This window comes from Populus alba, chromosome 13 (assembly GCF_005239225.2).
Source record: "Populus alba chromosome 13, ASM523922v2, whole genome shotgun sequence".
Classification (NCBI taxonomy): Eukaryota; Viridiplantae; Streptophyta; class Magnoliopsida; order Malpighiales; family Salicaceae; genus Populus; species Populus alba.
The window spans coordinates 6,485,967-6,630,145 of NC_133296.1; the positions used below are offsets into that span (position 1 = coordinate 6,485,967).

At 32.3% G+C, this 144,179-nt stretch overlaps 10 protein-coding genes, 1 long non-coding RNA gene and 1 pseudogene across 19 annotated transcripts; 9 read left to right on the top strand and 3 right to left on the bottom strand.

The window, feature by feature from the left end:
- The first annotated feature begins 4,731 nt into the window (after positions 1-4,731).
- Positions 4,732-7,660, top strand: LOC118042888 (uncharacterized). 2 transcript variants are annotated; one of them, XM_035050626.2, is made up of 3 exons: positions 4,732-4,872; positions 6,050-6,392; positions 7,200-7,660. In XM_035050626.2, exons 2-3 carry the CDS (start codon positions 6,059-6,061, stop codon positions 7,445-7,447), a joined length of 582 nt encoding a protein of 193 aa, XP_034906517.1. In that variant the 5' UTR covers positions 4,732-4,872; positions 6,050-6,058; the 3' UTR covers positions 7,448-7,660. The 2 variants fall into 2 exon arrangements, with proteins under 2 accessions (XP_034906517.1, XP_073260223.1); XM_073404122.1 differs by lacking the exon at positions 4,732-4,872 and having other exon boundaries at positions 6,028-6,392.
- Positions 7,661-19,214: 11,554 nt separating this feature from the next.
- LOC118042907 (uncharacterized) lies at positions 19,215-23,718 on the top strand. 2 transcript variants are annotated; one of them, XM_035050655.2, is made up of 4 exons: positions 19,215-19,549; positions 19,621-19,662; positions 21,718-22,385; positions 22,810-23,718. In XM_035050655.2, exons 3-4 carry the CDS (start codon positions 21,778-21,780, stop codon positions 23,489-23,491), a joined length of 1,290 nt encoding a protein of 429 aa, XP_034906546.1. In that variant the 5' UTR covers positions 19,215-19,549; positions 19,621-19,662; positions 21,718-21,777; the 3' UTR covers positions 23,492-23,718. The 2 variants fall into 2 exon arrangements, with proteins under 2 accessions (XP_034906546.1, XP_034906547.1); XM_035050656.2 differs by having other exon boundaries at positions 19,215-19,532.
- Positions 23,719-24,987: 1,269 nt separating this feature from the next.
- On the top strand, positions 24,988-28,816 carry LOC118042906 (tubulin-folding cofactor A). Of its 3 annotated transcripts, none has more exons than XM_035050652.2 (5): positions 24,988-25,147; positions 27,110-27,258; positions 27,361-27,573; positions 27,649-27,735; positions 28,549-28,816. In XM_035050652.2, exons 3-5 carry the CDS (start codon positions 27,415-27,417, stop codon positions 28,648-28,650), a joined length of 348 nt encoding a protein of 115 aa, XP_034906543.1. In that variant the 5' UTR covers positions 24,988-25,147; positions 27,110-27,258; positions 27,361-27,414; the 3' UTR covers positions 28,651-28,816. The 3 variants fall into 3 exon arrangements, with proteins under 3 accessions (XP_034906543.1, XP_034906542.1, XP_034906544.1); XM_035050651.2 differs by having other exon boundaries at positions 27,378-27,573; XM_035050653.2 differs by having other exon boundaries at positions 27,385-27,573.
- Positions 28,817-49,106: 20,290 nt separating this feature from the next.
- Positions 49,107-58,162, top strand: LOC118042905 (uncharacterized). The gene is made up of 17 exons (XM_035050650.2): positions 49,107-49,386; positions 49,470-49,550; positions 49,779-49,916; positions 50,348-50,458; positions 50,552-50,602; positions 50,714-50,814; positions 52,700-52,793; positions 53,098-53,229; positions 53,326-53,586; positions 53,698-53,776; positions 54,545-54,636; positions 54,756-54,839; positions 55,617-55,691; positions 55,791-55,838; positions 56,379-56,474; positions 56,871-57,100; positions 57,400-58,162. The coding sequence occupies exons 1-17, from the start codon at positions 49,222-49,224 to the stop codon at positions 58,160-58,162; spliced, it is 2,601 nt and encodes an 866-aa protein (XP_034906541.1). The 5' UTR covers positions 49,107-49,221.
- On the top strand, positions 58,162-65,989 carry LOC140954150 (uncharacterized). Its single transcript, XM_035050649.2, has 10 exons — positions 58,162-60,906; positions 61,016-61,095; positions 61,307-61,387; positions 61,644-61,715; positions 61,801-61,906; positions 62,031-62,085; positions 62,697-62,825; positions 62,916-63,033; positions 63,504-63,586; positions 65,173-65,989. Exons 1-10 carry the CDS (start codon positions 58,347-58,349, stop codon positions 65,597-65,599), a joined length of 3,711 nt encoding a protein of 1,236 aa, XP_034906540.1. The 5' UTR covers positions 58,162-58,346; the 3' UTR covers positions 65,600-65,989.
- Positions 65,990-72,078: 6,089 nt separating this feature from the next.
- LOC118042904 (xylulose 5-phosphate/phosphate translocator, chloroplastic) lies at positions 72,079-73,715 on the bottom strand. The gene has a single exon (XM_035050648.2). The coding sequence runs from the start codon at positions 73,566-73,568 to the stop codon at positions 72,243-72,245; it is 1,326 nt and encodes a 441-aa protein (XP_034906539.1). The 5' UTR covers positions 73,569-73,715; the 3' UTR covers positions 72,079-72,242.
- Positions 73,716-82,531: 8,816 nt separating this feature from the next.
- On the top strand, positions 82,532-85,133 carry LOC118042903 (DNA-directed RNA polymerases II, IV and V subunit 8B). Its single transcript, XM_035050647.2, has 5 exons — positions 82,532-82,638; positions 83,121-83,203; positions 83,842-83,999; positions 84,552-84,646; positions 84,811-85,133. The coding sequence occupies exons 2-5, from the start codon at positions 83,137-83,139 to the stop codon at positions 84,920-84,922; spliced, it is 432 nt and encodes a 143-aa protein (XP_034906538.1). The 5' UTR covers positions 82,532-82,638; positions 83,121-83,136; the 3' UTR covers positions 84,923-85,133.
- Positions 85,134-86,696: 1,563 nt separating this feature from the next.
- On the bottom strand, positions 86,697-88,922 carry LOC118042901 (uncharacterized; annotated as a pseudogene).
- Positions 88,923-95,830: 6,908 nt separating this feature from the next.
- On the top strand, positions 95,831-104,102 carry LOC118042899 (AUGMIN subunit 7). 3 transcript variants are annotated; one of them, XM_035050642.2, is made up of 11 exons: positions 95,831-96,124; positions 96,243-96,311; positions 97,421-97,624; positions 97,945-98,030; positions 99,510-99,571; positions 100,111-100,202; positions 100,345-100,470; positions 100,852-100,942; positions 101,447-101,554; positions 102,334-102,432; positions 103,723-104,102. In XM_035050642.2, the coding sequence occupies exons 3-11, from the start codon at positions 97,491-97,493 to the stop codon at positions 103,915-103,917; spliced, it is 993 nt and encodes a 330-aa protein (XP_034906533.1). In that variant the 5' UTR covers positions 95,831-96,124; positions 96,243-96,311; positions 97,421-97,490; the 3' UTR covers positions 103,918-104,102. The 3 variants fall into 3 exon arrangements, with proteins under 3 accessions (XP_034906533.1, XP_034906532.1, XP_034906531.1); XM_035050641.2 differs by having other exon boundaries at positions 96,296-96,311; XM_035050640.2 differs by lacking the exon at positions 96,243-96,311 and having other exon boundaries at positions 95,832-96,124.
- Positions 104,103-108,515: 4,413 nt separating this feature from the next.
- Positions 108,516-110,813, top strand: LOC118042902 (DNA-directed RNA polymerases II, IV and V subunit 8B). 3 transcript variants are annotated; one of them, XM_073403800.1, is made up of 5 exons: positions 108,516-108,737; positions 108,880-108,962; positions 109,617-109,759; positions 110,313-110,422; positions 110,565-110,813. In XM_073403800.1, exons 1-5 carry the CDS (start codon positions 108,559-108,561, stop codon positions 110,674-110,676), a joined length of 627 nt encoding a protein of 208 aa, XP_073259901.1. In that variant the 5' UTR covers positions 108,516-108,558; the 3' UTR covers positions 110,677-110,813. The 3 variants fall into 3 exon arrangements, with proteins under 3 accessions (XP_073259901.1, XP_073259900.1, XP_034906535.1); XM_073403799.1 differs by having other exon boundaries at positions 108,524-108,737; positions 109,602-109,759; XM_035050644.2 differs by having other exon boundaries at positions 108,530-108,737; positions 109,602-109,759; positions 110,313-110,407.
- Positions 110,814-126,605: 15,792 nt separating this feature from the next.
- LOC118042898 (uncharacterized) lies at positions 126,606-128,680 on the top strand. The gene is made up of 4 exons (XM_035050638.2): positions 126,606-126,960; positions 127,335-127,461; positions 127,591-127,663; positions 128,207-128,680. The coding sequence occupies exons 1-4, from the start codon at positions 126,933-126,935 to the stop codon at positions 128,474-128,476; spliced, it is 498 nt and encodes a 165-aa protein (XP_034906529.1). The 5' UTR covers positions 126,606-126,932; the 3' UTR covers positions 128,477-128,680.
- A 736-nt stretch (positions 128,681-129,416) lies between these two features.
- LOC118042893 (uncharacterized) lies at positions 129,417-131,234 on the bottom strand. The gene is made up of 3 exons (XR_004686520.2): positions 131,108-131,234; positions 130,983-131,036; positions 129,417-129,486 (listed from the first exon to the last, which is right to left on the bottom strand). It is a non-coding gene; the product is annotated as an uncharacterized lncRNA (long non-coding RNA).
- Positions 131,235-144,179: the final 12,945 nt, after the last annotated feature.

Below are 144,179 nucleotides of genomic sequence, written 5' to 3' on the forward strand. Positions count from 1 at the left end.
GTTGTCAAAATATGTTAATTGAAGTATGAAAAATAATTTTAGAACATAAATTATAACTTTAAAATAAAAATATATAGCCACCTTCTAAAATTAAACAAAAAAAAAAGAGGGGATTATAAAAAAAACCAAAAAATTATAAATTAAAGCAAATAGAATTAAAATTAATATATATGTGATGATAGAACAAATTAAATGAAAGTTAAATTATAATGTAAATTTTAAAGATGTTAAAAAACTCTTTTACAATTAATATATATTATTGTTGTTATTGATTTTTTTTCCACAAAACAATAATAAAATTTTTATTCATTTAAAGTGTTTTAACAAGTAAAATTATTGAGCTCTGTGAGTCGAGCGACCACTCTCTACTAGGTTGGGTTGAGTTTGTTAATTATCAAAAAATTATCCATGATAATGTGTTAGTGGCATATTGTTTTTAAATTTTGTTAATGCATTCACCGTTAAAATTAGCTTATTTTTTTAAAAAAAAAATTAAAACTTTTAAAAAGAGACCAAGTAAAAAAAAAATAGAGCACGTTGATGAGATAAAAAGAAAAGGTTTAAATTTTTTGGATGCCTTTCTTACCCTTCCAATTTTTTTTATGTTTGTGCCAATGAACTTTTGATTTTCATTAAATAAATGATATAGAATAAAAGAATTATATTTCTTTAGAAAGGAAAAAAAAAATCAGAAAAGGATGATTCATATTAGAAAATTAGTTTGTTTGGATGGAATTCTCTTTTTTAAAAAGTATAGTTATCATATAATGAATTAAAGAGTTTTAAGATACAAAATTAAATATTTTAATATATATTTATCCTCCAACCTTTTGACTTGTATTTAATCATTGTAGTGGACTTCTATATTTCTTGCTTCGATAGACAAGACAGCATGGCCACATAAAAGAAAAGAAAAGTATATTCCTTTGTAAAGTCTTCTCATACAGACCGTACACGTACCCATGAGGTTCCACAAGAAAAATAAAAAAGTTCAAGTGGAATCATTTTTCATCATTATATATAAAAAAAAAAAACAGAGAGATATAATAAAGGAAAGGTGGAGCATAGAGCTATCATATCTCTCTCTTTTCTTATAATATATAATAATAATATTCTCAACATTTAATTAAAAACTAGATTATATTATTTTTTTAATATAAAAAAACTACTCAAATGACAAACTAATAAAATTAAAACATGTTTAATAGTATAATTGCAGTTATTTTTCAAAATGCATTTTATTTAGAAATATATTAAAATAATATTTTTTAAAAAAAATTATTTTTAATATTAACACATCAAAATAATCCAGAAACATAAAAAAATATTAATTTAAAATAAAAATAAATAAACAAATTTTATATTTTTAAAAAATGCTTTTGAAACAAAAATAAACAGGATATTAATAAAAAAAATTAAAAAAATAACTAAAAGAAACATTATAAAAAATAACTAAAAAAACATTATACTATTCTAATTAATAATATTTTTATGGGTGTGATTATAATGATTAATCCTTTAATGTTTTGCTAATAACTTCAAAATTAAGGTGTTTCAGTCAAAATAGAAAGATTTTCTAAAATTCACCCAAAAGATAAATTTACTGTTAATGATGTTTTTTTTAACGACTGCTATTTATTTTATTAAAAAAAAAAAAATCCAATTTCAGTACTTTTCGACTTTTGCTTTTATAAAAGTTGATTCGATCCCCTCCAATAAAAAAAAAAAGAAAGAAAAAAAAAAAGACGAAAAGAACTCATGGTCAAGCGACCATCTCCCACCAAGCACGTGGCTTTACCCGCTAGTTTACAACGCCCTAATTTTATTTGAGGACAGACCTCATGCTAGTCCCCAAAGTATTTACAGTTTCTCAATTGAGTCACCCAACTACCAACTTTATTAATCTGGTCCTCCATATCTTCGCTCAACCAGGTCCTTCTATTACAACTAGGTTATTGCTCGCGCTATCGCTATGGCTTTGACCTAATATTTTTTTTTAATGTAACAAGATAATATCTAAATCATTAGAAAATTTTTAGCATTGATATTAAAATGATGTTTGGGAATGTGGTTGCGGGTGAGGTTCACCTGCAGCCACACATTTTAATGTTTGGTAAAAGAAACAAACCTGATTTTAAGTGGTAAGGTCCACTAACATTTGTTGTGCAACCGCAAAATTAGAGAAGCAGCATTTTGCTGCTTTTCATGACTAGTTTTAGGAACAATGGAGAATGGCTCCACTGTTCAGTGAAACAGTGGAGCATGGCTCCACTGTCACAATGTTTTCTTCTTCTTTTTTTTTGAAAAACTAGTGAGAAAAGTTTAATTTAAAAAAAAAATTAATGAGAAAAGTTTAGTTTTTTTCCCTCGAAAAATCAGTACAGTTAATTATGAATAATATTTTTTTAAAAAAAAATTAGTTTAAGGTGAATTAAATTTACACATACTGTAATTTTAATTTTATTCCTGATAATATTTTGTCTAATTTTATTTCAAGCTTCAAAAAATCATATGAAAACTGTAGTTCTTGTTCGAATGACTTTTGTACGTAATGAAATTGTAAATTTTTTAAAAAAATTGTGTTTTACTAAAAAAAAATGGTATTTAATATTATTTAATAACACTACATAAATTAGAAATATATCGCATGATAACGTAGCATTTGTGGAATTTAATCACAATTCCAATAATAAAGATATCACAATCTTTATTATTTAATAACACTATGTAAATTAAAAAAAAATATAGTTTTTTTGTTGTTGCGCTTAAAAAACCATTGAAAATTAGTCATTGTTGAATAGATTTCGTATGTCATTACATTGCACATAGTTTAATGGAATAATAAAAAATATTTGATATCAATATTATTTATTTCATGATGTAATAACAATAGTTAAATCTATAATATTTAAATTAAAAATTATTAAATATATATATATATATATATATATAATTATTTTATAACCTTAACTTGAAAAAATATTTTTTTAACCAAACACATAAAACTACTTTTTGTTCAACCTCAATTTCAACCACAGTTTTAACCAAACATATATTTTTTCAAACCAACCTCAACTAAAAGTATTTTTTATAAAATAATTTTTTTAAAACCACAACCATAACAGCAACCGCAAATGTCATTTCAAATTTACAAAATCCCGGTCAAATTATTTGCTTAACTTAAATTTTAAATTAAATTATATATGAATTGCTTTGTCATGACCTTATCGATTAAGTAGGTCTAAAAAAATTAAAAAAAAATGTTAGATTTATTCCAATCAGCTCGTCATACCCGCGACTTAGATTTTACACTTGATTGGGTTGAATTAATTTTCTTTTAATTTTATTATGTGATAAAAAATACAAAAATTATCAACCAAATATTAAATAATAAAATTTAATAAGAACTCAATAATAATTTTTTTAAAAAAAAAAAACAATAAAAAAAAGTCATGAGCCTGCCAACACACTAATTGTTTTTTATTCATCTAGTTCCTTCTTTAAAAAAGAAACAGAAACAACATGTCGTTTGTCACATAAAATAAAATATTGCCTCATGAAACCTTGAACACGTGACTGACCTGCGCCCATTCGGTGTTATGTGTTTACCAATTCAGCTAGGAAACAGATACATCATCAAGTGATTAACAAAATTTATTAATCTAAAAATATTTAACTTGACCTTTTAGTCGTTTTTTATAATAATTGGAAAAGAAATTAATTGTTGCACGTGATGTTCATTTGTTATCTAACTAATCGTAATTTCTCCAGATCTTGAACGTAGAAGTGCTCAAATTTCTTCATTTTGATTTGTCCTAACTTGTACGAAATCACGTGACAACTGAGATGAGTGGTTGATTATACACCTGTCTAAAATGTTCGGCTGTATTTGAAAATATGGTTAAATTATAATTTTTAAATATTTTTATATTAATAAAATAAAGTAATTCTAAAATATTAAAAAATATAGAACCGAACCGCCAACGACGCAGTAAACATGCAGTGTCCATTTCGTGTGCGTGTCGGTTGGTTGAGTGTTTCTATCCATCGTAAGAAAATAAAATACGAAAGCACGGACGGAGACACCGAGTAGACGCGTAGGAAGCAAGCAACGAGTACTATTTAATTAATAATTATACTTAACCGATAAGATATATCTCATTTATTTTCACTCTTTTTTAAAAACAAATCTGTTAATTTGCCCCCTTTTTGAATAATTTGATCAATTGAACCCATTCAGATAAATAAATACATATAAAATCAAGTTCACCCTAATAAACAAAAATACTTATTTTAAAATTTTAAAAAATAATCACTTTAAGAATTAGTTTGCTCTCCCATCTCCACATGAAAAACTAAAGAATCTCATCTTGGTTGTGTGTTTGGGAACGCAGTGTAAGTTGTTTTTTTTCAAATTTTGAAAATTATTTTTTGTTTAAAATAAATTATTTTTATGTTTTTAGATTATTTTGATGTGTTAATATTAAAAATAATTTTTTAAAAATAAAAATAATTTTATTTTAATACATTTATAAACAAAAAATACTTTAAATCATCACCACAATTTTAAACACTCCCTTAAGATGAAATTCGGGTATTAGACTCAATAGAATGTAAGCGAAAAGAAGGGATTAGATTGATCAAATATTTACACAGGGATCAAATTGAAAAATCTAGAAAACAATAGGAGCGAAAGTTGAGGCAAAGTTTATCCTGATCTGTGATGAGGAACGCGCTTCGATGTACTCAGAAACAGGATATAGGCACCTCGTAAATGACAATGCAGCTCAGTCTATAAACAGAAGAGAAAAAAATTCCGGGCTTTCTCATATCATAAACTGCAAAGAGAAGAGAAAGGAAAATAAATATCTGGTGAGTACCCTTTATTGTTTCTCCTTTCTTTTTGTGATTTGCTTTTTTTTTTTTTGTTTATTTTCAGTTGCTTAAAGTTCATGATATGTTTCTTGGATTTTCTTTCTTTCTTTTTTGTTTGTTTTCTGGAATTTGATTTTCTTTATTATATTATGTTTAATTGGTAGAGTTTACAATTTTCTTTGATGGGTTCGGTCCAATTTTCTCTCTTTTTGCACTTTTAACTATGATTGGGTGATGATCTTGTCGTGAATTGTGATTTCATGCCCATGCATGTGCTTGTGATTACAAGGGAATATCTTGTCTTTTAAAGAAAAGAATATCATCTGGGAGATGTGACTGTATTCTTCTGTTATTGTGGATTTTCTTGCCATGCATACAAACAGATGATGATATTTGGGAAGCATGATATGCGAAGCGTGGGCAAAGATTGATTAGAATGGTTAGAGATATCACCTTAGCTTAGAACATGCATGATCTGTTTGTATAACATATATGGACCCCTTTCGTTTATGCATGATCTGTTTGTATAACATATATGAACCCCTTTCGTTTGTTCATACTCCAATTGGATCTAATTATTTTACTAATTTAAATAGCATGCCACCTATTGAATAGTGATATTGGAGAGCTTTCATCTTCAAAGTTATTTGCCAATTAACAATCTTATTTCCAATTCATTATGTCTGGCTTGAATGTGTTTTTGTAAGCATTTTCGTGCTTTAACTATATAGGTTTGAGTTATGGTTCTAATACACCATCTGGAATTCTTAACATGATTGAATGACTACAGTTTCAAGGTCTGAAACTAGACCTGAAATTTCAGTTCCTTGACTCAGATTTCAGAAAACTTTAGTGAAAGTGGGTGGAAAGAGCATAACGGGCAACTGGTTAAACCTAATCTCTTTCAGTTTGACAACTTGCCTTGAGGGAGAGGAAACTGGATGGGCCTTTACTCTTTTTTTGTCCTGTATGCTCTAATGTGTGTATGAACATTGAGATGTAAGAACGGTCAAATTTTTCAAAGGTTGAGAAACTTAAGGAAAGGCTTAGGACCTCCAGCGTTTTGAATTGAGTGATTAAATTTCTACATTTTCCTCCCTTCTTGAGGAGTTTTGTTGATTCATTTCACAGCAATTCCTTTTTTAGAAGTGTCTATTCCTTTTACTTTCCGTAGCATTAGAAAATGGGAGGTGGCAAGGACAAGTCTGACAAAGAGTCTACAGACAAGGGACTGTTTTCAAATCTTGCTGGCTATGCTGGTGGACATTACCCTCCAAGCGCACCACCATACCCTCCACATGGTTATCCACAACAGGGATACCCTCCGGCAGGAGGCTACCCACCTTCGGGCTACCCTCCCCCTGGTGGCTACCCACCTTCGGGCTACCCTCCCCCAGGAGGATACCCACCAGCAGGTTATCTTCCTCCTGGCGGCTACCCTCCCCCTGGCGGCTACCCTCCTCCTGGTGCTTACCCTCCAGCTGGTTACCCTGGCCCATCTGCTTCACATTATTCAGGTATCTTTGGTGATCTTTATACTTAATTTCCTCAAGGCAGTTTCTTTTTTAAAAAAAAAAATTTGTGTTAATGACATGGTAGTTGAGTCTAATGTTGATAGGAATGTATGGTTTCTTACCTTAACTCATGTAGGATCTTTATGGTCTTAGGCTCTTAGCTGTATGAGTGAAGGGGGAATGTTTGAGAGATTCTGTCTTTACTTTATGTCTTTTATCCTAAATTTCATCTTTACAACCACCAATACATCTCGTGGTGAATATATCTTCCTTGTAAACACATTAAGAGTTATGTGCATGTGCGTGCTGTGAACACCTGCATTTGCAAGTGCATCTGTTTAATTAAGTAGACTTTTCCTGTTATCTTAGATGGAAGCTATATGATTATGTGTAATAGAATGCCTGAATAATCGAGGGACAGCTTGACTGGGGTGTTTGTGGTTGCTCAATTTCTTTGTTGTAAGCTTAGTTTATAATGCATCTCTACAGAGGTTGATAATTCTATATATAAAGAGAAGTCTAGGGGTCGACTAAAGAGTTCTCTGATTCAATAGCCTTTTAGGATTTTCTCTAGTTAGATTTGCTACCAATTGAAAGAAATTATGTATTTTATTAGGAAGAGCATGTATTGACAGTAGTTGCAACATGTCTTGTACTTGCCAGGCCTTGTCAACTATTGGTTTGAATGTTAGATTGATTGAATCATTTTTACCCCCTCAAACCTAAGAATAAGTAATGACGTGGCTTTTTATATAATGTGTGCTTGCCATTCTTTTTATTTTCATTTTGGCTAACAAGTAACTATAACAGGGCATGGACCTGGAATGGGGACATTGTTAGCTGGAGGTGCTGCTGCTGCTGCAGCTGCTTACGGGGCCCACCAGTTGTCCCATGGAGGTTCCCATGGCTATGGTCACGGAGGTTACCATGGCTTTGGTCATGGAAAGTTTAAGCATGGCTATGGTCATGGAAAGTTTAAGCATGGCAAGTTCGGCAAGCGCTGGAAGCATGGCGGATTTGGAAAGCACAAGGGCAAATTCTTCAAGAGATGGAAGTGATTTCTTCCGAAGCAACCAATCTGTCATATTACACTGGCCTCAGCTTTCTGGTATAACTGATTTGGTTCTTTGAGACTGATTTATTATTTTCGTAAAGAATTTACCCTCAGTTCGGGTGTTAATACAGTTCTGACTCACTCCTATTATATAATAACTGCTCTGTATGGTGTTTCTGTGTGTATAAAAATTAGCCTGACCTTCATTCCCCGTTTCTATTTTCTTGTTTCATCTTCTTCTCTGCCTAGAATAAAAGAACATACTGTAATTGGAGAAATAAAATGACAGCCAATCATAAATGGGATGTGCAACAACAAGGAAAAATCTTGTACACCTCATGCAATCCGACAATTCTATTCGTAGGATTTTTTTTCTTCCCTTTTTATATAAAACAAAAGAGATGAGAATCCAAGACCAAGTTGAATATGAAAACAAGATCAAATGGATTGTGCAGAGGTGAAGATGGTGCCTCCTCCATTGCATGTGAGAATGCTAGGGCTATAGGACATGGTTCCTCCCCTCAGAAGTTGTCCACCAACCCTAATATGCATGGCATGGTTTGGTTGACCAAACAAGAGAAGGTCAAGGAAAATAAAATACCTGCTTGAAAGGTTTGGCAGGAGGAATTTCTACTACTCATAAATTATGACCACTAAATAAGATAACCATTAATTCAAAGATAGAAAATTTCTTGCCACTGGATTGTGTGTGTATAACAAATGGATATGAAAATGAAAACGATGTTCATACATGGCTATGTCTCTATCTCTTGGAATTTTATTTACAAGTGTATCTAAATGAAGATGATGTTGTTGTAATATTGTGAAATGTATTGCAAATATTTTAATAGCACAAAATTTTTTTTAAAAGATAAATGATTCATCCTTAACAATAACAAAAGTTTCAGTTTCAACATTCAACATATAATTATTTTATAGTTGATCTTTATAATTTGAGTTAGTTTGTTTCTGTTTGTTGTTTTTTTACTTTTTTATTGCCACCACTAATCATTTTATTAAATAATAAAAAATATATTCAAAGAAATATAGTTATTAAACATAACTTGGTACATAATTCGTGTCACAAGATCAAATATTTTAATGTTTTATCAATTTCAATATTCAATATTTTTTTTTCTAGAATTGATCTTTGTGTTTTTTTTTTTCCTTTATATGATACTATCCCAATCATGTGGCCATAGTCACAAGGCTAGTGTGTTTACACAATTTGATTTATATTTTTTTCATTTTCTTCAGTTAATTGAGTTATTTTATGGTTGAGTTTCATTGTTTGAGTTGGCTCATTTTTATTTGCGATTCTTTTTTATTCTTTGTTGATGCAAATGGTTTTTTTTATTAAATAAAAATAATATTTTAAAAAAATACTTATTAAACATAATTGAGTAGATGGTTCATATTACGATAATAATTACATCAATCTTAGTTATTTGTCCATAAAATATCAATTTACTCAATTAAACATGTGGATAAGCATTTGGATTTGAAATTGAGAATATTATATATAGCTAAAAGAGATCAGTGTTTTACTGTGGACTGCACAGTGCAGTCCACAGTAAAACACTGATCCCTTGCTGTTTTTTGTGTTTTTTTTTTTCTTCATTTTTTTTTAACTGAGCTGACTTTTTGCTTTTTGCTCTTTTTTAAAAAGTTTTCTTTTTCTTCATTTTTTATTTTTTTTTTCTTAATGGATATTTAAAAAAAAAAATTGTTAATGTTAAATTTTTTTGTATCTCAAACTTTTATAACACGTATTCCGGGTTTAACGGGTTAACCTAGATTTTTTTTTTTAGTTTTTATTTTTAATTATTTTTTTTTAATTAATTATGGGTTAATCTGGTTTCATAGGTTAATCAAATTAATTATGGGTTAACCCGTCAATTTTTTTTCTATGCAGTTATCAAATTTTCATGACGCGAATTCTAGGTTTAACGGGTTAACTTGGTTTGAGGGTTAACCCAATTAATTCAGATTTTTTTTTTACTTTTTGCTTTTTTTTTTTTTTTTTCATTTTTTATTTGTTTTTTTAATGGATATTTTTTTAAAAAAAATTTTGTTAATGTTAAATTTTTTTCTATCTCAAACTTTTATAACACACATTCCAGGTTTAACGGGTTAATTCAAATTTTTTTTTCTGGTTTTTCTTTTTAATTATTTTTTTTATTTTCACAGTAAAACACTGATTTTTTAGGTGCTTTTTTTTTTTTTAAGTTGTCTTAGTTTTTTTTAGCTATTTGTTTTTTTGGGAGTTTAACGTCACATGTTTTTTTTTTGCTTTTTTATTCTTTTTAATTAATTTTTTTCGTTTAGTTTAGTTTGTTAATGTTAAATTTCTTTCTATTTAGTTATTAGACTTTCATGACACATATCCCGAGTTTCACGAGTTAACCTGGTTTCACAGGTGAACCCAGTTAATTCCGGGTTGACCTGTCAATTTTTATTATTATTATTTCCATAAATGTTTTTGTTTAATTTAGTTTGTTAATGTTTAATTTTTTTTATTTAGTTATCAGATTTTCATGACACAGATCCTGAGTTTAATGGGTTAACATTGTTTGACGAGGTAACCCAGATTTTTTTTTCTTTTTAAGTAATTAATTTTTGTTTAATTTAGTTTGTTAATCTTCACTTTTTTTTATTTAGTTACCAGACATTCATGACACGGATCCCGGGTTAACTTAGTTTGACAAGTTAACCTGAAATTGTTTTTTGCTTTTTTTTTCTTTTTTAATTATTTTTTTCGTTTAGTTTAGTTTGTTAATATTAAATTTCTTTATAGTTAGTTTTTTTTTTCTTCTTAGAGGTTTTTTTTCTTTTCTTTTTTCTTTTTAATTAATTTTATTTAATTAATTTAGTTTATTAATATTAAATTTTTTTTCTAAGTAGTTTTCGGCTGATGCCTTTAGTTTTTTTTTGTTTTTTTTGTTGTTTTTTATGTCTTTGACTGTAGACTGCACAGTGCAGTTCACAGTGAAAAGGCTGATGCCTTTTGTTTTTTTTTAATTAATTTTTTTTATTTAATTTAAATTGTTAATGTTAAATTTTTTTCTATTTAGTTATCAAACTTTCATTACACGGATTACGGGTTTGACATGTTAACCTGGTTTGACGAGTTAGCCCAGTTAATTCTGGGTTAACCCATTAATTTGTTTTTGTTTTTTTAATTATCAAACTTTCATGATGTGAATTCAAGGTATGACGGGTTAACCTGGTTTGAAGGGTTAACCCAATTAATTCATTTTTTTTCTTTTTTCTCATTAGTTTTTTTCTTCCTGTTGGTTTTTTTTTAACTAATCTATTTAATTATCACACTTTTATGACACGACCTTGCAGCCAGACCTACGTCCAATGCTATTGGATCTGGTATTGTAGTCCAGACACTTTTATGCTAAGGGTTAACCTAAGTTTAATGTTATTATTAATATTATAAACATTACTCTTGGATCAGGCGATGTAACCAAAACTGAGACTTTTGGGTATAACTTTACAAAAAAACCTAATACTTTTAAATCTTGGCTATTTTTAAAATGAAAAAAATAATTAACCTGCGGCATCGCGCGGGGCATGTAACTAGTTTTTAAATCTAAAAATGCATCGGAATGGCTGACGTATTTATTTAAAAGAAAAGAAAGAAAGAAAGAAAGAAGGCCCGGTGGCGATGCTAGTGTACAAAACTAGTGATAGACGAGATGACGTGGTTGCATGTTCTCATGGGAAGAGTGGTTTAATAGATGGGGCCCATAAGCTCATGCATCCACATGCAAATACAAGGCTGTCCACATCCCTTGAAATTTGCGGCCATTTTTGACCTCCAAGATTTGGCCTTCAATCCAGTCATCACATGTTCCTTCAATTAGGGCTTTTTCTTCACTCATTTTCTCTCCACCAACAATCTCGCCCAATCTTTTCTTTTTTCTTTTTTCTTTTTTATTTGCATTTGCCATCTCTCTTTATTACTATAAGATATTTATAATTATACATCAGGGATGATCATTGTGATGTCAATGTGTATAGCAAATAGATTCTAACACGTGAAGATCGCTATCTTTAAAATATTAATTTCTTTTATTATATTAAAGGCAGGATTAAAGTGATATACCTTCAGGATGTAGCAAAGTATTAAAACTTATATACAATAAATTCTATAAGTTTATAGAAAAAATTAGAGAAAGAAAAAAAAATTAACGTAATCATTTGCTGTCACATGTTTTGTTTCTTATTAATGTAATCATAGAGTTTGTATAGAAAAAATTAAAGAGAAAAGAAGATTATTTCTAATTAATTTCTTTTAATGTTAAACTGATATTTATAAATAAAATAACATCATTTAAGACAAATATGTCTATAGAATTTAGAGGCACATCTCTTCAAATCAATGTATTTGCAGAGTTTAAGAGAAAACTCTTTTTTTAAATTATTTGAACAATTTGATAGGTGGTGTCATGTATAATTATTAGATTAATTAATTCTGAAAAATTAATTCATTTAAATCAATTAACTTCAAAAAAAAAAAATCATGTATGTTAAATAATTTTTTTTTTTTTTGATTCGAGGAAACCCCACCCTCCGGAAAGCGCACTTTGTGGGCCCAGATAAGCGAGTAAAACCCCGGCTGTCCCAGGCTCTTACAAGAAGTGCACGCCCTGACTCGAACTCAAGACCTGCTGATATATAATGCCAGGTGATATATATAAAAACTATATTTTAACAATAATATGGATGAATTGAAAAGATAAAATTCAAATTCGAGACTTCCATTCTTCTTAGTTTGCAAGAATCATTGATTCATGATTAATTATTAGGATTTATTCTTGGTGAAATAAATGGATTTTTATATATAGGTGAGAAATCATACTCTTTTTTTTTTAGGTTGAGGGATCGTTTTATCATATAAAATAATAAATGCTTCCTTCTTCGGTTTTCTGAACTTAAATTCTGAAACCAACATAAAAAAAATATTAAGATGGATGTATCTTTAAAATTGTTTTAAAACCGGTCTTATTGTGAAGCATAAACAAAAAGAAATGCCTAGACCTCCGTAAAATTAATATTGTTCTAATTAAAAATAACAGCATTGTTTTAATGTCTTAATTAATTATGTATGCCTATATATATCCGATCATCATGTGGCTTGGCAAAGATTTCTAAACAGAATTGTTTCTATTATTATTATTATTATTATTATTATTAACACATAATATTTGGATTAATTTACATACATCTTAATTAATTTTACTTATCCTGAAATTAATAGTTATATAAATTTTAAATAATATTAAAATTTATAAAACTAAAACCGGTAATTTTTAATCAATTAATCTAAAAGTTAAAACTACACCCTTTAATATTTTTTAGTTGTGCAGTGGGAAAGCTTACAAGAGTAGCTGATCGAATAATATATACCGTACACGAAATGCCGATACTGCCGTGTTGACTCACTTCATATGGGCTCCGTTTTATTTATAATTTATTACCACTATGAACTGGAAATGTACCTTATATATATTCCAGTCAATTCTAGCTTCGATCATCAATTTAAATTAATAGCTCTGCGTGACAACTTGGGAGATAATTGGGATTTGATTTCCTTATAGATTATTAATTGTATTTCTAGAACCAATTCTTGGAGGATCTAATGACATGATTGAACAAAATTCAATGAATTTGAATATTTATTTATTTTATTATGAATGAATATATACATTAAAAAAAAAAAAAACTCGTGAAAGTATTTTCATAGAGCCTGTTTGGGATTATGATTATAGTTGTTATCTTTTAAAGTATTATTTATTTAGAAATATATTTAAATAATTTTTTTAAAAAAATTATTTTTAGTATTAATATATCAAAACGATTTAAAATCAGTAAAAAACATTAATATAAAATAAAAAAATTAATTTTTTTAAAAACATTCCTAAAAACACAAAAACAAATAAGCTAGTAAATACGAATCTAGAAATGATGGGTCCATCCCTTTCTCATCGATTTTGATTCTTAAAATTAAGCTTCTTGTTATTGACCGAATACGAACTAGTGAGGCAGAAAATTGGATTAAAATAAAATAATAAAAAATAAAATCTTGAGTTCCTATTTCTTCACGAAAGAAGGAATAAAAAGCTTTAAACCGCCAAAGTCATTGTCTTCGGACACTGGATCATGAAAAAACAGAGGCAGGCATGCTTTTGTGCTGTGGGTAGGGTGGCTTTCCCCTCCCCGAACCTCACTTTGTTTTATTAAAAGACAACATTCTTTTGTCTTCTTTTATTTTTCAAAGAAAAAGCAGATTCTTTTGCCTTTTTTATCCAACAAATTAAGTGCGTTTGAAAATATAGTAATGAATGATTTTTTTAAAAAATATATTTTTAATATTATTATTGCATCAAAATAATTTTAAAACATCAAAAATATATTAATTTAAAATAAAAATAATAATTTTTTTTTAATTTTTTCAAAAATATTTTTAAAACACAAAAATAAAAAGGTCTTTTATATATATATATATATAGATATCAATAGAAAAAGTTATCATTTTTTTCAATGTTGATAGTTTTGGAAAATCAAAACCCAAGTTCGTACATAAAAGCAACAATAATCACACTCTCAAATAGTTTGTAGTATTGTGATAGAGTGTTTGAGAATGTGGTGGCAGTTGCTTTTTACTCATAAATGCATCAAAATTATATTTTTTATTTTTTAAAAAAATTATTTTTAACATTAGCGAATCAAAATACTAAAAAAATATAAATCTAAAGTAAGGAAAAAAATAAAATAAAATATTTAAATTTTTAAAAGCACTTTCAAAACACAAAAAACAAACACAACTTTAACCACATGCCATAAATATATTTATTATAAAAAATTAGGATAAAATGAAACAATAAATTATACACACACACACACTTCCCACACGTCATATATCCTATTTGCATAGAATGAGTAATCAACAAGGACTTGTAGATTTTAAAAGATTTACATATCATCTAAACACTTACACTAGTTAAGTAAGTAGCCATTTGCTAAAATCTATATAATCCACCACTATTAAATCTTTTGCATTAGTTTTACACCCTTCAAAGATAATCATTTCATGGCACTTCTATTTATTTTATTTTTTTATAATAAATAATAAAGAAATGAAAAAAAAATATGAGGAAGTAAAATGATGACTAAGGAAGAAAATGGAATCGAATAATATAATGAAAGATCATACAAGTAAATAAAATAATAAATATGCATTATTTTTTGATAAATTAGAAATTCAAACAAAATTAAAAAGATTATAGAAAGAGATTTTGCATATTCAAGAGAAGAAAAAAATTAATTAATCTTTCACCACAAAATTTTCAAATTAGAGATCCTCATTCTTGAATGAAGAAACGTAAAAAATTCTTATATTTTATTTTTCAATTTGAAAATAACCCCAACACTTTATATTAGGACATGAGATAAACAAAATAATAATATATGAACCAACCCTACAGAATACTAACATTAGCCAAACCTAGAAGACACATGAAAATAAACCTAAACACACACATATAGCACATGGACCCCATGTACCACCACTAAATTGAAGTCCCAACAATTTTTGTTCAACTGTAGAACTTGTATGTTTTTTATGTTTTAAAAGTACTTTTAAAAAAAAAAAAATTTTTTATTTTTGTCTTTACTTCAAATTAATATTTTTTTAGTATTTTCAAATTATTTTGATAAGCTGATGTCAAAAATAATTTTAAAAGAATAAAAAAAATTATTTAGATATATTTTCAAATGAAAAACACTAAAAAACAATTGTAACATACTTTGAAACATCTCCTTAAGTAGCTCTGAAATAATATTTCAAGGGTAAAAACAACATTTTCATTTATGTGTGTGTGTCTATATACGTGTATGCGCGCGCTTGATTTTTATAATGTCCTGAGATTTTGGGATCTACATCGATGTGAAGCGACCAAAGAGTAAAAAGTCATCAAAAATTTACTTTTTGAGGTAAAATAAAATCGGTAATCAATACTTGTATGTAGGTTGGGAGGATGAGAATAAAATGACTTACCTAAAATGTAATGATTTGGTCTTGATGTGACATATATGTTTTTGCTCATTTAATTGATGTGTGTAAATTTGTCATTGTATTTTTTTTCTTGGCATGATAATTGATTTGTATTTCTCTTGTAACTCAAAATTGAGACATGAATTGTAAATTCTAATTAGATCTTTTCTCGGATATTACATTAAGGGTAAATTATTTTGTATTGTGAATATTAATGTTAGTATATTTATTATTTCTTATTTTTTGTGATGACCTATATTTTTTTCTTACGACTCAAAATTAGTTAATGAGTTGTAAACATATTTAGGTTTTTTCTTAAATATCGCATTAAAGATAAATGATTTTGTATTGTAGATATTGACGCATCATTTATTTTTGTGTTGATATTTTTCGCTATATTTAGTTTTGTATTCCTTTTTTTTTTGCTATTGAATTGTGTATTCCTCGCAAGTCATAATTGGTGTAGAAATTGTAAATCTTAATTAAGTTTTTTCTTAGATGTCATAATAAAGGTAAGTGATATAATATCTATGATTGTTATGCATATATTTTCTTTTGTGTTCATAGCTTATTTTGACATAATAATTGAATTTGGATTGGATTGATGCGATTTCACATAGGCCCATCGAGAGTGAAAACGACCTCAAGGTCCATTTTGAACATAATAATAATGGGCCAAGGCCTAATTAATAATCATTATCCTCTTGGATACAACACTCGTACTTTCAAAAGTAAGAATTAGATCCTATAGTCAAGCTCAGGTCCCAAATAACTGCCTTAGGTAATATAGTGTTTTACCATCACTAGCAAATACATGTATATTAGTTTAGGTAAACTCTTTTCATGTAAGCACAATAAAAATCCATTATCATTTAAAACGAACACAAAAGTAACTTATGCTAGGTATAATATATTGGGTGATTGTCAATCCCTCTAATACATAACTAGTTTTCTATCTAGAATTTTTAAAGACTAATTAAGGTTTTTAGCTGCCATAAAATTAGATGACGACTTTTTTCTTCTTCAAAATCATTCCATTAATCCTAATTAGCTCATCAAGATGTCCCGTTGCAATAATATAGCAACCACAAATCATTTTTTTGAAAAGATTTAACAAATTCTTTTTTCATATTAAACAACAAAATTACTAAATATTAGAAATTTCTATTGTACCATAAACGCCTTAATATTTTTAAATCTCGTATTTTGGATGTAAAAGGTATTATATAATATTTTCAAATTTTAGATGATCTGTGTAGTCTTTGTATTGTAGTGTTTGTGAGAAAAATATGATGAGTCTAAGTATAAGTATTATTGGATTTTTTAGTCAAATTACAAAGGAGAAGCATAAATTCAATGATTTTGCTTTTAATTGGAGGATCACTCGAATATATATAAAAACCTGAAATATGAGGAGCTACAAGCCTACAACTCTTATTAGTAAATTTAATTAGATTATAGCTAAATATCATTTGACTATTTATTTGGTTGTGTTTAGTTAATATCTCATGAAAAAATAAACATATACAAAAATATATTTGGTTGTAAAAATAAAAATAAGATATAAAATAATTCTATTTTTTAAATAGTTTTAGAGTAAATATTATATTTTCAAAACAAGACAAGAAATTCAAAGAAATATATTCTTCATATCCTTGTCTTTTATGTTCTAAGATAACAGCAAAACAATACTTTGAGTAACAATACAAATTTAGGCTTTTTGTTTTTCATGGAACATCCATCATCTATCATACAGAAGCTCGGGATACTAACTAAACTTTTTTTTTTTTTTTTTTTTTTCTAATAAGTTAACCACACAAGATTTCGGCAAAACTAGATTTTCAATTAGTGACAAACATATATATATATATATATATATATATATATATATATATATATATAAACTACACAAGCTAAATTCCTAATAACATTATTGTATTATTCTTAATAAGATTTTTATTTCAAAAATATTGATAAACACACAGAATTATGTAGTTAACTTAAATCTCAATAATCATGTAAAAATATAAGAATAAATAATCTAATTTTTTCATTTATATTAATCTTGTTTGCTTTTAAAAGTTTTAATTACTGTGGTTTATATGAAATCATCATTGATGAAGTTTTGAAATTTAAGATACTTAAGATTTATGTATTGAATAATTAATTAATCTTTTTAATTTATGTAATCTTATTATTTCTAATCAAGGTGTATGGTGCCTTGATATTGAAAGCCCGGATAATTGGTAGCTAGTGATATCTAGTAAGCTAAAATAATAGTTGGTACTCACAAAATATCCCATTTAATAGATGTGGGGACTTTTGAATATTTAAATTAGTAATTTTATAAAGAAAGAAAGTGTAATAATATTTTAGATAAATAGGCTATGAAAATATATATGCTAAAAAAATTAAGGATGAAAAGATTGTGAATCTAGAATTTGAAGAATTTATTATGTATTTATAATCCATGAGTCTTATTTTTTATAGAAAAAAAAACTAAAATATAATATTATTTTTGTAATATTTTAAATTATATTCTACATAAAATAATACGTATTGAAGCTAATATAAAATATTTTACAGGGCATCAAATTTAGAAAAAGTTCATGAATTAACTGTGGTGTACTTGCAGAAAACTCCTTGGCTGTGCACTCTCGAGATTAGTTGAGCCTCAACATGAATTCATGGTGCTAATTCAATTTTTTTTTATTTCACTATACTTTATTTTTTATGTTTTAACTTACCAAACAATATAATAAAAAAAACAAATATAAAATGTTTTATTGTACCATTCTAAAACATTTTAAATAAAACAAATGCCTTCTACAGTAATAACGTAATTAGAAAATGTTTCCTTCTGATTACTAAATTGCAAAGTGAAAAAAAAAAAAAAAAAAAAAAACATTGAAAAAAAGAGAGAGGAGATGGACAGTTAGGGAGAATGAAGTCAGGCACACATTGTCTGAAAGCGATCCCCTCTCTTTCTATAATCCAACTACCGTTGCTTCCAGCTGTATTCACGACGCTCGCCCCCCCTTCCTTTCCTTTATTTCTTTATTAAAAAAAAAACCATATTAATTAATCTACACATTAGTCCCGAACAATTCCCGATTTAATTTCTTATCTATCAAGCATCTGCAGAAATAAATTTTATCATAAATTGTTCATCTTTTTAGTTATTTTCCCATTATTTAATATAAATAATTTTTCTGTATCTCTAGGCTATACGGTTTTTTTCCTTATATTTTTTTTCATTGACTAATATCGGTTATAAGAAAAAAAAATAAGTTTTTGACCTTGATTAAATCAAGTTTTATATTCAAAGAGTTCAAGATATTAATTATTATGAAACATATTAAAGCGATTTTAAGTGAATTTGAACAAGACACTAAAAATATTTTAGTATTTCTTTGCTGAGTTCTAGCTTGTGTACCCTAATATTTCTTTTGGTGGATGGGACCTAATTGTAAAATGTTTTTGTATAGGGATACAATTGAGAAATGGCTAAAAAGTTGAGGACAAATCTGTGCTATTTTCGTATCAATTAAAAAACTGGATATAAATCAAATTAATCTCAAAACTCACACTTGACCCCCACCTTCACTTGATTATGACATATTAATGCAAACAAAAAAATAATAATGCAAACAAAAATAGAAACCCCATTTTGCAACTCTTTCTTTGGATATATATATATATATATATATATAGAGAGAGAGAGAGAGAGGGAGGAGAGGGGGCAGAGAAATGAGAGTTGTACATGGTCTGTTACCTCGTGATCCGTGCAAAGTCTTCGTGAAATCCCAGACTGCCTTATTATTGTTCTTTGTTCCATACCCGTCCTAGTTGTTATTGTTTTTTTCTTTTTCTTTTTATCCACTGGACTTGGTCTAATAATAGTAATATAAAAAAAGTTACATTCTTGCTGGCTTTTTCGAGTGAGAGGGGAGAAAAGAGAAGAAGCCTTTTTGGAAATAGAGAGAGAAAGGGAGCTTCTTTTTTTTTTCATAAAAATTTGGTATTTTTGGATACAGGGTATTGTGGGATTCCTTTGAAAATTGTTTTTTTTGTGTGTGTGTCTCTGCTAATCCCGTTTTCATATACAGGTTTCATGCTCAACTGGAGCTGTTTCAAGTAAGAATGTTCAGGTGGGTCTTTCTTCTTTTCTTTGTTGCATGGACTATCTGCTGTGCTACTCGCTACATACATGTGGTTATGGTTTGTGCTTTGTTTGTGTGTTTTTAGTTAGGGTAGCTCAGCTTTTCTATCTTTCCATGATCTTGTGTGTTTGACTTTGCTTAAGTACTTATGTGATGGTGCAAATTTTGGCCAGGTTAGTTGGGATTATGTTGGTGGGTTACCCAATTTTCCACTCATATTTGTCTGGAGTTTTCTATGTATAAGTTTACTGTTGATATAATTTAATGGGTTAGAATTACAGGGGCAAAGGAATTGAGTTAAGGTTTACATGCCAAGACTTGAATGTGTGAACTCAGCTTTTCGTGGTTTTGGTTGAGGTTTATTTTCAAAATTTTGAAGACCCTGAATCATGAAATTGCAAATCCTGGTTTCTGCTCGCTCCCTCCTGTTTTCAAGGAGGCAGATGAGGAGAGCTTAGCAAATTGAATTTAATGTTCAAATGAGATTAGGTGTCGAGGATGCTCTGCTTTAGAAGTTCGATCATGATTATTGAAATAAACTTTAGAAATACCTCAGGATCACTATTTGCATCAAAACATTATGACAAAGTGTGTCAATTGTATGTATTATGAGTTCAGCTATCCCATGTAATTCGTCAGACATGTTTTATCTAGAATAAAATCCTGCCTCAGTCTTCAAGAGGCTATTTGCATACCGTGAAAACAGATGACAAATGTTATGCAAGATAAGCTTGCAAGTCTTTCGCACCAACTTTTGGCATTTAGATTTGACATTTTTATTGTCTTTGAAACTGCTGTGATCATGTTGGTAGATTTTGAGGAAGCAGATTTTAGCTTGCTGATTCTGCATACAATAGCTGGAATATGAGTCTTGGAGCTTAGCAGGGTAAAATGTTGAGAACTCTTTAATGATCGGAAGATTTTGTGATCTTCCCATTGAAGCTAAATCTTAGTCAATATTTCACCAAGTTTAAGAAAATCTACTGTGGCACCAGCAATTGGCAGTTCTTCTCTCTGTTTTGTTTTACAAGTGTGATTGGATTATATCAATTCCCTGGGGAATGAATTAGATTCCAACTAGATCATTGCCATTTATATGCTTGTCATCTTTCTCAAGTCTTTATGTGAATCAGATAAGAGCACAAAATAAAGTAGATAATGGGTCACACCATACATGGTGTTCTGCCATGTGTTTTTATTTGTTGATTTAAGCTTGAAACTTCTAATGTAGGGCCGCCATGTTGCTTTACCTTGTCTGTGCTTTTTTTTTTATATATATTTTTTTAAATCTAGTTTTGACAATTTAAAAGTACATGTGATAGTAGATGGAAATCCTAACTTTTCTGGATGTTTTGGATTAGTCTTGTTTGTTTGTAAAATGTTTTTTTTTTTTTTTGGCCTGCATTCATTATGTTTCTTTACCGAGCTCCTTAGGCATTTCTGATGAAAATCAAGCTTCAGTATAGCTTCTCGTGGTTGCTCTTTCTGGACTAATAGAATGAACATTATAATATGAGAAGAATTGCATTAACCAGAAGACTTGAATATTCATTTACTCGCAAATTTGAAATCTGCTTCAATCTGAATATTTGATATTTCAGATCTATCATGGTTTGATCTTTTGGTTCCTTTATGCATTTGGGATCTTCCATCCTTGGTTTTGAAGTAATAATTTTTTTGTCTTCTTGAATTGCCTATCTTTTTTTCCATGCATGTTAGCTTAGGCTTGGTAATCCCAAATGATGAGTGCCCAGTCTTCCTTTTTTGTGATGTGTTAAGACTGTATTCCATGTAGCATATGGATTGCTGTCCTGCTCATTGAACATCAACAATTGACAAATTCCAGAATATTGAAAAATTCTTTTTGAGTAGCCTTTTTGAGCTTGTAATAAGATATCTCTGTGAATGCCGATAATATAAAATGCAGCACCAGTAGAACTAAACTGTTCTTTAATAAAATGATAACATTCAATTATCTCCAGAATTGACTAACTGCCATTTATTCTCAGAATGAGATTGATTGTTACTTGTCTACTGTGACAGAATACCTGAACTGGCCATGCATAGAGCTTTTGATCCAATGGAGAAAGATTTGTGACCATAATGGATCCTCAGGCTTTCATCAGGTTGTCAATAGGCTCCCTTGGGCTGAGAATTTCTGGAACAACTTTAAATTCTGCACAATCTGGACTCCAGGCATTCTCTTCTCCGTGTTCATGTGAGATACGACTTCGAGGTTTCCCTGTGCAAACAATAGCGGTGCCTTTGTTATCCTCACCTGAAGTGGCACCTGAAATTCACAGCATTGCCTCAATTTTTTATCTTGAAGAATCGGATCTGAAAGCATTACTGACACCTGGCTGTTTTTATGCTAATCAGGCATGTCTTGAGATTGCTGTTTTCACAGGGAGAAAGGGATCACATTGTGGTGTTGGCATCAAAAGGCAGCAGATAGGAACATTTAAGCTGGAAGTAGGCCCTGAATGGGGTGAGGGGAAACCAGTGATTCTTTTTAGTGGCTGGATAGGTATTGGCAAAAACAAGAAGGAGAGTGGAAAACCTGGAGTTGAACTTCATTTGAGAGTGAAACTGGATCCTGATCCAAGATATGTGTTCCAGTTTGAAGATGTGACCACATCGAGTCCTCAGATTGTTCAGCTGCAGGGCTCAATCAAGCAGCCCATATTCAGTTGCAAATTTAGTCGAGACAGGTGATATGAATTATGTGGTCTCTTCTTACATAATGTTTGTCAATTGCTTGTCTTGCGTTAGATTTCCTAGATTGCTAAGATTTCCACATTCCCTTGGCTAAAATGATTTTTGGAGTTGATTCTCAATTGAATGTCTCCAGCCAGTACAACTTTGTATGTGCACAGTCCATGTGCACTATAAAGAACTTGAGAGGGAAAAAGAGGGGGGGGGGGGAACAGAAGTAACTGCAGTTTCTCTTGTACCCTATTTGATTCCCGTGAAGCATTTAGGGAGCAGTTCTTTTCCATGACAACCGTCTCATTTTGCACTCTGGTTTGGTATTAGTTTCTTTGTAGTTTAGTGGTCCAACAACATGATGCCCCTGCCATTGTTCTAATTATCAGGTCATCGTTAATGAAACTTTTGATGGTTATGAATTGACAGGGTAACCCAGGTAGATCCCTTGAGTACCTATTGGTCAACTTCCGATGATGGTGCTGATGTTGAAACAGAAAGAAAAGAACGGAAGGGATGGAAGGTGAAGATACACGATCTTTCTGGCTCGGCTGTTGCGGCAACCTTCATAACAACTCCCTTTGTGCCAGCAACAGGTTGTGATTGGGTTGCTAGGTCCAACCCAGGAGCTTGGTTGATTGTTCGTCCAGATGCTTGCAGGCCTGACAGCTGGCAGCCATGGGGAAAGCTTGAGGCATGGCGTGAACGAGGCATCAGAGACTCCATTTGCTGCAGATTTCACCTCCTGTCTGAAGGGCAGGAAGGTGGTGAGGTTCTCATGTCTGAGATCCTCATCAGTGCTGAAAAGGGTGGGGAATTTTTCATAGACACTGACAGGCAGTTGCGAACTGCAGCAACTCCAATACCAAGCCCACAAAGTAGCGGAGATTTTTCAGGACTTGGTCCCATTGTTGGTGGTTTTGTTATGAGCTGTCGAGTGCAGGGGGAAGGGAAGCACAGCAAGCCATTGGTTCAGTTAGCCATGAGACATGTGACATGTGTGGAGGATGCTGCAATCTTTATGGCACTTGCAGCTGCAGTTGATCTTAGCATTGTAGCTTGCAGGCCTTTCCGTAGAAAGCTCAGAAAAGGGTCTCGCCATTCTTTATGAAAAACACAAACTAAGGGGATTGATTTTCATGAACAAAGAATGGCTCTATTTTACTCTCTTTTTTCTTTCATTGTTGTAAAATTGGAAATGTACAGGAACTCTTATTTACCTTTTTCCTGAAGTTGTCAACTCAATCATATGGTACAACTTCAGCCACATGAAAACTCTGCCCAGGCTTCATTTTCGGGACATAGCATATGAAAAAAACTTGCTTTATGGGTTTCCAACTCTGTGGCGGCTTCGCCATTGAAAACCTTTTTTCAGGTTAGCTTGACACCATCTTTCTTTCAGGAAAATTGTCAAATACATTCCCAGCTTTGACCTCAGAAAAGGGATTAGGTTTTAGGGGGCATCACATTGTGGCTCTAGACAAGGGCAACGCAGGTTTTGGTAAATGCCTGGGGAAATCCTTGATGACTTTCGAAACAAATTGGTGGTAAATATGAGCTTGTTTAATCATCTAATAGATTACCACCACTGCGGGATTGTAGCCCTTTTCCAATTCAAACTATTTTCGCATCAAGTCCATATTCCCCCGATGGTGGCGCATCCGAAGAATGCTAGAATAAAGTGAACAGAATCTATGGTTTTAAAATTTGATCAGCACCGGACAACTTCAAAATCTGATCGGAACCTCCTACCATTGGATTCTTGGGTTTTGAAACTGAGTTCCAATCCGAGGAAGCCTCTTTGCACTGATATTTGATCATACTAAGGAGGCTTCTCCAGAGCAAGCATTGAAACAATTAATAGAAATTGGTTCCGTCCCTCACATTCTATTTAGAGATGATAATTTCACCCCAACTTGATAGATATCAACTTGGATTTACTTCAATGAAAAAGTGAAGTTGGGTAGGGTGTGAATATTGCTCTATTCAACCTGAAACTCGTCCCAAAATATAAATATGATCTTGATTTTAAAAATATTATAGTCATTAAAAACCTTAATTGATCAGAGATTTTATAACAAGAAACTAATTATACTAAAAAAAAGAATATTATTACCCATAAAACTTCTACCTTAGACTAAGTTTATGAGATGCATTTTCCATGTAATGAGGAAAATATCAAAAAACTAATTAAATCAAATAAATTAAAAAATTGATTAAATTGAAAAAACAGAATGTGATAAAAAACTAATTAATAATTTCTAAAAACAAATTCAGTTTAGTTTCATTTTATAAGATTGAAACTCAAATACCCAAGCCGGTTCTGATAAAAAAAAAATAGAGATATATTATAAATTAAAAAAATATGCTTTCTAAACCCTAGCTCTCGTCATTAGCATTCCATAAGTTAGAGATACTATAAATTTTAAAAAATATATATATATATACTATAAATTCAGTTTACTATAAATGGATGAGTTTTTTTTGTCTATGCAGACTCGAGTAATACCTAAAATGAAAAAATGGGGTTCAGATAGGTTATGAATATTGCTCAACCCTACCCGAGTCCCGATTAAGACAATTACATTTGTGCCCCCCTATATATTGGAGCAAAAAATAGGGTATCTCAGTTAACTCTGCAGGCAATCTTCCCTTCTTTCTCTACCCCTCTCGCTCTCTTTAGTGTTCAGTCTTTTCGAATCTTCGGTAGTAGCAGATCTGCTAGCGGCAGCAAGTCAGCAACACTACCAGCGAGTCTGCACCTAAGGTTGGTTTATTCTGTGATGTTGATTTCTGCATTGTTTTCTTTTTGTTTATTGAGTATTAGGAACTTTCTGTTGCTGTAATGTATTTTGAATGGACAGAGCTTGACCCAAAGATTAATTAATGGACGTGACAAGTCTAATGCTATAGTATACTATTCTCATGGAAAATTCGATCCACAACTCATCATTTTGACATCATACATGATTATTGAGCTTCCTAATTTAGCAACTGGGGTCTAATCGTTTGAGCTTCATCAAATGAAATGATTATACACTTGCATTTTAAAACAAATGAAATGAGTAAACAAAATGATTTCTCTATTTGTTTAGATTTCTTTGATCTGAATTGCAGGTAAACAAAGACAAAACTCTAGTATGTGAAAAGAGAAGAATTACTGTGAAATGAGTAAACATTTTGTTCGATTATTGCTTCACGGAACAGCTTAGGTTGTCTGCTTTAGTGTGGTTGCGAAATGCCTGGCTATTCATAACTTTTTGGTTCAGCTATGTAATGTTCGGATGATGTGGTATAGTTTCATCGTTTGCTCACGCTCCACCAGGATTCTTGTTTATTAATCTCTTACATTTTTTTTTCTGGGTGCTTCTTGTTGTTTTATGATAAGTTGTTTTTTAGTTCTTTAGAGAATCAAGAAATATAAATTATCCCACCAACACACAACAAGTACGGCAGACAAGTTGTTTGTTTGGGTGCCAAATGGGAATCAATAAAACTTAAAAATAAAATCATTTTCTAGTTTGGAAGCCAAATGGGAATCAACAAAAATTTTTTTTTCTTCCCTTTTATAATCAACAATGACAAGATCGTTGCATTGTAGTGGGTATAGTGGGTCACCAGAATGGTCTTATTTTTTCTTTTTCTTTTTCAAAAGTCTCCTGTACATGTTAAAAGCAGGCTCTACTAAAAATATTTTGTTGTTTGTTCTCTATTGGACTTGTCCCAACATGTTTTTTCACACATTTAACTCAAAAACTTTGTTAAAGTGTCATGCTTCATGTTTTTTTGCATATAAACTTGACAGATTAAGACGTGTTTATAAACATAACTAATGAAACATTGGCCCTCTTTTGTAAGACCTGTTCATTTGGATAAAAGAATTGATATCTGAATTTTCCTTCTCTTTCAAAGTGCAAAACCTGTTGTTGTTGAAGCTTGATTCAATACACAGATGTGTCCAATCTTGCAGTGTAGGGCTTCATTTATTTTTATTTATGTCATGTTTATACCAAAGCATCATAATTTGTAGATCCTTGCAGTCGTGAAAAAATAAGAAAGTATAATATTTAGATATGAACCAAAAACTATTACTGATTAAACAGGATATGATTGCAAAATATTTTTTCATTAACCAAATCCAAGTCCAAACTCATGAGTCATTAGCCTATAAATTAATAGCCCACTTTACAAACCATTTTGAGTTTGAAACTTTTGCTATTCAAATTCAAATGTTCATTTATGGTAATTTCTTATTTATTTTTATTTGGTTTTTTATAACATATTAAAGTAGTTGTGTTAAATCATAAAAATTAAACATGGTTTTTAACCTGAAATGGGAATGAATCTCACATATAATTTGGCCTTACATGCCTACTACATATTTTATAAATCAATTCTAACATTTGTTAGAAAACATAATACGAGATAGACGAGAGAGCTAGTTTTGGTTTAGTGAATATTGATTTAGGTTAGTCAAAATTTTCTTCTTATACTTTTTTTTAAGTGTTGGTTTAATCAGTTCGTTTCAATTGATTTTAGAATTTTTAAAATTAAAACTTCAACTAGACTAGTTTTTTTTTTAATTCAGTTTTTTTATTTGTTTTTTTTAATTTAATTGATTTTTAAGTTTTTTTTTTATTTTCTTAATTTAATCAATTTTTCAGTTTTTTTTTTTTCCATCTCTGTTTGACTGGGGTCTGATTTGTAATTATTCCAATGTCAAATGAAGAAAATCGACAGTCACGTGCAGTAAAATTGAGTAGAAAGGAGATCCATTTCCTTTGTCGCATCTTTAAGGGAGCGTTTTCGCAGCTCATAAGTCACTGCACCGTGCACCCAGCCCCTCTCTCTCTCATTGAAGCTAGACAAGATAATAAGGTGCGATCTCTGTTTCTTTTCACACTTGGAGTATGCTTGATTGTATCCTATGATAAACAAAACCCATGTTAAATTTGGCATTTGTTTTTTATTTATGATAAGAAATGAATTGTGGTTAGGTTATAGTTAGAAGGGAAAAGAAAAGAAACAAAAATCATGGCAAGCAGCAGCCTTAGAAATGCAAAGATCAAGACAAATAGTTGCAAACGAATAGTGAAGGAGCTGCGTTCCTATGAGAAAGAGGTTGAGAGAGAAGTTGCTAAAACAGCTGAGATGAAGGACAAAGGAGCTGACCCTTATGACCTTAAGCAACAGGTATGTGTCCCTGCCTCTAAATCTCTCTTTCTTTTCTTTATTGATAATTAATGCTATTGGTTTTGGTTTGGACAGGAAAATGTGCTGGCTGAGTCGAGGATGATGATTCCAGATTGTCGTAAACGCCTAGAGGCTGCCTTGGCTGACCTGAAAGCAATTTTGGTATCGTTTCTTTTCATTTTTGATTTGCCACATTTGTTGTGCCCATGTTTATGACATCTTAAAATTCTGTGACTCGGCAGAATAATAAGCTCACCACTGTTGTGGTTGTCTTTGTAGGTTTAGGAGTTTTAGCTACAAAATTAAATGAATAATTGTTTTTTACTTCAATTTTTGATGATTCTGTGCTCGGTACTCTTCAACTGTAGTTATTTGCATACCAGTTTTCCCCCATCGGCATGCATTTAATCTGGGTGGCTGGTCCTAGATAGGGTGGAATAAGTGAGGCAGACTATGATTAATTTGGAATTAAGTTTAATTGAGCGTGTGTGTACATATAACCTGGCAGCATTGTCAGGGTGATATCATGGGTTGAATTAGGCCTGGATCCATTCACTCGAAAACTCTTGTCTTTTTATTTCTTCTTATTATTCGTATACAGGGGTCTCCCACTGGGTAGTTATATCTCACTACCCTATCATTTGAAGGATGTGGGAATGGAGATTTTGACTTGCACTTAGGAACCTTGAAAGAATAAAATGATCAGGAGTGAGACTCTAATGTAATTGGATTTCATCGCCAAAACATTATTAAATTTTCCAATCCAGAGTTGCTTCTGGCCTCGACCCTTGGGAGATGCTGAATCTTGTTTGTATTTTAGGTACAATATCCAAAAGGAAGCTCTTCTTGTTAAATGATAGGTTATTATGGTCACATAAATTCTATAGAAACCTGTCTTTTGTTTTCCTTCGTAGCTTGCTGGATGTTATTTTTTTTTCTCCATCTATGTTTTGTTAAAAAGAATTTAATTTTCAGGCTGAATTAGAAGAATCTGATCAGAAGGAAGGCCCAGAAATTGAGGATGCCAGAAACACTATTGCTGAGGTTGAACAGTTGTTTCAAACAACTGATGCTTAGTGTCTATTGAATGTAGAGAGCTTGACATTAATGGTATGAATTTGCATGGTTTGTTTCCCTGAGCATGTATTGCTACCTTGATGGGTGTTGGAATTTGTTTTCTGCAAACCTAATCTCTTGCTGAAATGTGCTTGTTGAAGAATGTTATTACATGAAATTTGTGTCATTACTCGTTCAGTATAACAACCTTTTACTTCTAGGTAATACAATTGCAATAATATATGCCGCCTCCTAATTTTACCAGGACCTTCTCCTGGCAATTTTACACACACACACACACATTATAGGAAATGACTAATTAATTTGAATGTTTGCTTTTAATTATCAATAGCATAAGCAACCACTAATTTGAATGTTTTCTTGAAGTTATTGTGGATCTAAAAAGTTTGAACTTGTGATCATTGTAGTATTGACAATATTTGGTATCTTGGTTTTTGAAAGGTGAACATATCATAAAAATAAAAAAGCTTAAACATTTGGCTAACATCTATACATTCCAAGCATGACTAGGCTGAATTGGAGCTTTGAATCCACTGTAAAAATAAATTAGCCCATTGTTAAAAAAAGCCCAAAAAAATCCTTGAAAAGTCAGGCCCAATAAAAAAAGCCCAACAAATGTATTAGAGGCTTTACTGGTTTAAAACCCGACTGAATTAATACTAGTTGGTTTGAAAGATGTTTTGGTTCTAAACCTTAAAAAAATAGATTTTATTTTGGTTGTTATTTTTTGTCCAAAATTGAACAGATGATAATATCAAGATTAAGTTCACAATTTTCTAGGTTATTGTTGAATCAAACTTAATCATGTGCTTGATAATATGGTTCCTGCCTTTTAATTTAAAATTAATTAAAATTATATAAAAAATCTAAAAATATATAAATTTAATGTTTTTTAAATGAAAAGATAATTTCAAAAAACATTTTACAAAATATAAGTTACTATGCCAAATAAAAACACTTCAAGCTTGACTTTTGAATCACTTTAGACTTTAATCAATTATAAGAGCCCATCAATTCCTAAAATAATAAATGTTGTAAGCCCATCTCTTATAAATTAGCAAAATTATATCCATCCATAATCACATATCTTCCTTTGAAGGCACAAATATAAATACACCATTATAAAATTCATCAATTAACCCTTCATCACTTCTCAATATTAAATCATAGTAAATGTTAATGTTTAGTTTTATTATATATGTGATTTGCATTATCATAAAAATAATATTCTTGTTAATTTTTGTAAAACTTAATGTTGTTTTTATATTTATCCAAGAAAAATATTTATAACCTTAATAACAAAATAAGCATACAACTAATTACATATAATTTATTTTAGAAATAAAATGTACACTAAAACTTAATGTAAACACAATATTTAGTATACTTAGGATGTTTACAAAGACATAAATCACTTTGATGTTAAAGATTATATACCATTTGTTTTTAAAATTTTATTGTCTGTCACTTGGTGCAAACAAATTGAATGTAATTACCATTTCAAGATTTCAACATCTCCTTAATTAATTACATTATTGATTAACGTTTATGAACTTAGAAAAACATGGTCAAAATTGCTCTATGAAATTCTAGAACGTAATATGTAGAATAATAGAAGAAAACAAAGTAAGATAAAAAAAAAAAAAAAAACAAAGTAGAGAAAGGTTGAACAACAAAGGAGAAAAAAGTGAAAGACTTATTATTTGTTGTATAGAACACCTCCCTTTCAATCCTTTTTTGTGCAAATTTTTTGAACAAAAAATGATGTAGAATCCCCATCATTTATTGCTCTAATTAGCTGCCTTAAAATAAAATAAAGTGAAGTTTTTTGTTTTAAAAACTAGATGTTTTCTTGATAAAAACAAAATATTTAGGTAAAAGAAAGTTATTGTTCTAGTAATTTATTCATGGGCCGGCTAAAAAATAATTTTTTTAGGAAAAAAAAAGTAATTTATAGTAAATTAAAGCCTAACTTTAAGCCCCGGCATAAACAAAGACCTAGGCTAAGTTGAACCGAGCCGAACATGTGTATAGCATAAGCTTAAAACCCACTTAGATTATCGTGACTTAAATGTCTAGATTTAACCTTTTGATTTTCCATTATATAAGCCATTAGATAATCTTCTAATCTCTTAATATGGAATCAAGGTGTTTAGATTTGTTAAAAACATACCAACCAATCAACCAATGATTTTTTTAGATCAATTTTTTATTTATCTATAATTGTTTTAGAAAAAAATATGTTAACGTTCCATGTTATAGTACTTTTGTTAATTGATTAGTACTTAAAAGTGCATGTTTATCAAGGTTTTATATCATCATTTTGCACTTGAAGTATCAATAACTCCTTAACTAAAGCATGTTTTATAATAACAAGTTTGATATTATAAGATACCTTAATTTATGGTAAATGCTCATTTTAAATGCAGGACTATCACATAAATAAAAGGATTGATTGATGAGTTTAAGCATTGAAAGTTAAAGGACAAAGAGATGGCCAAACTTAGAAAAGAGATGTCGGTGCAGTTCCAAACCGGAACATTGCTCGGTAATTGGATCATATCTGGAGCTCTAGATTTCGGATTTAGGTCCACTTTATATGGATGGAAAGGTAAGACAAAAGCCTACAACTTTCATGAGGAGCCCAAGATTTGAAAAGGTCGTTTTGAAGTCCAAATTGAAGGAACAACGAAGAAGTCCGAAGCTGTCCTGCAGCCCAAACACTATTTAGTGTTCAGCCCCATATCTTGAGTTCTAGAAGTCCAAATGACCTCATCTTTTTTTTTTTGGAAAGCTGAGACAATTTCCTAGAACATTCTTGAGGATTCTGGGCAAATTATGATGTTAGCAATGACGTCTCTGATCAGACAAGAAGATAAGGATTGTTATCTAGTCAAGATGTGGCCACCCACTCATCAATTAGTCAACAAATCAATAGTTCCAAATTTTGGCCTATAAAAGGAGGCACTTACCATGTATTGAGGCATCTTGGTGTTTCAGATCAAGATCATGCTCTTGCTTTCTCTCTTTTGTATTGCTTATGTCTTGCTTTCATTAATATCAAGTTTATGCACTTCATTTCCTTTCCTTTGTCTAGTTAACTTCTCTTTCTCATTTATGTTCTTGTCTTGTTCATTTATGTTTCTTTCTTTTATTATGTCCAGCTAAGTTAATTATGTCAAGGTGTAAAAGGGTACACTAATGGTGTAAGAACAAGTATAATATAAACTTAACATGGACCTTAACGTTGGATACTAACATGTTTTATATTTGTTATCTTGTTCACTTTAATACTTTGCTTGTTAAATGGTTAATCTAGATTTATGTTGTGTAAACACTTGGTACAACAAATACTTTGGCACTTTCATAGCCCATACTGTATGGTTTAACCGACACCTGAGCTATTGAAAGGAACTTGATTTGTTGTTAACATAAGTTATAATCATGAATGCCTGCCAACATTTACAAGTATTAGCTTTATTCGAATAAGATAATTAATGTAATCATGTCATGTTAACAATTTATAATCTGATTGGAACCTCCTTTATGTGTGGTTTCCAATTGAGTAATAAGAGTTTATATTATACTTGTTTGAAGTACCATTAGTGGATTCTCTAACCTTGACATTTGTTTTTATCACTGTTTAATCCTTACGTTAATCTTTTATCTCAAAAGTTCTCATTAATTTCTTCATCTTCTGTTGTTATTATTATTATCATTGTTATTATTATTATTATTTACATTCTGTTTATAATATATATATATCTTTGATCTTTTCATAAAGTCAGTATATAGGCTGGAAACCTGTGACCCGATCTTTAGATCATTCTCAGGTATAACAACGCCACGTACTGAGTATTATTGTTGTTGTTGTTGTTGTCTTGTTGTTGTTTAATTTATACAATTAACCTCTCTGTGGTTCGACCCCGGTCTTGCCGGGTTATTTATTACTTCGACACTCCTGCACTTGGGAAGAGACATCAAGCTTTTGGTCGTGTCAAGTTTTTGGCGCGTTGCCGGGGAGGTAAATTCTTGTATAAATTATAATATTTTAATTTATTTTCTCTTTTCACTTTTCATTTTATCTATTTTTGTTTCCTTTGTTTTGTTTTGTTTCTTTTTCTTCTATTTTCTTTTCTTGCTTTTATTCTCTTCTTACACGTGCATGAGAGTTTGGTCACGTACATTAAGTGGGTAGACTTTGTAGGGTATCCTCATCATTTTCAGAAAATATGGCCGAAGAAGATAATCAATCACTTCATAATGAGAATAATGAGAATAACCGTATGAGAACACTTAGAGACCACATGAATCCCACAAGAACAAGTGCACCCTCATGCATAGTTTCCCTCCTGATGCATCTCATTTTAATTTTAAGCCAGGCATTATTCAACTTTTACCATCTTTTCATGGCTTAGACTTAGAAAATCCATACTTGCATTTTTAAGGGAATTTGAGAGGTCTGTAATACCTATAATGACTCAAATTGTAGCATTGAACACCATTCGATTAAAGCTTTTTCCTTTTTCATTAAAAGATAAAGCTTAAAACATGGCTACAAAATTTGAGACCAGGATCCATTCGTGCTTGGGATGATATGCAACAACAATTTTTAAAGAAGTTTTTTTCCATCTCACAGAACAAACTCTTTCAAAAGACAAATCATCACTTTCACTCAAAAGCCAGGAGAAACATTTTACCAATGTTGGGATAGGTATCGAGATTTTGCTTAATACTTGCCCACATCATGGTTTTGAAAACATGGAGATTGGTTTCACATTTTTATGAGGGTTTAACACCTAGAGATAGGCAATGGTTGAATTGATGTTGGCAATGGAACTTTTGAAGATAAAGACCCTAATGAAGCAATGGAGTACCTAGACTTGCTAGCTGAAAATGCTCAAAATTGGGACACCACAGGTATTTATGAGGCACCAGGTAAACTCAACCTCATACATCTAGTGGGGGTATGCACAACCTTAGGGAAGATCATGACCTCCAAGCCAAGTTTGCATCTTTAGCTAGAAAAGTCGAGGCACTAGAATTAAAAAAGAGTGGTCAATTAAAATCTGTTCAAGACATTGTGTGTCAAATCTGTGAAACAAATGAGCATGCAACCAATGATTGTCCAACTTTGCCTTCTTTCAAGGAATGCCTCCATGAACAAGCCCATGCTTTAAACAGTTTCCAAAGACCCAACCATAACCCATACTCACAAACATATAACCCTGGTTGGAGAAATCACCCAAATTTTAGTTGGAAGAGTGATAGCAACAATGCACAAACTTCACATCCACCGTTTCAAGCACACCATAATTTCCAAAATTCTCATGGATATGCACCTCCTTATGCTCCACCTCCTAGAAGAAATTTTGAGGAAACATTGCATGCATTCATTGAAAAGCAGGAGACAATCAACACTCAACTTGCTCAAAGCATGACCGATTTTAAAGATGCTCTTGCAAATTAACATCTGCTCCCAGTTTCCAAGAGAAAGGTAAGTTTCCTTCTCAACCACAGCAAAATCCAAAGGGGCAATACAATGCAAATGCAAGTAGTTCTGGAAGCCAACACATGGATCAAGTCAAATCAGTCATCACTCTTCGTAGTGGTAAGGTTATTGAAAAACCTATTCTTGAACCTTGTGAGAAAGATGATGAGTCTATCTCTGAGGGTAAGGAAGGGTTGAACCTGAACATTGCAAAGAAAAGGCTGATTCCCCGCCAGCACTTCCATTTCCTCATGCCATGATCAAACAAAGGAAAGTTAGTCACAACTCTGAAATCTTTGAAATTTTCAAACAGGTAAGGATCAATATACCTTTGTTGGATGCTATTAAACAGGTTTCCTTCCTATGCTAAATTTTTGAAAGATCTGTGCACTGTGAAGAGAAAATTTGAATGTGAAAAAGAAAGCATTTTTAGGCCGAACAAGTAAGTGCCATTCTTCAGAACAATAATGCTTTGAAATATAAAGACCCTGGTTGTCCTACAATTTCTTGCTTTATTGGAGAACATAAAATTGAAAGAGCCTTACTTGATCTTGGAGCTAATGTGAATTTACTTCCATATTCAGTTTTTCAGAGTCTCAATCTAGGTGAGTTAAAACCAACCTCTGTAACTCTTTTACTCGCCGATAGATCTGTAAAAGTGCCTAGAGGAATAATGAAGATGTGTTGGTACAAGTTGATAAATTCATTTATCCTGTGGATTTTGTTGTCTTGGACACGCAACCTGTTGAAGCATGTAATTCAATTCCTGTCATTTTAGGACGTCCATTTCTTGCCACTTCTAATGCATTGATTAATTGTAGGAATGGACTGATGAAGCTATCATTTGGAAACATGACATTGGAGATGAATATTTTCAACATTTACAAGCAACCTGGAGATGATAATGATTTACAGGAAGTGGACTTTATTGAAAAATTAGTTCATGATCAATTTCAAACCACTTCTAGTGAAACTGAGATTGATGAATCTGATGATTTGCAAATGGTCTACTTTCAGGAATAAAAGGCATGCAATTGGAGACCACAAATTTGAAGAATTGCCACCACGATCAATTGAGCCCATACCTTCAAGTGTTCAACCACCAAAACCTGAATTGAAGTCGTTACCATTTAATCTCAAATACTCATTTTTGGGAGAAAATGAAACTTTTCTGGTAATAAATCTCTTCCAAACTTTAATGCGCATCAAGAAGGTAAGTTATTACAGACTCTGAAAATGCACAAAAATGCATTAGGATGGACCATAGCTGACATAAAAAGGAATTAGCCCTTTGATTTGCACACACAGGATTTATTTGGAGGAAAATGCTAAACCCTCTAGAGAAATGCAACGAAGGCTTAATCCTAATATGAAAGAAGTAGTGAAAAATGAAGTCATTAAGCTTCTAGATAATGGAATCATTTATCCTATTTCTGATAGCAAATGGGTAAGTCCTACCCAAGTTGTACCCAAAAAGTCTGGAGTCACTGTGATAACAAATGAGAAAAATGAGTTAATTCCAACTAGGACTGTTACGGGTTGGCGCATGTGCATTGACTATAGGAAACTTAATTCAATGACTAGAAAAGATCATTTCCCTTTACCTTTCATGGACCAAATCCTAGAAAGAGTTGCAGGTCATGAATTTTATTGTTTCCTAGATGGTTATTCAGGTTACAATCAAATTGAAATTGCATTGGAAGATTAAGAGAAGACTACTTTCACATGTCCATTTGGTACTTTTGCATATCGAAGGATGCCTTTTGGATTATGTAATGCACCAGCCACGTTTCAAAGATGCATGCTTAGCATATTCAGTGATATGTTGAACGTTTTCTTGAAATTTTTATGGATGATTTTTCTGTTTTTGGTGATTCATTTGATGATTGTTTGACTAACTTAGAAAAGGTTTTGAGCAGGTGTGAAGAGAAGAATCTTGTACTGAATTGGAAAAAATGTCACTTTATGGTAACAAACGGCATCGTACTTGGTCACATTGTTTCATCGAAAGGAATTGAGGTTGACAAATTTAAAATCGAGTTAATTGCCAACTTACCAACACCAAAATCTGTTAAAGATGTTAGATCATTCTTAGGACATGCTGGTTTTTACAGAAGGTTCATCAAAGATTTTAGTGTAATATCTAAGCCCTTGAGTAACCTTCTAACAAAGGATAATATTTTTGAATGGACTGAACATTGTGAGGAAGCCTTTGTTAAACTTAAAAACTTGCTTACTTCTGCTCCTGTCATTCAACCTCCTGATTGGTCATTACCTTTTGAAATAATGTGTGACGCTAGTGATTATGCCGTGGGGTGCTGTCTTGGGACAAAGGAAAGATAAGAAACCTTATGTGATTTACTATGCAAGTAAAACTTTAAAATAGTGCTCAAATGAATTACACTACCACTGAAAAAAGAATTACTTGCAGTAGTATTTTGCATGTGACAAGTTCAGATCTTATCTTGTTGGCTCACCTGTTGTTGTTTTTAGTGATCATGCAGCATTGAAATATCTTCTCTCTAAGAAAGATTTCTAAGGCTAGATGTGGTGCGGTGGATTTTTGTTACTTCAAGAATTTGATATCACAATCAAAGACAAGAAAGGCACCGAAAATGTTGTCGCGAATCATTTGTCAAGATTGACAACCGATTCGAGATCTGACATTACACCAATCGATGACTACTTTCCTGACGAATCTTTATTTTCTGTCTCTACGATGCCTTGGTTTGCTAATATTGTTAATTTTCTTGTTTCAGGACAATTGCCAGCTCATTGGAGTACCCAAGACAAAAGAAAGTTCTTGAACGAAGTAAAGAACTTTTATTGGGATGACCCTTATTTATTCAAATATTGTCCTGATCAAATATTTCGAAGATGCATTCCTGACAATGAGGTAAGTAGTGTCATTAAATTTTGTCATTCTGAGGCATGTGGGGGTCATTTCTCATCAAGAAAGACAACTGCAAAAATCTTACAAAGTGGATTCTATTGGCCCACCATGTTCAAAGACTCACATGCATTCTGTAAGATTTGTGAAAATTGTCAAAAGTTGGGATCTATTTCGAAACGTCACATGATGCCTTTAAATCCTATTTCTTGTTATTGAGATCTTTGATTGTTGGGGTATAGATTTCATGGGTCCATTTCCTCCATCATTTGGTTTCTTGTACATATTGGTCGCAGTAGATTATGTTTCAAAAATGGATAGAGGCAATTCCAAGTCGAACCAATGATCACAAAATAGTGATAAAGTTTTTGAAAGAAAACATTTTAAGTCGATTTGGAATCCCTCGAGCCATGATAAGTGACGGTGGAACACACTTTTGCAAACAAGCCATTTGAGTCTTTAATGAAGAAATATGGAATCACACATAAAGTTGCCACCCCTTATCACCCTCAGACAAGTGGACAAGTAGAGCTTGCTAATAGGGAGATCAAACAGATCTTGGGAGAAAACAGTGAACCCTAATAGGAAAGACTGGTCTTTAAGACTTAATGATGCACTTTGGGCTTATCGAACTGCTTATAAAACATCATTAGGTATGTCACCTTATAGACTAGTCTATGGAAAACCTTGTCACTTGCCTGTGGAAATTGAACATAAAGCTTATTGGGCTATTAAAGCTTTCAATTCAAGCCTTGATGATGCTAGTCAGCTGCGAAAATTGCAAATAAATGAGCTTGAGGAAATAAGAAATGATGCATATGACAATTCAAAATTCATAAAGCAAGAATTAAAGAGTTTCATGACAAGAAAATACTGAGAAAAACATTCAATGTTGGTCAAAAAGTCTTGCTTTTATAATTCTCGACTCCATTTATTTCCTGGAAAACTAAGAACAAGATGGAGCGGTCCTTTTATTGTGAAACATGTGTATCCATATGGGGCCTGTGATATTAAGAATCCAAAGAATGGCAATGTTTTTCAAGGTAAATGGGCATCGTTTGAAAGTTTATTTTGACAATTTTTTCGGTTGAAAATGACTCTATTGAATTTGAGTGATCCTGTTATATAAAGATTGATTCTTTTTCTCACATTGTTTTGTGTTTTGTTGTTTTGCTAGTCTCTCTTTCACCCCGGTCAAATGGCGGATAACGGTACTCCGTGACTTAAGTCGGTTTCTTTCAGTTTCCCAAATAACTGATATTTGTATATGTTTGTATAATTCTTAGCTCTTTCTTCCTTCTTTGAATCGCTTCTCTAATTCTCTTTGAAAATGGACACCACTCTTGAAAAGTTGAAAACGTATTTTCCCGCTTTGCCTCCACATGCGATTAATAAAATTTACCGTGCTAGGTGTGCAAGATTGAGGTTGTTAATGAATCATGGAATTCCTGAAGATATCCGTTGGTTAATTGAAGCAAAGGTTCGATTATCAGGTGAGTCATCCAAATTCTTTCATTTCACACATGGCTGGAACAGGTAAAAAGCACTTTTGCAAAGAAACGTCGTGCAAAACGACTGAAAGTCTGTCATCGATGTGCCAGATGGACTTGTAATACGACATGTCGTTCTTTAGGAATGATATCTGTAAACCGTGAAGATAAGATACAATTCATTAAGGATGGCCTGAGTAAGGGGTCTTTAGATAATCTTTTGTTGACCCTTGAGACGCATCCTAGTGGAGATGTGCATCGTGTAATTCATGATTTATGGGCCACAATTCCATAAAGAACATGATCGACTTAGTCTTGGGAATCTGACTAAAAAAAGACCCTGTTTGCCAGTTTTTAAGAAAACTGGATGGGAAGCCTATCCCCGACCCATAGAGGGCGTTTAAGCCGTTCTTGGACGTAAAACCAAGGGAAGATGTGAGCCACAATCACAACTACCTGTACATACATGCTTTTTTCAAAATAAATAATTAATAAAGAGAGAGAGAGAGAGAGAGAGTTTGTGAGACTACAGCTGGCCTACATATAGGTGGTATGATTGCATTTTCACTTTTTCATCTTATAAATTCTTCTCTTCCTTCCCTTCATTTCTACTCATCCCATATATTCATCAAATATAGAAGTGTGTAGAAATGGCAGGTTCCTCAAGTCATCATATAAGAAATATTTGTGTTTTCGGTGGATCCAGTTCTGGGAAAGAAAAAGAGTTTTTAGAATCAGCAAATCATCTTGGTCGGGTACTAGCTGAGAGAAAGATTCATTTAGTGTATGGGGAGGCAGCCTTGGGGTTAATGGGAGGTGTGTCAATGGCTGCATTTTTAGGAGGTAGTCAAGTTTTGGGGGTTGTCCCCAAAGCTTTAGCAACTGGGGACATCATTGGAAAAACAATTGGAGAGGAACTACAGGTCCCAACAATGTCTGACCGACTGAATACCATGTTTAACCATGCTGATGCCTTCATTGCCTTACCAGGTGGTCTGGGCACATTGGAAGAGATCTTTCATATTTCATCTTGGGCCCAACTACACATTCACCATAAACCTATAGGTTTGTTAAATGTTAATGGTTTTTATGATAAGTTGCTGTCTTTCCTTGATCAAGCTGTGGAACAGGAATTTCTAACATCTTCGGCACGACGAATCATAATCTCTGCTGCTACTGCTGAACAATTGATTGACCAACTACAATCTTTCATCCCTGTCATTGATCCCTGCATGAGTCGTCTAGATTGGTCAACTAAGGAAAGCCGTAAAAAGCTTAGATTAGGTTTGAGCCTTCATCTGTGAAACCTTGTGTCTTTTGGTTTTATTAATAGCATATTATTTTGTTTTGTTACTTCTTATGTTTGTTTAAGTGTGTTTCAGGTTTGTCATTGTTCGCTGTTTCAGGTGATGTCTTTTATACTCTATCTTTCTACCTTCGAACATTGAGGACAATGTCTCGTTTTGGTTGGGGGGAGAGGGTAGTAGTTTTTTTTTTTTAAAAAAATACTAACTTGCTAACTGTTTTTGCTATTATTAAAACCATTTGACAAAATTGTTATTAGGATGGCAGAGTATGGAATCAATTTTATTGACTCTAGAGACGCATCTTAGTAAGTTTCATTACCAAGGTCTATCATAATACTTCTTGAAATATTCAGGTTTACAAACTCTCACATTGTTATCACTTGATTCTGCTCCTATACTCATTTAACAAGTATTATTAAACCTTCATTTTCACACACACACTTTAAACATATGATTGTGGGTTGCACATTGGATTATTACATTAATTATGTTTTTTTGTTGAAGTAACAACTAAGGGAAAAGGATAGTATATAATTTGCAAAGAAAAAAAAAAGAGAAAAAAAAAAAAAAAGATAGTATTGATGATAATAAAACGTGGATAAGTTTGGTTTCGTAGCCTCCCTAACCTAAGCAATTAAGCCTGAAGGGGTGTTTTAACACCTAATACCCTAAAGTCAACTGACTTGGGAGCTATTGGCCCAAAGCTTGTTACATGGGTTAAGGAGAAAAGCTTAAGGGAATCAAACATTGCACTATCTACGTATCAGTATCTGCAACCCGAGTTGTTAAGCTCGTAGGGGTGTCTCAACACCTAATGCCCTAAGACCAACTGGTCTGGGAGTCATTAGCCTAAAACTCGTTACATGGGTTAAAGATACATTGTGTTTAAGTTGTATGTGTATATAAATAAAAAAAGAAAAAAAAAACAAAGAAAAAAAAAATCCCAACCCAAGGAAGTTCACCTTAAACATTTGAACATAATATTGTTTTCTTCCAACAAAAGCCCCATCATCTATGTTTTCATTGAGCACACAAAAAGAAGGTTTATTAATATCTTGTTTACGAAGTATGAAGCAGGAATATAAATTTAATGAGAGTTTGTTTATCTGGATAGATTAATGGAAGTTGAATGATGAATGCCTTGCTTTGTGGAACTTGCAAATTGTTTCTCTATTTTAACGCTTTAGATTACTAGGGACTAGTAATAAGCTGGTTGGGGGGGGTGATTAGTACTTAAAAGTGCATGTTTATCAAGGTTTTATATCATCATTTTGCACTTGAAGTATCAATAACTCCTTAACTAAAGCATGTTTTATAATAACAAGTTTGATATTATAAGATACCTTAATTTATGGTAAATGCTCATTTTAAATGCAGGACTATCACATAAATAAAAGGATTGATTGATGAGTTTAAGCATTGAAAGTTAAAGGACAAAGAGATGGCCAAACTTAGAAAAGAGATGTCGGTGCAGTCCAAACCGGAACATTGCTCGGTAATTGGATCATATCTGGAGCTCTAGATTTCGGATTTAGGTCCACTTTATATGGATGGAAAGGTAAGACAAAAGCCTACAACTTTCATGAGGAGCCCAAGATTTGAAAAGGTCGTTTTGAAGTCCAAATTGAAGGAACAACGAAGAAGTCCGAAGCTGTCCTGCAGCCCAAACACTATTTAGTGTTCAGCCCATATCTTGAGTTCTAGAAGTCCAAATGACCTCATCTTTTTTTTTTTTGGAAAGCTGAGACAATTTCCTAGAACATTCTTGAGGATTCTGGGCAAATTATGATGTTTAGCAATGACGTCTTGATCAGACAAGAAGATAAGGATTGTTATCTAGTCAAGATGTGGCCACCCACTCATCAATTAGTCAACAAATCAATAGTTCCAAATTTTGGCCTATAAAAGGAGGCACTTACCATGTATTGAGGCATCTTGGTGTTCAGATCAAGATCATGCTCTTGCTTTTCTCTCTTTGTATTGCTTATGTCTTGCTTTCATTAATATCAAGTTTATGCACTTCATTTCCTTTCCTTTGTCTAGTTAACTTCTTTCTCATTTATGTTCTTGTCTTGTTCATTTATGTTTCTTTCTTTTATTATGTCCAGCTAAGTTAATTATGTCAAGGTGAAAAGGGTACACTAATGGTGTGTAAGAACAAGTATAATATAAACTTAACATGGACCTTAACGTTGGATACTAACATGTTTTATATTTGTTATCTTGTTCACTTTAATACTTTGCTTGTTAAATGGTTAATCTAGATTTATGTTGTGTAACACTTGGTACAACAAATACTTGGCACTTTCATAGCCCATACTGTATGGTTTAACCGACACCTGAGCTATGAAAGGAACTTGATTTGTTGTTAACATAAGTTATAATCATGAATGCCTGCCAACATTTACAAGTATTAGCTTTATTCGAATAAGATAATTAATGTAATCATGTCATGTTAACAATTTATAATCTGATTGGAACCTCCTTTATGTGTGGTTTCCAATTGAGTAATAAGAGTTTATATTATACTTGTTTGAAGTACCATTAGTGGATTCTCTAACCTTGACATTTGTTTTTATCACTGTTTAATCCTTACGTTAATCTTTTATCTCAAAGTTCTCATTAATTTCTTCATCTTCTGTTGTTATTATTATTATCATTGTTATTATTATTATTATTTACATTCTGTTTATATTATATAATATATATCTTTGATCTTTTCATAAAGTCAGTATATAGGCTGGAAACCTGTGACCCGATCTTTAGATCATTCTCAGGTATAACAACGCCACGTACTGAGTATTATTGTTGTTGTTGTTGTTGTTGTCTTGTTGTTGTTAATTTATACAATTAACCTCTCTGTGGTTCGACCCCGGTCTTGCCGGGTTATTTATTACTTCGACACTCCTGCACTTGGGAAGAGACATCAAGCTTTTGGTCGTGTCATTAATGCTTCAAACTCATATAATTCTCTTTATAGAGTTTTTCTTTGATTCTCATGGTTGTGTTCATTTTGACTATAAATAACTCTATGTTTTATAAGTACTTTAGGAAATTTAACTTTTTAGAATTCTCGAAGAAACAAACACATTTCTCGCTCATACAAGTGATCTTTTCTTAGAAGTATTATAATACACTTTACTTAGTAAACCAATATATGAAATTCATTAAAAGCACAATCACCCTTTTGTCACTTTATTGCTAGCATCTTTTTATTTATTTATTATTATTATTAAAGAAATGAGCATGGAATAATTATTCTCGAGTTTTACTAAGGATGTAACATGACTTAGTTTTCTATTTGAATATATATCCTATGATCTTCAATCAATTAAGTATGGTTATCATCATGGCATTATTTTTTCTTTAAAGTCTTTAAACTCGTTATCTTTGATAAACTATACACAAGTTCTCTCATCAAGCCTTTAGTAATTGGATTTATAATAGTGTCCTTTGACTTCAATAGAAATAATTTTATTCAATAACAAGTGTTTAAAAATATTATGTCTAAACTTACCATTATACATTCTACCTTGTGCGTTTTTAATTGTTGATTGACTATTAAAGTGGACATAAATCGTTGATACTGGCTTTTTGTTAATATGAAATATCATCTAAAAAATTTCAAAGTCACTCGACTTCCTCTTTAGTTTTATCAAAAGCTATAAATATGATTCTATCATAGATCTTACGATACATATTTGTTTATAGGATTTCTAATATATAACAGCTTCACTATGTTTGAACATATTTTACCTTTCAAGTACCGTAAGGTATCTAGTATAGTAAAAATCATAGTCCAAGATATACCTTAAATATTCAAGCACCAATTTATTACTTTTCAATTATCTATACTTGAATTACTATAAATCTACTTGCCTTACTAACTAAATATGCAATATTTGGTCATATTAAGCTCATAACATAGATCAAACTTTCAATTATTCAAAAATATTTTAATTTGTGTATTTCCTCACCTTTGTTTTTTTATAGACATACACTTTTATCCATTGATATTCTAAATAGTTTAAGGTAGTTCTTGAAATCTTTCTAATATGATGCTAATTTTTTAATAACTACACTCACTTGAAAAGATTTACTCAGAACCACCTCTTTAAAATGAATATCATGCAAGATGAGTTAAAACTCTTGAACCTAGCTAATTATATTCCTTGAATTGATAATCTTAAAATCAAGAAATTCATTGACTATGAGCTTTTTCATGCCAGCATATTCAACTTTGTACTTTCGATCCAAAGCTTGTAATCATGCATTTACACTATTGATTAAACTATACATATTATACAATGTATTATCCAAATAATTTAAGATGTACTTTTTATATATGAAACAACTATGATTCTATGTGTTCATATTTGTCATAATAATGGAATCAAACCCATCATTTGACAAATTTGACGCATCTTCAAGCAAGAACTTCGCTAAGTTCAAGATAGTTAGATAAGATAACATCTTTTATTACCACTTTTTAAAGTTAAAATCAATGAACTTTTTAGGTTTCTCATCATGCACTACAAGAGATGATGGTGGAATCTTAATTACCGAAGCAGTATTTGTTGTAGTATTTATCAAAACAACATTGGTTATCATAACCATTTCTTAGGTTTAAGACAAAATGACTATTCTAAAACAATAGATAAATGTGTACAAAAAAAAAGTAACAAAAATATAAATTAATTAACCATGAAACTAAACTAAATAAGTAAACAATTAGAAATCAAATGTTTTAGACTTAAAATTGTTAGGAAAAATCACAATTCATTATTAGTTCATTTTTTATATGCAAGTTTGGTTCTAATTAAAGCAAATAAACTAAAATTGCATACAAGTTAACAAACTAGATTAGATTGAGTTTCTAGCATAGAAATACATAAAGCTTTAAACTAAATTACAACATTAAACAAATAGAGGTAAAACCTTAAGATTGCTAAATAACAATGTATTTTAATGTTTAGTTTTACTAGATATGATTTGCATGAACATAAAACTAAATTTTTTTACTTTGTTAATTTTGATAACTTAACTTTTTTTTATACCTATCAAACAAACACTACATCTCTAAGGATAAAATAAGCATACAACGAATTACATATAGTCTATTTCAAAAATAAAATGTATAATAAAACCTAGTTTAAATGGAATATTTAGCACACTTGCTTATTGAAGTACTTAGTATGTATAAAAATAGATGCATACCATGTTGTTATCAATGATCATGTCCCTTGTTATTAAGGCTTTATTGATTGGCAATTGAATTGCAATCAACTTTATAGGATAAATTTATTATGAAAAACTATTTGTACTAAAATTCCATAAAAAATATTATGGGCTGGGGTTGATTTGTAGTTATTAAGGATAACTATAAATTAAACTCTAACTTATTATACCTGTCATAAATTATGATAAACTTGTGAAACTTCACTAAAAATAGTTTAAACTATTATAGTTTTGGTAGTTTGGTGACCGTTGTTGATTTTTTTTTTTTTTTAAGATTCATAGTAAATTTGAACTTTTTTCTTAAAAGAAATAGTGATGACTATCCTTTAAAAGATAATACTATTAAAATTATTGGATAATGTATACAAAAATCATAAGTAATACATCACTAAAAAATAAAAAATAAGATGGTCTATAGCTATTATTAAAAATGGATTCATCAACATTCAATCATTTGAAATGATCATCCCTCTTTTAGAAGATTAGAAATTTGAAATATATGAAGTAGTAATTTCATCCCAGAACCATAAAAATCCAGCAATTAAATTCACTAAATAACACCATTATAGAACTAATCTTTATAAAAATTGATCCTATAAAACCATATTTCATAAATTAGCCAACTCACATCATTAACATCCAAAATCACATATCTTCTCAAAATCTACAAATACGAATCCACCACCATTATAAAATCATTCACCGCAACTAAACATAAAAAACCATCTAGACATATTTCAATGCTTGAATCTTATATACATTGATTGAGTTTTTGCACTTAAAAAGAAAGGATTACGTTCAAGGGCTTTGAGTGAAGAAATAACTATAAAATGACGATGAGATGAGGAGAAAAGTGTGAACAACAATTAGGCTATGTTTTTTTTTTTAATGAAAAATTAATTTTTTTTTATATTTTGAATTGTTTTAATGCGCTGATTTTAAAAATAATTTTAAAAATATAAAAAAAATATCATTTTTATACATTTCGATATGAAAAATATTTTGAAAAGCAACCATAACCACACTTCCAAACAAATCCTTAGATAAAAGAGAGTGATTAATGATTTCTATATTTGAAAAACAATTTCATTATAGGGAGATTGAGATAGCCAATATTATAGAACTCTAAAACGCGTGGGGAAAGCACTGTAGCTTTCCCCACGCCTCCTATGCATCAGTGAATGAAAGCCTTTTTTTTTTTCCACGCCTCACTTTACTCATTATTAATATATTATTATATTATATTATTTAACTGTCTTATTTTTTTTTCGTTTTTATTTTTTTTTGTTTTTTCTTCACGCCTCACTTTACTCATTATTAATATATTATTATATATATTATATTATTTAACTGTCTTATTTTTTTTTGTTTTTTTAATGAATTTTTTTTTGTTTGATTAGTTGTTGATGTTAAATTTCTTTCTATTTAATTATCAGACTTTCATAACATGTATCCTGGCTTGACGGGTTAACTTGGTTTGATGGGTTAACCCGGTTAACTTTAGGTAAACTCGTTAATTTTTTTATTTATTTAGTTATCAAACTTTCATGATGCGAATTCCAGATTTGACGGGTTAATCCAGTTAATTCATATTTTTTTTCTTTTTCTTCATTAGTTTTTTTTTTCTGTTGGTTTTTTTCTTTGTTTTTTTCTTTTTAATCAATTTATTTAATTATCACACTTATATGACACGACCTTACAGCCATACCTACATCCAAGACTATTGGATCTGGTATTGCAGCCACCCCCACTTAAACTTGGTCATGTAAGTTTAATGTTATTATTAATATTATAAATATTACTCTTAGGTCAGGTGTTGCAGCCAAACCAAAGATTATTGGGTATAGCTTTGCAGAAAGACCTAACACTTTTAAATATTAATTTTTTTTATATATTTTTTATACAAAAAAATGACCCACGACACTGCAGCAGCTTTTGGTTTTTTTTTTCTTTTTTTCCTGTAGCAGTTTTTTTTCACTGTTAGTTTTTTTTTTTTTTTTTTTGCTTTTGTTTCTTTTTTTTTTTATCCAAAATTGACTTCTTTGTCTTTGTTTTTTTCTTTTTTTTATTTTTTTTTCAAAATTATCTTTACTAATATTTTTAAATATTGAGCTGGTTGAAAATTTAACTATGTAGTTTTTTTTTTAAAAAACATTGTGGATTGCTATAATATTCTCATACATTGTTTTTTTTTTTTTATGATTTATTTTTTTTTTCAAAATGGTCTTTGTAGACTTTATTTTTTTTTATATTAAGTTGGTTGAGAATTTAGCTTTATAGTTTTTTTTTTTAAAATAATATGAATTGCTACAGTGTTTCCCTTACATAGTTTTTGTTTTGCTATAGTGTTTCCCCACAAATTTAAAAAAAAAATTATATTTATCGAATTTATTTTTTTAATGTTGAGCTAAATAATAATCAAACTTTAGCTTTCCCCACATGTTTTTTTTTTGTTTTTTCTTTTTTCCAAAATTGTCAATTTTTACATTTTTTTTTCAAAATTATTTTTGTTGATTTTATTTTTTTACTATTGAGCTGGTTGAAAATTTAGTTTTTTTGTTTATTTCTTTAAGACAATGTAGCTTTCCCCACGTGTTTTTTTTTCCTCTTTTGTTTTCTTTTTTTTTACATGTTTTGTTTTTCATTTATTTTACCCAAAATTGAATTTTTTAAATAATAATAATAATCTTTGTCGCTTTTTTTTTTTTTATATTGATCTGGTTGAAAACTTAGCTTTGTAGCTTTTTTCAAAAAAAAAAAAAATATATGGATTACTACAATATTAGCTGTTTTTTTTCTTTTTATTTTTTTTTCATGAATTTTTTTTGTTTGATTTAGTTTGTTAATATTAAATTTTTTTTTATTTAGTTATCAGATTTTTATGATATGGATCTCGGGTTTGATGGGTTGACCTGATTTGACGAGTTATTTTTATCATTTAGTTTAGTTTGTTAAAGCTAATTTTCTTTCTATTTAATTATCAGACTTTCATACCTTGATGACACGTATCCTAGGCTTGACGGATTAACTTGGTTTGAGGGGTTAACCCAGATAATTATGGGTAAACCCGTCATTTGTTTTCTATTTAGTTATCAAACTTTCATGACGCGAATCCCAGGTTTTACGGGATAACCTGGTTTGAAGGGTTAACCCAATTAATTCATTTTTTTTCTTTTTCTTCATTAGTTTTTTCCTTCCTGTTGATTTTTTTTCTTTTTTTTAATTAGTCTATTTAATTATCACACTTTTATGACACGACCTTATAGTCATACCCACATCCAATATTCTTGAGTCCGGTGTTGCAGTCAAGCTCACTTAAACTTAAGTCATGCAAGTTTAATTTTATTATTAATATTATAAATATTACTTTTAGGTCAGGCGTTGCAGTCAAACCCAAGATTCTTGGGTATGGCCTTTGCAAAAAAACCCAAGATTTTTAAATTTTTGTTTTTTTTAATATTTTTAAATAAAAAAAAATGACCCGCGACATCGCGCGGGTCATGTGTCAGTAAATATATATTTTTAAATTAACTTCAATTTAATTTATTTCTAGCATGTCATTTAATAAATCCAAATAAGAGTATCATATATTATTAAGAATTTAATTGGTTGAGCTATTTTGGTGAGTGTTTGAAAAAATGGTAAATGTTGTTTTGCAAAATATTTTTTGCTTGAAAATATATTAAAATAATATTTTTTATTTTTTAAAATTTATTTTTGACATCAATATATTTAAAAAATTTAAAAATAATAAAAAATTAATTTAAAATTAAATTTTTTAAAATTTTAACAAAAAGGAAGAAGTTAGATCTAAATTCCAAACGGGTCTTTCAATAAGATATTTTCACCTTTAATTTGAATGTCAATGGACTATAATGCTCCTTCTTTGTCCATAACTGTTCTAAGGAGACATTGTTTTTTTTTTTTTTTTAAAAATATAAACTGATTAATTGAGAGATTAAACGTTCAAGTATTTATATAACAAAAGATGAAACCTTAGGGACTGATATGTATTTATTTTGATACCGACGATAGTAAAGAAAATCGTCGTACAAGTATCTAAAGAAGAGTCATCGTCGTCGTTCTCTGGCATCCCTAAAATGGAATGATTGAAGAAATTAGGAACCCTAAAACCAAGAAGAAAAGAAAATCGAAATGGAGATAGAAATGGAGGCGAGAGTGAAAGCACTGAGCTACAAAGTGAAAGGAATGTCAAGAGAATCTCCTTCTCAAAAAGCTTCTCATGTCCTCGACACTGACCTTCGCTCTCACTGGTCTACTGCCACTAACACCAAAGAGTGGATCCTTCTCGAACTTGATGTATGCAATCGTCATTTTTCAATTCAATAACATCTTCTTCTATAATCATAAACTCAATTTTTAGCTCTGATTTTGATTTTCAGGAACCTTGTTTGTTATCGCATATTCGAATATATAACAAGTCGGTGCTTGAATGGGAAATTGCAGTTGGTTTACGTTATAAGGTAGACCAGCCATTTAGGTTTTGCTTGCATTTCATCTATTTTTTTTTGGTGTTTTTATGTTTTTTATTGTTAGAATGTTTGCTGGAAACTAGAGGCTAGGAGTATTCTTTCTCGCTTTCTTAAAATTCGATCCGGAAACTTCTTAGGTAGCTTTTTTTGTTGTTGTGCCTTTTGTGTATTGAATGTCTTGTAGAGCGTGGTAATGATTTTTTTTCCCTGTATAACTAGCCGGAGGCATTTGTTAAAGTTCGGCCAAGATGTGAAGCGCCTCGTCGTGATATGATTTACCCTATGAACTACACTCCATGTCGCTATGTCCGGATATCTTGCTTACGGGGAAATCCCATAGCTATTTTTTTCATTCAGGTATATGAGGATTAATCTGCCCTTTCTGCTTTGGATCACCGTGTTATCATAATATCATATAATAGCTTCATTTTCTCTTTTGATTTAGCTCATTTTTGTTATCTAGTAGTTAGTGCCTTTTTGAACTATCTAGTCCCGTGCCAGCCACTGATTTCTTCTATAAGGCATGGGAAATAAATATTGTTTTACTGATAACAAACTTAACAATAAGGGATTAAAGTATTTTTCCTTAAAACTTTTGTAATTTTCAGATATTCGAGATTTTGTATTGGTTGATATTAATGGTCTTGACTCACTTTCAGTTAATTTCATTACTCACCCTTTTCTGAATTGCTTAATGTAACTTTCGAGTGAATTTCATTACTAGCTCCGCAATTACTGTTTGATCTCTGTTTATTGGTGCTAAAGTTAGTGCTGTTGCTTCCTTGCAGCTGATTGGGGTTTCGGTGGCTGGTCTTGAACCGGAGTTTCTACCAGTTGTTAATCACTTGTTGCCAAACATTATATCACACAAGCAAGATGCTCATGATATGCATCTTCAGGTGGATCACGTTATTTATACAATCTCCAATTTAGATGTATTTCTTTAATCAGATTATCATTTTTCCTTGCCTTCTGACTGCTGTTGTTTGTAGTTGCTTCAAGACATAACAAACCGGTTGCTTGTCTTCCTTCCCCAACTTGAGGTATTGTATTTGCTTATTTTTGCAGAGGAACTTGATTTTGATTTTTATTGTTATTTCTAATTTTGTTTATCTGCTATTATAGATTAGCATACTGTTTTCCTTACTTTGCAGGCAGACTTAACCAGCTTCTTAGATGCTCCTGAGCAAAACTTACGTTTTCTTGCAATGCTTGCTGGTCCATTGTACCCAATACTTCACATTGTGAATGAAAGGTTGGTTAACTTGCTAAATATCTTCCATGCATGCTCTAAGCTTTAGCTTTCAACAACCTTTTAAGAGATGTCACTTCCAAAGCTTTTGTGTTTCCTGCTTTCTCTACCTTATGTCTATTCTTCTCTGGCATTTTGTCTTTCTCATCCAAATATAGGTTTGTAATCATTGTGGTGTTTATATTACAAACAATGATGTATAGTACAACTGAGGTTGACAACAGGATAATTAAGTTTCTAATTGTTTCAAGAGAAATTTGTGATTGCAAATGTAGAAATGATGTCAGTGGTGTCAATGATTTCTGCCTCGTCACTGAACCATTTTTCACCTTCACAACACATTGCTTGTTGGAGGATGAATGGAATAATTTCAAAAAAATTGTTTTTTCAATAATTAGAAATTATATCATATTATATTTTGTTTCTCAACTTCAATATCTAGCTATTTTAGTCATATAATATTTAGTGGTAACTGTGGAATATTTTTGTCCTAGTTTTTTTTTCTTAAGGTTTCATTAGGGTTTAGCTATCCATAAAACCTATTGCTATGCATGTGCTATCTGGTTTAAATTTTGGGGGCAACCAAGGGTAAGGTCAACTAGAGATCTTCATCCAATGTTTTTCAAGTTCTAGATAGTGCTTCTACAGGATCAAAGATTTAATTCAACCCCAACTACTGTTGGATGCTTTAAGAGTGTCCCACTTCATGGCTTTAAAGAGCTAAGCTTTCTGTGAGAGTTAAATTGTAAACGCAGATTTAGCCCTTAAATTTAATGTTGAATTTCATGAAAAAAAATAAATGAAATAGAAGTAGTCAAAATCCAAATGGGGAACTTGACAGTAAACTTTTTCATGCAATTAAAGTGCTTTCGACAGAAACCCCCCTAGTTAAAGTGCGGAACGATAATGTGTAAAGAATCACTTTGGTTTAAGGTTTTCTTCTTCTTTTCCTTTTAGGGTTCAATCAATTTAATTTTAGCTTAGTTTGTCTTTAAGTTCCTAAAGTTTGGCACAGTTAAAAATTTAAATGATGTGCTTGTAGAACCATTATAATATTCTTTGTAGTGCACATATTTTAGCAGGAAAGGTGGAGTATGGAGGTTGTGATATTTCATTGCATGGTTAGATGTTAGGGACTCCTGTGTGGTTTTAGAAGCAGATGAACTTAAATTTCACCAAACTAAAACTTAAGGATTTGAAAATAAATTATACTTATTGTAATTGTTATTATTTTTACCTCTACTGCTGCTTTGACTAGAGTGAATAACAGTCATTTGAGCTTTATCGGTCTTCTCTGTTTTATTTCTGTGTTATGGTAGTGGATTTTCATTTCTGGCAGATGAGAGTAAAGGGTAATTATGTTGACTTTTCTGGATTTGTCCTGGCATTGTGGAAAGAATGGATGCTTGTGCTGTGGGGGGATGAGCCTAGAAGTGTCCTCATCCTCTTCGACCTCTTGTATACTTAGGAACTTCATTCTCAAAGAATTATACCCCAATTGAGCTGATCATTATGGTTGGAGATTTGTAAAGTAGTGATGCCTGGATTCTATGTACTGTCTTGCTATGAAGCCTTTTGCCGAGTACATGCTCCTGGAAGTCACAAAAAAAGGATTCCAATTTCCTTGTGAATTTTAAGAAGTCCCAAGTTTGGCACATCCAATTATTTCCCTATCTTTTATCACCATTCATCTGCTTCTTGGCAAATTTTCTTGTATATAATGATTTTGCTTACAATTATCTTTTATTTTTTTCCTTGGGTTTGGTTCTGATGGTTTTTTTGTTTCTTTTGCACTTGTAGCATCTTCAAGATGTATTTTCCTTTTGGACACACTCACATATCATGGGAGTAATCTAACTCAATGGTTATTATTGTGTTGATACTATAGAGAAACTGCGAGGTGTTCAGGCAATATCTCCGATCTTGATGTTCTTAAGAGCAATCAACCATCATCTTCCTTAACTGTTTCTTCTAACTTTGAGGTAGCATCTGATATTCTTGTTTCTTTGTCATCTGTTATGTTTTGCTTTGGCTTGATGTGCATAGTCAGTCAGCAGTTTGACAACTTCAAGTTTCCTGAAGGATTGAGAAACTACATGTTCATATATATAGGGTTGAATGTTGTTGGATGAGTCTTTGTTCAATGTTGTTTTTCTAACTATCTTGCTGATTAATCTTGTATTAAGCATTTCCCTTGCACCTTGCTTTTCAAATGGACCTTTTTTTTTTTCTCTTTTAAATTTTCTTTGAATGGAGATGGTGTGTCTGACCTTTTTGCACTTGCAGCCAAGAAGATCACGGAGCGCTTCTTCATTTGTATCATCCACTTCTAGTTCCATGGTATTCCGACCTGATGTGATTTTTGTGCTGCTGAGAAAGACATATAAAGAATCTGATCTGGGCACTGTTTGCAGAATGGTAATGGATCTATCTTAGCCTCTTTACACGTTAGTGCTTTACTGTCAACTTACAGGCGCTACGTTTTAACTTACTGATAGATTCCCTTTATTTTAGGTGTCTAGAATTCTGCATAAGCTTATAGAGCCTGTTGCAGTGCAAGAAACATCAACCACTGCCAGTGATGTTGCATCTGTCATGGATGAGACATCAAAATCTGAATTATCTAATCCTGTTCCACTTCTTGATTACTCAAGCTTGTTTGGAGAAGAATTCCAGATACCTGATGATCATTGGGACTCTAGCATTCTTAGTGTCCTTGATATAGGGGCGGTGGAAGAAGGGATTTTACATGTTCTTTATGCTTGTGCGTCACAGGTTGATTTCAATTTTATTGATACAATACCCTTAATTAACCATTATTTGATGTCTTTCTTTTTGCTACGTTCGTATGAGTGAATTTTCTTTCAATTTCTGTGTATTTTGCAGCCTTTGCTTTGCCGCAAATTGGCAGAGAACACTTCTGAATTTTGGTCTGCTTTACCACTTGTACAGGCATTACTTCCAGGTCAAGTATCACATAATGACCATCTGTACTGGAATTTCTTAACTTGCAGTTGTTGTTTTAGCATCCGAGTTTCCATATTATCTCGTACAACTTCCAAAATAATAATATTCTGCTTGGAGGTTGTCTTCTTTTTGTATGTGTTATTTTTCCTTTGTATTATCTTGTCAAACTCTAATTATTAGTTTTCTACCCCAGAGCCAAGCAATAGCCTAAGATTATTATTTACTGGAGAAAGAGTCAAACTGCTGTGTAAAACTTGTTATGCAATTAGTATTTTGTCTATCTAACTGTTAGCTTTGATCTTTAAGCAATGTAAATCATTTTCTTAATTTCTAAAATCTTCAGGTGCCAATTGGAGTTTGACTTGCATAGCTCCTCTAATATTTTTTTTTTTGTTGTTTTCAGAAATGAAATTTTTATTAGATAAATGGAATACTTTAAAACATCATATTTGAAAATCAACACCCATGATAAGAAAATGCTCGACAGAACATTAAATTTAATGGTGGCTTGAGGGCAGTTAGATTTTTGCAGAAAGTTATGGTATGATGTTAACCTATGAGTTACTCCTCGTGTAATCTAAACCTACCTTATATGTATTGCGTCTCATTATCATGAGAAGGTCATTTAATTGCTGGCTATGCAGTAGTTAGTTTTCAATTCTGTTGTATTCCAACATTTTCATCTTCAAGAATTTAAAACCATTGTTCACCCAACTTTCTTGAGATTACCTTGCTGAATTTGGCATATTCTTTTGTGATTTCTTAGCACTTCGTCCATCTGTGAGCAGCCTTGGTGATCATTTTGATGACAACTTTTCCCCATGGAAACAGCCTTTTGTGCAGCAAGCCCTTTCTCAGGTTACAGTTGCTGCTATCATTAACTTTTTAATCTTTCATATTCTTTTCTGTGCTGTGTGATATTCCTGGAAAGCCATTTCAAGATTGTATTGTGCTTACCATTGTGGTTATGATTGCAGATTGTAGCTACATCGTCTTCGACATTGTACCACCCACTTCTTCATGCCTGTGCTGGATATTTATCATCATTTTCACCATCACATGTTCGTCATTCTCAATTTTCTTTCCTATCCTCATAGCATGTGACCTCTCTTTTCTCTATAATGTCAGCCTTTTGTTTTCATTTAACTGAGAGAGAAGTTACCCTATAATTTCTTTGTTTCATCAAGCTTACATAAACAGTGGTGTGACTGAATGTTGAAATTGGAATTATGAAGTGGTTACACCTGTACATAATTTGGCCATTCAGATGCAAATCTTAAAGGGTATTTTTACCTTTCTATTAACATGTAAGGTTGCAAATATGATGCATTTTTTGGTTTGGGTTTCTCATCAAGCTTACATGGACAGGTGATTGAGTGGCTGAATTGAAATTGTTAAGTGGTTACATCTATACATAATTTGGCTATTCGGATGCAAATCTGAAGTGTCTTTTTACCTCTCTAGTAACATGCTAGGCAACAAATGTGCTGCATCTTAGTTTGGTTTTTAAAAAGCACCAAATTGTGAATTTTCCAAGACCACATTTTGATCGATTTCTAAATTCCAAAATCATGGTTTTGGAAATCGTCAAAAACTGAGTGTGTATGTTTTGGCTCCACTTGTCTTTTCCCAACTCTGACAATCCCAAACACAATTTGTCTGGTGTTAATGGTTCAAGGCACTAAATGGGACTATAAGAATTTACTGGTGTGTGCTATAATACAGCTGTCCCTCTGTATTGGCAAAATTGCTTCTAAGAAGTACTTATTCCTTTCTTTCCTTGAAATTCAATGCGCTCACATAGGAACCAACCACCATAAGGTTTACTTCTTCTGCAGGCTAAGGCTGCATGCATTTTAATTGATCTGTGTTCAAGTGTCCTAGCTCCTTGGATGGCTCAGGTCATTGCAAAGGTTGGTGGTGCACCTGTAGCCTACAGTTTGGTTTTTGATTTCTTATTTCACATACTTATCTTGTTCATGATATCCTGATTTGAACTGATAATGATATAGGTTGACCTAGCTGTAGAGCTTCTAGAGGACCTTCTGGGCACAATTCAGGTGTGTGTATCACTCTTTGCATTATTGTGTTTATGCAATTTGTTGAGCAGAGAAAACATACTTATGTGCATGAACTTTCACTGCTTTATTCCTTTGGAAGTAAAATATCTGAGTCCAGGAGATCAATATGATGGACTCTTACAACGGAATACCAGTTTCTTCCAAATCAAGATATCTTTGCTGGATCTGCTGTCACAAGCATTGTTTTAACTTTTTTATTAACCAGAATAACAGATAATATTAGGGAGGTTTGTCATCCTAATCAAGTTGATTGTTGTCGGATAACATTATATATTTATCATATTTTATAATATAGTTGCATTTTCTACTATATATTAAGATGTTCATGGTATCCACTCATGTTTGTGCAATGTGTTATGTATGCAGAACTAAATTTGTGATAAACATTTAAGAATGTGTACTGGAAATTGCTAATGCACTATATGGTTATTCTTCTATTTATTTCATAATTTGCTGCTGACTACTTTTTCTTCCACATGTATATTGGAGGTTTTAGGTTTTTTTCATTATGCTTTTCAGGGTGCTCGTCATTCTTTGGCCCGAGCCCGTGCTGCCCTCAAATATATTGTGCTGGCCCTTTCTGGGCACATGGATGATATACTAGGGAAGTATAAGGTACCCAGTCATGTTTTAGTGGTTGTGTTACTTGTTTGTTATATATTTTTGTGGATCCAAGTGCCCCAAAATTTTGACAAAGAAACTCATGAACATTAGTCTCTCTCAATGGTTAAATTTGAATGCTGTCTTGAATATGAATGATTAGTGCTCCATAATTGCTGTGGAGATTCTTACTGTTGAATGCCGCCCACGTTTCGCCTAATTATTCTAATGCGGCAGTGATTATTGCTACTTTTCTTGTCGTTAATAGTGGTGTGTATTTTGTGCCCGTTTCAAATAGAGTAAAGGGAGACAACTTGAATTGGGAAAGAAAAACTAGGGATTTTAACTAAAGTACTCCCACCCCTGAAGAAAAGATAGGCGTTCTTATTATCGTTATGATGTAACTTTCAGGAAGTGAAGCACAAAATTCTCTTTCTTTTGGAGATGCTAGAGCCTTTTCTCGATCCTGCCATCTATGCACTGAAGAGCACAATAGCTTTTGGAGATGTTTCTTTCACTTTTCTGGAAAAGCAGGAGCAGACTTGTGTAACTGCCCTGAATGTCATCCGTACAGCAGTGCAAAAGCCTGCTGTTCTTCCTTCTTTGGAATCTGAATGGAGGCGTGGATCAGTTGCCCCTAGGTATCAGATACCTGCATCGTGATGGTGATAGAGTCTTATTCTTAAGTAAAACCAAACTTTTCTTGTTTTTCTTGAAAACAACAAAAAGAAAATTGATAGAAAGCTCATGGATATATCTTAATTTTATATAACTTGTGACAAATAATAAATCAACAACTATCAACAGGTTCAAATTTCACTAGTCTTCATTCAAAATATTGAATCATTTTCTTGTTTCATATTCTTCTTGTGAATTAAGACATCAGATGATATGCGCCTGTTATATTGGATTAATAGTGGATTCACACTGTTTTTTGCAGTGTACTTCTCTCAATATTGGAACCTCACATGCAATTGCCTCCTGAAATTGATCTTTGCAAGTCTTCTGTTTCTAAAAGCCTTGAGCATGAAGCATCAACTGCCTCCTCCCACGCTTCCCTGGTTCGCCAAGGGGGAGATTCTTCAAAATCAAATAACCAAGATGAGGTGGATGTTTCTGATGCAGGTGTAAAGATGGATATATTCGAAGATGTCAGTCTTCTTTTTGCTCCTCAAGAGCTACAGACCATAGTTCTGACAAATGTTTCAAGCAGTCCCAACAAACATATCTTGGATTCCAACCACAAGGATGCCAATTCAGAGCTGAACCATGTAATTGAAAAAAAAATTGTTGACGAGTTGCAGAATGGCTTGGTGTTAGATTGTGGTTTCATTGCAGAATACTGTAACTTGCAAGCAGACTATTTTCAACTTATAAACTACCGTGATTGTGAGCTTAGGGCCTCTGAATATCAGCGTTTGGCTTTGGACCTACACTCAGAGAATGAGATTACCATTGAAGGTCATGATGCTGCTATTGATGCTTTGCTTCTGGCAGCAGAATGTTATGTCAATCCCTTTTTTATGATGTCTTTCAGATCCAGTCCAAAGGTGATTCCTGTTAACATTGGTGACAATAAAAAAGGAAAAAATTATGAAATCTCAGAGCTGCGGAATGCTTGTAAAAAGAATAGTTGTGACTTGGAAACAATAGCTCTTCTCGAAAAAAAAAAGGGACAAGATTGTCCTTCAACTACTGCTTGAGGCTGCTGAATTAGACAGGAAGTTTCAGAGGACATCAGATTACTACCCTGATGGAATTGTCCAACAAGTCATAAAGTTGTCTCCCCTTGATGTACAATCTACAGATGCAATTACATTGGTTCGACAAAATCAAGCTTTATTGTGTAGTTTTCTTATTCAGCGACTGAAGAAAGATCAACACTCCATGCATGAAATTCTTATGCACTGTCTTGTCTTTTTGTTGCACTCAGCCACACAGCTCCACTGTGCTCCTGAAGAAGTGATTGATTTCATATTAGAATCTGCTGAGCATCTTAATGGGATGCTAACCTCGCTCTATTATCAGTTAAAAGAAGGCAATCTGCGGCTGGATCCGGAAAAGATACATGGGGTGCAAAGGCGGTGGATGCTGCTTCAAAGGTTGGTAATTGCTTCAAGTGGCGGTGAAGGTTCAGATTTTGTGGTCAATATCAATAGTGGGTTTCGGTGTGGAAACTTAATTTCACCATCAGCCTGGATGCACAGAATACCTACATTTTCTTGCAGTGCTTCTCCTCTTGTTAGGTTTCTTGGTTGGATGGCTATATCTCGAAATGCAAAACAGTATATAGAGGAGCGGCTCTTCCTTGCTTCAGATCTGTCACAACTTACACATTTACTATCTATATTTGCAGATGAGCTTGCAGTAATAGATAATGTCATTGACCAAAAATACGAAGATGATAAGATTGAACAATCAGGAATTAAACAAGATATGCTGATTCACCAAAGGTCTAAAGCTGCCGATCAGCATGGAGACCAGTCTTTTCATGTCATCTATCCTGATCTCAGTAAATTCTTTCCAAATTTAAGAAAGCATTTTGAATCTTTTGGGGAGAACATTTTGGAGGCTGTTGGATTGCAGTTGAGATCTCTTTCATCCAGTGTTGTGCCTGATATATTGTGCTGGTTTTCTGATTTGTGTTCCTGGCCATTTTTTCAAAAGAACCAAATTACTTCTCAAAATAGTTATGTTCATTTGAAAGGTTATGTTGGGAAGAATGCCAAGACAATCATACTTTACATTTTAGAAGCCATCATAATCGAGCACATGGAAGCAATGGTGCCAGAGATACCTCGGGTGGTGCAAGTGCTGGTATCCCTTTGTAGAGCCTCTTATTGCTGTGTGTCATTTCTTGAATCAATAATGCATCTGCTGAAGCCTATCATTTCATATTCATTATGCAAGGTATCTGCTGAGGAAAAAAAATTAGTTGATGATTCATGTCTTAATTTTGAGTCACTGTGCTTCGAGGAGCTTTTTATTGATATTAGACAGAAAAATGAGAGTCAAGATCTGACAGCAGGAAAGGACTACAGCAGAGCATTGACAATTTTCATTCTGGCTTCTGTCTTTGGTGATTTGTCTTTTCAGCGTAGAAGAGAAATATTACAGTCCTTAATTTTGTGGGCGGATTTTACTTCTTTTGAGCCAACCTCTTCTTTCCATGACTACCTATGTGCATTTCAGACTATTTTGGTAAGCTGCAAGATTTTGTTAGTCAAGACATTAAGAGTCTTTGGTGTTTGCAAATTGCAGATGCCCCATGTTTCTGATACTAGCACAGGAACACTTAGTGATAGTAGAACAGAACTTAGTTTGTGGTTTCTCAGTGATGTCTTCCATAGCTCTTGTCCACCCAAGATTTCCGAGGAGCTGGAAAGTAATATCTTTGATGATATAGCCTCAAAGCAGAAGGATTGTGATTTATCTGTTGAAGAAATAGAAGACTTTTCTAATGACTTAGAGAATCTCATTGCCAAGCTTAATCCAACTATTGAGCTCTGCTGGAATCTACATCATCGGTTGGCAAAGAAGCTGACTATTACATCAGCTCAGTGTTTAATGTACTCAAGATGCTTATCTTCAATTGTGCTGCAAGTTCAAAACACTCAAGAGAATGGCAGTGAAAATTCTTTTGCGTTCAAGCCTGTTGACTGGTTTCCAGTTCATTGGAGGACTGGTCTGGAGGCACTTGCTGAAGTCATTATGAAGCTCCAGGAAAGCCATTGCTGGGAAGTTGCTTCTCTCATGCTTGATTGTCTACTTGGAGTACCTTGTTGTTTTCCGCTGGATAATGTTATCAATACCATCTGTTTGGTAATACAAAGTTTTTCTTGCTGTGCACCAAAAATATCTTGGCGCTTGCAATCTGATAAATGGTTGTCTATGCTGTTTGCAAGAGGTTTCCATAATCTCCATGAGAGTGATGGGCATCTTGCTGATCTGTTTGTTACACTGCTGGGTCATCCTGAGCCTGAGCAACGGTTTGTTGTTCTTCAGCACTTGGGTAGATTGGTTGGCCAAGACATGCATGGAGAACCAGTTATACAGTCTAATACCATTAGTTATAAGTTACTATCACCAGACTTAGTTCTTTCAGTTCCTGAGTCATTTCTGTCTCTTGTGGTGTCAAATACTTGGGATCAGGTGGTTTTGTTGGCATCATCTGATTCTTTATTGCCTTTGAAGACTCGCGCTTTGGCACTTCTTGTAGCTTATATGCCATATGCAGGCAGGCAGCAGTTACAATCCCTTCTTGCTGCAGCTGATAGTGCTCTCCATGTTCTGGGAAAGGTTACATATCCAACATGTGAAGGTCCATTATTACAGCTTTCGTTGGCACTTTTTGCTGGTGCCTGCCTGTACTCTCCTGCTGAAGACATTTCCTTGATATCTGAAGATATATGGAGGAATATAGAGACCATAGGATTGTCAAGAAGTGGTATATCCCTTTGTTATTTTGTGCAGTATAATAGAAATGTGACCAATGTGATACCTGTTCATTAATGTAACTTCTTTTCTTCTGCTCTCTGGTTTCCCTTATTTTGCAGAAGGCAAGCTTGGTGGTCTGGAGAAAAATGCTTGTGAAGTCTTGTGTAGATTGAGAAATGAAGGGGATGAAGCAAAAGAGGTGTGTTCTGGGATTCAGCTAAGCCTTGGCAAATTTCCTGACTGCTCTTATAAACATATTGAAAGCTCTTACGGATTAAGGCAGAATATATCTAAAGAGTTCTAGCATATTGACTAGACTTGCAAAGTTTCTTCTCTCTTGAAGAGTTGAATTTAGCATTTAGTGTTTTTTAGCAGTTTAATAATTTATTGAGCTGGTTTTCTTGTGCAAGGTTCTGAAAGAAGTGCTCTCTAGAAATCCCTCAAAACAAGTAGACCCAGATTTTGGGAGCACCCGTGAATCAATTCTTCAGGTAAGATAAATGTTTAATTATGATAGCTTAGTTCAGCTCCTTGCGCTGGTGAAGGGTATTGAAACTCCATCTTCAATCAGGTTGAAGCAGCACTTTTAAGGCCCTGTCTTGATTACAAGCACTTGATTAATCCAGAACTTTTTATAATAAATAACCATGTTAATCATCATTCAATATTTTTGCTTGCCTAATAGCCTGAGTTAATTGTTCCTTGCTATTTTTTACTTGCTAATTATTTATAAGTCAATTTATTCAGGTCCTTGCCAACTTAACTTCAGTTCAATCGTGTTTTGATATGTTCTCAAAGAAAATCGACCAAGAGGCAATGGTAAATATGTTCAACCATTGCATGTATGTTGTGTTTTTACATCCCAACTGACAAGATAGACTTATTTAATCTGAATATTTTGTAGGAACTAGAAGAGGCTGAAATAGAATTACAAATTCTTCAAAAAGAACACGCAGTACAAGAATCATCAAAAGATTCCAAAGAGGAGAGGAATATTCCTTGGATAACTGGTGATGATTATCATCCCTTATAGTCATATGTTTCTTGTTAGCTGCTGAAAATGAAAATCTACTTCTGGAATGATTTCTTTCTTACTGCTGTTATTTAATAGTCTTCCAACCTTTTATTGTCCAGCTTCTGTGAAAGAGGATAACCGCCTTCAGGAAATCAAGGATCGCATTCGCTCCCTGTATGTACTTTGTTTTATTTTCCGCTATAGTCTGGGATAAGAAATTCATTGAAAATAGGAAAAAACTGTAACGTGGAATACCCTCAAACTACATAATTGGCATTCATTGACTGGACAATTAAATTCATATCATGTTTGTGATGCTCATTCTATTTATTGCTTGGATGTTTCATGGTTACATGGATTCAGTTTAATACTGTATAGCCTTTTTAACATTGTTCATTCAGGAAGTTTATAAGACAAAGTAGAAGAAGTATTTTGACAAGATGTTGTTAACAGTCATTTACATCATGATTTCTGTTTATGGTGTTTCAGTTTCAGCCAGAGATAGTTTTAAACCTGCAAGAACATTGTCTGGTGAATGCCACAAAAAGGGACATTGTGCTCTACTTTTCTAAACTGTATAAAATATCCATGTGTCTTGAAATGGTTTCCACTTTCTATTGATTTGTTCACGAAGTGTATCATCTTGTGTATTTTCGAAATTAGCATGCAGAGTAGCTTAATTTTACATCTTTTGTTTTCCTCAACAAGCACCAAAACCCTATTGCTGAACAAGTGACAAATTCCCATAATGTTATGTGCTGATGTGTTGCCATCTGTTTAATCAGAGAAAAGTCCAAGCTCCAAGAAGACATAGTAGCCCGCAGGCAAAAGAAGCTTCTTGTGAGACGTGCTCGTCAGAAATATCTAGAAGAGGCTGCTATACGAGAAGAGGAACTTCTGCGTGAACTTGATAGGTTTACATACGTTCATAAATTGGATCAATTCAATGGAGAGGACATTGAGAGAGAATTGTCACTAACAGCTAGCACTCAATGTGTTTTCAGGGAAAAGGCTGCTGAAGCAGAAAAAGAGATTGAGAGACAGAGGTTGCTGGAACTTGAGTGCGCAAAAACTAGGGAGCTCCGACACAATCTTGACATGGAGAAGGAGAGGCAAACACAGGCAAGACCCTTCCCAAGTCCCAATTCTTTCCCCATATGGAGATTTAATTAAACACACGTCAAGAATTAGTTAGACCCAATATTGCAAGATCTTTTGGACAAAATGTTGTTTGCTCTGAAGTCTTGTTTCCTTTTCCTTTTTCCTTGTTTTCTGTCATGCCATAGTTCAAAGGTATGGTGAATATTGTGATCTTCAATGTCTTCCCTGTCCGTGTGTGCATGTGGAGGGGTAGGGGGATGGTTTGCCAAGGTCTTCCCTGGCCATGTGTGTGTGATTGTTTGCCAATCCGCCCCCTTTTTATAATGGTTTGATTTGCCCTTTACTAGATTGATTGTATGCTAATGAGTCATTGTTTCAACTTTGCTTGCAACAGTTTTTAAGATTTTCATGTCTTTAATGCTTTAGGAATGACATGTATTAGTCATATCATAAGTACAAGCAAATTAACTTAAGTACATATTTGCATGTAGAGAGAACTTCAGCGTGAACTGGAGCAGGCTGAATCTGGACTACGATCATCAAGGCGTGACTTTCCTTCATCCACCCATGGCAGGTATATTTCATACACCATTTGTTAAAGCTAAGTGATATTTAAGGGAAACAATACACACATTTTCACATCCTTGATTCTAACGGAGCAATGGATTGGAGGAAAAAGGAAGATTGAGGAAGAAAAGAACATGGATCAAAATAATAGTTCTTGTAGAGCTTCCTGGTCCTCTATTGCCATACAGTTTCTGTAAGAATCAAGAGGCACCACTAGAACTGATGGAACTCGGTCTTCAGTACTTGCTTGTAAATTATTTCTGGAACCCTTTTTTGCAAGATGACCAATGGGTAGTACCTTTAAGAGTAACTGCACTGGCAAAATACATTTTGAAGTACAATGGTTTGGTGCAAATCTGAACAGACAGGTTCTGGGAATGAAAATTATCCTGAACTCCTTCAGCTAGGTGCCTTGCAAAGTCACACCATAACTTCCCTGCTTTTTCTATGCACATCTCCAGCTTGTTAATTTCCTTCTGTATTAAAACCCTAGTCTACTTAATATACATTAGAGCAACCACAGAAAGCATCACGGCAATCCACAAATATGAAGCTTAGCATCGGTCTGTGCCCCGCCCCAAGGGGTTTGGTTACTTTGACAAATCTGAAGCTGGAATCACACCCTCCCTCGGCCAAACTCCCATGGCCTATTTCTGGTACTGCTCATTGTCACCATCAATTTGGAAAGCTTTCTGATTGGTCAACATGTCAGCTCTGACCATGACTACCAGGATCTTGAGTCACGCTTTCACTTCTGCATTTGCTTCCCCACTCTTAGTTTCTCCTCTCTTTTTTCCAGCTATTCTAGACTAGCTGGACTGAATATTACAAATTCCAAACCGGGAAAAGGGGGGATCTCCACTCTATTAAATGTAGGATTTAATCTCCTATAGGAAAACTGAAAGTGATATCAGGTGTATGTTGTTAACTTTCAGTCAATGGAATAAGGCTGTTCTCCAAGGAAGTATAACATATCTAGTAAAGTGTCATTTGTAAAACCATAATCCTGTGTATTTCATGTGCCAAACCACAGGGTACCGAAGTGTATTTTGCCCATACCAATCCCTTTGTATTATAAAATTACCATTGTATCTAAGAAGCGCCTATTCCTTGACTAACAAGGTAATACATAGGGTGGGTGTTGAGAAAGGGTTTTACAAGCACGTATTGACCTCCAGTTTAATGAGAGCTGTTCTTTATTATTGACTAAATGGTTTTGGTAGGAGGGCAAGTTTCTTCAACACTTGCTCATCAAATCTCAAATTTTTAGGCTTCATTGACGAGTGCAGAAGGAACTGGCCCCCTCAAGATCAATGATATTAGATTATCATTTTTTTTCCTGTAGCAATCAAGAAGAGCTCTTTGTGATTCTGTTATTCCAAATGCATTTTGAATGACCAACTGTATGTAGTTCTAACAAATCATTATCATTCAATCCACCATATATTGCAAAATGTTTGCTTTGATAAACTTTTCCTTGATGAGAAAATGAAAGATTTATAGAACTAGATGATATGGTGGTGCCCACCTTAGCGCCAATAATTTTGACTGTTGTGTTTTCTTTTCTTTTTTTTAAAAAAATTCTGTCTGCAGTCGGCCTCGGGATAGGTACCGAGAAAGGGAAAATGGAAGATCAAGTAATGAAGGGAGTGCAAGAACAAATGCTGGCAACTTGCAGCCTGATACTGCCACTAGTTCATCAATGGCTACGCCAGCGATTGTGTTGTCTGGCACTCGACCATTTTCAGGCCAGCCACCAACCATTCTTCAATCTCGTGACCGTCAAGATGACTGTGGCAGTAGTTATGAAGAAAATTTTGAAGGAAGCAAGGACTCTGGTGACACTGGCAGTGTTGGGGATCCAGATTCGATGACAGCATTTGATGGGCAATCTGTTGGATTTGGGTCTGCACAAAGGCATGGATCCAGAGGGAGTAAGTCGAGGCAGGTGATGGAGCGGAGAGAGGGAAGAGAACGAGATGGAAGACGGGAAGGTAAGTGGGAGAGAAAACATTCATGACTAGTGACCTGCTGAGTTAGATGTAGGCTTAGGATTAGTCAGTGTATATACATCAAAGGTTTTCATTTACCATTACAGATTGACACTGCATCTGATCCACCATGGGAAATATGGATGAATCACGTAATGTATCTCTTAAAAAGAAAATTTACTCGATGGAATCATCGCAAACAGCTGTAGATCTTACTTCAGTGATTTAAATGAGTAGAAACAATGTTTTCAAGCACTTCTCTCTGTGTAATATTGGAATCTTGTCTTCGTCAGAAATTGAAAGAGAGATGGAACAGAGTTGGGTAGGTTATTTTTTCTTAAGAAGACACGTGTTAAATAATGAATAATGTAGCTTTCCAGCAGATATAAATCCAGCCCCAGGTCCAACTTTTATGTTAATGAGTTGCTGTTAAGTAACAAAATAGGAAAAAGGCTGCTGATAAAGTAAGTGATGGTGGAGAAATTCGATGTATAGTTGGAATCGTCTCCTTGGCCTCTCCCTCCCATGGCAACAAGTGTGGCATTATGATTTCTGGTCTGTCACCATTAAACTTTTCTCTCTCTTTTATTCACCTTGATTTTTGCGTGTCATAAAGCAACCATTCAATTTGATAATAATTTTTTTTTATTTGAAATTATTCATAAAATTAGATTTTTGTTTTTTTAATTTCAACCCTTTTCAATTTATTATATATCATATTTGGTTAATATTCTTTTAAATGCTATTTTTTTTTTTTTAGAATTGAAGTTTTCTTACAATTTCATCCTTTATTTTTTTTTCTAGTAATTTAATCTTTATTTTTTTTATTGCAATTTATTTTACTTTGGCAACCTTTTTTAATTTAATTTATTTTTACAATTTCATCCTCTAATATTAAATTGGTTAAGAATTGAGTTTCTTGATTGAACCTAGGTTTAGGATTCCATTGCTTACAGGATTTGAAAATTAACTTAGCCTTAAGGATTTGCACGAGTTTGCTTCTTTTTTTTATACTAATGTTTTTTTAGTTTTATCCTTCAAAATTTATTTATTTATTAATTCATCATCCTTCAATTTTTTATTTTTTACATTTGGTCTCAATTTTCTTTATTGCGATTTGTTTTTTTGCTTAAGATAATGTTTAGAATTGAGGTGTTTTTACAATTTAATCATCCTTCAATTTTTTTTCTATGTGATTTGATCGTTAGTTTTTTTATTGCAATTTTTTTTTTCTTTTTGCAAGTTTTCTTAATTTGTTCTACAATTTCATCTTTCAGTATTAAATTGGTTAGGAATTGAGCTTCTTTATTAAATTTGAGTCTAGGATTTCACGGGTTGTAAGTTTGAAAGATTTGCTAGTTTTTCCTCTCTATTTATGGTAATATTTTTCTAATTTTATCCTTCAATATTTATTTATTTTTTAGATTTCATCTTCATTCTTTAATCAAACCCGAAATTAATTAAGACCTGATCAAAGCTCAACCGAGAAAAGGATAAGGAAAACAAAAAGAAAGAGACAGGTTGTTTAACCAGATTAAGTCATTGTAATCATGTCCAATGCCCAAAATGGATTGATACTAGATTCAAAAAACTTAAATTCACATATAGCTAAATTTAAGATAATGTGCCATGTTATGATAATTACTCCTCTCTTCTTGACCCTTCTTTATCTATTAGTTTTGATTAATCTTTTGTTTTTCTATTTGTTTGGTGATTTTAGTTATTATGAAATGAGAAACACATAAAATGGGTTTTCTTTCTTTATTTCTTGCTTAATTTTTCTCCGCAGCTTTGATTTGTTTTAACTTCCTCTTATAGATTCATGTGGTTATATTTTAGGCTACCTTCTTTGTTTTTCCCTTCTTTCCATACCGAATCTCTAGCTCTCTACTCTTTTTGGTCAGGAAAATTCTCTGTTTTTCTTCCTTAATATTATGTTACCTTATCGGATAAGCAGCGCAAATATGAGTTTCTTAACTTAAGGGTTGAGTGCAATTTTATGCAAGTTGTAATGAAAATATGCTTTATGGAAAACAAAATAAAAATATGAGGACAAGAGTGAATTAAGATCTAGATAGGAAAATAGATACATCACATCAAGATATCCTTCTAATCAATTTCTGCAGAAATAATTGCATTATATATGCATTTGTTGATGGACTAGCAAGTATATCTTTATGTTTCCGTTTTGGAACTCATTATTATTGAATTCCTAACTCATCATCATCCTCCTTTTGACTATGTTAGCAGAATACAGACACATTTTCAATTTTTATTCATGAGAACTGCAAGTGTATTTGAAAGGTTAGCTGCCCAAACTGAGGTAAGCTAAACCAACTATATATGTCAACCATCTAGAGATAGGTGTTAGGGAAAAAGAAAAGAAAAGAAAATATTTAGTCAATTTAATGCTATAAAGGGATTGATTGCTTATTCAATTTGTAAATCTCTGTATCTTCCTTTTGCTCTTCTCTTATTTTTCTTTTATTTGGGATGGATGATCTTCACAGCTACTCCTCTCATGGCACCTACCAATCTTAAAGTAACAACTAATTCAACATCATACCAATACTTGCTGCAAGAGTGAGCTTAGACCTTTTTATTGTATAAAATCCCTCACTTAGCCAACTAGATTGGTAGGATATAGCTAAACTTTCTGGTAAGGCAAGATGAATTCATAGCTAGTGGCCATAGAGTTGAACAAGGCTAAGTTTCTCCAAGTAAGCAATTCCTCGACTTATTACTTCCTCATCTGTAATTTTGTCAATACCATTTTCTACCCCTTTAGTCTCGTATAACCTGCATTGTCTTGCTTGATTCACTCACTTATTATGCTCTCTTCTTAAAATGGTCGCTCATCATTATCAGTTTAGATAAGGCCTTCATTATCTGCAACCTATCAAATATTTACTCAGTTTTGGAGCCAAATCCTCTTACTGTCCATGCCATTATGTCACAAGTGTCCAAGTGACCGTATGAAGAAGCCATGCTTCCTAACCATCAACATTTTCTGTGTGATTGTCATACTAGCCAACATCCATTCCCTCTCATTCAGTATTTATATAAACAGTAAAGAACATAACTTTTACAGGTGGTCTTAGAAATTAGAATTGACTTAATTAGTAAAAAAATATGTAGAGTTGAAGTTCATGTCACAATAAAGTAGCTATTTTGGTATAAATCCAGAGCGGTAGAATTAATCTAGCATGTAAACATACTACTAAACATCAAGAGCTTATGATTTTCATTTTTCGGAGAATCAAGAAGTTATGAAGAATTAAGCTGACCACATAATATGGGGATTTGTTTTTTTTTTTTTTTGTTCTTATTTAGGCCACTACTTCGCATATGCGCTCAAATGCATCAATTATGTTTTGGTAAGTATTTCTTCTTCGTTTGATGGTTGGATGCAACATCAGCTGGTTCAACACAGTATGCTATGTTTTATGCATTAGAAACATCTCATCCATCAGATGACTCGCTTCATCTCTTACAATCAGTTTTAATGGTGTTTATGGTGCTCTCTATACTCATTGCCAATGCCATAAACCCTGCAGATGACACAATCTATCTCTTTTTAAATGCGCTTGTCCTTTGAATTGCTTCAGATCATATTAAAAAGAAAGACAAAAAACTTTGATTGCATTAGTCCTCCGAGTCCCTTGAACTGTTTCAGATCAGATTAAAAGATGAATGAAAAGGCCTTTCTTCGCATGCAAGAGACTGCTGACAATAAGAGTATCTGCCTCTCATTTATGTGTTTTATTTGGCACCTTCACTTCACATGCAAGATGACATTTCCCTTTCTCCTCTGGCCTGTTTTTTAGCCTTTAGTTTTTAAATGAATGACTATCACCCTACTATACTTTTTATTTTATTTGTTTGAAAAGGCAAAAACAAATTATGATGAGAAGATTATCAACTTAAACACTCTTTAATCACCAATATCTGAAAGAAAAAAGAAAAAAGAAAAAAAAAACCTAATTACCAATACGTGAAAGAAAAAAGTTTTTTTCACATATTGATGAGTTTTTTTTTTCTTTTTTCTTTCACATATTGGTGATTAAGATATATATATATATATCCAAAATTCTCTTAAAATTTGTATTTTTGGATTTGTATCTTTTGAATATTTTTTTTAATTTTATCATTATTTTTGTATTTTTTAAAACATAAATATTCTTAGTCATTTTTATCCTCTCATGGCAATCAAAGGTTTTTTTTTAAGATTTAGCTTTCCAAGTAGTCATTCTATTTTATTTCTCTCTTCATCATATTGATGCATTTTTCTTATGGCTCCGTAGTTATTTTCCATCTTCTTTGAGAAGAACTCATTTTCTTTTCCTTTCTTTTTTCTTTTTAATGTGTGGTCTCTTTTGTACCACTTTATCTCTTGTGCAAAAACTTATCAATTTTTACTGGGTATCTCTTGTTTTGCTTTTTATGTCTTTTCTCTTGATGTAAGATAATTCTCTTGTTGGGATTTGTCATCTTGCACTATTTTTTTTTTCTTTTTAAAGATGTCATTGATGATTCACATGATCTTGAGATTTCTCATTATTATGAGTTGATATATAATTAAAAAATGACAATAAATAAAATATTTGATAAACAACCAAAAAGATAGGAAACAAAGTATTTTTTTAACGGACGGCATAAAACCACCAACAAAAAAATCAAAAGCTAATATTTAGATTAAGATATGATTGACCTACCTTAAAAAAAAAAAAGAATAGAAGAGGATGTTATTAATTTGATATATATTTTACATTCAATTCATGTAGAGTTTATATAGTCATATACCAAGACATGTAAGGAAATAGAATAAAATAAATTATAAAAATCCTTTAATTAAATGATTGAAATAATTTTCTATTACCTTGAATCATTCAATTCTTTGATTTCTTTCTTTTATTGAATAGAAAATAATCAAGAATATTTACCTTAATTATCTCTCTGACAAATTCACCATGCCCTCATGAGAGTAGCTTGAGGAACCTTATTATCTTCCATCTTGTACAATTTTTCAAGCAAGAATTTTGTTCTTGTGCTCAGATGAAAAATAATATTTAAATAAGCAGGAACTAATATACCATTACCACCCCAATAGCTTTCAAATTCACAAACAATTGGTACCAAAGCCTCAACTGGTTCAATATGCAGCATGACTAGAAAATCTTCAATGCAACCTGAGACTTTAAGGAAAAGTACAAAATCAAGAATCAAGCTACAAATTTATACTAGGTGCGAGGAGAGTGCTAGGCCAGAAGGTAACTCCCCGCCTTACTCAATCTCCAAAGTATTACTGCCAAATATCCTCTAACCATGTGTAAACGCTGATTTTCTTCAATTTCTCAACATTCCCACTTCTCATGTCACAAAAGTGGATACAAACATTCTATTAATTTTCTGTTCCACGTTTTGCAATCCACCCTGTAGCATAGCTTGTCATTGATCAGGGAAAGAGTAGAGATTTCGACAATAAATTTTTAAGACGACAACTGGGACAAAATTTGGAGCAGAAAGTCAAGCTCAGTCCACTTGTGCATAGCAGGGGTAGGTTACAAATTTTCAAAAGTGTCGTCTTTCTCTTCAGGTCAAACGGGGGCACAAGCAGGGTAAAAGTTGTGGTGGAGAAAGCTAATACACTATTACATGAAACATATAATGCTTATAGAACGAGAGAGAATGGATTAGGGTGGATATATTGATTCTGAAACATTATTCTGTTTTTCCCAAGTTTTTTGCTCTGTTTACTTTCAGAACCACTAACCAAAACTTTCTAATAACTGGTGGTGGGAGGCACCTGAATTACTCTGTTATTGTTGGACTTCACTGTAAAAAGTTTTCATCAGTGAGGCAATTAATCACAAGTGGACCTGGAGAATTATTGATCACCTAATCATATCATTCTTCAACAAAAAAACCTATGTGGCAAATGCTCTCAGGTATAGACACAGATCTCAAGTCTCCAGCGTATTCTATTGAGCTCAGGACAAGGATCTTTCCGTTGAAATTATATTTTATATTTAAAATAATTTTTTAAAAATTAAAAAAGAAATTATTTTAATATATTTTCAAGTAAAAATAAATTATAAATCAACCCAACGGCACAATTCATATCCCATACTCAAACTGAATTACTGATATGTAGCCAAATTATAGTTATGTAAAGTAGGCTAACCTTGGATTGGCATGTCATAGGAAATCTAAATATAAATTGCCGTCAACCAATTGACTTTGCCATTTTTAAGGAATTAATCAGGCATATGGTATAAGCATTGTGTGACTGAAAAGGCATATGTAAAGTAGGCTAACCTTGGTACATGCTGTTCAAAGTTCTTCAGTTCATGAATGAATAGATCTCAGTCTTAGGACATTTATTTAAACCAGAACCGAAGCCATTAGAAGCTAAATTACAGTGCTTTGGCACCAAATATGGTAGAATGGGAAAACCTTGCTCTAACCAACAATGTTTTACTGAACTAAAGAGAGTAAGAAACTAAACTAATGAAAGATAAAACTCTCATTTATGTCTTAAATGTCATGTATGGCACACAAAACCATAGATGGCAAAGAAAACAGACAACAGAAGGGTATCTTGAAACTACGACGGCAAGGAAATATCATTAAACTGTGGAAAGGGAGACAAAACAAATTTATTAAATCCAACTAGTTCTGCTTTTCAACTTCAGGTTTCTTGGCTTTCTTGGCAGTTACCTGAGAGTACAAGAAAGTCCCAAATATTGCAATGGCTGATCCAAGTGCATTCAGAGGCCTAACTGGATTCCTGAACACCAAGACAGTAGAAATAATCACCACAACTCTCTTCATGGTGTTACCTACCGAAAAGGTTAAGGGGCTAATCTCGTCAAGTGCCTGGTAGGATGATTGGTTATAAAGATGGTAAAAAACACCAGACAGCAACACCCATATATAAAATGTTGATGATTTTCCAACAGCCTCAATTGCCTTATGATACCCTTGAATCCATTGAGACCCTTCAATCACAACCGCAACAGGAAAGAGATAAAACAATGAGATTATGCTAATCCAACCATACAAGTTAAGTCCATCAACTTCCTTGAAGTTCTGCAAGCTCCTTTTTGAGTAAATGTTCCTTAACACAAACCCAACATTACTAATCAAAGCACCCCACAAGCCTTGGAAATTAAAGGACACTTCAGTGACAGCAGCAAGGGAACAGCCAAGGACAATAGGGAGAATAGAAAGCCAGACTTTCAAAGGGTAAATATCACCAAGAAATGAAGAAAAAACAACAGAGAAAACAGGCTCCGATGATTTGATAACATGAGTGAAAGAAACAGCAACCTTGGAGAATGAAACACAGGCTGATATATGGCCTATTGTGTGAAACAACGCAGGTCCAAGAAGAGCAATAATGAATGGCTTTGAGATCTTAGGACATGGTTGAAGCTTCAATGACCATAAAATCAACATCCAAATGGACCCAACAAAAAGCTGGAAAGAAGCAAGAAACCATGGAAATGGAAACACGTTCAATGCCTTCTTGTTGTAAATATTAAAGACAATGTTTTGGAAGTACCAGAGACCAAAGACAAGTGCAAGTTGGAGAGTTTTAGACTTTGGCTTTGAATCTGCACTAGCATCTCCTTCTGGGCTGGATTCAGATTCCGATGCCGCTGCTTTGGTGATAAAAGACCCAGACTTTGGGAAAAACCCAGATTCGTTTCCATGGATTCTGTCAAAATGGTCCCTTCTGAAGCCTGAATCATGGATCTGTGAAGTGGATCTTGAAGAGCGGCCAAATGGGTAACCATGAATTTGGCCAAAGTTTGATACTTTGGTGGTTAATGCACCAATTTGAGTAGAGACTTTATTAAATAGGGCAGTCTGATTATGAGTCCTACTGATAAGATTTGGATTTAAAAGTGAAGAAGCATTAATGGAGTATCTATGGTTGGTGGATTTAGAGAAAGTGACAGGAGAAGATTGTGTAAGATTCAAAGTAAGCATTTTTTTATCTCCTACTAGCTTTAGTGATATTCGAGAGAGAGAGAGAGAGAGAGAGAGATTCTGCAAATGAAAAGCATGAAGATATACATGGGAAGTAGATTTTTTTGGTGAGTAGGTTAGCTCCACAAGAAGCAAATGCCAAGCTTAAAAAGTCAAGTAAAAGAGGCCCCTTTCCAAATCTCTAGGGTACCGTTTGGATGTAATTTGTCATGTATAATAACAGTGTAGTTTTATAATTTTATTGTTTCAAGAATTTTGGAAACCAAGAAAAAAACAGGGGGAAAGGAGTATAAAAAAGTACACAAAATTATGCCATCCGATACAAGGTACACATCTTGTTTCTTATTACCTGGAGTCTTTGGCAGACAGATGCCACTTTTTTACCACCCAAATTTTGTGACGCCCGAAAGACATATAATTATTGTATTTTTAATATGTAAGCAAATATATAATGAATAACTAAAATTAAAAAAATAATGGTTGAAAAAGAAGAGTTTATATATCATGTTGATTTTTTTTTTTTTACTAACAAGGTTTTTTTTATTATAATGATAATGATGTTATTTTTCAGCTTGATATAAATTTAAGAAAGAATCTTTTTAAAAAAGAAAAGGATGATACGAATCAAGTCAGGTCTGATTTTGACCTTAAAATATTTACTAACTAGCTTTGTGAGATCATGCATATCTCTAAAAAAATATATTGAACTAAATTAAAATTTTATAAAAAGATACTTTTCAATGAATGGGAAAATATGCCAACAACCTTTATGGTTCTCTCATACATGAGGCATAAGCATCACCATTGCTTCCATTGACTTCAGCAGTTTCGGTTTACATTCCATCCATCATTGAAGGTTTAACTTCTGAACCCTCAAATCATGACACCTTGATCTTATTTTGTATAGGGGTTATTGTTAAATGTTGTGTAATACTTTCATTATTTATATATGTGTTTGAATTATTTAAGTAGACAAATACTTGATTGTTTGTGATTTTAAACTTAATAAGATTTTGAGTTAAAGTTTTAGTGTCTACTAATTTGTGTGAGTAAGATATTTTTAGTGATGGATTTTGTTGAATTTTTAATGTGTGGTTACTTGATTAAGGATTTTGAATTTTTTAGTGTCTACTAAGTTTTAGGAAATTTGATTAAGGATTTAATTTTAGAATAATTAAGATTTTATTGTTAAACCATTGAATCGTGGAGTTTATTGAATACTTGAATTGATTTTGTTTAGGTTTAATTGAATGGGTAAAATATTACTTTGAAATAAAAGGAATTATGTGACGTTTATGATTGGATCTTTGTAGTGATATTATGATATATTTTTATGATTTTGAAGAGTGCCATTGAATTGATTGTGATTTTGTTGAATTTTTTTTAACAATATTGGTTCAATTATTAGATTAAAAATGGTTTATAATTTTATGAATTTGTGGTTAACAATTGAGTTGTGATTTTTGAAAATAAAATATATTTGTATGAATGATTGCGAAATATTGTTGATGAGTTTTGTTAGTGTTGATTAGATTATAAAAATATGATTTTGAGATAATGAATAATGAGAATTGCATTGATTTTGAAAATGATCTTGATATGTGCATGTGTGAAAGGATTAGAAAATATGAAAGCATATTATTATTTTTAATTTGAATTTGTTAGATCGATAAATGTGTAGGTTAAGTTATTACATCTGTTCAAATGATTGACAAACTTGCAAGCTTGAATTGTAATGATGTATGAATGGGCAAAACCTACTTTCATCATCTATATAGTTCAACGCACATTTTAAAACCCAATAAAAAAATAGTTTATTATTCACTTTAAATATTTAAATGCATGGACTCATAAAGAGCCAATACTTGGATATTAAGTGGAAATGCTCCTCAATATAATTTATTTAAAGAAAAGTAACAATGAAATTTTCAATTAAGAGTAAAACTAAATGTCCTGAAATACTCACCAATTAAGGGTATTTTCAATCCAATGTATCATATGACAAATGAACCTCTTTTATGCACCTTTTTTGGATTTTTTTTTCTAGGATTTAGGTCAGTTATATAGACCTAACATAGATATATTAGTAGATTTATGGACATAACTTAATTTGTAATCTAAGATGAACACCTTAGAGTTATCAACCCACTAAATAATTAGAAGTGGCAAAAACCAACCAGAATTTTATAACGGATTGGTGTTGAACATTTATTCAGGGTTTTGCTCATCTTAGTAGACTCGTATTCACCCAATAGATAGATTACATGTAGTTTAAGTACAACAAGACCTTAACAATTTAAGACAAGATAAGCAATGCAATTTACTTCTGGTATGATGCTTTAGGAACGATAATATATTTTCTTTATCATAATCAATCCTTTATCATGAGCATTTGAAGACCAATTAGGGTTTTAAGTAACCATAATACTAGGTGACAACTTTTTTTTCTTAAGAATTGACATTTCCCTTCTAAAAACACTAAAAAAATTCTTTTCCTTCAAATTCCAAGGAAATAGAGCAGGTCATCACGATATCGGGTATCGATAAAAACAAATAAAAAGTGGGGTGAGTGCTTTATTGTTCATATGAATAGGAAAGTATTATCATAAACCCTAATTTTTTTTTGTATATTATATAATTATCTCAGATCTTAATCCAAATATATTGTAGAAAAAATAATAATTTGTTAACAATGCATCTAAATTTAGATGTAGACTAGATTTTAATCCAGCCCTTCACCACAAGTAATATTCGTTAGTGAGCAGTAACATTGTTAATGGTAATGGATATGGGAAGCACAACTGTTTTAAGTGTCTTGCACTTTTGATGGTTAAAACCATATAAATCCTTTTGATGGTTATTTTTCTGTGTTTGGTTTTCATATCTTCTTTTTATGGTCTAAAAAAGTTATCATCTCTTCTATATAAGCAGCAAGGAGAAAACTGATAGAACAAAGTCCTAGCTCCTCTGCTTTTCATCCTTTGAAAACTAGCAAGGCTGATACGATCTGGGCAACAAAAAAACAATCAGATTCGGATTCTGACGTAAAATACGTAATTATGCAGTTTTACGGCAACAATTATAATTCTCAATTCGACTGTTGGATCATGCTGAAATTTTACATGGAGTCTCTTGATATGTTTTCCTACATTAAGTTAAAATTTCAGGTCAATCGAAGTTTGAGAAGGCTTTGCAATACTGGTCAACAGAAGTTGTACGACTTTTGTTATTTACTTTCTTTTGACTTGTTGACTTTCTATTTGGCTAGGGTTTTTTTCCTACAAGGATGTGGCAGCTGGTTTTGGTGATATGGACTCCATATTAATGTGGAATCCTTATGGTGTATGAAAACAATTATTGTATCCTTATTATAGTAGGAATCTATCATTAAATAAGTTTTCAAGTTAGCTAAGGATACCTTGCAAACAAGAAAACTAAAGAGGAGGCAACTTCAGATTTGATTCTCCTAGCTTATATGAAACTTCTAAAGAGCAACAAATTTGATCATATTATATTTAGGATATTAAATTCAGATTTATTATTGTTATTACTATTTTCTTCTTAGTTTAAGGTTTATTTATATTATTTGAGTTTAATTGTAAGTGAGCCTTATATAAATTTATATTAGGTATGCATTTGGGTTTGTTTCAGTCTAGAGTCAGTATAATTAAAAGCATAACCAAACATTTAAGGTTAGACAATTCAGATGAATAAAACATTTAAGGTTAGTCATTTTTTAGTTCTTTAGAGAACCAGGTAAAGAAGGCTCACTTACAATTGAAGAAGTTTTAAAGATCTGAAAATTACATAACCTTACATGTCTGGTTATGCCTTTATTTATATTGACTCTAGATTGAAACAAATCCTAATGGATTCCTAATGTAGACTTATATGAGGTTTACTTATAATTAAACCAAAATAATATAAATAAACCCTAAACTAAAAAGAAAATAACAATAATAAATCTGAATTTAATATCTTTAAATATGATATGATCAGATTTGTTGCTCGTTAGAAGACTCATATAGGCTAGAAGAATCAAATCTGAAGTTGTCTCCTCTTTAGTTTTCTTGTTTGCAAAGTATCCTTAACCGACTTGAAAACTTATTTAAAACTAAAAAGAAAATAACAATAATAAATTTGAATTTAATATCTTAAATATGATATGATCAGATTTGTTGCTCGTTAGAAGACTCATATAAGCTAGAAGAATCAAATTTGAAGTTGCCTCCTTTTTTGTTTTCTTGTTTGCAAAGTATCCTTAACCGACTTGAAAACTTATTTAATGATAGATTCCTACTATAATAAGGATAAAATAATTGTTTCCATACACCATAAGGATTCCACATTAATACGGAGTTCATATCACAAATGAAAACTATGTTGTTTCCCATTAAATATCTTTGCAAAATAAAAAGTCTATAAGTCAAAATGAAGTAAATAACAAAATTCATAGAGTCTTTGTTGACCAGTATTATGATGTCTTTCTGAACTTTGATTGACTTGAAATTTTAACCCAAGGTAGGAAAACATGTCAGGAGACTCCACGTAAAATTTCAATTCGATCCAACTATCGGATTGATAATTATAATTGTTACCGTAAAACTAGACAGTTGCACATTTTACATTAGAATCCAAATCTAATTGTTTTTTCGTTACTCGGATCTATCAAAGGGTCTTCCTTTCTTATTTCAATTTGAAAACTAGGAATGTTCTTGTTCAATTTAGTTTGCGTCCTTGTTTAATATTGTTAAATTAAATAATCAAGATTCACAATTGCAATTTAAAGAGATTGTTTCTGTGTTCTATTTGTTGCAAATATCTACTTCTCTACATGGTCATTGATTTATATGAATCTTACGGAAACCCTTCCATTTTCCACACCAAAAATTTAAATTAACTCATAAATAACATCATCAATTATTTAATATTTATCACATGTTGTGCATGTTTCATGAATTTGCAAACATAATTATTATAAGCGGATGAGAGTGCATTGGAGCTTTAGTTTAATGTTCAATTGTTTGCTATAACAAATTAGATATAATGCATGATATTAATAGAAAATACAATCTCCAGAGATTTAAGGTTATTTGTTGGAAAGTTGTGCAGGTTGTAGGTTTTGTAGAAAAAACAAGTATCCTTGTACACTTATGTTCATGAGGAAATGTTTTTTTTTTGGAATTGAACCTGTTTTGTTTAAAGAATTTGTTGTTAAATGTTTCCTTTTCATTTGTTTAAAAGGTTTACTTGCTTCCTCTTTTATCTGGTATTTGAAATGCACCCCCTTTAATTACATATTAATGTTTATTGTCTATATATGTTGTTAATCTATATGATCGATGCAAATATGAATGATTTTCAAATTACGATGTTTTTATGTAAGATTTATCAAGTGTGCAACACACTATGATTTTGATTTTGGTTTCGAGTATGAATATCCAATGGACACCTAACACATGGACAATGGATACTCGAAACCTGACCGGGTTGGATTTGATGCCTGATTGGTTTAGATATAAAACTAGTTACATGACCCGCGCAATGTCGCGGGTTAATTTATTTTTGCTTAAAAAATATTAAAAAAAAAAAAACTAAGGTCTAAAAGTGTTACGTCTTTCTGCAAAGTTATACCCAAGAGTCTTGGGTTTGGCTGCAACATCTGACCCAAGAGTAATATTTATAATATTAATAATAACATTAAACTTGCATCACCCAAGTTTAAGTGGGTATGACTGCAATATCGGACCCAATAGCCTTGAATATGAGTCTGGCTGCAGGGTTGTGTCATAAAAATATGATAATCAAATAGATTAATTAAAATGAAAAAAATAAAGAAAAAAAAAACCAACAAGAAAAAAAAAACTAAAGAAGAACAAGAATTTTTTTTTGAATTAACTGGGTTAACCCTTCAAACCAGGTTAACCCGTCAAACCTTGGATTCGTGTCGTGAAAGTTTGATAACTAAATAGGAAAAAAAATTTGATGGGTTACCCATAATTAATTGGGTTAACCTGTGAAACAAGGTTAATCCATCAAACCCGAGATTCATGTCATGAAAGTTTGATAACTAAATATAAAAAAATTTAACATTAACAAACTAAATTAAATGAAAAAAATTAACTAAAAAGAAAAGAAAAACAAAAACAAACAAAAAGCATCAACCTTTTCATTGTGGACTGCACTGTGCAGTCCATAGTCAAAGGCATAAAAAGGAAAAAAAAAAGCAAAAAGAAAAAAAAAACTAAAGGCATCAAACGATAACTAAATAGAAAAAAAAAATTAATATTAATGAAATAAATTAAATAAAAAAACATCAATTAAAAAAAAAAAATAAAGAAAAAAAAACCTATAAGAAGAAAAAAACTAATGAAGAAAGAGAAAACAAATCTAAATTAACTATGAATCAACTGGGTTAACCCATCAAATCTAGGATCCGTGTCATAAAAGTCTGATAATTAAATAGAAAAAAATTTAATATTAAAAAAATTAAATTAAAAAATAATTAAAAAAACAAAGAAAAAAGCTAAAAAAAAAAAAAAACTAAAGACATCAGCTTTTTCACTGTAGATTGCACTATGCAGTCCACAATAAAAAGCTTAAAAAGGAAAAAAAAAGGAAAAATAAAATAAAAAATAAAAAAAACAAAGGCACACGCCACTGGTAAATTTTTTTTCTTGCATAAAAAATATCAAAAAGGCTAAGATCTAAGAGTGTTAGGTTTTTTTGCAAAGATATACCCAAAAGCCTTGGGTCTAGCTGCAACGCTTAACCCAAGAATAATATTTATAATATTAATAATAATATTAAACTTACATGACTCAAGTTTAAGTGAGTTTGACTGCAACACCCGACCAATAGCCTTGAATGTGGATCTGGCTGCAAAGTCGTGTCATAAAAGTGTGATAATTAAATAGATTAACTAAAAAGAAAAAAAAAAACCAACAGGAAGAAAAAGAAAAAAAATTAAATTAACTGGGTTAACCCTTCAAACCAGGTTAACCCCTCAAACCTGGGATTCGCGTCATGAAAGTTTGGTAACTGCATAGAAAAAAAAATTGACGGGATAACCCATAAATAATTGGGTTAACCCGTGAAATCAGGTTAACCCGTCAAACTCGAGATATGTGTCATGGAAGTCTAATAACTAAATATAAAAAATTTTAAAATTAATAAACTAAACTAAACAAAAAAAATTAATTAAAAAGAAAAAAAAATCCGAGTTAACTCGTCAAATCAGGCTAACCCGTTAAACCCAGGATCCATGCCATGAAAGTCTGATAACTAAATAAAAAAAAAATTGACATTAACAAACTAAATTAAATAAAAAAATTATTAAAAAAAAAAACAAAAAAAATTGATGGGTTAACCCAAAATTAATTGGGTTAACCCGTGAAACCTGAAATATATGTCATGAAAGTCTAATAACTAAATAGAAAGAAATTTAACATTAATAAACTAAAGTAAACAAAAAAATTAATTAAGAAGAAAAGAAAAGCAAAAAAAATTCGAATTAGTTCATCAAATCGTGTTAACCTGTGAAACTCGGAATTCATGTCATGAAAGTCTGATAACTAAATAAAAACAATTAACATTAACAAACAAAAAACTTTTATTAAAAGAAAAAAAAAACAAAGAAAGAAGCAAAAACAAAAAAACCCCAAAGGCATAAAAAAAAGAAAAAAAAGAAAAAAAAAAAAAACAGATTAAAAAATGAAAAAAAAAAACTCATCTTTTACTCAAAAACAAAAAAGCCTAAAGGCATAAAAAATGAAAAAAATAAAATAAAAATAAAAATAAAAAAAAATAAAATAATATAAAAAAAGCTAATCTTTTACTGTGGACTTTGCAGTCCACAGTAAAAGACTGAGCCTTTTTAGTATAGTTTAATTAACATTAAGAAACTAAAGTAAACGAAAAAAAATTAATTAAAAAGAAAAGAAAAGCAAAAAAAAAAATTTGGATTAACTTGTCAAACTGTGTTAATTTGTTAAACTCGGAATCCATGTCATGAAAGTCTGATAACTAAATAATAAAAATTAACATTAACAAACAAAAAAAATTTATTAAAAGAAAAAAACAAAGAAAGAAGCAAAAACAAAAAAACCCTAAAGGCATAAAAAATGAAAAGAAGAAGAAGAAGAAGAAAAATAGATAAAAAACAACAAAAAAAGCTCATATTTTACTCAAAAACAAAAAAAGCCTAAAGGAATAAAAAAAAGAAAAAAAACAGATTAAAAAAAGAAAAAGAAAAAAGAAGCTCATCTTTTACTGTGGGTTGCACTGTGCAGTCCACAGTAAAAAATTGAGCCCTTTTAGTATAGTTTAACGAACTTCCTTTATATCTTTTTTACAGTTTTAACTTGAGTTTTTGTTTTAAATGTATATGAATTTAAATTTTTCAAGCTTTTTTATTAATTTTTTTATAAGCGAGTTAAAAGATATTTTTTCTCAACCAAATAATTCTAATTAATTAATTAATAACTTAGCATACTCAAATTTAAATACTCATGCAATAAAAAAATCATAAAGAAGTAAAAGCTTCCTTTTCTTCCTCTTCTTGCCCTTCTGCTTCTGATAGTTCAACTTCTTCTTACCTGGGAGGCTCAACGATGAAGCTTGGAGCCATTGAGTTGGAGTGAGAAGAGGCAGGAAGGTTTGTGTTGGCTGCTTTGAAAATTTGTTCAGAGAGGCAATAGAGCTTTGGCTGGATTTCCGGCCTTCTCTCGACGGTGTCGTCTCTCTTGCGTGGACAGTCTATTGAGGCCCAAATAGAAGATGATGGGCTTTTTGAAGTGGGTTTAGCATTGTTATTATAACTATCAGATAAGGAGGATCTAATGCACGGGTCAATGTTGCTATTAAGGGGCCCATTTAATATTTTCTTGGATTAAGAGGCCCATGTTATCGGCCTTCTCGGGTGAGCCCAGATTTATAGGACATTGAGAATGAGATTTCGTGCCTTCTCTCCGGAATAAGATTATGCTTGCTTTTTTAAAACCAGAAATAGTTTAGGGTTGAGATCGTTTTTACTTTGCAAATCCTTTGGACGATAACAGCGAGGTTTGAGGTTAGAGCCTATTGTCTGTCACTCGTTTTCTGAATTAAATCAGCTAATTGTATGACGAGGCTTGAAGCAAACCTTATTAGTTTTGAGCTTTTTGATGCCAGATAATTGAGATTTTAAATCTGATTGACATATTGCTGCTCGTACTGTATCCAGATAAAAAAACCTGCTCAGGATTTGAATCAATATGTGATTCTTATGTGTTATATCATATATTCTTCATCTGTTTACTGTAATTATATTATGCATCTGTGTAAATTAGATAACGATCTTCATTCGGTCTGTTCTTTCAATTCTTGTTTTCCTTTAAATTTTTTTTCTATCATTTCGTTTCTGTTCATTTCCTGGTTTGCTCTTGCTCTCTTTCTTTCTCAGTTCGTAGATTTTAGGTTCAAGCGATTTTTGTGACAACCGCTGTAGTTGTTTACATTTTCATTTTTGTTTCTCTCTTGGGTTTCTTATATGTTATCTCTTTGCTTTGAAAGGTATCATCTTTTGTTAATGGAAGATTTGCTTGACTTCTTTGCCATCGAGAAGCTCAACCCTGATGGCAAGAAATATGACAAAGGTTTGTGTTTTTTTTCCTTTGAACTCTATTGGCTCTTTCACTGTATTATTTAGTTTGATCACTTTGTTTTTCTCAGTTCTTTTCTGGGTTGTTAGTACTTGGTAGTTTTTTCCTTGCTAAAGGTTGGTGCTTTATGGTTGAATTAAAAACTCGATTAAGTAGAAGAAGTTTTTTTACTATGTTCTTGGTTTTGTTTTGGGATTTCTAGTGCTAGTAAGTTGGTATGAATAAAAGGGTCTTGTTTCTCTTTAATTTTTTTTCCACGAGGACTTGAATTTTAGTTCTTTGTTGATATCTTGCAATATAGTTTTACCATTAAGAAATTGATGTTTGCTTTGATCTCTACTGTAACGGGGTTTTTTCAAATATTAAGTAGTTTTCTTGGAATGAATGTATTATTTGGCGATTTTCGGGGTTGAAATTTGACCTTTTATTGTGAGATACTTATATTGTATGTTATTTAACTGAATTGGCATTGAATCCCTTCCTACTGTAATTCTGGTTGGTTTATTCGAGTTTCTAATCGGCATATGTTGACTTTCCTTTGCAAAAATTGATAGAACTAATAAGACTGATAAACTCGTGTTTGTTTGTACTTTTTCTGGACCAATTATAGTTTCTAAACTATGCTTTTGTAGTTTCTCGCATTGTCGCTCGCAGTGAGAAGGGGGATTTATACATGGTGCTTGATGTACACACGGAGATTTATCCTATTGAAGAAAAATCAAGGTATTTAGTCCTATTAACTGAAACTTTGAACACCGATGGCACTCCGGTTGACCCTCGTAATGCACAGGTAATCCTCTTCTCTCTGTTTTGGTTTTTGGTTATCACTCTGACATGTTTGGTGTTGGGAATGACTTAGATACTCTGTATTCTTATGTTTCTTCTACATGTTTGCATTTTATTCCTCCACTGTATTTGTCTTGGTTTATTATTAGTACTAACAACATAATTTATTTATTTTCACTTTCTTTTCAAAGCCATTGACAATTACCTGGTTTTCAAAAAGTACAAGTCATGTGCTGTTATTACAACCAACCTGTAATGATGGAATAGCGACCTTGCAAGTTTATTAGTTGATTTGCATGATGTGAACTTGTCTACTAGTTTTCTAGACGAAATCGAAGTTCTATTGCTATTAGGTCACTAAAACAAATTGGGGCTGATACAATGATCTGAGGCTATGTGTTAGGGCAGGATCTCAGCAATAACATACTTGAACAATGTAGTAGAAACAAATTTGCATTATGTTAGTGATGTTTGTTTATTTGTTTCTTTTAATATTGCGATCTTACAAATCATTTCTATTAATGTTGCCTACTTGTTGTATCCCATCCTCTTACAGGGCAAGCAACCATCCAAAGAAGACAAGTTTGAGTATGTGACACACGGGAAACTTTACAAAATTGACAAGGAAGGTTCAGGAGCTGATTTCAAGTTGTATGTGTCGTACTTGTAATTACACAAAAGTCGCTTTCGTCGAGTCTATTTAGAAGTCATAATGCATCTTCATTCATAATAGATTATGGGATAGCTTATTTCATCCAGGTATATGGCTATTGGTCTTTTAACTGATATATGTATCTCTATTTTTTTGGCTTTAGGGAGATCTACATTTCATTTGGTGGACTTCAACTGTTGCTGAGGGGGAGTCCTAGCTCGCTTGCCAGGTTTCAGCTTGATAAAAATTATTTTATGTTGATGAGGAAGATGTAGAAGCATTAAGAGTTCTGTATAATTTTCTACTTGGTTGCATGCCTTCTGATTCACCTATGATGAAGTTTCAGTTACGTATAATCCAAGAACTAAATGATCGGAAGAAAGTGAGGTTTGCGGAATCTTTTTGTGGCTCGCTTACGAGTTGTTCAATGAGGTCTCTTTGCTGTTTTTTTTTAATAAAAAAATTGATTTATTTTATTGGTTTAAATTATTTTTCTGTATTTTTATATCGATTTAACATATTAGTATTAAAAATAAAATTTTAATAATAATAAAATATTATTTTAATAAATTTTCTAAAAAATAATAATAATAATTAATAACGAGATGCTGAAGCAGCCTATATGCTTAATTTTAGTAAATGAGTCCGCTACTATTGATTAAATAATCTCATTATTCTCTACTTAATAGTTGAATTTCTCATTACTATTTCACACCAACATAATTATGAATATTATTTTTTTTCAATACAAGATAAAGAATTAATTATGATTGATTTTAAAGCAAGATAAAATTAATAAAAAATTATTAATAATTGAAACGTGATATATCATCAATCATGAACTCATTATTCAGACATCTTCATCTTTTGCAAGTTAATCATCAAAGGTCAATGATGATAATTTTTGAAAGAAGATGTTAGTACTTTATCAAATTTGTTTCGGTATTATTGTCATGAAATATAAATCTTAAATTGATTGATTATCAAACTTAAAAGAAATATGATAATTAATCATTTTCTTTTACTTTTAAGGTTGCATGACAAATCATCATTTTTTATAATAATATTAATATTATTTTTTATACTAATCCTTAAGAAATAAATAAAAATAAGTTAGAATCATGGAAAATAATAATAATAATAAAAAAAAAACACTTGTGAGATTGTAGGAAATATACCAAACAAATTGAATAAATAATAGATAACAGAAAAAGGGAAGGGAAAGAAAAAAAAAAGTTGGTAGGGGCTATATGTGTGGCCTAAAAACTCAAAAAAAAAAAATAAAATAAAATAAATATATATATATATATATAGGGGTGGAGGATTCCCTGGCATGGAAATTAACTTTGCAGTGTTGACTTTTGAGGAGTTGTTTGTGTTTCTGTGTGGTTGAAATGTGATTGTGATTTTTTAAATTTTTTTCACTTAAAATTAAGTTTTTTTTAATAATTTTAGTTTATTTTAATGTGATATAAAAAATAATTTTAAAAAATAAAAATATATTATTTTTATATATTTATTTTTAAAATTTTAAAATAACAATTATTATATTTTAAAGCAATTCCTAAGCCCCGCTTTTGGCAGCTATAAATGATCATTTTTTTTGGTCGCTAGGGAAAAAAATAGAGGCCATTGTTTTTTTTGCCTCCGCACCCAATTTGTACATTTCTTTTTCATCTAAAAATGAAGATTACGCGATGCAGGTATCAGTCATATCTCAGGATCAGAGCGTCATGGCTCTAAGGTTAAAGTTTAGTTCCTACTTGTTAAATAAATATTCAGTATAGATAGAGATGGGATTTTTATTTTTATTTTTATTTTTTGTCTATATTCTTATTCTTATTCTGACATAATTACCAGATCTAGAACATTTAAAACATTCTTTATATTTTTAAAAAATTAATTTTAACCTCCTACAAAACACGAGCCAATACATGTCAAATTCGGCCCCTACAACATACATAGATCACACGAGCTTTGTACTCTGGGATTAAGTTCATGCATCAGAAACCCTCCAAGCAACTCCTACTTTCTAGAGTACAGATGAAATTAGCGGGACAACGGTTAACCATAATTGTTGCGAGTGTACAAAAGAAAGAAGAAACAAGGAAGGAGATGTCATGGAACAAAGATTTTTGAAGTACATCCAAGAGGAAAAGTCACTGAGGAGGTAGCATACAGACAACATGCTCCTAATCACAATTGCAAAACTGAATAAACAGAAAAGATCACACAAGCACATCCTACAACACATAGGTACCTAGGTTTGTTCAGTCACCGGAGTTCAGAACTTAAATGGTGCCACCAGGCTGCATAGGTTAAAAATGCCACTGATCCTCGGGAGAGAGACAATGACAGTTCTAAGGGAACAGTAGATGGAAACTGGGGCTCAATGAAGTATCTGGTGTGTGGCATCAAGGATCCTGTTCTTGTGCAAGTAGATGACTTCAGTGTCGTCAGAGCTCTGCAAAGCCACAATCATTCAAAGTGAGTTGTACTTTCAGCTCAAAACACCAGATTAGAACAGACAATTCAATATATGACCAGAACTGAAATTAAGGTTTGCAATGGCATGCTATTCCCATGTATAGCATGTCAGATCATTGCGATTATTACTGCTTGTGTTACAGCAGATAAGCGCGAAAAAACGCAAAAGATGGCATCAATAGAAGGATTTGAGGAGGCAGAAGGTTGAAAACAAGATAACATGACTTGGTCATCAATTAGAAACAACAACACTACCAAGATGTAAAAATGCTTTTTGAACAAAGACATCGACAACTACAAGCTACAGGCAAAACCTTGCATGGCAAAATAGTAAAAAGAAACTATGAAATTGACTAGCTGGTTTGTATACTTGATTGGCTGGAGATGAGAGAGACATGCAAACCCCTAACTTTTAGCTTCCATTGGATCAGAATTCAATCTAAACTTGGGATGTTGATCACAAACACCGAAACAAATCTATATCTTGTAATAAATATGATCGTGAGCACCCAATTTCAACCTGTATACATGTTATTAAGCTCTGGATATCCTCCCAACAAATTTTTTTCAGGAACCACACAAACTTTAAATGCAAAAGAAACCAGAACTTTTCTAAGACCTTCAATAAACTTGCTTCCATCAAACTAAAAGTCTAACCATTATCTCCATTTCAACATTAAACTTATCCATAATTTACTTTACAAAAAGGTGATCGCACTTATTAAACTTATCCACGAGTAAAATAACCCAAAAAAACATGTATCACTAAACATATAAATCAGAAACCACTTAACATAAGCAAACATGACAAGAAAATAGAAACAATCAAATACAAAGCAAGGAAAAAACAAGATCAAGATTAGGATAAATTATACCATCCACTTGAACTGGGCCGATTTCCACTGGATCTGGGTGTAACGAAACCCAGATTTGATTCATCACCTCTCCTCATCGTCTCATACCCACCTGACTTAGGCCTTCCGTCTTCACCAAACCGACCCGGAGAACCAAAAAACTGTTACTGTTGCTGTTGCCTTTGACCCACCTCCTTACCCCTAAAAACCTCCGGTCCAGGCCTCTCCTCCCTCCCGACAAAACCCGGTCTAAGATGTGGTGGCACAAACTTATCCGGTTTAGGCGACCCCAGACTAGCCCCAACCTCCTTCTGCTTCTCCTGTCCACGAACCGGAGAAGAAACAATCGAACCAACCCCGGTTCGACCTAAAGGACGCAGAGAAATACTGTCTTGTTCCGGTTCAGCCCCTGTTTGAACCGGGATTTGAACTTGAGCTGGATGGATTGGTGGGGTTTTCGGAGAGGGAGTCAGTGGTGTTGTTTGGATAGTGGATATCGGTTTAGGTGTGGGTCGGGTCAGAACCAGCATCCGGCCATGGGTTCGGGTTGATGAGGATGGAAGATTGCTTTTGTAGAGATTGTTCGGGCTATTAGGTGATGATATTGTCGAGTAAAACGAAGTGGAAGATGGGTGCTTTGATGGGTTGTGGTTTGTGTTACTAGAAGAGGAGGAATTGCTTATGTTTTTGTCATAAACATGGTTAAAGTTAACGGAGGCATATTTATTGGCTCTTGCCATCCACCACCAGCAACCACCACTGAGTAGAGTCTTGTGTGCTTGCTTCTAGAGAGAAAAAGGACGGATCTTCGGCTGTTATTTTAGCTCTACAGAGGTAAAGGTACGAGAGAGAATAGAAGGATTGGATCTTGAAGTTAAAAGGAAGCGAGAGTGGTGAGAGAGAGAGGAAAAAAATACGCCTTCTTTTTTGTGCTATAATTATTTGGGTTTTTTTTTTTTTTTTTAGTGAAAGGAATTGAGAGGAGGAGGAGGAGTCCGCGGTTTTTAGGGAATGGTAAGGGATCGATTTGAGCAGTGGTTTTCAGTTGCTTGCGTGGCGAAAAGTTAGTGGATTTGTGAGAGAGAAACAGGAGGAAGTGGCAAATTCAAACACTTGTGTTTCTGTACTAGGTGGTCTCGCTGAATATACTAATTGCGTGTCCAACAATGTAATCGATATTATTTTTTAAAGTATATATTTTTTAATATATTAAAAAAATATTTTTAAAATTATTATATCAAAATAATTTCAAAACACTAAAATAAAAATATTTTAAATTTTTAAAAAATATAATTAAACCACATTTATAAATATTCTCTATAAAAATTTATGAGCTTCCATAAAGTTAATTAGTTGGATATAAAACTTTTTAAACATAGAAAGTATATTTAACTGTTTAAAAAAAATTCATGTTGTTATTAAACTTGTATACCTATTTATATTTAATTAGTATACTTACTCTATATATTTTTTTCATTATATAATAAAAAATATTAAGAATAATTTAACTATAACTTAATATTAAATAAAAAAAATTAATAAAAACTCTATAAAGTTTAAAAAAAAACAAAAAACATAATAAAAAGTAATAAAAAAAACTCAACCCACTCTTTAATTAACATTAAGTCAACATGTAAAACTCAACAATTTAAATTATAAATACTATTTGGTTGATTTAATTTTTATATTTTATTTTATGATAAAAATATAAAAAAATAATTTATCATTATTTAAATACTAAAAAATAAAATTAAATAAAAATTTTACTGTAAATAATAAATTTTAAAAAATAAAAAACTAAAAAAGCGGTACCTAAGAAACCAGGGGCGTGGGCACAAAGGAGGACCACACGCTTAGCTTCTTTTTTCTTTTTTTTTTTTCCTTTGAATAAGGCACATTCAAAAAAAAACGATAGATCATTTAAGTAAATATATGTTGTGGGGGGTTCAATCCCGTGAGTTTAGAAGCACCCCCACATTTCAGTGTCACCTAATTTTGATCTAAAACAATTAGAATAATGTATTAAGCACCTCACAGTTTTAAGTATGTTTGGAATGTAATTATGGTTATTTTTTATTTAAAAATATATTAAAATAATATTTTTTATTTTTAAAAAATTATTTTTTATATTAATACATCAAAATAATTTAAAAATATATTAATTTAAAATAAAAAAAATTAATTTTTTTAAAATACAAAACAAACTAACCAGTTAAATTATCACAAAATTGCTACTCAAAGTTGTTTAGAAATAATATATTGACAAGTTTTATTGTTCATATAAATGGTGAAACCGACTCTTTATTTTGTTTAGTTGTTAGTATAATGTGGTGTAGCAAGCTTTTTAAAAGTATTTTTTAATTAAAAATATATTAAATTATTTTTTTCACATTATTATATGAAAACTATATAAAAAATACATTAAAAATCAATTTATTATATTTTAAAGCAAAAGGTAATTTGAAAAGCATTTTAAAAGATAATTTCAACAAAAAAAAAAATACCCATCAATATAGTTTGCAAGATCATCAATTTATTTGTGTTCATTGACACGATCAAAAGCTTGATGTCTTTTCCCAAGTGCAGGAGTGTCGAAGTAATAAATAACCCGGCAAGACCGGGGTCGAACCACAGAGAGGTTAATTGTATAAATTATAAATAACAAAACAACAACAACAACAATAATAATTACAATACTCAGTACGTGGCGTTGTTACACCTGAGAATGATCCAAAAGATCGGGTCACAGGTTTTCAGCCTATATACTGAGTTTATGAAAAGATCAAAGGGATATATTACAGAATGTAAATAACAACAATAACAATAATAATAATAACAATAGTAGTAGTAGTAGTAATAGAAGAAGATGAAGAAATTAATGAGAACTTTGAGTTGGAAGATTAATGTAAGGATTAACCAATGATAAAAACGAATGTCAAGGTTAGAGGATCCACTAACGGTACTTCAAACAAGTATAATATAAACTCTTATTACTCAATTGGAAATCACACATAAAGGAGGTTCCCATCAGATTATAAATTGTTAACATGATTACATTAGTTATCTTATTCGAATAAAGCTAATACTTGTAAATGTTGGCAGGCATTCATGATTATAACTTATGTTAACAACAAATCAAGTCCCTTTCATAGCTCAGGTGTCGGTTATACCATACAGTATGGGCTATGAAAGTACCAAGTATTTGTTGTACCAAGTGTTATACAACATAAATCTAGATTAACCATTTAACAAGCAAAGTATTAAAAGTGAACAAGATAACAAATATAAAACATGTTAGTATCCAACGTTAAGGTCCATGTTAAGTTTATATTATACTTATTCTTACACCATTAGTGTACCCTTTTCACCTTGACATAATTAACTTAGCTAAACATAATGAAAGAAAGAAACATAAATGAACAAGGTAAGAACATAAATGAGAAAGAAGTTAACTAAGTAAAGGAAAGGAAATTAAGTGCATAAACTTGATATTAATGAAAGCAAAACATAAGCAATACAAAGAGAGAAAGCAAGAGCATGATCTTGATCTGGAAACCAAGATGCCTCAATACATGGTAAGTGCCTCCTTTTATAGGCCAAAATTTGGAACTATTGATTTGTTGACTAATTGATGAGTGGGTGGCCACATCTTGACTAGATAACAATCCTTATCTTCTTGTCTGATCAAGACGTCATTGCTAACATCATAATTTTCCCAGAATCCTCAAGAATGTTCTAGGAAATTGTCTCAGCTTTCCAACAAAAAAAAGATGAGGTCATTTGGACTTCTAGAACTCAAGATATGGGCTGAACACTAAATAGTGTTTGGGCTGCAGGACAGCTTCGGACTTCTTCGTTGTTTCTTCAATTTGGACTTCAAAACGACCTTTTCAAATCTTGGGCTCCTCATGAAAGTTGTAGGCTTTTGTCTTACCTTTCCATCCATATAAAGTGGACCTAAATCCGAAATCTAGAGCTCCAGATATGATCCAATTACCGAGCAATGTTCCGGTTTGGACTGCACCGACATCTCTTTTCTAAGTTTGGCCATCTCTTTGTCCTTTAACTTTCAATGCTTAAACTCATCAATCAATCCTTTTATTTATGTGATAGTCCTGCATTTAAAATGGGCATTTACCATAAATTAAGGTATCTTATAATATCAAACTTGTTATTATAAAACATGCTTTAGTTACGGAGTTATTGATACTTCAAGTGCAAAATGATGATATAAAACCTTGATAAACATGCACTTTTAAGTACTAATCATTCATTACAATGGATAAATGTGGACCAAAATTAGAGGTGATTATTTTTTGTTCGGTTCGATTTTTATTTATAAAACAACCAAACTGAAATTTTATAAACTACAAAAAATAAAATCAAAATCGGTTCAAACTGACAGGTTTCAGTTCAATTAGATTATTTTATATTAAAAACCAAAACCCAACCAACCTATTTCAGTTCTATTCAGTTTGGTTTTGGTACGATTCGGTTCGGTTCAATTATTTTATATTGAAAACCAAAAGCTATATTGTTCTTTGGTTTTTTTTTTTTTTTTACTTTCTAATGGGCTTGGTTTCGGTTTGGTTTGGTTTTTTTCGATTTGGTTTTTCAATTTCAGGCTTATAAAACCGAAACCAAACCAAATATTTTTTAAAATATTATAATTGGTTTTTTTTTCTGGTTTTCTCAGTTTAATCGATTTTTTCCCATCCCTATCTGAAACAAGAGTTTGATTGGATCATTATTTAAGGTGTGTTTCTAATTGAATTGAGTTAAACATTGATTCGCTAGGATTCAATTAACCCAACTAGGTTTATAAGAATCTCATCAAACTTAATCTATGCTAGGCAAGGTCAACAATAATTTCTTTTTTTAAATAACAAAACAATCTATTTTAATAAAAATGATTGTCTTGAATTAATCTAATATAATAATTCATAGGTTGATTCAATAATTTGGAGATTTAAGCTTTTTTAAAGTTAATTTTGGATCAAAATTTTACAATTGATGAATAAATTAGTTTCTTATATTATAGCATTGAATATTTAAATATTGAGAATATTATGTGATATTAATAACTTGTTTAAAGTGTTCTCTCTCGCTATATATATGTGCGTGCGTGTGTAATATGACTTAATCGTTATTAAATAATGATAATGTCTCAAAAAATCCAAGTAACTTAAAAACAAGGTTTATATGTTAGATAATTGGGTAATCTCTTGGTTATGACAATCTAATTCATTCTCATTAGCCAATATGACTAATGGTTGACACATGATACCTATAAAAGATTTTCTTTAATGAATTTAGTGATTCTTTGATACTTAAGTAAATATCTTTATGAGAAAAAAACACAATAATATTTTAGAGAAAAACTCTAGAAATAAATATGCAATAAAGATGATTTAATGTTATTAAAAAAATATGGCTTTTTAGTTTTCATTTAGACCAAAAGATAAGAATAATAGGCTATAAAGACCGATGAGATCCTTAAAATAAGAGGGTCCTTTGAATTTTTTTATCCCTATTTATTTAATAAAAATTAAACATAATGTTGTGTGAGTTTGTGTGAGTTTCAAGTTTAAAGGCTTTTTACTTAAGATGGTATGTTACCAAATAATATAAATCATATCTTGAAACCCTACTTAATATTTTAAATTATTGGATTGAGATGATTTTTTAACCGAGGTTATCACTAATTCTAACCCAAGTTAATTTTTTTATATAACTCTAGTTATGTGTCCACTTTTCTAAATCTATTTAGCATCAATTATAGATAAGATTACTTAAAATGAAGGGAAAAAAACTAGGACATGAAGCCTATTTTTATATTAAAAGGTAACATCCCATATAAAAAATAATTTTGTATCTAAGTGCAATCATACCATAAATAAAATAATTATAAGTCTAGAATCTTGAAAAAAAAAAATCCAAAATAAAAAAAAATAAAAAAGGGCAATGGCATATTTATGTCTAAAATTTACAATATAAAATATTGACAGCACCAATATAAAAATAATAATTAATACAAAAATAATAAATAAATAAATAAATAAAATAATTATAACTACAACAATAATTATAATAAAAATATTGTATCAAGAACTTATTTATCTAAGACGTGAAAAAAAAAAAAAAAAAAAAAAAACCAAACATCATTTCAAATTATGAGTAAATATAGTATAAAAAATAACAATTCACATAAAACTCAAAATAATTGATTGGCTTACACATGTTCCTTAGACATTTCATCTTGTTAGCATACTTTGATTTCATCATATATAAAAAAGAAGAAGCTAACCTCGTCTCTTTCACTGGCCAAAATAAACCCTTAAAGATTTTTAATAAAAATAAACTAATAATATTATCAATAACCCTACGTTATTAAAATAAAACATCCTTAAATTAAAAAAAGACACACTCCACATATTAGTCTTAGGCACGTTAGCCCTAATTCTTCTCACTCATCATGGTGGAGATAGGGGAAAGAGTAGAATTCTTTTCCTTCAGATTTTGAGAAATTGCTCATTAATCTAAAAATTACATTACATAATACCCTTAGATTAGGGATGAGAGTGAGTATTTACTTGCATGTTTTTTTTTTTTTTTTATATGTATTATTCATCAAATAAAATATTTAAATATTTATATTCTATTATTATTTATTATTTAAAAAATTATATATATATATATAATTGGATTTTGAATTTTTTTAATGTTCTATATATTATTGTGTGTGTAATATGTGAGATATGTATATATTGTATTAGATTTTAAAGACATTAAATGTTTTATGTATATATTTATATAATATAAATATATATTTCGAGTTAAATTTGATTAGATTTAACAATATTAATATTTTATTTATTATTTATTGGGTAAAATATCCACAAAAAACTTATTTATTCAAGTCGATTCAGATTTATATTTATTAAATTTAAATTAAATTTAAGTTCAAATTAAATTGTTATCTGGAATTTTTCTATTTTGTATCTATTAATTAGCCCTATATTTTCAAAATTAAAATAAAGTGGGCCCTTGCATCATTCATCTAGGAGGACGGACGAGTCATCTATGCTATTGTTATGATGCAATTTAATTCAATTTTTTAAAAGTGTTTTTTAATGTATTTTTTTTAAAGTATTATATTTATGTATTTTTTATAAATTTAATATATTAATATAAAAAATTATTAAAATTAAAAAATATTTTTACAAAAACACCCTAACATATTATCAACAACTAAAAAAACAGCTCATTAAGATAATTTAAAACTAAAAGGACTAATATGCGATTTAATATAAGAGCATGAGAAAAAAAATGATATATACTGTACATGATCTATTATTGTGATATTTAAAAATATATTGTAAAGCATTTTTTAAAAATATATTAAAATATTATTTTTTATTTTTTTAAATTTTATTTAATATTAATATATTAAAATATAAAAAATACTAAAAAATATTAATTTAAAATAAGTTTTTTTTTAATTTTTTTAAAACATTTTTAAACACGAAAACAAATCAATTATGTCAAACCAACATAGCAACAATCACAATAAAAATTGTTAAAATTATGATTTAACTCGTAAAATCATATATTTTTACGAGTAAATATAGGTTTTACATCCTAAATCATATATAAAACTCGAAAATGAGTAAACTCAGGTTAAAATCGGCTAAAATCGGGTGAAATCGCATAAAATCGCGATTTCACCACAGATGGAACGAGTTTGCCCGCAGGAAATTTTAATTCAATGTTTCTGTCACGTGTCGCCCTTCTATTGGCTGTAACAGATCGAAGGCAATTAAGAAACAATTTCACCGAAATCAGTCTTCTCTTTTCTCTTCTCTTCTCTTCACGTTCTCAGAAATCCCTAAATTGAAAATCCCAAATTTCATATTCCTCAGGGCTCAGTGACTCAGTCTCGCTCTCAGTCTCTCAGTCTCGCTCTCAGCCAACAATCGACGGCGTTTTTTTCACCAGCCCTTGCTCGCCCCTCATCTGCATTATTTTTCTATCATCGACGGCGACACGGCGTTCTTTTCACCAGCCACTGTGAGAATCACAGTCCACAGTCCACACAACAACAACGGTCAACGGCGTCTCTCCAGTCTTCACGAGGTAAGTAACACTGTTTATCTTGTTTCACCGCCTCCTGCACACAACACACAACAACACTGTTTATCTTGTTTCTCCAGTCTTCAAGTGGGTTTTTTTTTTGTCCCTGTCCGTTTCTTAGTCTGATGTTAATGTTAGTTTGATTGAATTCATTGGCCATTGCTCACTGCTCAGAACAGAATCAACAGAGGTAAGCTTCCGTTTCTCTGCTCACTGCAATAATTTCTTACCATTCCGTTTCTTTACAGTTTAATGTGAATTTTAGTGTGCTACTGTGACAATGTTAATATTCTAGTGTGCTACTGTGACTGTCATAGAAAAAATGTAAGATCTCTGGGGGCTGTGGCATAAAAAACATGACATTTCGTTGTTCTTGTCTTCCTGGATTTGACTAGTAGAGCAATACCTGCACAACATAGTTATAAAGTCCACCAGAAGCACCGTAATGCTAAAATCAATTCTTGAATGCTGGAGTTCAAATTGGTTGGCTGTTTGTCTCAATTTTTTGTAGTTAAAGAGCTCTGAAGGAATGAACTGGGGATGCCAAGATAAATGTCGGCATTAGTCTTGTTACTTGAACAATCCTGTGTGCGTGACTGTGAATTTTAGAATGAAATTTGAGAGTTTGCTTGCGAAATTTAGATTGAAATTTAATCGTGTGTGACTGTGTGTGTGACACTGTGACTCTGTTTTTTCTTACCCTGGATTTGGATTCATTGTAATTTATTTTAGACTGCTGCTGCTGCTGAGTTGTGAATTGTGATGAATGGGTTTATTGTAATTTAGAATGATGATGCTGCTACTGAGTTGTGATGAATGGATTTATTGTAATTTATTTTAGAGTAGTGCTGCTGCTGCTGCTGAGTTGTGATGAATGGATTTATTGTAATTTAACCGTGATTTGGGTTGTAACTTGTGATGAATGGATTTGGGCTGTAACTTGTAATTTAGAGTGTTGATTGATTGTTTTTATGCTGCCTTTGCTGAGTTGTAAAGGGTTGTAACTTGTAAGTTTCTGACCTGTAATGGATAATACTATAGAAGATGAGTTCTTGGCTGTTATTTTTTTGTAGTGTATATTAAAATAAAGTTTGTAACCTGTTATAAAATGTTTGGATTGATTACAGGGCTGATTTGAATTGATTCTTGAATTGTTGAACTTATGGCATCTTGAAAATTTTTTTTTTAATGTATTTTAAAATTCCTTACGATTTTACAATCCGTTTTTACGATCCGAGTTTGTGTAAGGCTTTCGGTGCCGTGTTAAAATCACGATTTTAACAACCTTGAATTTCACAGTTGTTCCTCGGCTCTCTCTCAACTCCCCTCTTCAACAAAAAGAAAGCAAGAGGATAAAGAAAAAGAAACAATGGCAGCGAAGCAAATGGAAGATATACAGGGAAAACTAGGGATGTTGAATTATCCAAGAGCCAATGCTCCTGCTCAGTCTCTTCTTTTTGCCGGCATGGAACGTTACGCTCTTCTCGAATGGCTCTTCTTCAAGTACCCCATTTCCCCTTATTATTATCTTGTTCTTTGTCTCTCTCTTTTTTTTTGGGAAAATTGAAGTAAATGGCTTGTTTAATTACTGGGAAAAAGCGGCTCAAGGAGAAAATTAATTTGTGAGATTTTCCTTGTTACTTCTTGATGATGCATGTCTGCTTTACTTGGTAATAGTTGATTGCTGAAAAACTGTCGATTTGACCCAGAAATTTGGTTACATATGAATTAGTTTAGTACTAGACATGTTAATTTGGCTGCAATTGAAATAATGAATTGCTGTCTGAAGGGCATTTAAATGTCTTCTGTACTCTGAATTGCAGGTTATTGGGTGATAAATCACCATTCTCGCAGCAAAATCTACAAGGAGATGCTATGGATCGTGACGAAGAGACGGCTCGTATCCAATGTAAAATTTTTTATTTTTTATTTTTTTTATCATTCTGGAAATTAAGTTTTTGTGTTCCATTGTACATTTAACAATTTTTATTGTTGGAGTAAAAAACAATCTGAGAATAGATTATGAAGGACTTGTGTTGATTTTAGTGTCTTCTCTTATTTTTACTCGAGTCTTTATTATGTAGGACAGTTATGAGGGTTTATTGCAAGCGTAATAATTATTGATTAGAGATGTGGATGGCTGTGCCTTAGATCTATTTTAGGTGGAGTTTTGAGTGGTAAATGGTCTTGAAATATGCATGTGATTTGCATTTCTAGTAAAATCTGGAATCATTCGAGGTGAAGAAACCAAAATTCAAAGTTTGTTACAGCTGCTGTTGTAGCCCTGCAAGTTCTTTTTAGGATTGATGTTAGTTGGTTCATGGATTGCTTTATGTTTTCTAGAACATAATTTAGGGTTCTAGGATAAAAATCAGGTTTTTATTCTTAATGGAGTCACTTTAAATTTTTTAGAAATGTTAGAAAATCATGTTTAGAATTCTCTTTTCACTAAACTGAGAATCAGGGTTTGTTATTGTGGATTTCATATAAGCGCATAGACTACCAGTAATGTTATCTCATAAACCTACGAGACTTGGAATCTTGGAAAGAACTGTATATTTCTTTGGTGGGTGACTGGATTTGGAATCTTGGCTTTCTTTCAGAAACTGATTCTCTTTGGCAATAAGGTTATTTGTAGAAGTTTAGGCTTCAATCTAATCGTTGGAATTCTTAGGTTAATCTTGCAGGCCCCCCCCACCCTTCTTTCCTTTGATCAAAGATGAAGTTGGTATTAGTTATTCATTCTCCACTGGGATGTGTTGAGGAGCACCCATTGTCTATTGATTTTAAAAAACTTCATTGGTTATCCAGGCTTCATCTCAAGCCTGTTTATAGTATATAACTAGGGGAATAGTATTTCTTTGAAGTTTCATTCTTCAGTAATATGATTTATAGGGAAAGTAAAGATCTTCTATCCTTGCTTCCAACTCTTCTTGTTTCACCTTTTGTGTCTGGTTGTAGAGGGATGGATTGTACAACTCATTTTCTTCTCGATAATCTCAATCAGAATCCAAACCCATTTCAATTTAGTCTTAACTAGCTTATCTGGAAAGCGAAAGTTTATTGCTCTTTATTTAATATACAACGAGTATTTTGCTAAATTTTGTTTTGCCTTTTTCATAAAATGGATCTGGGAAAAAGCTTGGTAGTTTTCTCATTGGTCATTGCAAGTGCAAATGTTTGGACGTTGGCTTTTTGATACACCTATAGGCTTCACTGTCTATGTAACTTATATTTTATAACTGTTCTTTCTTCTGGGCTCTGTGGCATCTCGGTTTTTGTCATTCTTTTCTCTAAGATCTTTGTAATAACTTCAACATGGTTCATTAACATTTGTGATTATATTATTGTTGTTCCAATTAAAAAATAACTACGCATTTTATTGCAGATCTGGCGGAGATTGCAAAGTTTTTGGGCATCACTTCAATTATAGATACAGAAGCCATCCAAGTAAGTTGCTTAATTCTGTATATAAAATAGCTGCTTTTTAATCAATGATTGCCCAACTAAGTAACAGTTTTTATACATTGCACTTCTTAGTTAACTTCAATGAGGTTAAGTACAGTTGAACATCCTTCTTAATCCCAACATATTCTTTCATTAGGAACACTTGGTAACTTGTGAATTTGATTTCCTTTCTTTTTTTACAAGTGATGCATATACTTGCATTGGTAACTTGTCAATTTGATTTCCTTTCTTTTTTTACAAGTGATGCATATGCTTGCATTGGTAACTTGTGAATTTGATTTCCTTTCTTTTTTTACAAGTGATGCATATGCTTACATCTAGTTTGTATAATCTACAAGTTTAAGATGACCTGATAGATTAATGGCTGGTTAAGTAAAAGATTGTGTGTCTTTTCAAATGAATTGAAACTTCCAAATTATAAACAGTGAAGATTAATAAGGTATATGAGCAAGTCAACTTGGACTAGTTTGTTGGATGTTCCAATACCAAGTGAGTGCAATGTCAATGCCTTTGTGTTTCAGGGGCGAGGAAGCTATGAAGACCGAACTGAAATGCTTCGTCTAATTGTAGATCTCGTGGAGGCTAGCATCTATGCTGATAATCCTGAATGGAGGTTGAGTTTGCTTAAAGTTCACTATTTGAATTAGTTTCAACATTTGTTCATCAACTCTATGATCGTAAATGTTGCTACTTTTTGTTGCTTGCGTTTCTTTACATCCTTTGTTCTTCTAAAATTTGTTTGTATTATTATTCAGTGTAGATGAACAGGTGGCAAAAGACATACAACTCATAGATTCTATTGCAGAGAAACAAGCTCTAATATTCTCAGAGGAGTGCAAGCTGTTCCCTGCTGATGTGCAGATTCAATCCATATATCCGTTGTAAGATTATGTTATTCTCCACTCTTATTTTGCCTGTTCACTCCTGTTTCTGAAGTATATTAAACTATGCCTATTAACCGGTATCAAACACAAACCCCTTTGGTGATTTTCAAGTTTGCCCATCTAGGTTACCTTGATAAGTGTTAGAATCTTTTCACTGGACAACCATGTTTATGATAACTTGTTTTATATGGAAAGAATTCCATTGTAGTCCGGAAGAAGACATATAAAAGCAACTTTTAGAACACAACTATAAATGCTGATGGCAAACATATATCACATGATTATTCTTTCCAGTTATACTGGTAAATGATGATTATTATTTTTCCATGTCACTAGATGTAGTAACATTACCTTCCTTTTATCTAAGCACATTTGCAGACCAGATGTATCTGAGTTGGAGACAAAGCTTGCGGAACAGTCAAAAATACTTCAGAGTCTTCAGCAGAAAATTGATGACTTGGCATCTAAGGTCCATCCACTTATCTAATTCAGTTTTGTTTATTTATTGTTTTCTTTTATGTTCAAAAGAGTCCTTTGTATTTCTCACATTAAATCAATTTGATGTTACCATGTCTTCAATTCACACTCTATGTGCGCACGCGCGTATGTGTGAGTGTGAGTGTGAGGGGGTTTATTGCTCACGTAGCTCTAGACATAATGCTGTCATTCTTGGAGAAACTTTTGATGTGCTGTTCTCTAGAACAGCTGTTCACACACACACACACACACTCTATTGTTAAACTGTTGAAAAGACGTGCTGCTTTGGATTTTTGCATGTTCTCCCCTTGAAAATACAATATTAATTCTTAAATTCCCACCTTTGAACAAACTGTTTTTCTGAATACTTATTTTCATCTAATGTCGAGTCATTCCCAATTTCTTGTACTGTGAAGTGTTAATGCAGCTCATTTTTTTCCATCTCATTTATTTCTTATTTTCCCTTCTTTTTAACTCTATAACACATTTTGTTTAGCATGCGTACAATCCAGATGAGGAGTATTCTGAGGTGGAATCTCATCTCCGGGCACATTTGGAATCTTTCCTAGAAACTGCAAGATCATTCAATGTGATATACACAAAGGTCTGGATTTTCTCTGCTAGGTCTTAATTTATTATTTAAATACTCTTGTTGCTAGCTTTATCTGAACAAAGAAGTTTCTAGGAATCTCCGTAGAAACTTTAAGAAGATAGGGATGACAGTGGGTACCAAGAAGTCGGATTTCTTGATATTCATACCCTACCCATTAATCATCGGGTAAGAAACTTAGATATCCATAAACTATCAATTGGGTTTCGAGTATCCATATGGGTATTTATTAACTAACTATTTTTAATTACTCAATAAAAAAACACAATAGTTTAATATATATATATGAAATGATAAAATAATAAATATTATACATGTACATGTGTTCTATGTCAATATTAAGATACATTTATCATATTGTATTAAAAAGTCGGATTGGTATCCATTAGGTTCAAATTAAATTGCCATCCCTACTTCAAGATCATTCAATTATTTCTGAGGTTTCTCTACTCCCTTTGAATATATCTGAACAATAACTTTTCTACATCATGCTGGATCTCTTTCATGCATCTGGTGTTGTGAGTTGGTATGCCATTTGTTATGTTTCTTTGTTTGGTTGATTATGACTCTTCATAGACACACTTTAAGACATTTTCAGTAGAAACTCTCTCAAATCTTTAACTTGATGTGCATTTTTACTGTTTTCAGCATAAAACTTTAGACTTGAAAACTTATGCTTGAGCATCTTGGTGTTGAAGTCTATGATAATGAGTGAAACTGTACTCTTGCTACATTACATTAGGACTTTAATGTGTTCTTTTTTACCTTTTTAGGAAATACGCCCTTGGACGCACATGATGGAAGTGCCACAGCTTCATGGGTTTGGACCAGCTGCCAACCGGTTGTTGGAGGCATACAAGATGCTTTGGAAGGTATATCAGCATCATTTCATGTTTTTAATGTTTATATTCTCGAACGGTTGCATGGTATCAATTTAATAATACTTCTGAATCCTATCAGCACTTTATTCAATCATGTCACTACACAGTTGTTCATCATTATATAAAGCTATGACCTATAAGGTTTCACCTCCTTTAGTTTATATATTTCAAGATGCCCCCCTCAGGGAGACGAGCTCATGTGGACTCTAGTTCATTAATGCTGTCTTGTCAAGAACCACTGACAAAACAGAAGTTTAAACTTTAGCCAGCACCTTGACCTTCCAAATAGTGGAAAAAATGAAACAATTGGGAGTAGGAGAGGAATTAAGATGTGTGAGTAAGATGTGGTAAGTAAATTTCTTAGACCCCTTCATAATCAGAAACATTCTGCACGTCCTTCATAGGAAACTGAAAGGGTGGGGGAAGCACTAAGTAGTTGAGGGTATTTTAAATTTCTGAAAAAGCTGAAATGCTAATAAAGCTCATCTCCTTAAAAAAAAAAAATTTAAAATCAGGGCATCGTATTTTATTAGAAACATGAAGCATTAATACAAGATTGATTCTTGTATCGAAAATCTTTTTAAAACTATGACGATTATCACTAACATTATATGTTACCAAAGGAGAAAAGTAAGAGAAAACCTTTGAGATGAAATTCGAAGGGCTTGCATAGGCAACACTGACCCAGCCTAGGCATACCAACTGTTCTATTGGAAACTTACATTCTTCCTATCACCATATGCCAAAGAAAATGTGGTCCTACACCAGGGGAAATCATGCAATTGTTTTCCTACCAAGGCATTTTTCTTGAACACCAAAGCGTGGAGACCTAACATGCCATTTCCATAGGCTTAAACTAGAACTGGAAGTTCCCTTTTACTTTCCTTTTTTTCTCTTCCAGTTATTCAATGTGAAGATTTTATTCATTTTCTGCTATACGTTTGAATTTATATGGTTAGCTTAGATGTTTGTGAACAATTTGAGTTTTTCTCCTTTTGTTTTCTTTTTGTATTTCAATATTGTGCTCAAATGTTTCGGATGTGTTTTCCTGCTAGAAAATTATCAAGCACCCCACTAGCGAAGTATAAAAGCCTGAAAATAATGCTTTCTGCATTATTATGATATAATCTAATCAGTGGTAATGATTTATGGAGATGTTCCATTTAAGCTCAAAGCCATTCACAGCATTTGTGAAACTCTGCTAGAACTTAAATCAAGCAAACAAGAGAAGTTGCCATTTATGCTTTCACGGGAATTGACTTTTTTCTGCTTTTGTGGCAGTTCCTAGGGAACTTAAGAAATCTTAGAGATTCGCATGCAGCTCTTGCTGTTGGATCTTCTGAAACAAAAGCTGGCGAGCCCTCTTCTGTTACAAGAATAATTTCAGAGTGTGAGTCTGCACTGACATTCTTAAATCGTGATCTTGGCATTCTCTCGGCTTCGATTTCACGTGAGAAAGGTAACAATGCATCATAAGATAGCTAAAAACTTCTGACATGACCTTACAACTCTTTCTTTGGGAACTTGTTTTTGTGGAATATTTATATTATGTTTAAAGGTTGATTGAACTGAATGTCACAATACCACTGTTATTTTAGTGAGTGTGCAGTGTTCACTATGTCGGAGTATATTAATTTTGATTTGATTCTTGATTCCTCAAACCTTGAATATATCATGTGAAATGAATGGCAGGCTTTTCCGTATGTTATATATGATGATTAGAGTTGGGGTTTAAAATAAAGTGAGAATCATATGTGTTAATGCATAAAAAAAGAGTTAACGTAACATCGGGTGTAGGATTATAAGTTCATCTGTTTGGAAGCTAGACAAAGTGGAAGCACTGAAATCGACACACGTTTCGTAAAATAACTTGCCAATTCATCTTTGAGATTGCTTTGATAATATATTCTCCTTTGCTCTGATTGTTTTTGAAGCTCTTCTTCCATTAGAGTAACTGGAAGGTGCTCAATCATATCATACTCTACCACGGAGTGCATCTCTACATGCATTCCACTTTCATAGCCTACAATTTGACTGGCATCACGCTTCATATGCTTAGCAGCATTCAAGTTAGTGGAGCAATATCTCTTCTAAGAAAGATCTGGACATTACAGATTCTGACTTTCCTTGTCAAGACTCGCTCTTTTAGTTTCTAACAGCATGCTTCTGAAGGGCTCCCTTGTATACATCCCCTCGGATACCTCATAAGTGGTACCTGAGAAACCACTCGTCACTTTAGCACAGAGATTGCATTGAGCTCGTCTTTTTCTCATAAAGAGCAACACCATGATCATGAGTGTTAATGGACACTTCACCAACAATATATGCAAAGTATTTTCAGGAAGCTTCAGTAGCAGATCCATGTAAAAAATAACATGTGCATGTGAGAGACAGAAGTGGAAATCATCTTAAACAAAAAGCAGATATCTTGAAGGACAAAGATGAAGTATTAAGTGAATGGTATTTAAAAACTAAGGTCCCAAGAATATTTTAGGTAACAAACACACTACCGAAATTTGGCCAGCCCCAATACCCTTCTTTCTTTGCTATCAAAATCCAAAGAAATTTCAGGGACAGTAAAAAAATACTAAGAAAGCACTCCTTCCATTAAAAAAACAAAGAGACTCTTTTATCTAACACCACAACAAATCAACTCAAAGGGAATATAATTGCAAAAATCAACAAACCTTTCGAGTAAAGCCCACCTTTAAAATCCCTCCTACTTCGTAGTTAGGTGGTCTATTCAGAATTAGAGAATTAGACAACGTACAAATACAGGACTATAGCTCAGTGTGTTCCGAGGGCTTCATGAGCATTGAGATTTGAATTTCATGCATTGGTGTATATCACCTATATATGTTAAGGCCCACCCACATTAAACATAGAATAGTAAGTATAGAAAGACTACCAATTATTTCACTATTCCATTTCTGGGTCTATAACCGGCAACATGAATGTAACATTTCAAGGTAACTCGCCTGTATTAATCCTCAGAACTTACATATTTGATATCATAAAAATCATAAAATAACACAGCATATGACAAAATATTCAAAACTAAGGAATTTAATAAATAAATTAAAATCTGACTCTTTCATAAATAATCCAAAACGAATTCAAAACACAATTAAAATTATTTTGTGGAGTATTCATGAGTAACAAATAATGAATAAACTAATGGCCTTGAGGAATAATTGAGGTATACCGATTCAAGAAGCACGGAGAACACAACCAAAAGATCTTGCTATTGAAATTGAATTAAAACCTTGAAAAATATGAATGGAGATGTGTGTCCAAACACTCACTGTGTGGTAATAACTATAATACATGCTAATATATATTTTAAGATAAATGAATACAGTTACATAAATCAAGTACAGAACGAAACAAGTATACCAAAGGTATCATATCAAATGGTGTACAAAAAAAATATAAATGTCATAATTACATATTATATTACTGACATCCTACTCGTGAGCTAGGAAACACACACATATATAATGATTTTTGTTACCCTATTTAGGCTGCTGTCAGAAACTCCAGACTAATACAAATGTAGTTAGTTATTACATGTTAACATAGAGTAGTTAGTATATATACATGTGGTATTCTGTTTCATAATTAACATATGTGCACATCTTAAAACCCTAAAACACTTTCTTAATTCATAAACTACCAAATCTCCAATTGAAAACAACAGAAAAGATAAGATAGTTATAATACTTGCTTCTTTAACCCTTTTTAAAATCCAAAAGCTTAAGTTTAAAGAGAGTTGAATCCTTTGGTGTTTTGAGAGAAAAATCATGGTAATAGAAGAGAAGAAAAGAAAAATCATTTGGTGTGAAGCCGAGTCATATTAATGCAATAAACTACCTTTTACGCTAAGCATCTACCATATCAATGCTCTATAGTGTAGAACGAAAAATATTCAACTTCAACAAGTAGAGAATAAAAAATTTACCATCTCAAATTATTGGAAACTACAAGAAAGTTTTTTTTTTTTGTTCATTTTCATAAGTGCTACTGTCAGTATTTATATTATAAATTTACGATAATGATATCCCATAAAATATGTGAAGAAAAGAAATCCTTAAATAAAAGAAAAATTAATTTTTTGAGTTTTCCTTTGGTGTTTCCTGCCATTGACGATAATGTGCAAAGAATCCAATGCCGGCCGGCCTCAGTATAATGCATGCCCAGAACACAAGACAAGTTATGATTATGAGATGTCATTTGTCCTTATACATGGAAAGCTGTGTTTTTGTTTCACATGGATAAACTGATAAAGACCAGGTATGAAGACTTTGACACCCAAAATCGATCGATGATTTACCATATGAAGGAAAATGGAAGAATTGGGTATGGTGTGATTACAGTTTTAGTAATACCCTAGCAGACATCCAACATGGGGTGTTCAAAAAAAACCAAAAAACTGAGTAAACCGATAAAACTGACAAAACATTAACTGAAAAAACCGAACCGAATAATAAAACCGAGTAAACCGATTAGATTATATAGAAAAAACCCCGGTTCGGTTCGGTTTTGCAGTGCAAAAACCGGGTTAATCGGACCGGACCGGTTTAAAAAAAAAGGGTTCCGTACTCCCTAATATAAATAGAAAAATTTGTTGCCCGCCGCGCTCCTCTCCTCTCTCTGCCAAGTCTAACCCTAAACAGAGTAAACAGTAAACTTTCAATTTCAATTTTCAATCTCTCAATTCTCTCCTCTCAGGTCTCAGCTCTCAGACTCTCACTCTCACTACTCACCGACACTGAGTAAACGACTAAACGCCTCCCGTCCCCTCTCGCCCCCTCTCCTCTCCCTCTCCACTCTCCAGTCTCCACTCTCCTTAGACCGACCACCGGCGACCGACGTTTCCTCAACGACTCAACCTCTCAAAAGTCAAAACCAGTGAGTTTTAGTTTTTTTTTTTTCCCTTTTCTAATTAATTAATTCGGTTAAGGTTATTGTTAATTTTAATACTGTTAAGCTAATTTTTTTGACGTTTCTTCCTCAGTCTCCAGACTCCACTGGATCACGATCAACTCAGTCGGTGATTGGGTGTTTCTTCCTGATCAGCCTCTCAAAACCATTAAACCAGTGAGTTTTAATTTTTTTTCTCCTTTCTAATTAATCAATACAGTTAAGCTTATTGTTAGTTTTAATAAATTTTGTTGGGTGATGAATTCTGGTTTAGGTTTAAATTAGAATTTAGAGTCATTTATTCAATGTTGTTTGCTCTTTGCTCGATTGACTTCTGCCTTCTGATTTGGAGGAGAAAATTGAAAAAAAGGAAGGAAAAAAGGTTCCGTGCTTTCATTGGATTAGCTATTCAATTATTAGTTTTTGAAGCTAACACTTTGAATTACATATCCTTAAAATGTGAATTTCCAATTGATTAGATTAGACTGCTGGCTTCTGCAGTGACCGACTGTCTTCATAATCTTCTGTTCCTGTTCTTGTGAAACCTGCATACCTTCTTTGATCTCTGCTGTCTTTTTTTGCCTTTCGTTACAATAATATGTTTTCAGTTTTCCCCCCTCTTTCCTTATTATAATCTGGTATAGTTGTTGAACTTTGATAGGGATGTAACTCTTTGAAAAAAGACATTTGGTGTATTGGTGTAAAAAATGCAAAAACACTGTCTAATCTGTAATGTGGAGTTAAAGAAAGCAGAATAAAAGGTTGTCTTAATAAGCTGAGCCTCCTTTTATTTATACGGCTTAGTTGGAGAAGTATCACTTGAGTGTGTCTATCTTGTTAAGCTGTATCCAAAAACTGGGGTTAATTGTGGTGGTATGAATTATTGATTTGGTCTGGCTGTTATAGTTGAAACTTTTGCTATTCAAATTCAAATGTTCATTTATAATAATTTCTCATTTACTTTTATTTGGTTTTTTATAACATGTTAAAGTAGTAGTGTTAAATCACAAAATTAAACATGGTTTTAACCTGAAATGGGAATGGATCTCACATATAATTTGGCCTTAGAGGCAATTCTAAGATTTGTTAGAAAACATAATGCAAGATAGATGAGAGAGCTAGTTTTGGCTTTGAACCTCAATTGCTACAATATTTTTAAACACACTCTTCAAAAAAAAAAAAGTTGAGCAATAGATGAAATTGGGCCGGATTGAAATATTTAATCATGATCCGAAGCTCAAAACTTCCATAAACTGGGCCTCAAGTTGTTCATTAGAAATCCCTGATCGATCGACATGTAGTATACAAATAAACCCTTACAACACAGAAGGAAGGGTTTTGCCAAGTTCAAACCCTCTCCGCATAGCTCCCTGGTTTGCTCTTACTTGCTCCTTTTCTTTCTCGGTTCATAGATTTTAGGTTCAAGTGATTTTTGTGACAACCACTGTGGTTGTTTACATTTTCATTTTTGTTTCTCTCTTGGGTTTCTTATATGTTATCTCTTTGCTTTGAAAGGTATCATCTTTTGCGAATGGAAGATTTGCTTGACTTTTATGTCATCGAGAAGCTCAACCCTGATGGCAAGAAATATGACAAAGGTTTGTGGTTTTTTTCCTTTGAACTCTATTGGCTCTTTCACTGTATTATTTAGTTTAATCACTTTGTTTTTCTCAGTTCTTTTCTGGGTTGTTAGTACTTGGTAGTTTTTTCGTTGCTAAAGGTTGGTGCTTTATGGTTGAATTAAAAACTCGATTAAGTAGAAGAAGTTTTTTTACTATGTTCTTGGTTTTGTTTTTGGATTTCCACTGCTAGTAAGTTGGTATGAATAAAAGGGTCTTGTTTCTCTTTAATTTTTTTTCCCAAGAGGACTTGAATTTTAGTTCTTTGTCGATATCTTGCAATATAGTTTTACCATTAAGAAATTAATGTTTGCTTTGATCTCTACTGTAACGGGGTTTTTTCAAATATTAAGTAGTTTTCTTGGAATGAATGTATTATTTGGTGATTTTCGGGGTTGAAATTTGACCTTTTATTGTGAGATATTTATATTGTATGTTATTTAACTGAATTGGCACTAAATCCCTTCCTACTGTAATTCTGGTTGGTTTGTTCGAGTTTCTAATCGGCATATGTTGACTTTCCTTTGCAAAAATTGATAGAACTAATAAGACTGATAAACTTGTGTTTGTTTGTACTTTTTCTGGACTAATTATAGTTTGTAAACTATGCTTTTGTAGTTTCTCGCATTGTAGCTCGCAGTGAGAAGGGGGATTTGTACATGGTGCTTGATGTACACACGGAGATTTATCCTATTGAAGAAAAATCAAGGTATTTAGTCCTATTAACTGGAACATTGAACACTGATGGCACTCCGGTTGACCCTCGTAATGCGCAGGTAATCCTCTTCTCTCTGTTTTGGTATTTGGTTATCACTCCGACATGTTTGGTGTTGGGAATGACTTAGATACTCTGTATTCTTACGTTTCTTCTACATGTTTGCATTTTATTCCTCCACTGTATTTGTCTTGGTTCATTATTAGCACTAACAACATAATTTTTTTTTTTTTCACTTTCTTTTCAAAGCCATTTACAATTACCTGGTTTTCAAAAAGTACAAGTCATGTGCTGTTATTACAACTAACCTGTAATGATGGAATAGCGACCTTGCAAGTTTATTAGTTGATTTGCATGATGTGAACTTGTCTACTAGTTTTATAGACAAAACCGAAGTTCTATTGCTATTAGGTCACTAAAACAAATTGGGGCTGTTACAATGATCTGAGGCTATGTGTTAGGGCAGGATCTCAACAATAACATACTTGAACAATGTAGTAGAAACAAATTTACATTATGTTAGTGATGTTTGTTTATTTGTTTCTTTTAATATTGCGATCTTACAAATCATTTCTATTAATGCTACCTACTTGCTGTATCCCATCCTCTTACAGGGTAAGCAACCATCCAAAGAAGACAAGTTTGAGTATGTGACACACGGGAAACTTTACAAAATTGACAAGGAAGGTTCAGGAGCTGATTTCAAGTTGTATGTGCCATACTTGTAATTACACAAAAGTCGCTTTCGTCGAGTCTGTTTAGAAGTCATAATGCATCTTCATTCATAATAGATTACTTATTTCATCCAGGTATATGACTATTGGTCTTTTAACTGATATATGTATTTCTTTTTTTTTTGGCTTTAGGGAGATCTACATTTCATTTGGTGGACTTCAACTGTTGCTGAGGGGGAGTCCTAGCTCGCTTGCCAGGTTTCAGCTTGATAAAAACTATCTTATGTTGATGAGGAATATGTAGAAACATTAAGAGTTCTGTATAATTTTATACTTGGTTGCATGCCTAATAATTCAGCTATGATGAAGTTTCAGTTACATATAATCCAAGAACTAAATGATTGGAAGAAAGTGAGGTTTGCAGAATCTTTTTGTGGCTCACTTACGAGTTGCTCAATGAGGTCTCTCTGCTTGTTTTTTTTTTTTTTTTTTTATAAAAAAATTGATTTATTTTATTAGTTTTCTGTATTTTTATATCGATTTAACATATTAGTATTAAAAATAAATTTTTAATAATAATAAAATATTATTTTGATAAATTTCTAAACAATAATAATAATAATTAATAATGAGATGCTCAAGTAACCTATATGCTTAATTTTATTAATGAGTCCACTACTATTGATTAAATAACCTCATTTTTCTCTATTTAATAGTTGAATTTCTTATTACTATTTCACACCAACATAATTATGAATATTAAATTTTGTAAATACAAGATAAAGAATTATGATTGATTTTAAAGCAAGATAAAATCAATAAAAAATTATTAATAATTAAAACGTGATATATTATCAATCATGAACTCATTATTCAGACATCTTTACTTTTTGCAAGTTAATTATTGAAGGTCAATGATGATAATTTTTGAAGAAAGATGTTAGTGTTTTATCAAATTTGTTTCGGTGTTATTTTCATGAAAATATAAATCTTAAATTGATTGATGATCAAACTTAAAAGAAATATGATAATTAATCATTTTCTTTTACTTTTAAGGTTGCATGACAAATCATCATTTTTTTATAATAATAATATTATTATTTTATACTAATCCTTAAGAAATAAATAAAAACAAGTCAGAATCATGGAAAATAATAATTAAAGAAAAAACACTTGTGAGATTGTAGGAAATATACCAAACAAATTGAAAAAATAATAGATAACAGAAAAAAGGGAAGGGAAAGAAAAAAAAAAAGAGTTGGTAGGGGCTCCATGTGTGGCCTAAAAACTCAAAAATAAATTATAGATTAAAATTCCCATAAACACATCATATAAAGATTAAATTAATAATTAAAAAAATAACATTATAGATTATTATTATGACACGAGAAACATTATAGATTATTAAAATGTAAGAATAAGCATCCTGATCGTTCATTTTCATTTGGATTATGTGTTTATTTTTTTCTCTGTTTGTTGAAAACAAATATATTTTCTGATTTCTTTTCTTGCAGTGTTTCTTTGGAGTTTCAACATAATGTGTGCGGTAGATCGATATATGCTAAGGGAAATCCAAGTCACACACATTATTATGGACGATGTGACACATCACATGGGTATTAAAGGAGTGTTTGCGTGTATTCTTAAAAGTTTTATTTTTTTTTGTTTAAAATAGATTTTTTTTTATATTTTCATATAGCTTTAATAGATATATGTTAAAAATAATTTTTTAAAAAAATAAAAAATTTCATTTTAATATTTTTATAAATAAAAAGCACTTTGAACCACCATCATTACATGATTCCAAACAGGCCTAATTAATAGAACTGAAAATGTTGTGCAATTTCCGAGGTTTTAAACATGCCACATTTATTTGGTAGTATAGTTGCGGTTGCTTTTCAAATAACTTTTCATGTCAAAATACATGCTAATGATTTTTTTATTTTTTAAAAATTATTTTTGACATCAGCACATCAAAACAATTTAAAACTACTAAAAAATATATTAATTTGAAATTACAAAAAAAAAATATATTTTTTTAAAATACTTTTAAAATGCAGAAATAAATAGCCAATAGTAAGAGCTCTTACTTCATTAATTAGACTCCTTGATGCTCGGGGGACAAGAGAAGATACAAAGAAAACGACCCTCATGGTCCCTTGAAACACCACCAATTCCTGACCTTTCTGAAATTTCAAGAGGAGAGGCATCATCTTTAAAATCACTTTTCTCTTACTATTATGAAATTATTAGAAATTTGTAATTTAAAGTGCTATGTGAAGTTATATGATGATATATAATTATATTTTGATGAATCTTAGAAAAAGAAAAAAAACAAATCCAAACATGCTAAGATCAAATAAAGTAAATTATTAAACTCGAACCTACTTCATTCAAAACACCATTAAATTTTTGGGTTTGTGGGGGGTATCTAATGCTTATAATTACCTAGCACACTAGATTTGTTGCTATTACAATGGTTTGGAATGGTGCAAGGTAAATTTTTAAGGTTAGCTTGAAGATTAATCTCCAACAATATCACTTGGGGTATTTGGTTGTTGAGCAACAATAGTGTTTTCGAGGAGAAAATTATAAGATTGTTTGATTATTTTTTGTTTTTCTTCTTCTATTTTGGTCTTTTTGTTTTTGTTGTAGCAGATTAGTACTGTTTTTTTTTTTTCTTGTAATCTCTTTCTCTATGTCTGTTTTTTTTTCCTGTTTTGTTTTGTCCATATATAGTGATTTAGCTATTGATTTTATGGCATTTTCAATATATTTTTGATAATTATAAGAAAAACACAATTAAATGTTTAATGTTTAAATTGTACCTTTTTATTTGGATATAGGAGGCCACTGTTAATATTAATATTTATTAATCTTGCTATCTCCTCGCCAGACACTACTTGAAGAATGAGACAATCTTTAGGAGTGTTTATAATTGTAATTGCAATTTTTTTTTACTAAAAAATATATATAAAAAATATTTTTGACATCAGCACATAAAAATGATTTGAAAACATAAAAAATTATTAATTTTAAGTAAGGAAAAAAATAAAAAAATTCAAATTTTTTCAAAAACACTTTTAAATACAAAGAATTCAATTAAAAATTTAATTTTTCTATGGATCTTTTGATTTGCAACATATCAACTTGCCATATCACATAAAAACAATGAAACTAGATTCAAGGTCTAATCTCAAAGTTAAAATCCAGATTTGCAACATATAAACCCACCACACCAAATAAAATAATGAAAGTAATTCAAGATCTAATCTCAAGATTGAAGCTCAATTTGCTAGAGAAAAAAATATTAGTGTATATATCATGTAGTTAATCAGTTGGTTATATGTGATATTGATTTTATTCATATAAATATATTTAATTTATTAATAAAGGTTTATTTATCTTTAATATTCATCAAATATTTTATTAATGGATGTAGAATAAAGATAAAATACGTGGGACAAAAATATTTTGTAAAGAAAATTATAAAGTTATAATTATGAGATTTTTATTGCATCAAAGCATTGTTTTTAAAATATTCCTAGTCAATACTTTATTAAGACTATATATTGATTAGAGCTATTAAGATTGATACATATTTATATTCTTTTTTTTTTTTTTATGAAAGGAAGCAGTTGTTTTCATAAGCTGGGGTATGAAATATACCTAGAACTGATATATAAGTGTTTGTCAAATGACATGTATACTGAATTGGCCCCATGAGAATCATAGACATAAAACCCGGCCCTACGGGTTGACTTGGGACCCAAGGCCTTGGATAGGTTTTAAATGGTTTAAAATCATGCTTGCAATTAGCCCGGTAAAACCCAAGTGACCTGGCGTAACTTGGGTAAGACTCGATTTTTTTTTTTTTACATTTGTTTTAATAAACCCCAAAAATATAAAATTAATTTGTGAATACTTGGCCTCACATATTTTTTTTTATAGCCTACATACCCATGAAATGTTTCTTAACTTTTCTATATGGGATAGTTATATTTATAGCTTCCATCTACATGAAATATTTCTTAACTTTTTCATGTGGGATATATATATAGCCTCCATTTATATGGATTGTTTCTAAATTTTCTTATAGAATATTAAATTTTTTGAGGTTTTAATGTAAAACGTTTCTTAACTTTTCCATGTGAGATATTAAAACCATAAAAAAAATTAATTTTTCTCAAGTTGACTAGGGTCAACCCGTGTGACCTGAGACCCGATCCTTGTCAACCCCCGAGTCAGATTTAATAACTATGATGAGAATCTTATATGGAGGGATCACGTGTGTCTATGAAAAGGCTCACGTGATACTTGTATAAATGATCTGTACAGTTGAGATCACTAAGTTATTTTATATAGAAAGTGTTATGTTTTAATCCCGCTATATGTTGTTCTAATAAAGGGTAACAAATGTGCATATATTAGGTATAACATGAACTATATGAAGGTATTTAAGTAATTAAGAGATGATTCATCACCTTATATAAATTAAGAAAAATGCTCTAACTGTTCTGAAATAGTATTGATTGTAAGTCCTTATGTAAGGTGGAATGAGATTGAAAAAAGTTTCAAATTCTATTTAAAGAATCAATGAATATGGTATTGAGAACAAACAAGATTTAACATAATAAACACATTCCATGGTATTATGTCTAAATTGAAACATTGATGAAGGAATACTAATTATACTAAGAAACTGGTGATTAGATTAAGAGGTTAAGTCATATTACTTGTCGCACGTGTGCGGCGGCGCGGCGATCGTCCACCCTAAAGGAAAAAATGGAATATTCATTCCTGGCAAAAATAAGGAGAGACAAGGAATTCTTGTCTCTACAATGTGAAAATATGGACTGGGAGTCGCCACCTAGTATTCTGGTTACTAGGAACCTTAACTGGTCTTTAGAGATCGGGTACGGAGACTGGTTGCGTAAAGGGAAGGTATTAGCACCCCAACTACGCCCTACCTAAGGTAAGCTGCATTGTTTTGTCTGATAAAATCTAAAGTCTTGTTGTGGTTTGTAATTGTTCGGAATACGCATTACATGTAATGTCATACCCCAGGTTCGATTGTCCGGAAAAAAAGAATTAATATCCAGAATATGCATTACATGTAATGTCATACCTCGAATACTAAGAGACAAACAAAATAATTTTTTTTGTTGTTTTTGAAATTTTGGCCAATATTCTCTTGACTTTAATAAATTGGTTATTAAAGCCAAAATGCATGCTAAAACATTGTTTTTTTGGTGTATGAAAAATACAATATGATTTTTTAGCATTGAGACACTTGGCCGTATGCACAAAAACATTTTTTTCCTTTTTTTAATTTTTTTTGTATTTTTGGAAGTTTTTGATGAAAAACCGGGTAGTTTAATATCAGATTTTTGTATTTTTACGACATAAAAATACTACCCAATATTAATAAAAATAACATAAATCAAAAGTGGGAACATCATAAATATATTTTTTTAAAACAATAATATTTTTTTTAAAATGGGCCGGATCAGGCCCAATTGCATGGGCTGGGCCAAACCTGGCCCATTTACATGGGCTGGCTGACGTCCCAGCCCAGGCCCAAATGGGCTGGTTACTGTGCACATAGTAACCGGGTTACTGTGTGCACAGTAACCAGTGAATTAATTAGCCAGTTACTGTGCCCATGCACAGTAACCGGGTAATTAATTCATGGCTTGCAGAACGTGCACAGTGCACGTTCTGCATGCAAGAAGATGAACAGTAAAACGAGATAAGGGGTTGAGGGCTGACCTGTGGTGGCTGTCGTTGATGGCGGAGCTGCTAGTGGCGACAGGAAGCGGCGCTGACAGTGGGGTGGCCGGCGGTGGCTCTGCGTTTTCCTTCTCTCTCTCCTCTGTTTTCTTCTCTGCTTCTTCCTTTCTCTTCTCTGCCTTCTCTCCTCTCTTCTCCCTCTTCTCCCTCTCTTTGCTCTCCCTTCTCTTCTCTTCCCCCTCTCTTGGTCTTCTCCCTTCTGTCCCTCGGTCTCCCCTTTCCTTTTTTTCTTCTTCCTCCCCTGTTTTTATAGGCGAAAAACAGGGGAGACGTGGCTGGGGCGGCCACTATGCTGCCGCCCCTCCAATGTTCGTCCAACACGTGGAAATCCTTGGGCAAGTGGTGTCCTTGTTTCGGCGTCTTTTTGAGCAAAAGAAGGAAAGAAAGTAGGCGAAAAGGGAGAAGAAAAATCTTCTTCTTCTGTTCTCTGCGTGCGCAGGGAAGAAGACGATGGTGCCGTTTCCAAATGGCGCCGTTTTGCGTTTTTTTTATAATATATTTTTTGAATTTTTTTATTTTTATTTTTTATATTTTTTATGTGGGGACCAAAAAATGGGTTACAACAGTTGCCCCCCTCTTTACAATGCTTACGGAGCAAAACTTTGTGCATAGTAAGTGTTGTAAAGATAAAATAACATTGGTCTTTCGAAACTGGTCGTCTCAAAATTTGATTGACCTAAAACTTCAACCGGACCCAAAGTCTTGTGTGTGGTTGGGCTAAATTGAGATTCCTTTCGCCAATCCCCTTTAACCCGAAACTTAAATATTATGTGTGTGTGGTTAGGATAGACTGAGATTCCTCTCGGCAATCCCCTCTAACCAGAACCAAAATCCTGTGTGTGGTTGGGATAGACTGAGATTCCTTTCGGCAATCCCCTCTAACCAGAACCAAAATCCTGTGTGGTTGGGATAGACTGAGATTCCTTTCGGCAATCCCCTCTAACCAGAACCAAAATCCTGCGTGGTTGGGATAGACTAAGATTCCTTTCGGCAATCCCCTCTAACCAGAACCAAAAATCCTGTGTGGTTGGGATAGACCAAGATTCCTTTCGGCAATCCCCTCTAACCAGAACCAAAATCCTGTGTGTTCAAACCCTTTGTTTTTGAAGAAGGTATATTTTCACGGGTAAGCTGCCCAACACATACTTAAGGTGGTCTATTTTCAGGGGCGACCAGCCCACACACTTACGCTGACATTGGTCTATTTTCATGGGCGACCTGCCCAAACATAAAAGTAAAGAGTGGTCTCATTGTAATGGGTGACCTACCCAGATGGAAAAATATGAAGAATTGGATGGTGAGGGCTTAAAGGCACACTCGAAAAGAGGTAGGGTTAGAAAAACGCACTACCAAAGGAGTTGAGGGCTCAAAGGCGCACTCAAAGGGAGGTAGGGTTAGAAAACGCACTACCCAAGGGATGAGGGCTCAAAGGCGCACTCAAAATGGAGGTGACGGCTCAGAGGCGCACTCAAAAGGAGGTGAGGGCTCAAAGGCGCACTCAAACGGAGGTAGGGTTAGAAAACGCACTACCAAAGGGATGAGGGCTCAAAGGCGCACTCAAAATGGAGGCGAGGGCTCAGAGGCGCACTCAAAAGGAGGTGAGGGCTCAAAGGCGCACTCAAAATGGAGGTAGGGTTAGAAAACGCACTACCGAAGGGATGAGGGCTCAAAGGCGCACTCAAAATGAAAGTTGAGGGCTCAAAGGCGCACTCAAAAGGAAGTAGGGTTAGAAAACGCACTACCAAAGGGATGAGGGCTCAAAGGCGCACTCAAAATAGAGGTGAGGGCTCAAAGGCACACTCAAAAGGGAGGTAGGGTTAGAAAACGCACTACCGAAGGGATGAGGGCTCAAAGGCGCACTCAAAATGAAAGTTGAGGGCTCAAAGGCGCACTCAAAAGGAAGTGAAGGCTCAAAGGCGCATTTAAACAAGTGGTAAGGTTAAAAAACACACTACCTAAAAGTTGATACACTGATTGTCAATGTTGAAAAGCAAATGCATTATGATTGATATGCATGTATACTTACCTGAGAAATATAGGCCCCCATTTCTTCATGGTGTCTTTGTTTTCTCTCAAAAGTTGTAGTGTTGGTAGTAAACTTCAATGGCTTTTCCACTTTTGCTTACTCGGGTTACATCTTGTGATCTTGACCTCTGAGAATGGTTTGATGTCATCATACATCTTTGTCCTTCACCCTTTATCTTAAGGGTTACCAATTTTGTCCGACATTTTCCTTAGAACAGGAATCATGGAGTCAGCCCTACCATGTGTTTTTAATTGCCCCCCAGCTTGATCATGCCCCCCAAGTGTTCAACTTGGGTTTAGTTTGGGGTGAGGATATGTGAAAGTAAGTTTGAGTTTTTTGTACAATGAATGTTTTCATGCAAAATTTTTGGAACTTCCAAGTTATTCCAATCACAAAAATGATTTTGATATTGGTTCAAAATAAACTTGTTCTAAAAAATCAAGCGATTCCTATAGACAGGTTTCTTGAAGTGATAAAAGCTTTTTGCTTTTGGTTAAAAGATGAAGTGACATCTGGTTGGTCACAAAAGGTTTAAATGTCAATTTGAGGGTTATTGAGAACCGAAATGAGTCAAAGCATTTATTTTATTTGCATGAATAATGATTTGACTTGCACATGAAAGCACTACCTACCAATCTAGATTGCTTGCCTTTGATCAGAAAGGGCTTTATCAGGTATGTAATGTAGGCTTTGGCTATTGATTACGAAGAAAATGGATATGTTGCAAGCTCAAAAGGTGTTTAAGGGATTTCAAGACTAGGGATCACTTGTGCTTGTTTCCTGACCTTTTGTCTTTTGGATTTTTTTTTTTCAAAAATGATTTGTCCTGCCCCCCAGTGTCGGGTTTGGGCTTTTCTCTTTGTTTTCTCCGTTTTTGTTTGGTTGAGCACAATCATATCAGTTGTTTGTATGAGAAGCTCAAATCTTTTCGATCCTTTAGATCTTCTTCTTTTCTTTTCTTAACCAATCACTGCTTCATTTAGATGATAATGAAAGATTAAAAATGACATGATCAAATCCAGCACCCATCTTCACTGCTTTGTCTGGATGGGTAAAAACTCTATTATTTTGCCTCCTAGTGTGGGGTGTGATCCTAGTCAAGGTTATTTCCAAAAAACATTACTAGGCTCAAAATGGGACTGCAATGGATATTTTTTAGCCTTGTGAAAGGATTATCAAAGATGGCCTTTCCTCATCTCAAACTCATGCATTGAGGATCGATAGGTCTTGCTTTCATGCGCGTATGCCAAATGATTTATTCAGTCAAACAAAACTCCGCTTTTGAGTCACCTCATAGTGTTGGTTTATCTTTGTTGTCTTTTTTTCTTTCAAGTTTTCTAGGTATATGTGTACCTATTTAAGGAATCACTTGAATTTTCAAAAATACATTTGTTTTGGACAAATATCAACATGATTTTTGTTTTTGTACTCACTTTGGAGGTCCCAAAAAAATATCCTTGGAAACATATGCGATTATGTATGGGTTTGGAGGAAAGGAATACCAAAGGATTCTTCATGTTATAGTGTTGTGAGCGAAGTTACGCTCAAAATGTTATTTATATGTAATAACAACAAAGAAGAATGTGATGTGACCACAGGAAAACACATGATCTTATTTCACAAGAGAAGCTCATGAACAGAGAAAGTCTTGTTCAAAAGCATTAACAAAAGGCAATAACAAGGCAGGCTTCATTCCTCTATTTTGGCGCATCTGTTCATAGGCTACCTCCTCTCAAAAGCTCTGCGTAGAGGACTCAAAGACAATGCGGAACAACACCACGATCAAAATTTGAGTTCTACAAAATTCAAGCTATCATGTTGGACCATTGATGCTTTCCAATTCCCCAAACATTCCATCCTAATATGCTTCAAGCATGATTAGGCAGCGGGTTCGTATTCACATTGGGGGTGTCTTCCAACTCTATCCACCCAGCCTTGATTAATTGCAGAAGCTTTCTCTTGAAGGCGTTGCAGGTATAGATGCTATGCCAGTAATACCAGCATGGTATTCACAATTGAGTTCTGGCTTGTACCAATTAGGATAAGGTGGCTGCAGAGGTGTTAGAGGTTCTGTAGCTATTTGCCCGATGCTCAAAAGCTTTTGATACATCTCATTCAGGGGTAACGGTAATGGAGGTAGTTGTTCTTGAACCCTTTGGAAATTTCCAATTTGGCTTTTGACTTGAAAGTTTTGGGGTTCAGGTTTTTTGATGTTGGCAATTTAGGATCGAGTATGGTAATTTTGGGATGTATTTTTTCTACCCATGTAGCCATCCTCAACATGGTGAACCTCTTTTCTTTCGAAGCTTCTTTTCTCGGTTGGTGCAGCAATTCTACCACTCTTGACACCTTGCTCTATGCGTTCACACACTATTACAGCATCAATGAATTCTACCACTCTTGACACCTTGCTCTATGCGTTCACACACTTAAACTGTCTTGGAAAACGTGCATTAGTAGTTTTTCATCATGTACTACCTCAGCCATTTTATTGCAATAGAACCTGAGATGAGTCATGGGGCATTGTGTTCCACTGTATTTGATGAATTCAGGAACACGAAATTTCTTTGGGACAACCACATTTGGGACCAAACACATCTCTGCTGCCCGGACCGGGTCATATAAGTCTATCCCTTCAATGGCTTTAAGTCTGGCTTCCAGCGCCTCTATCTTAGCTTGATTAATGCTATCAGATGACTTAGCCTTGTGGGACTCATTAGCAGATGCCTTCACGACTGTTGGGGATGGTGCAGGTGTTGTTGACTGCACAAATGTTGGATTTTGCTGAGGTTCTTGACCATGTTCGCTCATTCTTTCCTCAGGCTGAACTGTAGTAGGAGCCGGATCAAAGGTGATCGGTCGATTAGAAGGACCTTCATCAGAGGTATTTCTTAGTGTTTGCTTGAGTAAGCTAGTGAGGTGAGCCACACTTATTTTCAGAGACTCCAACTCGTCGTGCAAATAGGCCTCACGTTGAGCACGTTCTTCATCTTCCATGTTTCTTGCTCGAAGTCGGGTGTTGTAGACTTTTTGGGGACCTATATTTCGATCTGGCATGTATGCATGTTAAATGTTTGAACATGTAATTTATATGATGCACTTGCCCTTCGAGGGATGACATGATTTTTTTTTTTTGACATATTCTGTAAAGAAAGATAGCGCATACAAACTAAAGATAGGGTCTATTCATGAATAGGTTTTCTACCTGGTCTCAAAAGGGTCTCATATCTGCCCAGTGACGTCCTTCGTAAAGGCAGTATGGGGGCGTTGCAAAGAACAGTTAAGACACGTATGCCCACCATTACCAAGCAGGCACTCAGATATGAGTTGGGTGTTTCACGCATCTGAACCCGACCAATAGTCATAGGGCAGATCGTTAATTCCCCACTTAACTTAGAAGCTTGTGTGTGCTTGAAAAATATAAAGCATGTGATGCATGACGCAATTCTATACAATGCATGAACAAATATGTACAAAAATTAAAGCGCGTAAGAAATAAATAAAGAAAATGCATATTTAAAAATAAACACGCAAACCACCACAAAAAACACAATAAATCAGACAACAACAAAGCTTAGTCCACAAGGTCCCCAGTGGAGTCGCCATTCTTTTTCTCTCTCAAAAGATCGATATTAAGCAAAATTGATAAAACATGTGCAGAAAACAAAAATGCAAAAATTCTAAAAAAAAAAAATATAAAAAAAAGGAAATGGGCCGGACCCGGCCCATATCAGTGGGCTGGGCCAACCCGGCCCATTACCAAATGGGCTGGTTACTGTGCCTAAGCACAGTAACCAGCCTCCTTCAACTGCTGCAGAACGTGAATTAATTCACGTTCTGCATGAAAAAAAAGAAAGGAGCTGCAAAAGGAGAAGGAGACGGGGCAGCGGGAGGTTACCTGCGGTGGCGTCGAGGCGGTGCTGCTGGCGGCGTAGGCACGGTGGCGATGGTGGCGGAGGCACTGTGGCCGGCGGTTTTCCTTCTCTCTCTCTCCTCTGTGTTTTTTTTTTCGTTTTCTTCTCTGCTTCTTCTTTTCTCTTCTCTGCCTTCTCTCCTCTCTTCTCTCGGTCTTCTCCCTTCTGTCCCTCGGTCTCCCCTTTCCTTTTTTTCTTCTTCCTCCCCTGTTTTTATAGGCGAAAAACAGGGGAGACGTGGCTGGGGCGGCCACTATGCTGCCGCCCCTCCAATGTTCGTCCAACACGTGGAAATCCTTGGGCAAGTGGTGTCCTTGTTTCGGCGTCTTTTTGAGCAAAAGAAGGAAAGAAAGTAGGCGAAAAGGGAGAAGAAAAATCTTCTTCTTCTGTTCTCTGCGTGCGCAGGGAAGAAGACGATGGTGCCGTTTCCAAATGGCGCCGTTTTGCGTTTTTTTTATAATATATTTTTTGAATTTTTTTATTTTTATTTTTTTTATTTTTTATGTGGGGACCAAAAAATGGGTTACAACATTACTTATGACTTTTCTAATATTTGGGGGACCATGACAATTTGCTAAATATTGTATTTGATATTGAAATATAAATCAATCAATTATTGACTTTATAATAAATAGATTTATTTAATTTATTTAACCATATTTTATATAGGATTATGATTTATGTTTGAGTGAACTTATTAGGGAACCTAATTGGTCACACAAATAAAAATTAGTGGTTAAAAATTAAAATGAAATGATTAATCAAGTATAACTTAATTGTAAATTAATTTTAGAAATTAAGGACTGAAATGTAATTTATATAGGGAATTATAATTCTAGACTAGAAAAAACAAGTAGGGACTTGAATGAATAAAATTTTAAAATTATCTTGAAATAACATATATGATATTATTCAGGGGGCAAATTGATATTTTACCATTTATAAGGTTTTTAGGTTTCTTTATAAATAGAATGTTATGCCTTTTATTTTTTATATAGTAAATTCTACATAAACTACAGAAGTTACAGAACACATGAAAACATAAAAGAAAGCAGCTATCAGTCAAAGGCAGAACAATCTCTCTCATCTAAAAAAGATTTATTAGATTTCTCACTAGTGGTTTATGCGGATTATCGTTAGAAGCTAGACACTTGAACGATTTGTGGTTTGCAACAATCCAGCCTTGAAATAATTATTCAAAATTGAAACGAACATTTGATATTTAGATAATTTTCATATACACTCTAAACAATCCTAGATATATCTAATGAGATCATTGGGGCTCTCAAAAAATTTTTAATTTATCATTTCCGTTGTATGTATGTATTTTAGGAAACCCAAGAGTTATAGTAGAGCCATTGTTAGAAAATTAGAGTTGTTGATTACATGTTATAATTTTTATTGGCATAATCATGAATTAAATTCGTGTGTAAAATTATTTTCCTAATTTTTTGCTCTTATGATTTTTCAAAAAAACAAATGAACTATTATCTAACCAGATCTAGCCAGATTATTTAAATCTTGTCAAAATATGCTATTTGACTGAAATTTATAAGGAAAAAAACAAGTAACATTTAGTGGTTGAGAAAGTCTATAACGACATTTTGTGCACAACTAACAAGTCGTTTGTAACTATGCAATAGGCTATTATCTTGCCACAAAAGCACTAGACATTGCTGGTGAGGCTGATGTGCGAGGTTGATGCTTGGCAAATGATGACTGCTATTGGCGGTGACAACATGGCTATCGGCGCCAAGGATGGCTAACAGAATCGTGGCCGCCGCCGCCAAGGCATGCTGCTAGCAACAGTGAGCCCACAACCGACTGTAACAACTGAGAAGAAGATGATTGACAAAATTATAACTCTACCCCTGTATATTTTATTATTTTACTTTTAGGTTTTTAAAGGTAACCCTACACCTTATAACTTATTACAGTAAGGCTTTTGAGATTTAATTTATAAATTTACCTCAGCAATTTATTCCTTATTATAATATGATATTTAAAATAAAATTACAATTCTACCCCTATATATAATGTTGATTTTTTATTTTAAAATTGAAACCTAAATTAAATTTGTTGTAGAATTAATTTTCCTAATTGGACTAGGATTTAATTAAAACTATCAATTTAAAATTTTTGAGTTTTGTAATATCCTAATAGAATTTAAATTTAACACAAATTTTAATTAAATAACATTTGAAAAATAGTTTTTCTAAAATAAAAGGAGTTTTTTAAAGCAAAAACATTTATCTAGTTGATCTTAAAATAGTTTGGGATATTAATAAGAGTTTTAATATGATTTATTATGTTTGGAAAATTATTGAATTGGATTTGATTTAATATTTCTAAGTGTTAGAAATATTATTTTAAAATTTCACATAAAGCCAATAATTAGAATGGAAGCATGCAATGTATATAATTATGCATATTAATATGTTCTTATATATGATGGATGACTTTGGACATTTAAAGACCATTGCGATTGTATTTTTATGGTTAAATGATTGTAATATTAAATAGGATCTGAATTTTTTTTTTGTAAAATTATGTTCTCATATAATTCCCCTCGAATGTAACTACAGGTTTTTTTTATACAATTATATAAATCTTATGTAATTTAGAAATGTAGAAATTCAGATAGAAAATCTATTTTGCAATCCATGACGAAGAAAAAATGACAAAAAAGTACAATCACGATGTTAGTAAATAGCTTATTAAAATTTGCAATAGCTACGTAGTTTCCTACCAACTAATTCCCTTCAATGGCTCGAGGGAATTAGTTTAGATATATCCATAATCATCGAATTAGAATGGTATGCTAGAGATTTATGTTAATGTATAATTGATATGTATATATCAATTATCCCATGAAATGAAACCTAATTAAAATCACTCATTAATGTATTAAGTACATGTTAAGAATATGATTTATTGCCTTCTAAATTTATATGCATAACTGCATAAGCTAGAGTTATACTTATGGATAACTTACTGAGCTACTCAAGTTTACCATTAATCGAATATATTTAATGCAATAAAATCAGGCCTTACTTAACTAACTTATATGATTTGAATGAGTTATTTATAATCATATAAGATTATAAATAGTACTTAGGACAAACATATATGATATGTTCAGGTAAAAAGTTATTACCTAACTTATTTACAAATCACATAAAGATGTAATTAATAAGTTATGTTATCTATCTAATTTAATTATTTTATTTTGTTGAGTTACTTAAGGTCATATAAATTAAAAGAGATCATAACCCATTAAGGGATCTAAATGAGATTTCTCAAAATTAATAGTGAGAGCTATTAATCCGTAGGAAAATAATGGGAGACTAAATCATGATTAAAGATCTCATCTATATTTGGTTATAAATATTTATACCTGAAACCAATACTCATTATCTTTATATTAACCTCTCAATAGATTACCATGAGTAAGAATTGTTCTCAAACAAGAAAAAATATTACATGTTCTTAAAAATCTAATTCCTCCTATTTTTAATGAGGACCCTACTAATGAAGTTAGAACTAAATATCAATATCATATTGATGATAATGATGATTAGATAATAAAGCCATTAGACATAAGTTTTAAATGTTTTTTTTTTTATTTCAGGGGTAACTAAGTAATTTTTCTGTGAAAAAATTAAAAAACTTTTTTATCCTTGTATAATTTGAAAAAGATAATTGTATCATCATGAAAGAATAATAATGCATTTAATCACTATAATGAATAATATTTTGTATTGTGATAGACATTAACTTCCATTCCATCGTTTATATTTTTGTTAATTACATATATTGACTTCCCTTTTAGCTTTATATATTAAGTTTGACACACCATTCATACAAAAAGCAAATTGAGAAAAAGACATAATTCAATAAATTATATTAATAATATTAGCACATAATTCAATAAATTATATTTTTTTGCGTGTTAAAAATTAATATAAAATCCTAAGAAAGTGAGGTCTTATATTAGTCTTAAGATTGAAAGTCCTTGAATTCAAACTTAAAGAATCAAGGAAACGAGCAAATTTCATTTTACCATCAAACCAATCAATAAAGACGAGAGCAAATCTCTATAATCATCAAAGCAGTTACTTAAAAGTGTGATATATCTATTTTTTAATATTAATTTCACTCATACAACAGTCTATCATTATTATTATTATTATTATTATTTTATTATTATTTAAATTCCAAATATTAATATTATATTTAAAATACTTTTTACTCGAAAATATATTAAAATAATATATATTTTTTATGTTTTAAAATTTATTTGTAATATTAAAATATTAAAACAGTTTAAAAATATTAATTTTTAATTTTTATAAAAAAAACAGATTAGACTCTAAACTCAAATTATTCTCAATTTCTGTACCAAAATTAAATGAAAGAAGGGACATGAAACTCTAGAAAGAAATAATTGATATTTTCGAAGTTGAATCTAACCAAATATAGTATATAATATAATATTATTTAGAAAGGATAAATGAATGAAGAGATACCAAGTGGATCCAAATCATGAAAAAAAAAAATCAACATAGACGAGTAGATTGCTGCATTTGATTTCCATAGAAAGCAGGGTAGAAGAATCCCTCCCTCTCACACACATACGCTCATAGCCACAGATGTTTTTAGCTAACAAAACCAGTTTATGTACACAGAAAGACTGTTTCAAACTCAAAGATTCACCCATTCATTTCTACCTCATCTAATCAACGAAGTCTCTCAATCTCTCTAAACCCAGAAAGAAAAAAGAAAAACAGAAACTCCCTTTTCTTCCTATAAACTGAAGGATCATCGATGGGACAGGTCCTAGACAAATTTCACGGTACCTTCTTCCTCTTCATATCATTATTTTATTGTTATTGTTATTATTATTTATCGTTAACCAAATCGTTTATTTGTCTAGTTTTTGTTCCAGTTTTTTTGTCTTCTGAAGCTTCATGGAAATAGTATTTTTCTTACTGTTCTTTTTCATGTTTTTTGGTTACCTTTTCCTGTGTTAGAAAAAAATAATTTTTTTTCTTTGTTGATGATCTATTATATGAATATTCTTTACTGGGCCACTAGATTTGCTGGGAATTTTTTTTTTTTCATGAAAGTATGTTACATGTTCTTTTTTTTTTTTTATGCCAAGTGTAGGACATTTGTTGTTTGTTAAGCATCACGATGCCATATGGTTTGGTTTACCAATTTGTGCAGGTAAGCAGTGGAGGGAAAAACAAATAAGGTTAATTGCAGACAAGGCGTATAATCACATAAAAAATCAGTCGGGAAGTGCTAATCTCACTTTTGAAGACCTGTATATTGCTGTTCTACTTGTGTACAAGTATAAAACTGTGTTTTACTTTCTTGTTTAATCATTTTATATTTTTTTCTAGCCTTTGAAATCGATTCTTTGATCAAAATTATATCTGGTGCTAGTCTTACTAATGATGAAGTTCATTTCTTAATGCAGTGATATTAACAAGCGCTTGCCTGGTCCCCATTTTGATCCTCCTTCGAAAGAGCAAGTCAGAGCCATGATGCAGGTACTCTACTTCATTTGATACAGACATAAATCTCAAAGCATTCTAGAGTTATGTTTCTATAGTGAGATTTGATGGCTTCTTTAAGTAATTTTGCAGAGAAATAGTCTTACTAGCAGTAATACTTATGTGCTCCAGGTAGCAATACTGTTCATATGAAAATCTGAACATTGTATTCGTCATCATGGAATCTCCTCCTATACTTTAATAGTTTAAACAAGTGCTGCAGAAGTTATATATATGGTTCAGAAAGCATATCATATGATGCTTGTATCAAAATGTATTAAGGAAAATGATAATTCTGATGAAAGTAATTGAGCTTTTCTGTGAAATACCTTGTCTTTACCATTGTTTCTTAGTTGTTCACAAAGAATAGGACGACATCCTTTCAGCCTAATTTCCATTTCCAATATTGTGGGAGGTATATGTTCAACAAAGCTGGGAAAACCTCGATGCCTTGAGTTTACGACTCACTCTCTCTTTCTGGGTACCAAATGTTTATGATCTGACAAGTGAAGGTAAATCCATTGATTGTTCTACATGCAGGCGTGCGATATGAACCTTGATGGTGAACTTAACCATGAAGAATTTGTGAAGTTTATGCAGCAGTTAACAGCAGACACGTTCATTGTGGTTAGTCAGGGGTTGATTATCACTTTGGTTGTGGCCCCAACAGTTGCCATGGCAACAAAGAAGGCTACTGAGGGTGTCCCTGGTGTTGGAAAGGTGGTGCGAAAGTTACCCACCACAATCTATGCATCCCTCGTTACTCTTGCAATTATGTGGTTTCAAACTACACGTCAGGATGTTGGCTAGAGGCTTCATTCTTGTCCAGTAAAAAATAATCCATCCTATAACAGTACAATGTACACATTTTGCTGTTAGTATACGTTTTTTTTGTGAAATATGTTGCTGGTGATTAGTTTACTTCTTAATAATCAGGATGATAACTTTGCCACAACTTGGTGAGCTGTATTTAGTTGGTTTATATTGTTTGTCATTCAGGGTGCTGATTTTAATTGCTTTTTCTTTCTTTATTACCGCACACGAGGTTTTAAATATTAGCCTGGTTGATTCTTTTGCTCGCTGCTTAACACTGGCTTCCAGTGTTGGATTCGCCTTGAGTAATAAATAGAATCAGGATTGAAGAACGCAACAAGACTTCCTCAGATTGCTGCGTGCAACTTCCCTTACAGGATGGGAACAAGGGAAATTTTTTGAAGGAACTCTACAAGAAAATTAAGAATTTTAATCTTTATAGAAAAAAAAGTCACCATGATGTTTCTCCAGGGATTTTCAGATCGGTAAGCATGGATCATTCAAGGATACTCTGGTATCCACACAAGGGGTGAAAAAAATTTACAAGTGTGTTTCCCAATGAATTTGAAGGCGTTAAAGCAACAGTCTGTGAGGATCATAATCAGGAGTTTGATGTCTTTGATATACACATGCTTTTGCGGATTGGCATGACAATCAAATATTCGCAATCAAACATTTAGTTAATACCAAAAAGCATATTCAAGAAATGGAGAGGCCAATAAAACATACGAGGAAAAACTGACACTTAGAAGGTAGAGGACCAGTTTCAAAGCAATAGAGATGAAATCAAGTAGAATTCATCCTTCTAGCTTAGCTTTGGCCGAGTCAAGTTGTTCTGTACAATATTCACAAATTAGATATACGAATGCAATGTTGTTAGAGTTGCATGGAGAACATTGAAATATTAACCTCGAGTGGACGTGAAAAGATCTCTTACTTTGTTCAGAAGCTGTTGCTTTCTGGGCGGTTGTACGGAAAAAAAGGTTCCCATTTTTCTGATAGACAGTCTGCGATCAAGGAGAAACAATGTAATGTCCTCCGTAAAATAGTCTTATTACCACCATACAGGGAAACCAAAATATAAAATTTAATTCGGTAAAAGCTAAACCTTAGCATGCATATTACTAACAGCATTTAAGCAGAAAAGGCTGTATAGCCTGTATATTTTGGAAAACTACGAAGACTGTAAATAATATCCAAGCCATGCTCATAACCAATTTAAATCTAACCATGAATATGAATTTGGTTTCCATGGTTGCAACTGATTTGAGCACTAGATAGATAAAGTGTTTGTTTAGACAACAGCTCGAGTTTGATATCCAAGCACTGCATTCTACAGTCCATTATTATATTGAATTTAGCTGGGAATTATAGGCGGAACAATTTGACCATATTGTGTTATTGGGAATAAAACAACTTGTAAACCAATCAATTCACTTAAAACCACAATTGAATACATTTGAATTCTCTAGTCTCTACACCTCCAAGGAACCACACTCTTGCACGTCAAACAAAACAGAACCCAATTATAGAGCAATAGTCAAGTGCAGTTAAAATGGAAATAACTTGTAACAACACCATGCCATATTGATAAATGATATATATATGATAGCTCAGGCATCAAAAGTTTATAACCTGCCTGACAAAGGAAAGGGCTAATATGGCAACAAGATAATCAATAGCTATTTGGGATTGGTAAATTAGGATAGTCAAGTAGGGCAATTGCTTTTAGTAGATTTCACAAAAATTTCTACCAAGGTGGTGCAAGGAATTCTTCCCAGACATGGGTTTGAGGCAAATAAGTGAATAATAGCAAGTATTCCAGCTAATAAAAGATGCGTGGTAAGAAAATGCCTAAAAAGAATTGAATGGAAAAGAAGAAAACATAAAGAGAAAACTGAAGCCTTCAAACAAAGACTACAAGCTGCTAATTTTCACATCTAATCTACCAAAAAGACAAGGATTACAAGTTTCCCCAAGGACTTGAAATAGTTGTTAGGTGCTCCCTCCATCATGCTAATTGCCACCCTATTCTTCTCTGTACAGTCGGTATCATATAAACACACTCGACTGAAGCTATAAAAATCAGGGGAAAAAAAGGTATGGAAAGAAGATCGGCATCAACGAATCCAACAAAAAAGGAAAACAAATTCCACCATGCTCAATTGAACCAAGGCTAAATGTTCATGACAACATCATTCCTTGACAGAAAGCAAAAGTATCAGAAAAACCCTTTTCAACAAGAAAATAAAACCATAATGTTTCTTATCAATGAGATGGTTCTTCCTACCTAAAAGCACTACTCATACGCCATTTTATATTCGAATAGTCAAGAAATTATCATCTTCTACTTGAACATAACCCGAACAATAGTCAAACAAATAATATACTGATTTTGATTCTTTTGATGCACAACAGCACAAGTAATCAAATAATCAAGGCAAGAGCAGAATAAAAACCCAAAACTGGAAACTAAAACGAGATACTGTTGAAAGAAGCTTACACGAGACGATGAAAGATTACTGAGCTCTGCTATTGCTACTTCATGACTTCTAACCTGATAAATGAAACCCGCATAAATAAATTAGTCATATAAGAGATAGGTGAGAGATACACAAAAGGAGGTACCTTTTTCATGAGATCGAGATTTGTGCCCGTGGCAGAAGAGGAGGATGCCATTGTCATAGACAAACTGTTTTTAGACCTCCCGGCTTCTTCTCTCTTTTTGGAGTGATGCCCTGAGAGAGTATAAAAGTTTATTTTTGAGTGTTTTATACTGGTTTATTGCATAGTTATAGACCCGACCCGGGGATTGACCGGATCAAGGAGCCGGGTCTGGGGTTATATGAGTTACTCAGGTCAACTCAAATCAACTTGAAAAAATAAATTTTTTTTGAAGCTTTCATATTTCATATAAAAATATTAAAAAATAATTCAAATATAAGTTATATGTATTATAAATAATGAAGTTTTAAAGATTATTTTAAAAGATTTGTTTTTATCATTCATTGAAAAGATATTATATTAGTATGTTATTCTTTTAAGTTGAAGTATTTAAACAAATTTTTTTTTGTATTCCACATTAAAAAAACATAATTTTTTTTTTATTATGAACATAGAATATATATACTAAAAGGCTTCAAATCTCACATTAAAAATGTGATATTCCACATCATAAATTAGCGTTCAGAGCCAAGGTTTTATGAGTAGTGCTGGTCGCTGACCTAGTGTATATGTTTCGGGGCGTTAGGCTCAGAAGTGGACTTGCGTCACTAAGAGCAAAATCATGAGAACGGTAAGGCCCAAAACGGATAATATACAGTAGGTTGGGCTAGGCTATTACATTTGATATCAGAGCTGAGGACAACTTATCTTAAGGTGGGGGGATTGTGATATCCCATATCGGAAGTGAGCGTCCAAAGCCAGGACTTTATAAGTAGTGTTAATCGCTGACTTGTTATACGCGTTTTGAGGCATCAGGCTCAGAAATGGGCTTGCGTTACCTAAGAACAAAACCATGAGGACGGTAAGGCCCAAAGCGGACAATATATGGTATGTTGGCCGGGCTATTACATAAAAAATAAAATGTTATTATAGTATTTATATAGTAAACTTTGAAAAAGATTAATAATCAACTAAAATATATATAAAAAAGGGGATCTCTAGCTAGGTGAAAAAACACATTTGAAAAAACAATAGGTCTTAACCGGGTTTTGTTGGGTTTTTGCTCATTCTGGTCTTTTGCGTTACTCGGATTGGTCCAGCCATTGGGTCGACCCGCCAGGCTGGTCTGGGCTCTTTTTTTTTTTTTTTTTTTTTTTTTTCCGGTGTGTCACATTGGGGTCATGTATTATCAATTTGGTCAATTTTAACCTTAAATTATCATGTTTTGGATAAATTATAAGGTTGAGTTCGAAGCAAGACATGTAACAGCGCATAGAAATTTCCAAATCTAGATAGAAAAGCTATAGCCTGAGCATAATTGGTGTGTGTGTATAAAATGATTTCTAAGTGAAACTAGTAAACGTTGTTAGTAACTTTTGAATTATGTATTGACTCATGATATTTTTTAACAAGTAATATATCTAATTATGAATAATATCAACTTTAATGTGATTTTCATTTTATTTATATTGCTCGATTTAAATATATACTATATTCATCAAGTACTAAGGTGTTTTGCCATATATCAAGCAATATAATGCTATATATATATAAAAGATGGGACATCTAATTGTATAGGGCTATGTATAATGGACCCTTATATAATAAATAAATAATGATAATACAAAGATAATTGTGCTTAGAACTATAGTTAATCATAATGCTTCAATACAGGAGTAGACATTAAATTTATATAAGTAATTAATTAAGCTTAGGAGTTCCTTGTGAGCAAACAAGTCATAGGCAAAGTGAAAATAAATTTTCATAAATTTCATGTGAGTATGAAAAACTGGATTTATAGTCAAATAAGTGCCTCCTAAGTTATCACACCATAAAAGATGAGATGCACCTAAAATATTAAGTTTATAAAATAAAGACTTGACCCATTGTAGTTAAGCAACAATATTAGTAATAGCTTTATATTTGACTTTTTTAAAAAGCAAGCAATAATATATTATTTACTACATTTCTAAGAAATCAAGTTATAACCAAGGAAAATAATATAACCACTAGTAGACTTTTGATCATATACACTACTAACCCAAATAGAATCATTAAAATCATTGAGTGAGAAATCATTCTAACATGTCCAATGCAACCCAGGGAACAAACTGCAATGTAGAGAATGTAGGATGCAGTTAGCTACCAACCAATGAACATTAATATGAAGAATATATGAACTGACAGACCTTGTTAACCACAAAATAGATATCATGTCATGTGAAAGTGAGTCGATCAAACCCTATCATCAATTTATTAGGTGGGCCAATATCATTAATGGTAAACTCAATATCTAAATGTATGATAAGATGCTAAAGAAATGCAAGATTATTACTAGTTAGTAAAATACCATATCCTTAAAAGAAATACTATATCCTTAGAAGAATGAAGAATGAACAAGAAAGTATGAACTTTAAAGCTGTTATATCCTTAGAAAAGAACCAAGAACTGAAGAAGACTACCAAACCATGTATATGATACTTATTTCAAACCACAATAAAATGTCCAAATTTGTAAGCATGATTTGGGAACTATGGATAAAAAAAACTAATGGGCTAAGTCATAAATACATTTGTATCAAGAAATTTATTAAGAAAAGCATTATACATATTCAATTGATATATCGACCAATCATGAGTAACGCCGATACTAAGCATTATCCAAATAAAACGAGGCTTCATGATTAGAATGAGTGTCTCCTGAAAATTAACCTTTTCTTACTAATAATAGCCATTGGCTATTAATTATGCTTTGTAGCACTCAAAGTTTCTATTTGTCTTGTATTTAATCTTGTATACCCATTTATAATATACCACATTCATAGTCGAATCATATGGTATCAAAGACAAAGTGTTATTAAAGGCTAAAGTAGAAATTTTTATAATCATATCAGATTACCAGTTAGGATATCATTTTGCCTTAGTAAAATCTAATTTATTGAATGAAGTCCCAAGACCATATTGTATTGTTTTTGGATAGTTGGAAAAGATGTTTAAGAAATAGATGATATAGTAATTAGGTTAAGACCAATAAGAAGATTTAGGTCAGGAATGGTAAACAATAGCAATGAGGACATGTGTGAGCAAGAAACAATACAATAAGAGAAAGGTTAAGAGGATGTAAGAAACCAAGAAAAAAAGGGTATAACTTAGAATATGTTGGTGTTTGTTGTGAGATAGGCAGATATGAGACAAACTAAGGGGGGATTATGGAATTATTTGGATAGTGGTATGCAATTTGTAGATGTAGAGGTTGGTTTTAAAGAGGATTAAAAAAGGAAAACATTATTTGAAATTGAAAAATGTAAAATGTTATAACTCAATTTTAGGTTTGCCCCAAAATTTCCTTTTTCTTTAGAAAAAAAAATCAAAAAATGAAATAACAAAAAAAAAATGGCAATTTTGCAAAAACAGGCTAAGAAGGGTTTCAAATGCACTGGAGTATGGGAAAAAATTAAGAGCCTAATTATACCCAATACTAAAAAGACAAGGCAAATTTAAGGTCAAATTAAATGATTATTAGATGATTTTACATATATATATATATATTATATATATAAATTAAGTATAAGGACTTAATTAGATTTTTTAATAGGCCAACTTTGTTTAATCATAGGCCTAATTAAAGATTTAATTAATTTTAAGAGTTAATTATGGTTAAATTTAAAGATTTAACTAGGTGCAATGATTTAGTTATACTTTTAATTAGTCAAATTAATTTTATTATGGGCTTAATTAGTGAAAACAATTAAGTGTAGAGGTCTAATTTAGATTTAATTAAAAAAATTAGAATATTAAAGGACCAAATTTAATTTTTTAAAGCTCAATAGGATGAGATTAAGGATAAAATTGGAAGCAATTAGAAGCTTAAATCTCAATTAAGGGTCAAATTAAATAATTTCAAAATTAATGAACACTTTGTAAAAAGCACATATATTTAAGGGTCCAATCAAAGAAAGGCAATGGTGAAATTACAAGGAATCCAAAAGATTAAGGTTAATTAGAGATTCCATTACAAAGTCCCAAACATTTAGGCATCAAATTTAAAAATACCATAATTTCATTATTCATTGTCTTCTTCCTATTAAAACAAGATAGAAAAATGACAAAGTACCCAACTTTCAGCTCTAATTTCTCCCTCACCCCTTTATAATGCCACACAAATCTTATGTCAACTTATACCCTAGTATTTATACTTCATTCTAAGTTAAAATTCCATCTTTAAAAGCACTAAAAACACATGTAAATTCTCTTCCAAAAACACTACCCAACACTGATCTGCTTACAAAAACAGTCTTGATCCTTCATTTGTCAGTTGCAAAGCAGTACAAGTTTTTGTCCATATGACACAAATCTTATGCCAACCTCTACCCTTGTATTTTGCTTCACTTTAAGACAAAATTTCAACTCTAAAGGCACTAAAAAAACTTGCATATTTTATTTAAAAAACAACCTAACACTCTCTTAATTGTAAAAATAGTCTTAGTCCTCCCTTTGTAAGTTACAAAGCAGAACAAGCTTTTGTCCTTAGCTTCAATGAATGACTGGGATCTATTCTCCAACATTAAAGTTAAGATCATATTAATGCATAAGCCCTAGAGCCTCCCCATTTATCCTATAAAAACCTTACAAAACCCTAACATAAACAACCTCAATAAAGATGAACACTACCATAAAAATCGCCATGAACAGACCTCTCAACCATGACAACTCCAACCAAAACACTTTAAAATAGACCCAAAATTGTACAAAGCCTTAACCACTAAAACATCATCTAAACAATCATTTTTCATACTAGAAAATCCCATTTCCAAGCCACCCAAATATAGCCATCAAATCATCACAAAACAGCCTTTATAAGCAGTGGCAATAACAACCAACTATGAAGAAAAAAACAAAAGCAAATATATTTTTATAGCTATGCTAGTGGGGGATCCGAGAAGGGTTGTAGTAGTTTGAGATTTTGTAAACTTTTCTCTCACTAATAACAACATTAAAATGCAGCAGTAAGGAGAAGAGACAAACATGGATTTAAAAACATGAAGAAGACTAAAACTTCAATGGAGCAGAACTCCTTATACAAGTGTCTATTTATTGCACCATCCGTAAGGAATCAAAGAGCAGATAAAGGAGTTTCAGATTCACGTATTGCTCCTCCTCCAGTTGTAACAACACATGATTCCATATACTAGCAACGACGGTACTGGTGGTGTATGCGTCGCTATTGATCCAGTAACGTACTTTCAGCATAATTCCAGTATTTACTGGATGCACCAAACACCTTGAAAGGTTGATTCATAACCTTAAATTATTTTTTCTAATAAATTGCTCAAATATTATGAATTTTGGGATAAATTACTCATTGTTGTCTATATTCTTGGACTAGGATATTATTGGTCTGGATTGAAATGTGTTTTTAGTTTGAAATTATTTGGTGATTTGTGAGTTTATTTTTAGTGTTGTGATCGATATTTGAACAATAAATGTTTATGCATGAATAATGTTTGGGTTTGTATTGATTTGCTTGGATTAATATGCAATTTGAATATAATTTGTGAAATTAACAAGATTTGATATTTGATTGTTTATTTGTTGGATTATTAAGTTGGTGAATGGTGAATGGTGAATGGTGAATGAGTAGCTTATTTTGAATTAGTATCTTGTTTGATTTAAAATACATTATGGTATTTTTCTAAAGAACCTGACACGACCAAAAGCTTGATGTCTTTTCCCAAGTGCAGGAGTGTCGAAGTAATAAATAACCCGACAAGACCGGGGTCGAACCACAGAGAGGTTAATTGTATAAATTATAAATAACAAAACAACAACAACAACAATAATAATAACAATAATAATTACAATACTCAGTACGTGGCGTTGTTACACCTGAGAATGATCCAAAAGACCGGGTCACAGGTTTTCAGCCTATATACTGAGTTTATGAAAAGATCAAAGGGATATATTACAGAATGTAAATAACAACAATAACAATAATAATAATAACAATAGTAGTAGTAGTAGTAATAGAAGAAGATGAAGAAATTAATGAGAACTTTGAGTTGGAAGATTAATGTAAGGATTAACCAATGATAAAAACGAATGTCAAGGTTAGAGGATCCACTAACGGTACTTCAAACAAGTATAATATAAACTCTTATTACTCAATTGGAAATCACACATAAAGGAGGTTCCCATCAGATTATAAATTGTTAACATGATTACATTAGTTATCTTATTCGAATAAAGCTAATACTTGTAAATGTTGGCAGGCATTCATGATTATAACTTATGTTAACAACAAATCAAGTCCCTTTCATAGCTCAGGTGTCGGTTATACCATACAGTATGGGCTATGAAAGTACCAAGTATTTGTTGTACCAAGTGTTATACAACATAAATCTAGATTAACCATTTAACAAGCAAAGTATTAAAAGTGAACAAGATAACAAATATAAAACATGTTAGTATCCAACGTTAAGGTCCATGTTAAGTTTATATTATACTTATTCTTACACCATTAGTGTACCCTTTTCACCTTGACATAATTAACTTAGCTAAACATAATGAAAGAAAGAAACATAAATGAACAAGGTAAGAACATAAATGAGAAAGAAGTTAACTAAGTAAAGGAAAGGAAATTAAGTGCATAAACTTGATATTAATGAAAGCAAAACATAAGCAATACAAAGAGAGAAAGCAAGAGCATGATCTTGATCTGGAAACCAAGATGCCTCAATACATGGTAAGTGCCTCCTTTTATAGGCCAAAATTTGGAACTATTGATTTGTTGACTAATTGATGAGTGGGTGGCCATATCTTGACTAGATAACAATCCTTATCTTCTTGTCTGATCAAGACGTCATTGCTAACATCATAATTTGCCCAGAATCCTCAAGAATGTTCTAGGAAATTATCTCAGCTTTCCAACAAAAAAAAGATGAGGTCATTTGGACTTCTAGAACTCAAGATATGGGCTGAACACTAAATAGTGTTTGGGCTGCAGGACAGCTTCGGACTTCTTCGTTGTTCCTTCCATTTGGACTTCAAAACGACCTTTTCAAATCTTGGGCTCCTCATGAAAGTTGTAGGCCTTTGTCTTACCTTTCCATCCATATAAAGTGGACCTAAATCCGAAATCTAGAGCTCCAGATATGATCCAATTACCGAGCAATGTTCCGGTTTGGACTCCACCGACATCTCTTTTCTAAGTTTGGCCATCTCTTTGTCCTTTAACTTTCAATGCTTAAACTCATCAATCAATCCTTTTATTTATGTGATAGTCCTGCATTTAAAATGAGCATTTACCATAAATTAAGGTATCTTATAATATCAAACTTGTTATTATAAAACATGCTTTAGTTAAGGAGTCATTGATACTTCAAGTGCAAAATGATGATATAAAACCTTGATAAACATGCACTTTTAAGTACTAATCACACCCCCCAACCAGCTTATTACTAGTCCCTAGTAATCTAAAGCGTTAAAATAGAGAAACAATTTGCAAGTTCCACAAAGCAAGGCATTCATCATTCAACTTCCATCAATCTATCAGATAAACAAACTCTCATTAAATTTATATTCCTGCTTCATACTTCGTAAAACAAGATATTAATAAACCTTCTTTTTGTGTGCTCAATGAAAACATAGATGATGGGGCTTTTGTTGGAAGAAAACAATATTATGTTCAAATGTTTAAGGTGAACTTCCTTGGGTTGGATTTTTTTTCTTCTTTTTTTTTTTTTCTTTCTTTTTTATTTATATACACATACAACTTAAAACACAATGTATCTTTAACCCATGTAACGAGTTTTAGGCTAATGACTCCCAGACCAGTTGGTCTTAGGGCATTAGGTGTTGAGACACCCCTACGAGCTTAACAACTCGGGTTGCAGATACTGATACGTAGATAGTGCAATGTTTGATTCCCTTAAGCTTTTCTCCTTAACCCATGTAACAAGCTTTGGGCCAATAGCTCCCAAGTCAGTTGACTTTAGGGTATTAGGTGTTTAAAACACCCCTTCGGGCTTAATTGCTTAGGTTATGGAGGCTACGAAACCAAACTTATCCACGTTTTATTATCATCAATACTATCTTTTTTTTTCTTTTTTTCTTCTTCTTTTTTTTTTTTTTGCAAATTATATACTATCCTTTACCCTTAGTTGTTACCTTCAACAAAAGAACATAATTACTGTAATAATCCAATGTGCAACCCACAATCATATGTTAAAGTGTGTGTGTGAAAATGAAGGTTTAATAATACTTGTTAAATGAGTATATGAGCAGAATCAAGTGATAACAATGTGAGAGTTTGTAAACCTGAATATTTCAAGAAGTATTATGATAGACCTTGGTAATGAAACTTACTAAGATGCGTCTCTAGAGTCAATAAAATTGATTCCATACTCTGCCATCCTAATAACAATTTTGTCAAATGGTTTTAATAATAGCAAAAACAGTTAGCAAGTTAGTTTTTTTTTTTTTTTTTTTTTTTTGAAGTACTACCCTCTCCCCCCAACCAAAACGAGACATTGTCCTCAATGTTCGAAGGTAGAATGATAGAGTATAGAAGACATCACCTGAAACAGCGAACAATGACAAACCTGAAATACACTTAAACAAACATAAGAAGTAACAAAACAAAATAATATGCTATTAATAAAACCAAAAGACACAAGTTTTCACAGATGAAGGCTCAAATCTAATCTAAGCTTTTTACGGCTTTCCTTAGCTGACCAATCTAGGCGACTCATGCAAGGATCAATGATAGGGATGAAAGATTGTAGTTGGTCACTCAATTGTTCAGCAGTAGCAGCAGAGATTATGATTTGTCGTGCCGAAGATGTTATAAATTCCTGTTCCACAGCTTGATCAAGGAAAGATAACAACTTATCATAAAAACCATTAACATTTAACAAACCTATAGGTTTATGGTGAATGTGCAGTTGGGCCCAAGATGAATTATGAAAGATCTCTTCCAATGTGCCCAGACCACCTGGTAAGGCAATGAAGGCATCAACATGGTTAAACATGGTATTCAGTCGGTCAGACATTGTTGGGACCTGTAGTTCCTCTCCAATTGTTTTTCCAATGATGTCCCCATTTGCTAAAGCTTTGGGGACAACCCCCAAAACTTGACTGCCTCCTAAAAATGCAGCCATTGACACACCTCCCATTAACCCAAGGCTGCCTCCCCCATACACTAAATGAATCTTTCTCTCAGCTAGTACCTGACCAAGATGATTTGCTGATTCTAAAAACTCTTTTTCTTTCCCAGGACTGGATCCACCGAAAACACAAATATTTTTTATGTGATGACTTGAGGAACCTGCCATTTCTAGACACTTCTATATTTGATGAATGTATGGGATGAGTAGAAATGAAGGGAAGGAAGAGAAGAATTTATAGATGAAAAAGTGAAAATGCAATCATACCACCTATATGTAGGCCAGCTGTAGTCTCACAAACTCTCTCTCTCTCTCTCTCTCTTTATTAATTATTTATTTTGAAAAAGCATGTATGTACAGGTAGTTGTGATTGTGGCTCACATCTTCCCTTGGTTTTACGTCCAAGAACGGCTTAAACGCCCTCTATGGGTCGGGGATAGGCTTCCCATCCAGTTTTCTTAAAAACTGGCAAACATGGTCTTTTTTAGTCAGATTCCCAAGACTAAGTCGATCATGTTCTTTATGGAATTGTGGCCATAAATCATGAATTACACGATGCACATCTCCACTAGGATGCGTCTCAAGGGTCAACAAAAGATTATCTAAAGACCCCTTACTCAGGCCATCCTTAATGAATTGTATCTTATCTTCACGGTTTACAGATACCATTCCTAAAGAACGACATGTCGCATTACAAGTCCATCTGACACATCGATGACAGACTTTCAGTCGTTTTGCACGACGTTTCTTTGCAAAAGTGCTTTTACCTGTTCCAGGCATGTGTGAAATGAAAGAATTGGAGGACTCACCTGATAATCGGACCTTTGCTTCAATTAGCCAGCGAATATCTTCAGGAATTCCATGATTCATTAACAACCTCAATCTTGCACACCTAGCACGGTAAATTTTTGCAATCGCATTCTAAGGCAGAGCGAGAAAATACCTTTTCAACTTTTCAAGAGTGGTGTCCATTTTAAAATTAGAATTGGGGAAAATATTCAAAGAAGGGAGAAAGAGCAGAGAATTGTACAAATATATACAAATATCAGTTATTTGGGAAACTGAAAGAACCGACTTAAGAGTCACGGAGTACCGTTATCCGCCATTTGACCGGGGTGAGAGACTAGCAAAACAAAAGTCACACTAAAAAGCAACAAAAAAAATGTGAGAAAAACAAAATAATCAACCTTTATCAATAAGATTATTCAAACCAATGGATTCATTTTCACTAGGAAACTCATCAAAGTAAGCTTTTAAACGATGTTCATTTTCCTTCAAAACATTGTCATTCTTTGGATTCTCAATATCAAGGGCCCCATAAGGATACACATGTTTCAAAATAAATGGACCGCTCCATCTTGATCTTAGTTTTTCAGGAAATAAATGGAGTTGAGAATTATAAAGCAAAACTTTTTGACCAGTATCAACTTTTTGACAATTTTCACAAGTTTTGCAGAATGCATGTGTGTCCTTGAACATGGCGGGCCAATAAAATCCATTTTGTAAGATTTTTGCAGTCGTCTCTCTTGATGAGAATTGACTCCCACATGCTTCAGAATGACAAAGTTTAATGACATTACTTATCTCATTGTCGGGAATGCATTTTTGAAATATTTGATCAGGACAATTTTTGAATAAGTAAGGGTCATCTAAGTAAAAGTTCTTCACTTCGTTCAAAAACTTTCCTTTGTCTTCGGTACTCCAGTGAGCTGGCAAATCTCCTGTTGCAAGAAAATTGATATTTTTAGCAAACCAAGGCATTGAACTGAGAGAAAGTAAGGATTCTTCAGGAAAGTAATCATCGATTGGTGTGATGTCAGATATCAAATTTGTTGTCACTCTTGACAAAAGATCGGCATCAATATTTTCGGTGCCTTTTTCATCCGTGATTTCTTCTTGAGAATAAATCATTTGCAAATCTTCATATTCATCCAACTCAATTTTACTCAAAGTAGATTCAAGTTGATCATGAACTAATTCTTCAATAAGATCTACTTCTTGTAAATCATTATCATCTCCAGGCTGCTTGCAAACGTTGAAAATATTCATCTCTAATGTCATGTTTCCAAAAGATAACTTCATGAGTCCATTCCTACAATTAATCAATGCATTAGAAGTTGCAAGAAACGGACGTCCTAAAATAATAGGAAATGAATTACATGCTTCAACAGGTTGCGTGTCCAAGACAATAAAATCCACAGGATAAATGAATTTATCGACTTGTACTAACACATCTTCAATTATTCCTCTAGGCACTTTTACAGATCTATCGGCGAGTAAAAGAGTTACAGAAGTTGGTTTTAACTCACCTAGATTGAGACTTTGAAAAACTGAATATGGAAGTAAATTCACACTAGCTCCAAGATCAAGTAAGGCTCTTTCAATTTTATGTTCTCCAATAAAGCAAGAAATTGTAGGACAACCAGGGTCTTTATATTTCAAAGCATTATTGTTCTGAAGAATGACACTTACTTGTTCGGCTAAAAAGGCTTTCTTTTTCACATTCAGTTTTCTCTTCACAGTGCACAGATCTTTCAAAAATTTAGCATAGGAAGGAACCTGTTTAATAGCATCCAACAAAGGTATATTGATCCTTACCTGTTTGAAAATTTCAAAGATTTCAGAGTTGTGATTGACTTTCCTTTGTTTGGTCATGGCATGAGGAAATGGAAGTGCTGGCGGGGAATCAGCCTTTTCTTTGCAATGTTCAGGTTCAACCCCTTCCTTACCCTCAGAGATAGACTCATCATCTTTCTCACAAGGTTCAAGAATGGGTTTTTCAATAACCTTACCACTACGAAAAGTGATGACTGATTTGACTTGATCCATGTGTTGGCTTCCAGAACCACTTGCATTTGCATTGTATTGCCCCTTTGGATTTTGCTGTGGTTGAGAAGGAAACTTACCTTTCTCTTGGAAACTGAGAGCAGTTGTTAATTTTGCAAGAGCATCTTTAAAATCGGTCATGCTTTGAGCAAGTTGAGTATTGGTTGTCTCCTGCTTTTCAATGAATGCATGCAATGTTTCCTCAAAATTTCTTCTAGGAGGTGGAGCATAAGGAGGTGCATATCCATGAGAATTTTGGAAATTATGGTGTGCTTGAAACGGTGGCTGTGAAGTTTGTGCATTGTTGTTGTCACTCTTCCAACTGAAATTTGGGTGATTTCTCCAACCAGGATTGTATGTTTGCGAGTATGGGTTATGGTTGGGCCTTTGGAAACTGTTTAAAGCATGGGCTTGTTCATGGAGGCATTCCTTGAAAGAAGGCAAAGTTGGACAATCATTTGTTGAGTGCTCCTTGGTTTCACAGATTTGACACACAATGTCTTGAACAGATTTTAATTGACCACTCTTTTTCAATTCTAGTGCCTCGACTTTTCTAGCTAAAGATGCAAACTTGGCTTGGAGGTCATGATCTTCCCTAAGGTTGTGCATACCTCCACTAGATGTATGAGGTTGAGTTTTACTTGGTGCCTCATAAGTACCTGTGGTGTCCCAATTTTGAGCATTTTCGGCTAGCAAGTCTAGGTACTCCATTGCTTCATTAGGGTCTTTATCTTCAAAGGTTCCATTGCACATCAATTCAACCATTTGCCTATCTCTAGGTGTTAAACCTTCATAAAAATGTGAAACCAATCTCCATGTTTCAAAACCATGATGTGGGCAAGTATTAAGCAAATCTCGATACCTATCCCAACATTGGTAAAATGTTTCTCCTGGCTTTTGAGTGAAAGTGATAATTTGTCTTTTGAAAGAGTTTGTTCTGTGAGATGGAAAAAACTTCTTTAAAAATTATTGTTGCATTTCATCCCAAGCATGAATAGATCCTGGTCTCAAATTTTGTAGCCATGTTTTAGCTTTATCTTTTAATGA

Coding starts and splice junctions, on each gene's coding strand:
- LOC118042888 (XM_035050626.2), top strand. CDS start 6,059: ATGGGAGGTGGCAAGGACAAGTCTGACAAAGAGTCTACAGACAAGGGA. Junction 6,393..7,199: donor ATCTGCTTCACATTATTCAG/GTATCTTTGGTG, acceptor TAACTATAACAG/GGCATGGACCTGGAATGGGG.
- LOC118042907 (XM_035050655.2), top strand. CDS start 21,778: ATGGATCCTCAGGCTTTCATCAGGTTGTCAATAGGCTCCCTTGGGCTG. Junction 22,386..22,809: donor TGCAAATTTAGTCGAGACAG/GTGATATGAATT, acceptor ATGAATTGACAG/GGTAACCCAGGTAGATCCCT.
- LOC118042906 (XM_035050652.2), top strand. CDS start 27,415: ATGGCAAGCAGCAGCCTTAGAAATGCAAAGATCAAGACAAATAGTTGC. Junction 27,574..27,648: donor CTTATGACCTTAAGCAACAG/GTATGTGTCCCT, acceptor TGGTTTGGACAG/GAAAATGTGCTGGCTGAGTC. Junction 27,736..28,548: donor CTGACCTGAAAGCAATTTTG/GTATCGTTTCTT, acceptor TTTAATTTTCAG/GCTGAATTAGAAGAATCTGA.
- LOC118042905 (XM_035050650.2), top strand. CDS start 49,222: ATGGAGATAGAAATGGAGGCGAGAGTGAAAGCACTGAGCTACAAAGTG. Junction 49,551..49,778: donor CAGTTGGTTTACGTTATAAG/GTAGACCAGCCA, acceptor CTGTATAACTAG/CCGGAGGCATTTGTTAAAGT. Junction 56,475..56,870: donor ATATACTAGGGAAGTATAAG/GTACCCAGTCAT, acceptor TGTAACTTTCAG/GAAGTGAAGCACAAAATTCT.
- LOC140954150 (XM_035050649.2), top strand. CDS start 58,347: ATGCATGAAATTCTTATGCACTGTCTTGTCTTTTTGTTGCACTCAGCC. Junction 61,388..61,643: donor CCCGTGAATCAATTCTTCAG/GTAAGATAAATG, acceptor CAATTTATTCAG/GTCCTTGCCAACTTAACTTC. Junction 62,826..62,915: donor CTTCTGCGTGAACTTGATAG/GTTTACATACGT, acceptor ATGTGTTTTCAG/GGAAAAGGCTGCTGAAGCAG.
- LOC118042904 (XM_035050648.2), bottom strand. CDS start 73,568: ATGCTTACTTTGAATCTTACACAATCTTCTCCTGTCACTTTCTCTAAA.
- LOC118042903 (XM_035050647.2), top strand. CDS start 83,137: ATGGAAGATTTGCTTGACTTCTTTGCCATCGAGAAGCTCAACCCTGAT. Junction 84,000..84,551: donor TTGACCCTCGTAATGCACAG/GTAATCCTCTTC, acceptor ATCCTCTTACAG/GGCAAGCAACCATCCAAAGA. Junction 84,647..84,810: donor TCAGGAGCTGATTTCAAGTT/GTATGTGTCGTA, acceptor TTTTGGCTTTAG/GGAGATCTACATTTCATTTG.
- LOC118042899 (XM_035050642.2), top strand. CDS start 97,491: ATGGCAGCGAAGCAAATGGAAGATATACAGGGAAAACTAGGGATGTTG. Junction 97,625..97,944: donor CTCGAATGGCTCTTCTTCAA/GTACCCCATTTC, acceptor TCTGAATTGCAG/GTTATTGGGTGATAAATCAC. Junction 101,555..102,333: donor TCAATGTGATATACACAAAG/GTCTGGATTTTC, acceptor TTACCTTTTTAG/GAAATACGCCCTTGGACGCA.
- LOC118042902 (XM_073403799.1), top strand. CDS start 108,559: ATGAAATTGGGCCGGATTGAAATATTTAATCATGATCCGAAGCTCAAA. Junction 108,963..109,601: donor TGGCAAGAAATATGACAAAG/GTTTGTGGTTTT, acceptor ATGCTTTTGTAG/TTTCTCGCATTGTAGCTCGC. Junction 109,760..110,312: donor TTGACCCTCGTAATGCGCAG/GTAATCCTCTTC, acceptor ATCCTCTTACAG/GGTAAGCAACCATCCAAAGA.
- LOC118042898 (XM_035050638.2), top strand. CDS start 126,933: ATGGGACAGGTCCTAGACAAATTTCACG. Junction 126,961..127,334: donor GGTCCTAGACAAATTTCACG/GTACCTTCTTCC, acceptor CAATTTGTGCAG/GTAAGCAGTGGAGGGAAAAA. Junction 127,462..127,590: donor GCTGTTCTACTTGTGTACAA/GTATAAAACTGT, acceptor TTCTTAATGCAG/TGATATTAACAAGCGCTTGC.